We start from the raw sequence: 144,179 nt of genomic DNA on the forward strand, positions 1-144,179 counted from the left end.
AACATATAGGCATAATTGTCTTTGAGTGAGCAGATTTCAATTGTTCATTCAACCATTCAGAATCAGTGATTCATTCAGAAAGGAAAAAATACTTTTCTTGCCATTTGCACGAATGAGTCACACTAGTCCATTCTGCTGAAGATTTGTTAGAAACTATTTCCATTGGTGGAGCAGAAACAGACAAAGTAACTGGCCATATTGTGTTTGTCATTACAAATCAGTGAAGCAAATCTGTGTGTGACATTTTTAATAATTCACGTGGAAGGGTTAGCTGTTAGACAACGTTGGGCAAAAACTGAAATTGCGATCCTCTCTCCATATACACCGCTGTCCTGACACAGTTCTTCTATTTGATCTACAGATCAAAGGGATCGTATTGTCTCAGATCCTGATTTCTGAGATCCAGAAAGAGATCGGATCTGTCATGTAGAGGCAGCAGACAATCATCTGCAGTGCCGCCAAACTCTCTCACATTCTGGAGTGATGCTTTCATTCTGCACTGACTGCTCTCTCACTTCCAACACAATTTCCTACCAGTTTCATTTCACTCTGCCTTGGAGCCAGTTCTTATTTATTTGCTATTTTGGTTTACATTTTTTTCTGTTATTTGTTAAAAAATAAAAATAAGTTTTGTAAAGCTTGTGGGATTGTTATTTCTTCATTACAAATTCAAAAGTCTGGAGGCATATTTTTAAGTTTATTTTTAACGCACACACCACTGAATGATCATGGTCATTTGTTGCATGCCTGCTGTTCGGACTTCAATAACATGTAATGCAAAATTAAAATCTTTTCAAAGATTTCCTCGCGATGTAGGAGGAGGAGACTAGACTAACAGTTTGACATTGTTGGACGAGTGAACCTATTAAACACAAGACTGTTCGGTGCAAACTCTTGGGCTGTACTCTCTGATCTGATGTCTAAAGTCAAATGTGCTAGGAAAGCGGCCTGTAATTAAACCAACAGAGAACAGGCTGTTAACCGCGTAGCGAATGGGGTCTGAATTTAAACATGTAAGGAGTGGGCTTTCTGGATCAGCCGGTCTGTGAGCAGGGAGTTCGGACGCACTGCATCTCTCTCGATCAGCATGGATCTAGGGACAAAAACACACAACACCTGCTTCCTGAGAAAGTGTCCAAGAAAGTCCCTACAGGAGAACATTTCTATTCACATGCACTTCATTTTATGCACAACCTGTGTAGAGCAGGTGGGAGTTTGCAGTTTGGAAGAGTTTTGATTTATGAGCACCGCATATTGATGAAATGCATCATGTAAATTTCTGTTTGAATCTGAATTACACAAAAATACCTGGCATCTGCAGACAACTGACATGACAATTCATCTTTAATGGGAACCCTGTGGCCTAGTAGGGGAGTTTTTACTAATTTCTACATGAAAATTAATGTTGTGTGCCTTTGTTCACAACCAGTTCAAAGGATGCAGATAATCCTTTTTGAAAGGCTATGGCCTTTTGATCTATTATTCTCTTTAGTTAACTAAAGTTATTTTTTTTTATTTTTTGCACTATTAGCTTGGAAAGACATCTGTTAATAACACAGATTAGTAGATAGCAACTAGAAGAAAAAAAAAATGAATCAGTTCCCTTAAAACTCCCAAGTTGAGAAACCCAGGTTTAAAGGAACATTCCCATAACATAAAATTCAAACTCTATCACATGCAATTTTAAATTCAAATAAAGAATTGAATATTCATTTTTATTTTTATTTCACTGTGAAAACTAAAACATAAATAAAAAGAAATAAAATAAAATATTTTTATTGCTGCTGAAGCTGTTTGAGAAATACATTCATATATTTCACCAGACAAAAAAATTAACTGAACTGATTTGTTTATTTGTTTAGTTATTTGTTTATTTATTGCAACTTCGTGGAACATATGAACACACCTATTATGTCAAATAAAACTATTTTTATTATTATTATTAGATCTCACTTCTATTTTCAAAATGTTTTAAGTATCTTCTAGATTCTGCCAGAGGTATGTAAACTTAACATTCTTTCAACATAAGGACATGGTAATGTGTCTCAAACTTAAACTGTGAGCTTTATAACTCCTTTAAAGTGCAGTGTAAAAGCACAAAAGACAACAAATGAGTTATTTGAAAACCATTTTCCACTTAGAGGGGTATAACACAATGTTTACCTGGCAAATCGATGGTGTTCTTTGTCTCCTGACTTCATGGCAGCATGAATAAGGAGCTGACTGAAAACATCTCTCTGCAGAAGAACAAATAAAGGGGTTGTTTAGAATGGAAACACTTCTTATCTTATATGTATTGTAGTGAAGCGGTGCAAAGACCTGAGCGTCACTGCCCCCTATCTCTACGAAGCGGTCTTTGATGGGTTTGAGCAGCTCCACGGCCTGGCTGTAGTTTCCCTGGTCATACTCCAGCAGAGCCTGACACATGGGCAGCCCCACACGCTCGGCTATCTGGAGCTGATGGTTCTCTGCTGGGTCTCTGGAGGAGGAAAAGTGTTAAAATGGACATTTCACAGAATGTGTTTTTGTGCACAGATTTCGCAGTGAATCGCAAAAACATGACATGCAGGACATAGGAAGAAAAAAAAAAGGTTAAAAAAAAAACGTTTTTTGAATGTTTAAAAGAGACACTCGACACAAAAGATTAGAATTTAGTTTGTTGTTTTTCTTCAGGTTTATTCATTTAACCTAACATTAAAAAATTAATTACAATTAAAACCAAAAGCCTAAATATAAAGAGTGGGTAATGAAAAACATTGTGCTCTTTGTGAAAACACTTCCTTCTTTGAACAGATGCTTGCTGAAAATACAGCTCCCAGAGGATTCCTCTCCATCATGTCATCTTATAAACCACAGCGTGCTGACAAGGAATGTATTTTTGTGCTCGCTTATACTTTCGATACACTGTGTTCATTCTGTTCAACCTTTACCGGACGTTTGTTTTGGCTGCTATGACAAATTGGAATAAATATGCATGCAGCGCATCAGCCTTGAAAACCCTAGTCTTCCCCAGAGCACGGAAATTTCGAAGAAATCACACACAGAGCCCGAAGACACGCTACATTCATCCACAACTCAGCCTCCACAAACTCCCACCCGTGAGCAGAACCTGGCTGTAATGTAATCTCTTGAGTGGGTTATGTAATGTTTGCGGCTCACTTAGCTAGTTCCTGGAGACTCTCCAGCAGGCTCTGAGTGGTGGCGGTCTCCTTGCTACCCAGGGAAACCATGAGGAAGTGAAGATCATTGAAAAGTAACGTGTGGTCTTCTGTATGTGGCTGGGTCACCTGCAGCAGCTCTCGGTAGCGGTCCTTCACGCTCACACCTGCAATGAAAAACATTTTATACACACAAACAAACAGCTGCACCACTTTTGGTGCATTTCAGCATGATTAGTCCTCTTATCAACCAACCATGATGCAACACATTCAGTTTCACATCCTAGCTCATCAGTGTTTCTGAACCATTCCCAGCTAAACCAGCCAGACAGCGAAGGACGCTTCACTGGCTGCTACCAGCTTCCCTCCAGCTGTCTCAAGGTGCAGTCACGATAGACTTCACACTCCATCTATTTTCATTCATACACATGTCAATACGAAAGATCAGAAAGTTCATGTTCGTGAACCAAAGTTCAAGTGAACTCCGTCCTGTTAATTAGCATAGTATAAAAACATTTGAGCTGTTAAATGTATTCATAGAACACACAAACTTAAAAGCTGCATGGTTTGCAGGGTAATTCGCATGCTTTAAAAGGCTTCAGATGCTACTTCATTAATAACTAAATAAATAATTGCACTATTTTTCTAAATAAGCGTTATGACTACATACTGGTTAGTATTTCTAGTTAATGTTTCTGTAAAGTTGCTTTAAAATATGTTTTGTGAAAAGCTTTATAAAAACTTACTATACTTTTTTAGCAAAGACCTTAAACGCATCCTTGAAAACAGATCATGATGTACTTCAGCTGTGCCCATAAATAGGCTTAATAAAATGGAGCAAGAGCAGTTTTGTGTAACGTAAGCCATTTTTCAAAGCAGATCACCCTAAGATCAAGAGCGGAAAGGTTGAACTTCCCTTTATCTCCTGTGTGGAATGTCACAAATCCTCATGTCCCAGTGACCTCCTGAACTTCACAGATTGCACAATAAATGTATCTTCCTACTACTGCATGTTCCACAAGAAACATGAAAAGAAACATGTTTTCTCAAGCCTTTACAAGGACCTTGATAGCAAAAATGTTCTTATCAGTACTTTTGCATTGTCTAAACTTGAGATGCATGATTGTGTGATATAATAGTTTTTCATTTTTCAGAGAATTTATCACTTTTTTTTGTATAAGGCTAAATTGTTTTAATCTTCACTTAAGCATAAATCAAGATATTTTTGAAATATAAATTATATAAAGATTAGTATATCTATTTTTATTAGATTTTTTCATTATTGATTTTATGATGATACAAAATCTAACAAATTCAGGTGTCTGTTTCTGTTTAGCAATAGCCCAGTCCTGTTATCTACAGTACAAGCCATGGCATTTTAAACCTTAGCCTGGTTCTTTACCCAAAGTACACTTGTTTTTAGGGTTCAGAAACATGCCTAACAACATTCAAGTGATTTTCACATCACATCAGATTTTATATATTATTATTTAGATTTGTTATATTCCCGCACAGACTTTAGACACAACCTGCACTGATTAAATGGTCAAATGCATGTGTTCAGCATGTGCTGGCTGTTAATGGATTCCTAACAGAAATGGACTCAACAGAAACATTTCTCTGCTCCTGCTCAGAGACCATGAGGTGTATTGTTTTCCATCTCTATTTTGAGTTGGGATGATATCTCACCCTCCAGCTCTAGTCTGTAGAGCAGTGAACAAGAGTCTACGGTGTCCAGCATGGCTCCAGACTTCACACAGCGCTGAGAAACCTAGAGAAAAGAGCACATTCATCTCAACTTTCTTTAACATTATCACATTATCTAATGAGTCTGACAGGTCATGAAATTAATTAATATATGAGTCCTAGAGAGGAGGTATTTTTAATCTCAATTTTTTTTAAATTTATCATGTTTGACATTTTCAGCTATTCTGTAAGACATGACTTGATGACCTGTGGGAAGTATTTAAGTGAAGTATTTTATGTGAGTGTCTGATTTGAAGTGTATCTAAGTGGTAGAAAATACAGGAGCAAAATGAGGCCCGTGTCTTTTATACTGATTTTAAGTTGTGCATAGTTTGGCTTATGAAAATTACAGAAGTCCAATCTAAGAGTGCTATGAATGGGTGTAACGTTTGTTAATGGCTTATGAAAGTTATTTTGGAATGTTTTTTCTGGGATTGTCACATTGACCCTCTCGTACAAGATAAAGATTTTGAAAGATAAAGAATTATCAGTTATTAAATGAATAACTTCAGTCTTCAAGATTTTAATTTCCATTTACTGATGGTCTGTTGACACTGTGTCCCTGAGGTAAATGAGTGAATGATTCCTATAAATTCGAGAGAGTCTAGTTTAAAGATTTTGCCCTGACACCCATATGCTCCTGTCTACATCAGTTCAACTTTCACCAGCCTGAATCTGTCACAATCCATACGGAACTCATGACATGATTTACACTTTCCCCCTAGTATGACTAATTACATTCACTGTGTGCCGGCAACATTTATCCTACTCTTGAAACAAAAAGTGTTGTGGTGGTACCATGGGTAGTATTAGGCACTATCTTTGATATACTGTAAACTGAATTTTTTAACTGATTTAAGTACCTTGGTAATGACATGGTACTCCAAAGCATTTTAAAGAATACCATGCTATTACCATGATACATAGAGAAAAAAAACAAACAAACAAAAAAAAATAAAAACATGGTATTACATTGGAAACCACTGTAGTATTATGGCACTTCTCTGTTGGTAAGTATAATGTTAGTAGCATGTGCACAGTAGTAGTGCACTGACCTGCTCATCAAAAATCATCAAAGCGTCTTCATAATTCCCCTGTGGACGAAAGAGAGTAATAAATCACATATAAATAAATGTAAAAAAATGAATGTGTTTATATATATAAATATATACATATACATGTGTGTGTGTATGTGTGTGTGTGTGTGTGTGTGTGTGTTTTTTGTGTGTGTGTGTGTGTGTGTGTTTATAATGCCTGAGATTTATAAAGTGAATGAATATAAATAAACAAACAAATGGATAAAAGTGCTTTTTTGTAGTGGACATAAATTTGTTGCCTTTTCAGTTTTACCTTTTCAATATGATATAGAGCCCAGTGCCAGTAATTATGACAAGCCAACATGTCACACACCTTTAGAGGAGAAATAAGACTTCATATGACCAGGAATTTATATAATATAATACACTATTTGCTACACAGTGTGCTTCTACATGGTCTTCTACATGTTAATCTTTCTATGTTCTTTGCAGTATTTCTGAGACTGACCATCCAGTCTTTCTCTGTAGAGGCCATGAACTTCAGTCCCTTGTCCACCTCTGCCTTCATCTCATGTACATGAGCCACAGCGTGGACACTCCAACCATCCTCAGGGGTCAGAGCCAGGGCCTGCAGGCATAATGATTTACAATAATGGTTCATTCAGTTAATAAGGAATTATAAAGTTATTTTATATAGGAGAAAATACTTTAATAACTACTTTAAAATATAATTGTATTCACTTATTTGCTGGTTTTAAGCAAAAAAATTAAATAAAAATATAAGACATTTTTTCTGTGTGGGGAACTATAAAATATTCATTGTCCAGTACACTGGACTTTATTGGACTTGTGAAAATGAAATCTGTTATTATTCTGTTTATTTTCACTTTTGCAAGACAAGCACAGCACATTTACTGTGTCTCCGCATGCAAAAGGTTTATCAGATAAAATATTAATACAATTATAATCAATAATGCATGTTTAATAGCCTAATTAATCATTTATTTACATTATAGTGCCATAACATAAGAAAGTAGTGGGCAATACTAATGAACAACAAATTTAATATGCAGTTAAACAAAACTACCTCTTTTGCCATTTTTTCAGCTTCATCATACAAACGAGTCTCAAGAAGCCCAAAGGAATACATCCCTTTAAGATAACTGTAGAAAAACATCCAATAAAAACAACATTTTGTCTAGAAAAAAATATATATAGTTAAACATTTCATTTTTAATTTTACATTTACAGGATATTATAAAATAGTTTTTGTCATGTAGACCACACTGACTTTTGAAAGGTATGAAGAAATTAACCTAGTAAAAGGAAAAATAAACAAAATAATAATTAAAAAATATGACCAATCATCAAGTCATTAAAAAAAAAAAAAAAAAAAAAATATAAATAAAATATATTATATTATATATATATATATATATTATTTTTTTTTTTTTTTTTTTTTTTTTTTTTTTAACAAGTATTACACAATTCATCACATGGTAAAACACATCTAAAGCCAGCATTAGATTGGCTGAGCATGGGCCAGGCACCTACCTGTAAAATGGCATATGTGGTTTCCAGTGGGGCAGAACCCTGGCCACAGAGTCTCTCATCTGAGTCTGTTCACCCAGGTAGAAGAATCCATCATGGGCAAACTTGAGTGCCAGCATGTCTGTAGGGTGTTCCGCCAGAATACCCTCCCAAACCTCACAGGCATTGTGCAGGTCTCTGAAACACACCATTCAGTCTACTTCATTCATAACTATTCATTTGACATTTACACAACAGTGTTGTTTATATACTATTATAGTATGCATTCATATTTCAATTAGCTTTTATTCTTAAATTTTCATTTTTATTTATTTTGAATATGTGTTTATGTTTTAACTTTTTTTTTTAAATATTCTTAAATATTTCTATTTACCGTTGTTATTTTAGTAATTCAGTTTAAACTTACTTATTTCAGCACTAAGGTTTTTTTTAGGTTTTTCATTTAATATTTATATTTTATTTCACCTTTATTTCAGTTACTGCATATGATTTTAATAGCTAAATTGTATAACACTGCATTACAGTCAAAAGTATTTTGACTCCACTCACACAAATCCTTTTCAAACCTGAAATGTATTTTTTTTTTTTTTTACCAGCTGAAATGTATAAAATATGTTAGTCACCTCCAAACCCTTTTTTAAAAGTGATCTTTTGACTTTTGGTTTTACTAAAGCAAATCAATTAGTGCTGAGAACAGAAATGATGGGAAAACTTCTGTAAGAAAGGCTTCTTTATTCAAGAACATAAATCAGGCCTAAACTTTCACATGACAGTCACTTTTTATTGCCCAAGGATACAGTGAACATGAATCTTAAAAGAACCAATTTATAACTGCTTGTGGGCCATTTATTACATTGGCTGCAAAACCTCTATGCCATCCACCTCCTGTGTAGGCGCATGTGAAATGTTCGTTACGTCACCAGTTGAGTGTTCTTGTACACTTGGTCTGCTTTGTGTAAACTCACCCTTTAGAGAAGAGCTCCACGGCTTTCACATGGCTCCTCTCTCTGGACGTGAGCTCCTGAGAGTTCGCCAACTCCACGGTCCTCCTCACTGCGCTGGCCAATCTCTTATCCCGCAGGACTGAACTTCCTGTTCCCACCAACTCCAGCCCAGTAGAGATCACATGACCCATCACTGCAGCACAGATAAGAGACTAATGAGGACTTAGGAAAGCCATGAATGACTTGTATCACCTTATCTTGCGATAATAACCAGCTGAATGTACATTATCACTTATTACAAGGCTACTTACCAAATAAATGAATAAATGGACATTATTGATTTCTGAGATAAAATTACTTAAAACTATTATGTGGGAAATCACTGTGGAGTGATGTAAAAAAAAAATGTGATAGCAGAACACTGCAATTTAAATACAAAAGCCACTTAATATTAACATTTTTTTTACAGTTACTTTTAACAGACTTCACTGTTAAGTGTTGCAATCACATACCAAAGTCCGGGTCTGCAGCTTTGACGGCTGTAATACAGCCTTCTATTCCTCCCAGTGTCTCATTGTTACGCCAGGTCACATACTGATAACCAGAGATAGTAATATTCAGGTTATTATATATGCAGAAGCAAAAGCACACAGTTATTACAGTATCAGTATACATGTACCTGAGAGAGTATAGCATCGTATAGTTTGCAGGCCTCATTACTGCTGGTGGACAACGGCAGACCTTCTGAGTTCCATGCCTGACAACACATGCACAACAGAGATGATATTCTGTATGAAGTGTAATTGAAAATATTGGCCTGGTAAGATTGCTTGAATTAGTTTTGTGTGTGCCCCCAATGCAATATTTAATACAATATCTAATGCAATATACAGTCCAGAACAATATGCAAAACACAACTTTAATTCTTCTAACATGGAGGAATTGATCTGTTGTGATAAAGAAACTGCTGAAAACCTGAAACTCTTACAGTGTGCATTACATGTTGTTTGTTTTTTGCATTTATTCTTTGCATTGTTTACAACACTACATTAGGCTGTATTTGATACAAAGTTTTTGTCCTGTCTGTAAAGTGCAATGCAGACATGGTGAAATAACATTTCGTTCCAAATTTCAGGTGTTTAATAAATCAAAACAAGTAAAGGCTAATGAGACATTTGTAACGAGTTCGGATTTACAGTTTGCTATTTTTATCTCGAGAAACCCATAAAAACTTCCTCGCGAAACTGTTAAACATGAAATGCGACAAATTTTTTACTTACCTTGCAGTCTCTGAAACTCGAGACGTTCATTCTCACAGCCAGATGTTTCTTTCAGCGATGACAGACAGACTCGTGAGTCGTGAGCTTCAGCCTTTGAAGTCGGACTCGGATATTCCTGATGAATCATTTGAACCAGTTCACAAAAACGGTCTGAATGATTCTTTCAGGAATCGGACCGAGTTGGTGCGAGCGGATCTCGAGTAAATGGGCTCTCTTTCGAACAGGTCCGGCGCGCAGCGTCAATAGCAATATTTTCAGCCAAGATATGCAAATGAAAACCGTTTTATAGGTTCTGAAATAGCATTATGAATCGAAATGGGACACATCACAACAAACATACTTTAATAATAAAACTTAGTCGAAAATGTGGTACTGGACCATTTTAGAGCATAATATGCCAAGATATCAAGAATCGAGATAAAATAATTCAGCGAACTGTTTAACTAAACCAGTTCTTTGAACTGTGAACAGTTTAGATGAACTGTTCAAAGGAACCGATTCGAGAAATGAGTCAGACTTCCCACCGCCATTATGAATGCACTGGCTCAGGGTTAATGTTTAAATTGGAAATCGAAAGTTGGTTTTTGTGCTGCACAATGCAGATGAATTTTTTCACGTTCCCTACTTCCAAAAGTCAAGATTTACTACAGTTTCCCTCTTATATGCATTTTATTGTTGTGTATTTTTAAGTCTGAAAAGATTTAAATTGAATAATTTGAATAGCGAATTCTCTTTCCTGAAGCAAACACCAGTACTTGCAAAGATGCAAATGAACAGTGGCAAGTGGTAAGTTTCAGGTGGAAAAACAAAAACAACTATATATATATATATATATATATATATATATATATATATATATATATATATATATATATATATATATATATATATATATATATATATACACACACACACACACACACACACACACACACACACACAGAACAAAATTATAAATGCAACACTTTTGTTTTTGCCCCCATTTTTCATGAGCTGAACTCAAAAATCTAAGTCTTTTTCTATGTGCACAAAAGGCCTGTTTCTCTCAAATATTGTTCACAAATCTGTCTAATTCTGTGTTAGTGAGCACTTCTCCTTTGCCGAGATAATCCATCTACCTCACAAGTGTGGCATATCAAGATGCTGATTAGACAGCATGATTATTGTACAGGTGTGCCTTAGGCTGGCCACAATAAAAGGCCACTCTAAAATAGAAGACTAATGCAAATATTCATATAAATATATCTTAATATTCATATGCAAATATCATCTTAATGGGTTAAATCTTAAAAGCGGACCAACGTTGCAAAATTTTCCAAATTCAAATTTCTTGTTTAAAAAAAGCACACCAAGGTTGAATACATCTGAATAAAGCCTGCACATCAAGAAGAGTCATTTGTAACTGCATTGTTTTATTGCCTCTGCATACATCCATTACCCAATATGCAAATTAGCAATGAAGCATTTTCAAGAGCCAACAACATATTTTTTAAAAATTAGGATTCATTTACTTTACATATAATACATTTTTTTCAGACGTTAATAAATACCATAAAATCTGTCAACATTTTAGTCTAAATAACTCTTTGACCATGTGTGTGTTTTCATTCACAGTTATCTGTACTTAAAAAAAAAACAACTTCTGTGCCCATCTATACAGCATAACGGTGACTAAAACGAAACGTACACTTAGGAAAAAGGCATGTTCATTTGCAATATTGATGTTACTAGCATGACTACGCGCTCCCGCTGTTTATCAGCACCGGTGTCTGTCGACAGTGCTGGAACGTTTTCACGTGGTATAAAACTTTACAAAGACAATTATAAATAACACACTCTGCAAACATAAGAAAACTCTGTGGATGTGAAAAGCTGTTGCATGAGAAGTAAAAAAAAAGCCATTTTGCTCCAAACCTGGAGAAAGTGGAATACAACACCAAACCTTGGTGGCAGATAATTAAATGTGAAAATGGGCACCAACTCTTCATCTGATTTGATACTAAATAAAGTCAGAAAAGCAGTGGGTGCCTTAACTGTTCATGAAACCACTGACCAACCAGCAAATGCATAACGCATTTGATTGTACATCAATGCATATTGTGTGTGTATATAGATATTCTTATGAGCTATCTGCATTGAGGAAGTTTACATACTAATATATACTCCACTGCTTTATGTAAACTATAATACAAGTATCAGATATTCATGGATTATAAATGATTGTAAACTGATTTTAGGATATATGTGCGGCAACGCCACTCGAGACAAACGGAAACCAACATCAGTGAAGTACACCAATATCTCTAATATCAGGTGGCTACTGACAGATTTGAAAATTGTGCAATTGTCGATGCTACAAACACAACGTGTCAGTCGCTGAGGATGTCTGTGACAATTACAGAAGTCCATCAGATGCTTATCTGTGAACCACACCATGGAGGTCTGATGCTTATACGTTAATCCAAACTCCTGTCGTCCATGAAATCGTAACAGTTGATTGACCAGACATTCTTTGAAAAACAAGACTGGCTTTTTGTAAGATCATTAGTCTCAGACTTCCTCAACATCAGCAGGATTGATATGTCCCTTTTCAAGAGCAAAAAAATAAATAAAAAGTTCATTCTGAATGAGAGAACGTCTTGCACAGAACCAATGCCTTGGCTGCCGAGGGATGAAATGCCCCGAGTCGTGCCTGGAGAACTCGTAAACATCATCATCGTGCTCATGAGGGGATTTGTAAACGTTCCTGACAGGCCCAATTAAACGAGGGGGGAGACAGACCGGTTCTTTCTGCAATTTTTTACACTCCCTGCGGTGAAACTGGGAATCGCTGGCGGTCAGAAGTGTTTCGCCATTGTTATGCTAAGCCCAGTCGAGGCTGAATCCCTTAGAGAGCATCACCGCCTCCAGGTCTTTATCCTCTTCTTTCTCCCTGAGTCTCTGCTCCTCCAGCAGGGCCACCAGAGAATCTCTTTGCTCGACTACCTCTAACATTTCATTCAGAATCTGTTTCTCCTCTGCAAGTTCCTCCTCGGTCTTCAGATGGTCTGCAGAGAGTAAAAAATTGATTGTATCACTTTTTTTGGTGTTACAATATGATCAGGCCTATACTGGAGTTCAAAGTACCATCTACTGCCATGCGTTCTCGCAGTTCCTGCTGCAGTCGACTCTGTCTGTCCTCCAACTCCAGCTCTCGAGCACTGCAGAGAGGAAGGAAGAAGGAGAATCGAATGGAAGAAGAGAACAAATGTCTGTTAAACTACAGAGTTTGTGTGAGGAAGTTTGAAAAATCTTTGATGTTCAAAGATATTGGATTCCTTGATGCGACACATGGACATTAAGGAACCATCTGCCATTAAAGCCCCATAATGTTTGGTTTATGCTTGACAGTCCAGACAAACACGAGGGTATGGATGAGCAGATGCACTTGTAAGACATGTACTTTGAGAAGATCTAAAGCACTGTTGGATCTTCTTTTATTTGGTTGATCAGTTGTTTGTTAAACTTCTTGCACTGTTATTAAAATTCTATCTAATAATTACATACTACTTGCGCTGTTATTAAAATTCTGTCTAATAATTATATTCATATTCACCCTAATCCTAAAAACTTGACAAAACCTTCAAGCTGGATCAGCAAATATTTTTTCAAATTTGTTTTTATAGTTTGAAAAATGTGGATAGACTAAAAAATTAAGTTAAAATTAGGAGCATTGAGAAATGGGCAATGAATCCTAAATTGGGTGATTCATACTCACAATATCATCAGCTCCGATTCATAGCGCACCAAGGCATTCTTCTCCTGGACAAGTTTAAACCATTCCTGCATCAGCTTCGGATCGTCCTTTTTACCCATTCCTGCAAGAAGCAAATTGCAGAAGCATGAGGAACCTGGCAGTTAAGCACTCGCTGACACAGACACCCACACAGCAAATGCGATGACAGCCAAGCCAGGATGTCTTTTTCAGGGCAAGAGTATGGTGGGAATGTGGAAGACCGTGATGAGGTCGAGCCTGCCGGGTTCACAGAGGATGGCGTGGAGGTACGGCTTCTGATTGGACAGCATATCATGATCAATGCTGATCAGACTGGACTTCTGAGGCATTTGGTCTTTTTCAAGGCAGTGGATATTGCTTCAAACTTTAAAACCTTTTTTTTTTTTGCAGGACTACGTCTATTAATTATGAAAGCTACCAAGGCATAATCCAAGGCAATGTCACAGGTATTTGTCAAAAAGTGTGAACATCTAAATTCATCTAAACTTGGTTTTACCTTTGTGGGTCCATAGCTTGCTCCAAGGAGGTTTCCTCCAAAAATTATGCAAGTTACCCAACTGTATACCATTTTAGCCCAATGGCATGGCAATAATTATGGCATATCATAAAGAAATGTTCCAGTTTCTTTACAAGTTCAGCTCTACTGACAGTACTGGTGGCAAAGTGTTGATTACCACAAGAAATAATTTGGACTCTTCTCTAATAAACAATATTATTATTACTTAAAAATAATATACACATATAAATAAGTATAAATAACACACGCGACAGTTCAAAAGTTTTTTTTTTTTTAAAGAAACACTTTTTATTCACCAAGTATCTTTTAAATTGATCATAAAGAAATAATATTATAAATTATTTCTATTTCAAATAAATGCTGTTAATTTTTAAATTTATTAAAAATGAATTTTGCTTTTTAAAATTAGAATTATTAAAATACATAAAATATATATGATTATTATAAATACAAATCTACATTTTGAATATACAAAAAAAGATATAAAATATAACTATATGTAAATATATTGCTAAAGAACTTGAAGACATATACATATATATATATACATATACATATACATATATACATATATATATACACATATACATATACACATATATATAAATACACATATATATATATATACACACACACACACACACACACACATATATATATATATATATACAATTTTTAATTATATTATAATTACACAAAAAATTGCAACAATACTTTTTATTAAATTAGCAAAAAGTTGGATTTTTTTCTAGATAAAGTGTCATGTAACATTATATTGGATGCATTCTACACAGAAATAATTAGTACCACACAGGCTTTTTAATTGCTTTAAAATGACTTTAAACTTTAATGCTAATTTTATTGTCCCATTTGCTTCTACTCTAAGTATCTTAACACAACCACTATTTTTGCTCGTTATAAAACAAATAGGACAAGTCAAGATAATTTTCTGTGGTAATCAACATTATGCAGCAAAAGCTCGCAGGTATAACTTGCATTGAACCTGGAACATTCCTTTAAAAAGGGCTCTGGGTTAAGCTTGTGACTCAATAGTCTTCACCTGCAGTGCAGTTAGTCGTTCCTCTAACGTATTGCATGAGGTAAAAAGCCTCATGGCATGTGCTGAAGTCCATGATCAATGCAGAATACTGTAAATGGGAACAACTGTACATGTCAGCCCATGCTAGTACAGTCCCAGACATCTATGAAAATCCCATCTCCCATCCTTAGACGCACATACATAAACACACGAGTGAAGCCAAGCACTGAGATGAGCCATCGCACGGCAAACCTGGATGCAGCATGACGTACTTAGCCGACGGAGAGGCGGCTCTTGCAACACAAAAGGGAAAAAGACAGTACACACACAAATCGAACGGCTTTGCTCGCGGTTGCTGGCCTTGACTGTTTTAAACACACAGTTGCAAAGTAGAGGTCCTCAGACATAAAAACAGTGAGAGACAGGGACAACGGAGGACAGGGAGGCTAAACTTATCAAGTGGGACGCACTGTGAGTGGCCTCCCCCACTTTCAGCCCCATGCTTTTCCCAAGAGGAACAGAGAAAGAAGAACCACAGTTAGAACAGTCGTAGAACAGCTACGCTAACGTTGTGCCAAAAGGGCACTGTTTTATACAGGCATAGTTACACACACCAGAACACAAACTGACAAAAACACAATGTTGCCAAACTTTAGCATTTTGTGCTACAGCATGTAAAGTCAACATGAAATGTCAAACGCTTCCATTTTATGTATATATTGTTATATATTTCAACCAAAAATTTACTGAGAGAACTGAATATCGAACTCATTAAATTGTAACTCAAAGTACATAATATCAAATCTATTATATTTTACTATATGTACAGTATAATAAGTATAAAACAAATTAGTAACCTAATATAGTAAACTAAATTATATGTGTGAAACACATATATATTATAATATATATATATATATATATATATATATATATATATATATATAATATATATATAATATATATATATATATTTGGAATAACATGCATATTAACACCAGGAGTCGGTTTATTATATAAAAATAAAAATAAAACAAAAATTTATAAAATAAAATAAAATAAAATGTCAGAGTCAGTTTTCATTTCGTGTTGACTTTAAATTTGAATGTAATGGTAACACAAAGACATAAAAATGACTACCAAGTTTGGAGACCTCACTTTCCTATTGTGTTCCCCTTACACATGCTATTCTTCATAACAAATCATCAGTGTTATGGAAGCATATGAGCACACGGTGAATATATATAATTCTATTGATTACCACGATACAGCTCTGTAAAGGAGCTGTGAGGTTGGGACAGGTAAAACACTGACAGTTTTAGAACTTGGTAAGAGCTGATGACAATCATGCTGTTATTTAAATTCACACTTACAGTCAGCAGAGCAGTTTCCCCCAAAATAGACACTAATGATCTGTGTCGTCATATTAGGTCTGCTCTAATGTACTAATTAAAACTGCATTTATGCTCATCCTCTTTAGAAAGTCTTAAGTGTATATAAAATAAAAGTAGAAACTTGATCAATCAGGGAACCTAAATATGGGCCTAACTTAAGCTGCTACTGCTGAGGGCTGGGCGATATACCAAACATTTACCACATATTCGATTTTTTGTTGGTGATATAGAATTGTAATAACATCTAATCTCTTTAACAAAAATTCTCCCAAATTAATTATTTCAAATTTCCTGATTCAATTACTGGTTCATCAGTCAATTTGGGGCAGATGTTCATGAAAATCCATGGCACACTACATGTTTTAAAATGTAATACATAGCATTCCTGTTTATTACAATGAATTATTTTGGTGCATATAAATAAAATGAAAATGTTACTTCTTGCTTAAAACATTTTGAATCTACTTGGCAACTACATAAATAGATCAAATAAAATCTGTTATCTAAATCTGTTACATCGGACTGATTGCTGAAGCATTTCGGATTACTGGAACACTTAGTTTCCAAACGATCATTAACACTGAAAGCAAATATAATGCCAGGACCATTTGCATACAAGCGATTTGGCAAAAATTGTGTGGATTTTTTTTTTTTCTTTAGATATGAATGATTTTAATTATAAATGCCACTAAACGTAAATTACTTTGTGATACCAAATCAAATCAAACACTGAAAAATTAATTATTATATAAAATATTAATTAAATATATTCATATACTAAAATACACCTCAAACGTTAAATTCAATTAAAATATCTTCTCATAACATATTTCACAACAAAAGCATTAACTGAGACATGGCAAAATCGAATATTGGCAAAAGACTGAAAAATATCGTCCAGTCAGCCAGTTCTTCGTCTGCTACAAATTTCTATTTGTACATCAGAAGCACTGACGCAATCTGCTGGGGGAAATCCACTAAGCCTGGACACACATGGGCAGGGGAGAGGACTTTGTAGTTGAAAGGCAAAAGCAGTACTCCACAGGTCCAGTGGGTTGTCAAAGTAACGCTGCTGGCCATGTTTTTATGGTAACACAGGTGGCCGGCGGAAAACATGGCGGGGTTTACGTTACCTTCAGGGGCACAGCAGGGGCAGAGGTACAGGGCTCTTCGGCGAGGGGTCCCGACATAGGGTTCAACTCCACAACACAGGAAAGGAATGTGAGAGAGAGAAAGAGAGAGAGAGAGAGAGAGAGATAGCAGAGAGAGAGAGAGCGAGCAGAGTGTTGGAGGTGACCAGAAGGATGAAATCAAGAAAGAGGAGAAAAAGAAAGAGATGTGGAAGAGAAATAAAAGTGAGGAGCGAAATCAAAAGAGAAAGAACTATTGGGAGAAACTGAAAGCAGCAGTGTGATGTGACATATTGGGAGGAAATGACAGAGGACAAAGCACAAACATGAATGAACTGAGGAAGAGACGTGAAATATCACGCTACTCTTTGAACTTTTCCTTCTGTGCTCTACTGAGGGCAAATAAGTGGCAACTCAAGAGCAAACCTAATGTCTGCACGGGCTACATCAAAGAAGTACAGTATGCAACTGCAGCTCTCCTGAAAATATGGATTTATTATTATAATATCATCTTTGGGGATATTCCTGGGTGCAAAATATATTTCTCAATCCTCTCACTACGTCTGATGTGGAAATCAGCAATCTATACAGTGGGTGTCAATCCAGCCATAAGAGGAAAAAGAGCTCTAGACAAAAACGCATCAAATGAACGTTAGAAGAATGATTTCGCTAATGATGCATGGGAGCAAATTAAAAGCCAGATCCTTGTACAATTCTTTATGCTCTGCAAAGCTAGGTCTTTAAAATGCTGAAACAATTGGACGTTGGGTAATTCACAACAAGGGGCTATAACAGAGGAGTTTGTCAATGCAACCCTCAAAACTCAAATTCAACATTGTTTGCATTAAGAAGTGGTTGAAACTAATCAGCACTAATATAACAGTCTTATGTGAAGGCTGGTTTAGTTTCCTATTCTATGTGAGTGAACACTAGTCTGACCCTATCAACATGTAAAAAGCAAATAGACATTAAAAGGGGTATTTCATTCCAAGGATTTGTTTCAATCTAACATGCATTGAGTACTCATCTTAAACCGCATCATTTCATTTCGCTGGCCCATCCTCTGCAGTTATGGGAAGAATTGGTAACTAATTATCCATGACAAGCAACAAGCTCACATTCTTATGCAGACATGCATGGAAACAACCCATGGGAAACAGGCCATAAACAAATGCACACTAATGCAAAGTTACACAGAAATCAACAAAAGCTTTCTGAAGTTTTTTTTTTTTAATTGGCTACAAAATTGGGACAACTGTATTGTTTTGAATATGAAGACCATGTTTTCCTACTATGCCTAAGCCATAGGCTTCAGAATGCTGACAATAATTATGCATAGTGTTTTTGAGCTAGGTTTACAAGAAATCCACCAACTGTTAGCAGGTCCGCCACCAACTAGGCTGTGATGAAAAAAACCTCTCTTTTACAGGAAAATCAGTCCAAGCAAACAGCACACATATTAGCCACTTAATCTCTGTGCAACTGCTACAAAAATGAAAGAAAATGTAGCCACAAGAAGCAATTATGGGGTTGCAGCTTTAAAACGCCAAACAGAAGTCTTACAAACTTTAGTGAATTTAGCTTGCTTTTGGATTTCAAATGCTGTTTATTTCAGAACATTTATGAAATGTGAATATGTTGTACTTACCTGGGTTTTCTAATTAAACAATTGTTGATATATACTCTTAGCATGTGTAAAGACCCATAAACTAACGCCTGAAATAACCCTTGTTAACTTGTAACATCTTGTTGCATTGAAAAAGATTCAGAAGATGGTTTAAACAATGCCTCAATGTCCTTTAAAACAATGGGTAATTTATACACCATCACAAACAGCGCTCCACGCTATCTCCTGTCTGCGTGGGTGATCTCGGCATGGCTTGCCTGTAACTTCACAGTGTGATCAACGAAACGCCACAAGACAATACACTCATTCAAACAAGCACTCAACAGATCCACAGCATGAGATATAAGGTTAGGGAACACAGTGAAGACGAGCCACAAATGATTAGATCAATCACAATCAGGAATGATGCACTGAACACTGGGATCTCTCGGGGTCCGGGGCCCCTATGCAACTGAGCAGGTATGGGAGGAAAATATGAAAGCTAAAGTGATGGCGGGTAAAGCAGACAGTCATAGGCATCTACAAAAGGCTAGAGGAGAGGGGCTTAATCAGGATTGCACGCTAACTACATTTATTTGATTGTTTAAGCATTTTGGATTTCAGATGCTGCTATGTACTAATGGCACATTTTTAGTTTGCAAACTATGATTAAAACAAAAATCAAACAAATATAATGCCAGAGCCATTTGCAAGCAAGCAATTTTTGGACAAAAATTGTGTTAAGAAATAATACATTTAATAATTACAATGATACAATCCTTAAAATTGAAACGTATATATACAGGATATATAGGAATTATTCTAAGTTAGATATATATATTCATTAAAATCTAAATACAAAATAAATCATAGATAAAATACTATTTAAAATATAAACATTTCTTTAAATATCTAAATTACATAAAGTGAACTAACATTAAATTTTAGTATTTAGGCAGAGGGAAGACTCAGTAAGTACAGGGGGAAAAGAGGGCGTCAGATGTTAGTCCATTTCAAGCAACAGATTTGAAATACATACCGCCCAGATGCAAATCCAGGATCTCACTGTAATTAGACTCTCCCCAATAGTCTATAATAAGGATATATTAGAAACATGTTACTGCACACACAGGCACAGCCAGTAGCTTCAAGTCATGCATATGTTCCACACAAACACGCTCACACAGTAAGGTATGTTGAATACACACTCATCACATTTGTTATTTGGCATGTAAACACATGTAGTTACTTGCTTTTATATTGCATGTCCTGTAATGGTAGATGAGCACATAGATTTGTTGCATTGCTGTGTTCTGCCACAAGGGACACAACAGACTCTGGAGTGCGAATACGTTTTTTTGTATCTAAAACTACGGTGGCCGAGAAGTGCAAAACAGATTACAACTATGAAAACATTTACACTTTGTGCGAATGTCTATTTACACTTTGTGTAAATTACCTGACTTATTGGCATTTTGGCATTAATATTTTGTCAGCTCCAGTGGCACAGATGGTTAAGCGTCTGCCCTTGGCTTTTTGTGTCTATTTACATGTTTTGTATATTACCTTTTGCCAAACTTTTTTTTTCGCCCCTTTTATTATTTTGTTTTTTAGATTTGCATTTGCAATTTGTTATTTTGTTTTCATAATTTGTAATCTATTTTGCCCTTCCCAGCCACGGTATAAAATCCCTGTTTTAATTTAAACACCCATCAACCTATCTATAATCTATCTAAAACTCCTGTTATTCTATGTATATCAGGCATTTTAACTCTAAATATTACAGATAATCTGTACAGCTTGTGAATATATGATATACTGAAGAACAAAACATGAATATAGCATTTAACAAATGACTTACAACTTAGAAAAAGGTGCTTTAGGATCCACAAAACGGAACGATATAGATTCAAAACCGAAGAATCAGCCTATTTATCATTTATAGTGGCTCACATCCAGTGAAGCAGCATACAAATCTATGTTTGGTGTGACTGGACTGACGGGACATGCAGTTGAGACACACATGAGGAGAGACCAGGAGAGACGATGTTCGGCTTGAGAATGGCATGATACGCAGAGACGACTACAACAACTACCAGAGTTATCACCATGGATACCTGAGCGCCTCTTACGCTGTTTTGGACTAACACTAGAACCTTTATACAACCCTTAGAGAGAGTAAAGGATAAAAAGAGATTAAGAAACACTAGATAAAAAAGATGTGATGGAGGGGAGAGAGGAGGCATTAATTCATAATTTTTCTTCTACTGCCTATAATTACCGTACTTGGAATCACAAATCACAAATCCATAAATTTTAATTTGTTACAGCTACATGTTCTTGATTTTGTTAATATTATCGGTTCATATTTTGAAACCGGAAACAGGAAACCATTTTTCTTTGAATCCAATAATGGAAAATATTCTAGTTATTCTCTCAGCGGTTACTGTAGTACATATCAAAAGGAAAATCAAAAATTTTTGATAGCTTGTCATATGCAATTTAATGCAGAAAACACATACAATATGATAAGAACAGCCATAGAACTGTCAAAACATTAGTTTTGCAATACCTATATTTGATTTATTAGAAGCATTATAAACTACAGTTTTTTCTGAAATATTTGAAAAAAAAAATCATCTTTCTAATATGTACACTACACATATCAAATAAAGACTTTAAGACTTAAAAATACTCGTAAAGTTTCTTCTAGTGAATAAGGATTTTTAAAAATTATTTTACAGAGGTTTCAGGGGCAGATCCAATTGTTTGTCAGGTACAAAACCTTGGATTTAGTAGATTTAAATTATTTTTAAAAAATATAAAAATGTGTCCAAGAAAAAAAATGCACTGAGATTCGCTGGCAGCTCAACAGGAAAGCTCAAAAAGCTATTTTGACATATAAATAATTTCGATCTGAGCATAACTAGAAAAAAAGATATTCACTACAAAAAAAGTCTGTGGCTTTCAAGGTTTTAATAATTAACACTGCCTATTCCAGGCCTGGAAATCACAATTCCGTGACATTTCCAGGTTTTCCATAACCATGTGAATGTAATGCAAATGTTATGTCTATGTTAAGCCTGGTGTCACAAATTTAGTAATGAGATAAAACCTTCTAGCAAAATTTGTATATGAAAAAAAGGCATCACATTACTATACATCAGAATACTAATCCAAGTTAATCATAAGGCAAATAATGCATAAACATCATTTTAAGCCTGCACTGTAGTTTGAAGCTTGAATCTAGAAACAACAACAAGCAGCGCTCTGACCTAAAGGTCAAAGTATCACTACAAAGAAATGCATGAGATATAAAGATCTGCTCCAAGGCTTTAACCCTTCAACAGGAAAGGAAAGATCTGAGGAAACATTCAGACTGAAGTGAGACTGAAAGAGAGAAATACCTGCTTCCCCTCGCAACGCCTTTTCCACAGCGACACCTCTCTCCTCTAACTGCCTCTGTTTCTCTTCCACCTGCTCCAGCTGCCTCTGAATGATCTGGGGAATCAAAAAGCAGCTTCTTGTTAATTTCTGCATTTCACACTCTTTTCTTCTGCATTGCGATGGCTGAAATTCAACTTTCTGACAACCTCATGGAAAAAAGTCATTAGTATGCTTTCACCTGGGCTCTGTGGAGTCTCTTGAGCTCCTCTTGCTTGGCCTGCCTCCGTGCAGCTTTCTGTACTCTTCTTGTTAACTTGGCGTTGAGTTCCTCCTCCGTGTACGTTTTCTGCAATAGGAAATTAAAAATCAGATCCAGCGCTCCTATAACCTGTGCCCAGGTCAGTTGCAGATGGATCCTTGTCTGGCATCTCATAGATGTCTACGGCAGGGATTTGTGGAATAGAAGACTACAGCAGAGTCTAAAACAGCCTAATGTCAAAGCTAGGTAACTACTACAACATACTAAAGTACTTCTGACTTACAATTCTAAAGCACCTCTAGATGCGATTTTAGCAGCATAATCAAGTCATAGTAATCAAGTATAACCTATTATCACAATAATTGTACTGTGTGTGTATTTTTGCTGGAAATTCAACAAATAATTAAACACTTTAGTATAAAACCCAAACATGATTCATAAATTTACTACACCTGACATCAGCACAAAAGAGACTCAAAACAATACTAACAAAAAAGAAGACTTGACTCAAACTTTAAATTTGCAGACTATGACGATAGATAGATAGATAGATAGATAGATAGATAGATAGATAGATAGATAGATAGATAGATAGATAGATAGATAGATAGATAGATAGATAGATAGATAGATAGAAAAAATATTGACTGGAGATGCTTTAAGAAAGTGTAGTAGAAGCTATGAAACAAGAAAAACAAGTTGGTACACAGTATAGAAAACAGTATGCAGGTAAATAGCCAGAAAGCCTTTTAAGAACGTCATGTGATACAGTTACATCCAACAGAAAGGGGGCACTTTAGCCTTCACCATGCTGCAGAAAATGGTTAGTAAAACAATAAAGCAAACATTAACCAACAATAACAGACGGGTTAGGCATGACGGTGTGATATGGCATGCGTAAAACGAGTAGACCAATGGGAATGAATGAACACACTACCTTTGTGGCATACGATCTCTTGAACGCCAATGCATGAGGTACATAAACAGATTAGAAAAATACATTAAAGAAGAAAACAAACAAAACAAAAATTATGTGATTAGATGGGTTAATGTACAATTAAACAAAATCAGGATTCTATGGCAACAAACAAAAACAAGACTTAACATTTAAGGACGCTGGGATAAGTGCAAAAGAACAAATTAATGCGACCGTGTTTTGTGCAACACAATTAAACTCAGGGTCCAAAATTAACACCGCCAACCAAACTGAATATTTCACAAACAGAATGTGAAATATTCATCACATTAACCAACAAAGCTAGTAAGCAAGTTTTTTTTTTTTTTTTTTTTTTTTTTTAATCTATGGCCAAAAAATTTCACCCACCAACGGCAAGTGTGGCAAAAAGTTAATTTTGGACATTTTAGACGTAATCTAGATTACTCTAGAAGATGTGCTAGAGAGTACTTAAAAAAAAAAACCCAACCAAAACAACACAAACTACCTGTGCCCTGTGTCACGATCACAACTTCATATCCACAACTAGGCAAGTTATGAAAGTGCCTACTATATATAAATAAATGTTAAATTATTTTGGTGGACATCAGAATATGATTTTTTTTTTTTGTCCTTCTACACATCTAGCCCCAATCTCTGTCTATTCACCTTCAGACAAACACAGCAAGGCTAAAGATACTTGATTTCTTACAGGTTCCGAATGAAATACAATGCTGAACAATATTTTTTACATTGGTTTAACTAAAATATTTACTGGTTTGTTGGCATAGTGTTGCATTCATGTTCTGTCTGAAACCCAGTAGCTTCTAGCTGCTGTGCAATACATGACCAAAATACCTCTTCCTCTTTTCCTTTCTCTTTTTCCACATCCTTCATTTTCACAATCTTTTCTTTGACTCTTCTTTCATTCTCCCTCTCTTTTGACCTTTCCTTGCCCTTCTTTGTTACTCTTTTTCCTTTTTCCCTTGCCCTGTCCTTATCCTTCTCTTTGGATTTCTCCTCTTTAATTGCGTCTTTTTTCAAATCTGATACCAAGTCAAACAGGTCCACATGGCGCTGAGAAGAGTAAAAGATTTCATTAAAATTGGAGACTCTGCAGAGAGAAAACATTTGACTCAAATGAGAAAAAACAGCTATTTATATTATATACTTACATCACCCTTGGACTTCTGAGAGGATCTTTCCAGTACATCATCACAGGAGAGATCAGAGTCCTCAGAAAAGCTCAGATTTCTCCTCAGACGTAAATCTACATCAGTAAATTAGAGAACTTTGCATAAGAAAATCACCAGTTAAAAGAGACTTTGAGAAAACATGTGTAAGTCAAAATATACTCATTAAAATTCTGCAAGATTTTAACACAACCCATGAGGGTCTGAAGTGAGCCTGAATGAGAACTGGTTGGCATTTTCATAGGCACGCTCCAGGCACGAAGGCTGCTCCAAAGGGTATGCAATTTAATGATGCCTCTTAATATACCTTGCAATGACCGAATTCTAAGGTAGCATCACATATTACTTTTTTCTTTTTTTTGAAAAGGGAAACCCAAAATGCACTGCAACAATTACAGGAAACAAATAAATCCAAATTTGTGGATGAGGCAAGAAGTTGATTATAGAGCAACAAATTGTTCAAGCAAAACCATGAAGTATTAATAGCTCAATGTATATACATGTATATATATATTTTGTGCAATGTACTTTCATGCTTCTTAAAGGTACCACAACATTATCTTAGCAATACGCTAACAGTAGAGTCTACTGGAATCATTTGAGAGTCAAATCATTGAATCTAATGAGATTTAATGAAGATTTTGATGCCGTTTTGGAAAGGAGCTGCCTATTTAGGGTTCATACTAGATTTTGGAACAGAGCTAGCATAGACCAGGATGAATTCTGACAAAGAGTTCTATCTAGAGTTCAATTCTAGCTGACCTGAGGACCTGTCCAGTGGTGATTCTTTCTTCTTCCCCGAGTCTTCAGTTGTAGAGCTGGAGGATGTGCTTGGGCATGACTTGTCGTCTTTTTTCTTTTTGTCCTTCTTGTAGCCAGAGAACACCGTCTTCCACAGGGACTTGTGTTTGGGTGGAGTCTCTTCTGTGCCAGAGAGCCTTTCATTTTTGGCTTTCTTTTCTTTTTTGTTCTTGCGTGGAGAAAACAGTGAACTGCGCTTTTTGCTTTTGCCCCCTGTTGAGCTTTCTGAAGATGTGACGGAACTGTCCAATGTCTTACTGGTCGGTGTAGTGAAGAAACGGTCAGGTAGTGTCTCTGTCTGCTTTTTGGACTCCAAAGCCTTCACTGCTGAGTCCTTGGGTGTGTTTGATTGCTTTTTGTTTTTCCCTGTTGTCTCAGAAACATTCCAGGCGACTTTTGCCACAGCACCCTTGGCAGCATCTGATTCTTTCATCTTAGTAAGCTGCTTGGACATGGCGTCTTTCAGAGCTTGGCTCTTCACAGACTTCTCCCGAGCCCGCATTCGCTCTTCTGCAATCTCCTTGGCTTCAAGAGAAAAACGTTGGGGACCCTTTGCTGTCCGGGAAACTCCACTATGTATGTTGGGCTTGCCATTTTCCATTGCCAGTTCCAGGTGCAAAGGCGGCTTCTCACGGTTGACCTTGCTGGTTGGCGGGGTGTAAAATTTTTCCAGAACACTTGTGTCCGGAGTGCGGTCATCGTACGTGTCTTCAACGTCGTCAGCAAATGGTATCTCGTCTATACACTCCACAAAAGACTTTCTCACTTCTTCACGGCGTGGTTTATTCGGTTCCTTTACCCTCAAAACAACAGGTGGGTTAGTTCCAGGGTCTTGAACTGGAGCTACAACTGGTTTTGGTTGAGGAGAACTAACTGGAGTCTTAGGTTTAGGGGGTGTAGTCTCAGGTTTAGGCTCCTCTGTGGCTTCAAGAAGGTTGTCCCAGGACACCTGAGACCTTTTGGTTTGGAGAGAAGCTGGCTCCTCATTAGGTGGAAGTGGTGGGGGACTGGAAGGAGGGGTAAGCATGGTAGAATCAGAGTTGTTGTAGCTGTCACTAGCTACTGTCTGACTGGTAGTCACGCTTCCATTAAGACCCAACCCTGAACTGCTGCTCAAGTCCTTCTTCTCAGAATCATTACTCTTAGGTTCCACCGGAGATATAACCTGACCCTCCAAGGTAATGTTGATCCTGCGTATGATAGAACGGCCTGTGAAAGAAGGCTTCTGCTCTTCAGACAAGTCCTCTGGGGTGTAAGACTTTGGAGATGGTGATCCAGGCGTTGGAGTTTTCACAATGCTCTTCTCCACTGATGGTTTGCTTCGATCCAGAGGAGAGAGTCCTAAACTCTTTCTGATCTCTGCACTCTTCAACCAGAACTCCTCAATGATGTCCGTTTTCTTGATGGGGGATTCCTCAGGCACTGAATCTTTCAAGGGGTCATTGGTTCTCTTCTCAGAAGCAGGTTTAGCCAAAGGAGTGGAAGTGATAGCTGGGACTGGCTGAGTCCTGACAGGGGAGCTTGTGGAGAGGGGTGAGGGTGGCTCGTTGCAGGGCTGTGATTGGGTACATATTGGAGACAAAGGATTACCTGTTGGAGAGCAGGCACAAGGCTCATGCTGGACAGGAGATTTAAGAGATGTTGTTTCTGGTTGTGGAACAGGTTGGGAGCAGATGGGCGACAGCGCAGTAATTTGAGCAGCAGGTGAATAGGGACTTTTAGCATCAGGACTCTGAGGCAGGGGAATGTTGGGTTTAACATCATCAAGTAGATAGGGCTCAGAGAAAAAACGTGCACCAGGAGATTTAACTAGCATTACAGGAGAAACGTCTTTCACCTGTAGAAAGAGAAAATGAATGGTAGAATTTTATAGCACGGAGAGGCTTTTGTCATTTTAAATACCCAGCATACAAGTCAGACCAAGACATTTAGATCCCACAACCCTGTATCACCTCTTCAATGGGTAAAGCAGGTTTTTGGATTGGAGACAGCACAACGTCCACAATCAATTCCTTTGGATTTGCAGACGTTTTCTCTGCAAGGAAAAATAAAACTGGCTCAAATATTGATGGACATTGAAAATCCCCTTGTGTTGAGATTTTAATCATCAAAGCCTGCATAATTATGAAGCAAGACATTGATGTAATGTGTTGCAAGTTATGCAAGTGCATGAACATTTGCAATCATCAGTCTCAAACAGAAATGGAAATGGCATGACGTTATATGATTATGATTATGTTATGATTACCAGTGTCAGAAACATGTCCCTGGCTCTCTGCTTTGCCATTATCCACTGGAAGCATCACCACTTCATCTATGCAATGTGAGCGAGCTTCAGCCTCTGCATCTGAGGGAATGTCCTCTTTGATATTAAAGAATTTAAAACAGTGTGAGAGCCTGTTTAAAATGTATAGAAACATACATTTTAAAAGCAAACATTTTGTCTGCGTTAATTTAGACGATGTATAAATAATATAAATTAAAAAAAGAGGAAGAAAAGCATACAATTTATATGAAATTAATTTTTTTATGTAAAAATGAAAAACTTTTTTATTATGTTTTTTAAAAGTAGTTTATCTTTTTATGTCATCAGGTTTTTAATATTTTTATATAGATAAGTTTTGAAGGTTTTTTTTTTTTATTTAATTGTAAAGAATTTTACTTTGTTATTTTTCAGGCATAATGATATATCATCATAAAATGGCACATGGATTTGACAAACCTTGGTCTTTTTCAGTGCCTGGCTCAAAGTCAGGACTGCCTGCTTCTGCTTCTGGGTCATCATCCTCTTCACATGGCTCTGGGATCACAGGAGAACAAAAATAAGCTGAATATGTTGGTTAAAAGTCTAAAAGAAAAGGTAAAAACTATTAGCTATTCTCAGGAATATTAGAAGACCTTCCACATGCAGAAGGTGTAAGCAACACAAAACAGCTAAGGAATGAAGAATGTTGAAAAAAAAAAAAAAAAAACAAGCACAGAATGTATCAATCATGTAGTTAACAAATGATGGTCTTCAGGGAACATTAAAATAAACACACAATGAGCGCACATGACAGAATGTAGAAATAAACAAATTGTATTAGTAGTTAAACACATGCAAGTATCCATTTACGCACAGTCAAATGAATGGGGCTCAAAAACAGCAGCTGTTGAGAAGGGGTGAGTAAAGAGTTGACACCAAACTGAACATTACAAACGTAAATAAAGAGGGAAATTGAGCTGAGACACCCCCGTCCACACACCACTACTTTTTTGCATACATTAACAGTGTTACTTGTACTTCAGCAGAGATTATTGGCAAGCTTCGGAATCGTTTGCAACCATTTTCAGTCTATTTCCTTCCTGCACTTCTGTGACATGCTCAAGGCTGCTGTATTCAAGGGTTTTGTGCGTGTCCACTCTCTGAACCACAAAAACACTCCAAAATGTTTTAAGTTCTTTTTGGTTTTGACCTCACTGTGGCCTTGCGCTGTACAGAATAAGTGCCTTGCAATTATGTCACAACAAGCTCTTTGCATCCTCCACAGATGCACCACATGCATCCTGGGACGAAATGGTTATACACCTAAGCACATTTCATAATTTGTATTATTTCAGAAGGAAATATGTCAGATGCAGTGTGTGTTTGGATTAAGCTGAAGGATAATAGCCATCACACCAGACACCATCTCGCCACTCCAGCATGCAGTAGCGTCAACTTGTTTTTGCGCATGATGTTTCAACATGCAATCAATGTTACACAATGATTGCAGTGGTGTTAAGTGTTCAGTAGTATTTCCATGCACTGATGTGTGTATGTATTAGCACTAATATAAGTTGCTGGACGACTTCTCTACCTCCAGACATCGAGTCCAACCAGGCTCTGACAGCCTCATGACGCATGGATTTGTGGGAGGGGGCTACAATTAAACCAATGGAAAATGAGAATGGGAACAGGTACATGAAATGCACAGACACAGCAAAGCATAAAAACACATACATAATAAATCAAAGAAATCAACAGAAAAAGGGGCATATACTTCGTGAGCAATGCCCCAATATCCACAATATTGACAAAATGAGACATAAGGACACACAACATATAGGAGAACAAATAACTCATTTGTAAAAGGTCAAAATAATGACAAAGTGTGATGTAGAAAAATATGAAAGCAAGATGAAAGACTGCAGAAAGTATGATAAGCAAGCAAAACGCTATTGTAGAAATTCACCTGAAAAATTCACATCAAAAAGCGATCACGCATGCAAATCACGCACACAACAACCTCCTTTACACCTGGCAACACATCTCGAGTGATCCAACTAAAAGTGAACAGCGAAAAATACTAGGAGAAATTCACTACTATTAAATTCTGTCCGATTCTGATAATTATTTTCATGCCAAATTTAAAATTCAGTACAATATTAAAAATAAATGAGTTATTAACTATATGTTTTTAAAGATTAACTTTAAGTAAGTGCTACAGCAGATGATGGCAAAGGTAATCTAAACCGAGGAGAAGAGCATGCATATTAAGCATATGATATCAACTGATTACAAACTTTAAAAACATATTTTACTCCCAAAATCCAATTACACAGAAAAACATATGAGATGCATGTTAATACCAGGTGTAAACTGCACCATCTACTACCCCCTGAAAGCCACAGGGCCCAGGCATGACTCCTCCACATGGGGTTACCTGTGGAGGAGGTGTGCTGTGTGAGCTGGGTGTTGTTCAGCGAGGGCTGAGAGCCTAAGGGTGACACCAAGGGGCCCTCAACCGGCCCTTCAGCTTGTTTGGATATCCAGTGGTTGTCTATCTGGATGTCCAGAGGGTCTACTGGATGTATGGCTTGCTGGATTCGCAGGTTTCTAGCTGCATGGTGGCATTACGGGTAGCCATTAAGGTGACGCAATCATTTTGTAGGATGAATTGGCGAGTCCATTAGCACGTCAAGAACAGAAAATCCAATTTGTTTAAAAAGTAAAAAGGTCCAGGTCACAAAAAGTCCCCATAGGCAGCAATGTAAGCAGAGAGTGAGATTCAGCAGCCATAAATGGTCAGACAGACACATTGAAGAAGACAAAAAGAGAGAAAAACATTATAGTTTAGAACAGACTGTGCCAAGTTAGTATATACTTTAGAAAAGTAGCATGCATTAGAAAAGGTTCCTTCAAATATGACAGCAATTTTTAAAAAGCAACAATCAACTCTATGGGTGCTTTCACACTTGAGCTTTTGTGTGAATTTAAGTACTCCTGACGTCAGCAGAAGGAGGGGCTAAGTGAAAAAAAAAACCCTCTCTAATATTTTGAATTTGGACTACAATACCTATTTCAACCCCTCTGTGTCAAGCCCACATACAGCACTTTTAACTACCATAATGGTTTGGTTACCAACATTCTTCAAAATATCTTTAGCCCATGTTCCACAGAAGTCATTCATACAGGTTTGGAACAACATGGGGGTGAGTAAATGATAATGCAGTTTTATTTCCAGGTGAACTATACCTTTGAGGTTTGGTAAAACAACAATAAAAGCATTAATAAAACAAAGAAGTTGGCATCTTCTCTTCCTGTTACCTAGATACAGTGATAAACAGATGCCACTAGTATTAACAGTGATACTCATGTTAATGACATAAGCTCAAGTTTCAGACCAAACAATCAAAGCAAGTGTGAAAACACCCCGAAAATCTCATTCAAAACACCACGGTGGTGTGAATGCATGCCATTTTAACCACAAACAACATTATTGCAGAAAAAAAAGAGCAATTAATAATTATGTTCATGGTAAAAGCTCCATAGCCTTGTTTAATAAACACAAATCAATATCTAATAAAAAAAAGAGGAGGAAAGCAGGAGAAAAGGCAAACTGTGTTAGCTAAATAACTTTTCAGTTACTGGTGAAGTTATGAGGTATCGGCGTGTGCTAAAGCCAAACGCATCCACAGGCATCACTACCTTTAAATACACCCGTATCCTCTTCATCTGCGAGATTTTCCAACCAAAGACCTGACTGAAGCTCCCTCTCCCAAGGGAAATACTCTCCCGCTGTCATCCCATACAATTACCCCAGCACACACACACACAGACACACAGTGATGGAAAAGACAGAGCAGAGGATCAAGAGAGAAGTGACAGGCAAAAGATGAGGGGAAAAAAAATTATATTGTCACAGTACAGGATGACACACAGAACGAGAAACCTCCAATAACATTCAGAGACCAAAGTACTGAGGACTTCAACAGTAGCATCAGCTACAGTATAGACTTTTGGGTTTGAAAGTATACTGACTGAATGATTTGGGTGATTTACTTATTTTGGTGATTTAATGAGTTAAAATAATTAACTGATAAAATATGACAACTCTTTAGAATGATGTAAAATAACAGTATAATACAAGTACCAAAAAGTACTATATATTGCTGTCTAAAAAAAATTAAACCATGGCACTGTAAGGTCATTCTGATTGGGTGACAGATGTTCCATAATTCAAAAATTTCAACATTTCAAAGGTTCTTCACAAAATTTTCCTTAGCTCTTTGTTAGATTTCACCAATAGTTTTGATTCTTGTTAAAAAGTTTGTTTCAAAGAAAGTTATAAAAGGTTCTTTTTATAAAGGAGAAATACAAAAGACAGAGTTTGAAAAGGAAAACTAGTTGATTAGCCAGAGATGCCGCAAACATCTGAAAATGCCGAAGGTTGAAAAGGCGAGTAACAGTAGCACATTAGTATAAACAAGTTTAGAATCGATGAATGATTCAGCATCTCACTGATGAGACATATCAGTGTAAAAAGATTATATATCAGGAGCTGAAGCTCTGGGAAATCTTTTGTCTTACATTTTTCATCAGAAAAAGTCTTAGTCAAAGAGAAAATGTAATTTCAGAAGTTCTCTGTGAATATGAGACAGCAGACAACCCTGGTGAACATATAATATCTAATCAGGGGAGCTAGACGCCACATACATAAAGATGATATGAAGTGGACAGAGCAAATGAGACTCTGCTGAGCAAACACATTACAGTCTTTCTGTTCCTTTAAAATTATCTTCTAAAAAGAAAAAGAATATAAGCTACTTCAAGTTTGCCTTCTAAAATCAAATCAACCGCCATCAACCAGGCCATTCTGTCCAGGACATCCATCTACATCCATTATTCATTGTGTCGAGACACTTTGATCACCCTCACAAGCACAATGAAGCCACCAGCACTGAAGCGATGCTTACCATCACTCGATTCCTCTTCTTCTTCCTCCTCCTCGTCTTCATCTTCCTCCTCCTCCTCCTCTTCATCCTCATCCATCTCTCCATCATGAAGGCCATTGTTGTCTTCTGCTGCACCAGGGTCGCTTTCTCCTTTTAGTTTAGCGTGGAGCTCCACCGCCTCTTTCCAGGGAACCCCACCCAGATCGGATGGGCCGGCCCCTTCTGGTTCTTCATCCTCTTCCTCCATATCAGACTCTGAGCTGCTGTAGGGATGGAGAAGTGTGTAAAAATCACCATTGACCCCTGGTTGATCGTTTTAGTCCCAGATAAACATTTAAAGCAAGTTCAAAAATTTGGGGTCTGTGCGATTTTTAAGTGTTTTTGAATGAAGTCTATTGTCTCTTAATCTCACCAAGGTTGGATTTATTGCGTTAAAAAAATACAGAATGACCATAATATTGTGAAATACTATTAAATAAAAAAAAGTGTCATTTTAAATTTTAATAGAAAGCTGAATTTTCTGCCGTCTTCAGTGTCACATGATCCTTCAGATATCATTCTAATGCTGATTTAGTGCTCAAGAAACATTTTTATAATTAATATTGACAACAGTTGTGCTGCTTAATATTTTTTGCGGAAACTGTTAAGCAATTTGTCTGAGGTTCTGTTTATGAATAGAAAGTTAAGATAGATTATTTTTCTTTTTTAATGTAAATGTTTTATGGCCACATTTGATCAATTTACTGCATCCTTGCTAAATAAAACAATTAACTGCATTAAAAAAAGAGAAATCTTACTAAAATTTTGAAATAACAAGATAAGTGGATATAGTTATAGAATGGAATGATAGGTGTTGTTTAAGAAGTTTGTTAAATAAGACCAGGAATGAGTATTAAGAAACTATTTTGATTTCATGTTCACTTCAGGACACTTGCCTGCATATTTAAAAGTTTTGATTCCAAGCCAGAACATTTGAAATTCAACAAAGGGAAAAGGTAATGGCAACACTGTGTCCTCAAATTATGAGCTTCAAAGTAGTCTAGGATGCCAGTCCTTGTTACTTCAAGTCACTTTTCTTGAACAAAATTACCATATGACAAATTTAAATTCATTTTGGCTTCTGCATTAAAAAAAAAAACAAATATTTCCCAAATCACTTCTATCTTGCGAAACGGGAACAAAAGAGAGTGGAAAATGCAAACGCTTTTGTCACACATTTTAATTCCAGCAGAACTATATTAGTAAGTAATACTAATATAGTTCTACTAATGCACAAGCACATATTTCATTATATTATGTAATGGCTGAAAATTAGTGGAGCTCGCATGATAGAAACTGCATAGCAACACCCTAGAACAGCGTAACCAACATGATATAAAGATGAGAGAGATACCTGGATCCCTCCTCAATGCCGGTGGCTTTGTCCAGCACACTGCTGAGGTTGTGCTCGGCCAGCGTCTCCTCGGGCACCTCCTGCAGCTCCTCCTCTCTCATCATAGATAGACGGTAGTTCTCCAGCTCGATCCTTTCAGGAGTCCCTTTAAGACGTTTGGCCACGCTGGGCTCTATAACCCCGTTCACCTCTGTGACTGCGATGGACAGAAAGGGAGGAGTAAAGAGAAAATGTCATACATGTAAACACTTCATATGTAACAGATAGAAAGTGGCTCACAAGTGTTATGCAGGGGTGCCATGGAAGCAATTAGCATAATTTGTTGCATAATAATCATAATTCATAAATTCTTGATTTAGTTAGTTAAAGCAAAAACAATACAGAGATGTATAAAGACTAAGTTTATTATAATAAATATTTCATATAATTCATATCTACAGTCCACCCACCCTACCTTCTTTTAAGGCTGTTTTTGAAGGTAACAAATGACTGCATATGAATTCATTTCCACTCGGACAAATAAGACAAACACTGTCAAAGTGATTAACTCTTTAACTTTATTTACACAAGCAATATTTGGCCTTAATGACTACACATATATTCTAGATTTAAGAAGATTGTCAGTAAAATATATTATAATATTAAGTTGTCTGTAAAATACGCATAAATAATATATCCTTCAATAATAAATACAAGTTATGGTTACCTTGCCTTTTTCCCTTCCTATTAAAGCATACCAGATAAAGAAATTCGTTTTAATATTAATGATTTTTTTTTTAACATTAATGAACTGGTGGACATGTGAATGACTAATACGTCTATCCAGTGAAACAAATCCCAAACCCCAAACCAAGCCGGTGAGAACATTTTGTGCATGTAATTAAACAATAAAAACGTGACTGTGGTGGTGGGAAATGGTTAGAGGAATGAAGCATGCAATCCATAAAAAAAAAAAAGAATCAATTGAAAAAACTCGTCACCCGTAACCGAATTATAACTGATGTATTCAGAGCTCACTGAATAAGGAATATGCCTCATATAGTGATTATAAAGGGACAGTCCCCATGAATAAATTAGTGTGTCATGTTCACTTGATGCATATCAATGATTTCAGAGTAATCTGATCTTATCACCCAAATGCTAAAGGAATACTAAAAATAAAGGAAATAAATAATATAATTTTCTTATTCTCACACATTGTACTAGGGTAGGCCTTTCATATTTTTAATTTTTCAGCCATATTTACCCCACAATCTAAAAATATACAAGAAATTATATTTTGCATGAAGAAACTGAAGTCTGATTTTAGGCAAATTATATGTAAACCATAACCATATATAACTTTCAGTCCTGCAAAGAAAAAATATAAATAAACAGGTCAGATGATACAATAATAATGATGCCATTTTCTTATTTTCTTAGGCATAACAGTAATACAAATTATATATATTTTTTGCATTAAATGAAAGCTAAGAAAATAATGTCACAATGCAAAACATCTTAACAGTCTTAAAATAAGCTTTATTTTCTTTATGCAAAACACAACTTCTATTTTCTTATTTTTAGGTAAAGTGCAACTAAAAAAAAATATTTATGAGATTCAAAACTCATGAAAAATGACTAGTTCTATGATTAATGTATTAATGTTGCTAAAACGTCTTTAAAAAAATCACTATAACTATTTACACTTTATATTTTTCACCCTAGTATTGTAAATCATTCTCAGTGATACACACATGAAGGATGCCACAAGCAGTGGTGTTAGTACTATGAGGAGAATTAAGAGGTGAACAAACACTGGGAAAGAGATGCAAGGAATGATGGGAGTGTAGACCAATCACAGGCACAGATGCAGGCACTAGCTCACAAAACAAGCTGCTCTGATAGGAGAGGGGAAAGGTAAAGCTTACAGAGCCCACCAATCACAAGCACTGATACGAGCACTATGTTACAAAAGGCGCACAGATCAGAAATTACAAATCACAAACTTAAAGGCACTCATCACAGATCTATACAGTGGAAGGACAAAAAGGAGAGTAACAAAAACAGGCAATAAATAAAGAATATTCATAACACATGCAGGCAAAAAGGTTAATTATTATTACACAATGTGTTATTTGATATAACGTAAGATATTTCTAAGCCACCATTTGAGCCACTTCAAACATTTTAAAAGCTCTACATTATGTATTTAATTCATTAACAGTTGTTAACACTTAATTGATATGCCTTTTAGCTAGGATGGTTTACTCACAATCAAAAGAAGAAATTTAATTAGGCTGCACCACTCAGAATAATATACATATTCTAACTGATTTACAATGAGTTAATCATTTGTGACATCATTAGGGATACACAAAACAAGCACAATATCACTCTATATCACAGCGTGTGCGAGCAGGAAGTGCTCCGATTAGCTCAGAGGCTGGAAGGAGGTCATGCTAGAGAATATTGAGCAGGATGTTGAGAGTAAAGCAGGAGAGCAGATAAATGCAGTATGCAAGGAGGAAAGGAGAATCAAAGGGATTGTGCGCCACCTGGTGGCGGGTCCAAGACATTGCTTGCCGCAAGGAGCGTAGGGTGCCCCCTGCTCCGCGAGAGAGGCACAGAATGGGGCCTAAAGAGGAAAGGCGGGTACCTGAGGGCCGGAGCTCCACAGGGGCCTGAGAAGTTATGGATTGGCCTGGGGCATCCACTGTGTTGGGGGTTACCGCCAACACCTGGGGCTCCTATGACCACAAAAAAAAAAAAAAGTCTGAATATATTAGCCTTTTTTTGTTATTACATCATATAAAAAAAAAGATAAAATAGACAGTACAGCCTGGGAATACAGTGTCAGAAGAAAAACCTGCTGATATAAACATTGATTTTCCACAAACTCAGAGACTAAAGAAGTCAGAACCTTGGCATTTACGGGAGCAGGAGCAGCAGGCCGCTTTCTCTGAGCCAGACCAGAAAGTCGGTAGCAGTAGTGTGGTTTACAGTAAAACTTCCCTACAAGAGTGAAAACACACACAAATGTGCTCAATTAGCATCTGTTTCCAGACATAAATCTGAGAAAACCCAAATGAGCTGATTTATCAAATGCGAAATGCAACAAATGTGGTTGATTTCCATCTAACATGCATATCTGTAACTACGCCATGTGGGAGGTTACAGAACAGCTCATACTGTAGTTAATAAAGAATGGTTGATGATGAAGAGAAATGGTCCCTCTGTCTCAAACAACAATATCCCACTGTGTTGTGTAACAAAGCACATCTCATGACAGAAAACTACGAGCAAGCAGGAAATTAAAGAGACTGCTTATATTAATCAAAATAGCTAAGTTAATAATTAAACGTAGAAAAAAATAAAGGTAACTTATAAGTAGCTTCAGTATGAAAATTATAATCAGGAGGGATTTTAATTCTGTTTGGATTTCATACCGTCCTCAACATCGAAGGCGTAGGAGGACAGGCGGAGGGTGGTGCCGCAGTAGTCGCACTTGAAGCAGCTGCGATGGAAAAACTTTCCCTCTGCACTGAGACGCTCCATCACGTAGACACGCTTCCGACAGAAGAAACACACATCACTGCCTCCAATGTTCTGAGGGAACTCCTTCCGCAACGAACCCTGCAGAGAGAAAGACATAGAAGCGAGACATGCTAGTTAAGGTTTTTTTTTTTTTAAATGAAAGCAAGGAGTGGCACCTAAACGCTTAGAAATCTGTCAAGAGACTGCATGCACCAAAATAATTTATGAACTTCTGTGCTTCGAGGAGCTGAATATTATATATTATAGTTAACAAAGACACTAAAATAAAACTAATCAAATCTGTGTAAATCAACACAACGGAGTGTACTTATTTTTCAATATTGACACTTCACCCTTAAAAATTAAATAATATAAATTATGCACATTTAGAAATTATAAAAAATAAAAGATTTAGAAACATTTTAGAAATTATACAAATAATTTACCAATTATAAAACTATTCTAAATAAATAAACAACAAATAACGTACTATATTTTACAGACGAGTTTTACTTGCGTTTTTAAAAAGTTTTACGTAAACACGACGTTTTCAAAACGATTCACGTTTACACATATCTGCGAAAAACACTGTATTACCTATGCCAGGCCAGTAGTTGGCGCTGTCACCTTGTTAGTATACAGTACCTGCAGGGAAGTGACGATTATATGTTGTATATGATGTGTCTCCGCTGTTGGTTGTAATATTGGTGTAGTAAATCCACACTTTGCTGAAGAATCAAAAATATGCTTTTTCAGTCCCCAAAAACGCTGTTGTCGTGTAAACGAACAGTCAGTTGTTGCTGCCGCTGTATTGATCCAGTTATCAGTGCACTGAATCATGGTATATGCATTGTAATCACAGAGAGTTAGTGATACCCAATACTACAAGTTAACCATGTACCAAAGCAAAAATGAGCTATGCAGTCTCATTTGTGTACGCCAATACCACAACACTCCTAATTCTTATCAAATCCCTTTCTCAAGCAAGGGCCTCAGGTCATCCTTAGCCTGAAGCTGTGCTATTTGTTCAGCCAATGAGCACACACCCCCTGTGTACATCTTTACACAGTTCTACAGGTGGTGAACAGAACAAAACAGTAAAATCATAAATGATTGAAAGCTGAGTAAGATGCTGTGGCAATTTTCAAGACTATAAAAAATTAAAATAAATAGAAGTTCAATTCAGATGTTCTTGCATGGTTATTTGTGTAGATGATACAAGGCACAAGGTGTAATAAGGTGCTAAAATGTAATACGGCAGGCAAGTTGTGAGAAACAGGTAACATGGAAAACTTAATTGAAATAAAACTTTCAGCCTAAAATTAGTTTTACATCATGACATAATTTAAGATGCAAACATACACTAACTTTCAGAAGTTTGGGGTCAGTAAGATTCATAAGAAAAAAGAAATATATAATAATAATAATAATAATAATAATAATAATAATAATAATATTATATATATATATATTATAATAATAATAATATATATATATATATATATAATATATATATATATATATATATATATACTTTTATTTAGCAATGATGTATTAAACTGATTAGAAGTGACAGTGAAGACATGCTACAAAAGACGTACTGTATATTTCAAATATAAATTGTTATGTGAACTTTTGTTCATTAAAAGATCCTGAAAATAAAAAAATCCATTATGGTTCACAAAAAAATATTAAGCATTACAACCATTTTTTCAACATTGATAAGAAATGTTTCTAAAGCACCAAATCAGCACATTAGAATGATTTCTGAAGGATCATGTGACACTGAAAACTGGAGAACTGGCTGCTGAAAATTCAGCTTTGCAATCACTGAAAAATTAATTAAAAGTTAAAATATATTCAAACAGAAATTATTCTATATAAATTTTATTATTGTTATTTTAAATTGTAATAATATTTCACAATATTACTATATTATGGTTTTAGCCAAATTACAGCAGCCTTGCAGAGCATAATGGACTTCCTTCAAAACATAAAATACATATGTCTTACTAACCCCAAAATTTTGAATGCTAGAATAAGTGTTTCAGGGTCATGAAGAATTAAAAAGTTCAATGTGTATTTTCTTGCATGGTTACTTGTGTAGATGAGAAAAGGCACAAGGTGTAATTCAGCTCAAAGCATTTCAAAATGAAGAAGTCAAGCTGTACCAAGGAAAACTGTTAATTAAAATAAAAACCTTTAACATAAAATTGCACTTTTAAACATACTTGAAGATGCAAAAACTCACTCCGAAAAACTCACCCTGGGCTTTAACAATCATGCTTGAAGTATGTTAAATTCAAATTTAATTAAAAATTCCAATGTTGCATGAACATGCAGATTAGTTTCCAGAAATAGCCTTTATGCATCTCATGAATATAGGTCACATCCAGCTTACAGCTGTGTTAAAAAATGTTTGGCAACATACAGTACTAATCCATTTTTGTTGTATTTCAATATTCTCAGCTTCACACACTGATACATACATCTGGTTACACACATGTAAGACTGGAGAGAGACACCTCAGAAAAAAGGTTCACAAAACGGCAGCTCTCTACCATTAATAGTGTGTTTGAAAGTGTTACAGAAACACATCGATGCACACACACGACTCAAGAACACAGCAGTCATTAGATGCATCACTGCTACCTCCCGGAAAGAGCTGGGAGAGTGCAGAGGGCTAACAGAGCTGGCATCACGCGCTCTGTACCACTGCTCTGTGAAGAAGTCTGGTGCCTTTTTCTTAGACTTTGAAAGACGTAAAGACAGAAACAGAGACATAGAGAGAGATGAGAGATGTAAAGGAAAGACTATGGGAACAGCAGGTAGGCAGGCAGTAAGAAAACTACAAGTCAAATGACTGATTATTTATAAAAGCAATAAGCCACAAAAGGCCATGTTACAGTGATTTTACCACACTTAAGGAGTGTTTTACCTGTGAACATAACATGAATAGGAGCTATATTTAAGCCAGAATATTCCTTGAAAACAATTTCCACTCCATCTTTGCTAAATATGTGTTTTGATAAGGCCAAAAGACTGCTTAAAGGGATACTCCACCCCAAAATAAATTTTTTGTCATTAATCACTTACCCCCATGTCCTTCCAAACCCATAAAAGCTTCGTTCATCTTCGGAACATAATTTAAGATATTTTGGATGAAACCCGGGAAGCCTGTGTCTGTCCCATAGACTTTAAGAATAACATTGTGTTATGAAACACGTCAGAATACTTACATTGGCAATCTCTATGAAGCGACGGGAACAGTCACAAAATAACAACTTTATTAAATTCTTTGGTCCTCTTCTCTCCATAACCGTTTGCTCTTCTATATCATCCAACGTGTGCGCTGTTTTCTTTCAAAGATAAATACAATTGAAACAGCGCATTTGTGGCAGGATTTGGAAAGAGCATATGCAGCATGCGGTGGAGTTTTCTGACAATGACTTTCATACCTTTTATGGACCTTGACACTGTTATTTACTTGGCAGTCTATGGGGTCACAGGCCTCCCTGGTTTTTATCCCAAATATCTTAAACCTCCTAAATGAATGAAGCATCAACGGTTTGGAAGGCTGGGCATGATTAACGAAAAATTTTCATTTTGGGGTATCCCTTTAAAGGCACAGGCTGTGCAAGTGTGTTTTGCCAACGGTTTAAGGCTGTGCATGGAAAAAAGTGTGTTTTCAAGGACAGCCACTAATCTCTCAGTTCTCTCCTGAATGCTGGGGATGTGTAAAGGCACGTGATCATCAGAACGCAAAACCTCCTTCTGCTGTGAAAGAGATGCAGTCTTAATTCATGATGTTACGACAAGGAATATCACAGCTTTCTGCAATACTGTGAATTTTTTTATGTTTTTAAATAAATGCAGTATTAGTTTATGCTGTTTTGGTAATGGATATGTTAGGTATTTAGAATTATAGTAGTTTGGATGTTTAAAGGGCATATCTCTCCATGCTCAGGCAAGGCTACCTGATGCTGGGGCTCAGAAGGGTAGAAGGGTTGCTCAGGACTGAGGCGGTGGGTCAAAAGCCACTGCTCAATAAAGAACCGTGATGGCTTTTTCATAACCTTCACAAAGGAAGATGTGAGGACAAAAAAATAACTATTAATGTTGATATGTTCGGAAAAAGGAAGAGCGCAAATGTTCATGACAAGACAAGTCAAGGCCACGACTCAAGACATTGTGTCCTTATTGTCTTTAACCTGGTCTTGACCAAGCTGTCTGATATTGTCCATCATCTGTTAGTTAAAGAGATAGTACACCCAAAAATTAAAAATCTGTCATTTACTCCACCAGCAACTGTTTAGTTACCAAAATATCTTATTTTGTGTCCAACAGAAGACAAATTCATACAGGTTTGGATCAACTTGAGGATGAGTAAAAAAAGACAGAATTTTCATTTTTGGGTGTACTATCCCTTTAAGAGCATGGTGTTTTGTCTTGAATTGCTCTACCTGTGGCTTGTCCTTCCTGTCAGGCTTGCCTTTAAACCTAGCAACTAGAGTGTCCACTCGCTCTTGAATGCTAGGGATATGTATGGGCTCTGGCTTGTCCACACTAGGCAGGTTATCTTCCTGTAAACGGAAAGGCTGATGAAACTATTACATGGTTTAGAAATCTCTTCTGGATGTCGTATTGTAGAGTGCTGCAGCTGTGACGTCAAAACTCAGATGACTAATTCGTCATGGGTTCCCTTGAATTTTTCCTATGGAGTTTTTCAGTTCATGAGCAAAATATGGTCTGTGATAAAAATTACTTTTACTTGAACATTTTGTTGTACAATGTAAACTGAACACACTCACACTCCAAAACACGTTCTGATGTCATTACTTATTACAAACACACAAACAGTAGACATTAACTGCCTCAAAATGTGATTTTCAGTATGTGTAATTTATGTTGTAGAGCAAAAGTCCAAGTATCATCAATTTACATTTACCACAGACCCTGTTTTACTCATAACTTGAAAAACTCCAATATAAAATCCCATAGGAAAAACTTAAAGGAATCCATGATGAATTAGTTTGGGTTTTGACGTCACGTCTGCAGCACTGTATAGTCCTTACGCATTTGTTCTGCAAGTTTTTGTAGTTTTAATTCTGAAAGCTAATAAATATATTGAAATTACACATTGTTAAAATATAAAATGTTTATTCAGCAAATTTAGTGAAGTTAACTGTAGTTCTCCAAACACAAATGCATGCAAGTGCACGAAGATGAAATGGAAGTTTTGAGAAAAGCCCCACACAGTTGTCATGGTTACCCTGTAATAGATTGAAGGGTCCTGGATCTCATTCTCTTCATCACCACCACCATTACACTTGTTTATCTCTGACTGGTTAACATTATGCTGTAGAGAACAGACATAAATCAGTTCCGCCCTATCATTAGCTAGAAGATCTCAGACTAAACTAACAATCAAAACTAGAAGGGTAACAGCCCCATATTTCTGAAACAAAAATGCAACAAAAGCATGGTGGTCCATTCCAGTGTTTGCATTAAAATGATGCTAACCAAAATACAATTTCAACTTTATCTAACACCATAAAACACAAATTGTTGGTTTCCAGAACTGCACAAAATAATCCATTTCAAATTTGGATAAATTTATAGTGTGTATAGGGATGTGCAAAACGACATACTTCCAAAACTGACAAGCCTGACTGAATGATAAATGTACTTAACCGCAGCTTAAAAAAAAATAAAAAAAAATCATATCATATCATATCATATTATATATATATAGATATATATATATATATATATATATATATATATATATATATATATATATATTATATATATATATAAAATGTCTGAAAACATCTAGATAAACTAGTTTTAATAAATAAACTACATTTAATAACACAAAATCCATCAATCACTGAAAATGACACTAAAGACATTTATAATGTCTTAAAGATGTCTTAAATGCTCTTCTTTTGAACTTTTCATCTAAATATTCTGAAAAAAAAAAAAAGAGTATCATGGTTTACACAAAAATATTGATAAATCAGCACAAAATCAGCATATTTGTTTTATTTTATTTTAGAGACTGGTGTGAGCCAGAATCATGTCTGAAGCATGAAGCTATATAGAAAGAAAAAAAAAAAAATAAAATATTATATATATATATATATATATATATATATATATTTGAAGCTTACCAATATTTAACAATAAGTTTATCACTATTTTTTTCTATGTTTCTATGTCTTTGTACAATTGTTTGCAGAGTTCAAACCATTGAAGTATCTGATTAACATGCCATGAATATGCCAGGAGTTTTGTTCAATACACTGATCAAGACAAGTAGCTCTGCACCATAAAGTCTAAAAACCTACAAAAACCTCATCTCAAGAGACTGCAAGAGGAGAAGTTCTGTTATAACCAGCCCTTGTGTGAGATGCTGAGGTTAGTACAGGAAGACAGGAGAGTGTCACCTGTGCATGTGGAAGAAACGATGGAGAGAATGAGGAAGATGAGGGTGAGGAAGAAGAAAGGAGAATGGTTTTCTTAGGGCAGCTCCTCAAGACCTCAGTCCCGCTGCTGGCTAAGAGAGACAAGAGAGGAGAACCCGTTCACATAAAAATTACATAAATACAAAAACCTCACACACACACTCATCAGATTAAAAAAACCTGATAATACCCCCCAAACATCCAATCACCTACTACACACAAACACAACTGTAGTGATGACAGACAGGAGCACTGTGTTAGAGAACAAACAGTGTCCCATTAGAAGCTCAAAAACACAGCTGATAATCAAACCCAGTGACTTTAGTGACACTTAACACACACACAGACCTCCCATGCACAAGGAATGTCTAACAAAGCTATCAAAACCACATCTGAACCTCTACAATCTGAGAATGAGGAATTTCAAAGCACCAGAACAATAAGCAAAGCGTTCGGCTCATTCGTCTCAATCACACTGGAAACGCAAACAAAGAGCACCGAAGCACAGTGTGGAAAGATATACCTCTAGATCTCCAGTGCATGAGCACGTCAAACAGGAAACTAACAACAACAGACAAGTACACAGGGGACTAAATGATCACCTCATGGGACTATCTTCTTGTTTACTACACAAAAAAGGACAAAGGAGACACTAAATTGTAGCAGTATAAGCAGGGCTTTTCTAAAGCTGTGTACCTGCTCCTGTTTGATTGGGAGAGTTTGACACTTCAGTCTTTCTTTATAGCGGAAACTCATCTGTTCCTGTAACTGTGTGCGCCTCTGAACACACACATAAAACATGAATTCAAGTGTCATGTTTTCCTCTCACATACACACAAGCCTTCATGTTCATAACAGTTCTCTAATTAAAACAAACAGAAATACACTTAGCTCGCAAACTCATATTAATAAACCCAGTAATAGACCTTAGAGAAAAGTAAAAGCTGCATTAACAATCAAACGTTTGGGCTCAGTAATGAATGAATGAATTTATTTATAGATTACCTGTAATCAGCAAGGATGTATTAAACTGATGATTTGAGACAGTAAAGACATTTATATTGTTACCTTTTTTTTTTCTTTTTTTTTTAAATAAATGCTTGTTTTTACTTTCTATTGCAGTGATATTTTCAATTTATCTCTCTCATTCACTCACTTTATTTTATGGTCTCTTAACTAGTTGCTTATTATCATGTATATTACTAGAATATTAGCCATTTATTAGTACTAATTAAGCACATATTAATGCCTTATTAAAACTTAACAACTACCTTACTAACTATTAATAAGCAGCAAATTAGGAATTTATTGATGGAAACGTTGTAGTTAATAGTGAATAAGTGCTCCCTACTCTAAAGTGTTACCTATAATTCTTACCTACATTAAACTTTGGAACAGTAGCATATATTTATTTTGCAAAAGAAAACAAGGAGGGAACGAAGCATATTCTGTTCAGTATCTTGTCGTATTTAGGGAAGATATATTTTCATGCCTGAATAACAGATACCCAAGTATACAATAATGCATGACACATGAGCAGAATGAATTTCTGTGTGAATCGTTCAGAAAACTACCTTTGGGTAGGCCAATTTAGTATGTTAATTTACATGCAAGGTTTCATGCAAAATTCACTTCTTTTAGATGTCAATTGCATCTTTTTGAACTTAATTTTGTCAAATATATATCTATAGATGTTATAATGTCAAATATAGCATGTATAAGGCTAATTCAACTCGAGCAGACAAGAAACAGCATTAAGACTAAATGAAGAAAAATGAACATGTAAGACATAATTCAACAAAACAAGCTTAGTTAAAACCCAGTTCATTTAGTCACAAAGACAATAATAAATATGGATGAGTAGAGAGGTAAGTAGGTACTTAGAGTGTTAATGGTTGATGGGAATCTGGGAACATGGGATTGTACTACACTCTTTACCTTCCTCCATGCAGGGACTGGAGCCAGCCGCACTGACTCTTTCAGAGAGGGAGCGGCCGGAGAGGGGGTCAGTATGAGCCCCAGATCGGGCATGGAGTCACCCTGTAACCAGTGGCACGTGCGTGATGGGTGAAGTGACCAAAGAAAAGTGAGGAAGTGCCAAAGCCATTATCATCCATTGGAGTGAGAAAGAATGGAAAAGGGGGGAAAATATAAATAAGGATAGGCATGCAGAGAGAAACTGAAAGTAAATGACTTGAACTGACTGCAGAAAAAAGACCTGTAATGTGCCATGCATGAATAAAACTCAAAAACAACAACTACTAAAAACATGTGACCAGAGATTGAGTTTAAACTACTTCATGCAGAAAGCAGAAGGAAACAGATGAATGAGCAGACATCCAAATGAGCCAGTCCATGAACAGCTGAAAAAAACACTACTGTTCAAAAGTTTGGGGTCAGTTAGATTTATTTATTTTATTTTTTTTCAAATGTTGTCTTTTATGCTCACCAAGGCTGCGTTTATTTAATAAAAATACAGTAAAACAGATATATTGTTAAATATTATTTCTCTGAAAAACAACTTTTCTATTTTAATATATTTAAAACATTTATTCATTCCTGTGATGACAAAGCTGAATTTCCAGCAGTCAGGTAACATTCCCTGTTATCGTCACAGCTGAATACTCCTTAAGTTGTGCAAGCTTAATATTTTTGTGGAAAGCAAGATACATTTTATTCAGGATTCTTATATTAATAGAACGTTACAAAGAAGAGCATTCATTTGAAACTGAAATCTTTTGTAACTTGTAGTAAAAACTTTACTGTCATTTTATTTATTGCATCCTTTCTGAACAAATGTATTCATTTTGAACAGCTTCTGAACAGTAGTGTATAGATAACCCTTTATCTTGCATGGCTCCAGTAGGTAACAGTGTCAAATACATCAGCCTCACACTGATGCAGAGAATCAGGAAGGGTTTAGCTTTCTATAAAAAGCTCCCAAATCCTCTCTCATGCCAGTCATTCTTCTGGCTACTCCGTTAGAATGGATCAGCATGATTATCCTGTATAAAACTGATCATTTCAAACAATCCCAGCATGCTGTGCACTTCTAGCAGTAAGTAACAGCAGTTTAGAAGAGGATTCATCCCACTTGGTTAAACAAACCTTATAACCACATTTTTTTTATGCTTTCCACAAAAATAAATCACCTAAATAGCATTGCAAAAGTAATGCTGATTTGACGTGACTGTCAAAAACTACTTGAAATTGACAGCTGAGTTTGGCACAGTAACAGTATATATGTTTGTGTAGTACTTTGCCTATTTCCCTGTAAGTAAAGATTAATTTTTGATTTAACTAAAGTTTAAAATTAAACAGTAGTTTGTACAGATTGAAGGCATAAAGTACAGTCTAGTGTTATTGTTAATTACACCCCGCCCCAATTTTTTTTATTATTATTTTTTTTTTTAAATTAAAATAAAATGAAACTTAGATATTAGATGAAAACTTGAAATTGCTGCCTTGGTAACTAAACGAAATAAGTTGAAGTACTAAAATTACTTAAAAAAAAAAATAAAATAAAAAGAATGTAAACGACAAAAGAAGATAAAATTAAAATAAAATAATAAATATAGAATAAAATAAAATAAAAACAAAATTTAAATAAAGTTCATTTAAAATATTAATAAATATTATAATTGTATATACACATCATAACAAAATAACACTGGTATAGTTAGTCAGGCATCATTGCAGAGCAACAATCATTTTGTTGCCAACTTTGCTTACAAAATTAACACATTCCAACAAAGCAGTTTAGCCTGTTGTTGATGAAGACTCTTTATTACACTTGTTACTATAAGAATCCACAAATGTCACAGAAAGTCCACAGTCATTTAAGTGAGCAACTGTGCAAAAACACATAAATTCTAACCCACCTGTCGCTTGAGTCCGGTGGACTGCGTCGGGGCGTTCTCCTCAAACTTCGCTAGCAGCTGTGTGGCCATCACCTTCACTTTATTGTTGTTGTTCACTGCTGCAGCCGAGTCAATTTTACGCTCTGCCAGAGCTGTTGCTATAGAGGGCCTGTCGTCTCGATTAACCCTCTTCAGCTCTTCCTGTGATGTTGGAGAACAGGAATGAATGGATTTAGACAAGTACATACACAAAGCAGTATGTTACACATCCACTGATCCAGGAAGATATGGCCTTACATCCTCTGACTGTCCAGCCTGGCTGGTCTTTCGTCTTTTTCCCAGTCCATCCAGTTCCTTTTCTTTTTTATCCTATACAAAATTTGTGTAGGATCAGTTAAGATCACAATAATCAATAGTTTTGCAGTATCAAAAAGAAACTTGACTACCTTGGGGTTTCGTTTGCGGGAGATGGCGATGCTTTGACCCAGTTTACTGAAAAACGAGATGGGTGATTTAGTGCTGGCAATCAACACAGCCTTCTCTTCAGGGCTCAGATTGTGGTTTTCTGAAACGCAAAAATATGAATAATAACTACTACAATCTATGAATGAACTGCATGCTAGGGAATAGCATAAACACTCCTATATTGGCTTGACATTCCTGTTTGGTTTTGCAATTTTCTCTGGATTCATTTTTGTGGAGCTACAACTCACCACCAGGTGGCACAGTGTCCTTGAACATCTCGTAGAACTGGCTGAGGTACATCACCATGGAGAGCTTGTCAGGCTCCACCACAACAGACATCTCCTTCCCGGTCATGATGGGAGAAATTCCAAACTCTTTTTCAGCCACGTCAAAAGCCAACTGGTTGTTCTTCTCCACATCTTTCTCATCCAGCGAGTCAAAGTCACTACAGTTATAAGACATCGCAACATGAGAAACATCTCCATAAACCATAATCATGTTATAAAGCAAGTTAGAAAACCATAGGGAAGTGTTAAAAAGTGACGCCAGATAACACCCATGCATCAATCATAAGAGCATAATCAAGAAAGCAGTTTAACACATCTTTAAATCATAAGTGTCACAAGATCATCGGCTGAATATAATTTTCAAGGGCTGTTCACACTGACAGTGATTCAAGTTGTTGTTTTGTTGGTTGCTACAGTAGCAGCAGTTATTACTCAGTTGCTGCATCCAACTGCATAAGGTTGTGGATTACACAAGCTTCACTGTCTGGACTCCAACTGCTGGTCACTGCATTGCATTAAACTTTAAAGCTGAATTTTGCTGCATTCCCAAGTTAGTGTGTATTGCTCATATTGTGTTAAACTGGCAACCGTCATTGAAAGATGCTTTATTGATGCAAATCTGTTATTGTCAATCCGTTTCAGCATAAAACAGAAAACATTTTAGCAAAGAACTAGCTTAAAAAAAAAAAAGATCAACTTGAAAATATACATATCAAACAGTGACACGCTATCATTCAAAGTTTGGTGTCAGGTCTTTTTTTTTGACAAATTGATCAAAAGTTACATTAAAGAAATGTATAATGTTGCAAAAGATTTCTATTTCAAAAAACGCTATCATTAACTTTATTATATTTATATACTATTATGTAGTATATTGCACATATTATATATAAAATATATTGTGGTTCCCACGTAAATTTTAAGCAGCACAACAATTGCCAACATTGACAATAAGAATTGTTTCTTGAGCACTGATTCAGCATATTAGAATGATTTCTGAAGAATCATGTGACACTAAAGACTGAAGTAATGGCTGCATAAAATTTAACTTGCCACCACAGGAAAAAATTAAATGGAAAACAGTAATAATATTTCTCAATACTACCGTTTTACCAAATTTTTGTTCAAATAAATTCAGCCTTGCTAAGCAAAAGAGACTTTCTAGCTAGTTTAGCTGACCATAACAAACAACTCATAAGCAAAAGCTTTTAAAAGGAACACTCACTCAGCATCTGCTCTAATTGAGAGTTATGATAATGCTAATGTATGCTCAAAAGCTAATGGGGCTTTCAGCTGCTCTACGTAACAGAACCCAGTGTAAGAATAACTACAGACTGAGTTCTTGGCCTTTTGCAAAAGAGAAACTTACCCAGTCTAACTGTTCTTATAGTGTGTTGTACTCTACAGATGAGTAAGCCAAGTAAACAAGTACTACATGAAAAACAAAGCTATGAATAGCTCATCAAAAGTAATGAGGTGAGGACAAATTAACTACCACAGCTGAAGAAACATTTGAGTAACATTAGCAATGACATTAAGGTGCACTCAAGTTTTTGCTGACTCATATTCCACAGCTTAAAGGGACAGTTCATACAAAAAACCTTCAAGTTGCTCCAAAAAGTTTCTATCTTCAGTTGAACATAAAATAAGGTATTTTGAAGAATATGAGTAACCAAACAGTGGTTAGTAGGTAAAAAAAAATACAATGGAAATCATTGAGTTATCAATGGTTCCAAACATTCTTCAAAATATAGGGGTGCATAAATGATCACAGAATTTCATACTTTAGGTGGACTATGCCTTTAATAAACAAATCTGTTGAATCTTTCAGATCTTTTATTCTGTGTTTAGTTTTCTGTCTCCTATTACAGAATAAATGTTATAAATGTCACTTCTGATCATTTTAATGTGTCCATGCTAAATACAAATATAAATTTCTTTAAAAAAAAAAAAAAAAAAAAATTATATATATAATTTGAGCTGAGCTTTTTAGATATATATATATATATATATATATATATATATATTATATATATATATATTATATATATATATATATATATATATATATATATATATATTATATATATATATATACACATATATTTTTTTTTTTTTCTGACCCCAAACTTTTGAACAGTAGTGTATCTTATTTGTGTCTACATCCACCACCAAAACCTTAAAACTCTCTTAAATGTCAAACATTTTTCTTTTTAACTTTGCTTGATCTCCGGTCTTCTCACACTGCGTGGGCATATGACTTACACGTCCTTTCTAATTCAACCTTTCTTACTCTTTGCACTGAACTGAATCTCTGATTCTTTGCGGCAGCGTTTGTGCTCCAGTCCTGCGTCTCTAAATATAGCACAGTAATAACACAGAGCTTTTGTTGGGATCAGCATGTGGCATACTGCACTTACATGAGGTCTGGTCTGTAACAGTGGATGAGCGCGCACAGGGCCAGGCCGCTCTTCCAGCACGTGGTGAGATCAGACACGCTGACACCTCTGTATCCCTCCGTCTGCCTCTGACACCAGTTCAGCAGCTTACTGGAGCGCACAATGGATTCTGATGGGGGCAAGCAAAGTCAAGTGGTGCCTAATCAAGAATGTATATATTCAGTAATGGAATGCTCCAACATCCAATCAGAGTTAGTCACATGACCAGAGCAGCGTCTGAAGAACTTTCATGGTGCATTTCATTCCTTTTTGAGAGGTTATGAAACATTCAAGACATCAACCGCATTGATAGTAGTTCTCAGTTTGTGGAAATCCACAAATATTTGTTAGTGCATAGTTGCATTTAATTCTAAAGTGCTCAAAGACAGCTTTTCATTCATTGTCAGAGTTATACTTTTCATACAATAAACTGCACAAAGCTTGTTGAAACGTAGAAGCCTGTAGAACATCATGCATTAGGATTAGAGTCGCCCACAAAATTACCTTGCAATTGCTTCTCAAGCAGAATTTCTAGGATGAGAATAAATCAAGTTATACACATTTACATTTGAGATTATCCAATGTGTAGTAAAACGCCTAAATAAATATATGGAAAACTAAAGGATCCACAGCTGAAATCTACCAACCATTTCTTGTGAGTCTAGGAGTTGAAGAGTTGACCACATTCTCCATGTCGACACGCAAATCCCTGATTTCTCCGGTGTCTAACAGATGCCGTACCTGCAGACAATTATGTTGTAAAGTTATTAGAACTCATGTTTATTCCTTAGGAGGGTCACCATTATCCAAGACAACTAGATCAGAAATCTAGTTATCTTGATCATAGATCTTGATCTTGATTAAGATAAATAGATCAGAAATCAGAAACTGTTTATTTGTCAGGATGCACCAATAAAATTTGGGCAGAAACAAATAAGCATATATTTGTTTTATGTTAGAGCAAATAACTGATAAATGGCCAATATTAACATTAACATAATTAATTTAAAAACTTTATATCAATTGTAAACACAAAAACTGAATTTAGGGATCACAACATGATAACGTACAGTATGAATTATTTTTTTTTTTTAGATATTAGCAAATATATCTAGACAAACTTGCAGCTAGGTTTTCTGATGGGTCAGCTGTGCGTAATCCCACCTGGTTGGGTCTGACTTGATGAAGGCTGATGTTGGGGTACCGTGTAGTCGGGTCCACGCTGTACTGACTAAAGTTCTTGCTCACATTCTCTGGTGTCGTCTGAGGCAGCAGTCGATAGATACTTTCCCTGAAACCCAAGGGAGCCACGCTCATGATTACTACACACCATGATTTCAGTCCCAAATTCCCTTCATTCTGGCGTTCATCCCATTAGTGATGTCTCAATATGAGACCCTAGAGACATCATGCAAACTACTTGCTCGTAAAACACTTTTGCTTCCCCACAAACACGCTGCTTACTGCATACAAGTAGAAAAGAGCTTTGAGACTGAGAATTACCCTGCAGTATGCAGCAAAATAACATTGCAGGAAGAAAACAAGCGCCACAGTAAGTGACAGCCTGCAGGGACTTGAGCTGTTTACTGCTTAGTTTGAAGACACAATCACTGTCAACCTCATCAGAAGTTCTGTATCACTCTGGTGTGTTTGGAATAGCATAACACTATATTACTCAAACTATTTTTACAGTATGCGAAAAGTTTAAATATTCAGACACAAATTGCATCAAAATGAAAAATAATGGCATTGTTTTCATTTTCATAGCTTTCTATTTCCTGAACTGAACAAGCAACATAGTGAGAATCAGCCAAACCCCTTTTGAAAGTCTTATTATTGCAGACTGTATATTATGCGCTATTTTTAAAAACAATTAAATGGTTGGAATATACAGTATATACTGCACACCATGCTGTAAGCAGCGAACTAGCATTCCATTCTGTTCATAGCATGTCTTACCGTTCAGCCAGCACTTCCAAAGGGGAGCTTCCATGAGCCCAACTCCGCACCATCCACGCTGCATCCAAGCCTGCCAAGAAACCTCTTGCTATTCCAGTGCCCATCGGCCAGAACGGCTATATACACACACACACACACACACGAAAAAGCACATATCCATTAGTCAACTTGTTCCTCATACACTAAAAATTATAAATGATAATTTATGATTCTTTCCCGTTCCTGTGGCTCAGTGGTAGAGCACTGCATTAGCAGCGCAAAAGGTTGTGGGTTCAATTCCCAGGGAACACATGTTAGGTAAAAAATGTTAGCCTGAATGCACTGTAAGTCGCTTTGGATAAAAGCGTCTGCTAAATGCATAAATGTAAATGTAAATGGAATAAATGAACAGCTGTAGAAATCTTTTAGATTCAGAAATCAGTCACCTTCTGTTTGGAAGAAGATGGAAAACTGCCTTCACAATCACAGTCTAGCTAGTGTAACTGTGTGTGGTGTTTTAACTTAATGCTTTCATTACCACAGCTTCTGAAGTGGTGGTTTCAGATTTATGTGAGAAAATGTATTTTCAGAAGTTGAAATTTGTCAAAGGAAGAGGCTGGAGAAGAGCAAAAGCCAATTTTGTGGTACTTCATGGAAAACCATCTGGTTCTATTAAAGTAGGTTATAACAAATAACATACTCCCTTAAATGAGCATGGTCTTATTTCCCTCCTCCATACCAGTTTTCCACTCACCTCTAGAAGACTGTCCCCCACCAGGGCTACTAGCAGCTTATGGGCGTTGCGCTGGCGGACGAGCGCTGCGTTCTCTGAGGCGTACATACAGGTGAAGTCAAACATGGCGACATCAGGTTGGCCGTAATGGTTGATGGCAAAGTCCAGCTTAGGAAGCTGATGATTGGTAGAGAAATCTGCTGCTTCTATGGCATAGGACAGCAGAGCCTTCTGGTCAACATTGGCCCTGGACAGCAGCATTTCAGTGTCAGCATAGTCCTGTACAAGAGCGGAAAAAATAAAAATTAAGAGAGGTATAAAAGCAATAAAACCCCATGATGATTCAATCAAGTACAATTTTCTTTCCTGTATTTAAGTTTGAAAGAAATAACATGTATTTTTAATTCTATAAAGTCTCATAACAATAAAAAATAATTATATATTATATATATATATATATATATATATATATATATATATATATATATATATATATATATATATATATATATATATGTATGTATATATACATATTAATATACACAGTACAGACCAAAAGTTTGGAAACATTACTATTTTTAATGTTTTTGAAAGAAGTCTCTTCTGCTCATCAAGCCTGCATTTATTTGATCAAAAATATAAAAAAAAAAACAGTAATATTGTGAAATATTATTACAACTTAAAATAATAGTTTTCTATTTGAATATACTTTTTTAAAAAAAAAATTATTCCTGTGATGCAAAGCTGAATTTTCAGCATCATTACTCCAGCCTTCAGTGTCACATGTAACATCCAGTCTATCACATGATCGTTTAGAAATCATTCTAATATTCTGATTTATTATGAGTGTTGGAAACAGTTCTGCTGTCTAATATATTTGATGAATAAAAGGTTAAAAAAGAACTGCATTTATTAAAAAAAAAAAAAAAAAAATTCTAATAATATATTCTAATAATATATTTTTCTTTACTATCACTATTTTATCAATTTAACACATCCTTGCTGAATAAAAGTATTGATTTTATTTAAAAAAAAAGAAAGAAAAAAAATTACTGACCCCAAATTACTGACCAGTAGTGTATATTGTTATTACAAAATATTTATATTTTAAAAAACATAGCTTCTTTTTTTTTTTTTTTTTTATTCATCAAAGTATCCTAAAAAAGTATCACGTTCTGAAAACATATTAAGCAGCAGAACTGTTTCCAACTTTGATAATGAATCATCATATTAGAATGATTTCTAAAGGATCATGTGATAATGATCCTAAAAATTCAGCTTTGCATCACAGAAATAAATGATAATTTAAAGTATAATAAATGTAAAAAACAATTATTTTAAATTTTAATAACATATCACAATATTACATTTTTTTTTTTCTGTATTTTTGATCAAATAAATGCAGGCTTGATGAGCAGAAGAAACTTCTTTCAAAAACATTAAAAATAGTAATGTTTCCAAACTTTTGGGTCTGTACTGTGTGTGTACTGTGTGTGTGGTGTGTGTGTGTGTGTGTGTGTGTGTGTGTGTATATGTGTGTGTGTGTTTTTTGTGTGTGTGTTTGTGTGTTGTGTTTGTTTTTTTTTTTTTTTTTTTTACGTATATAAAATAAAATATGATGTATATATTGTATTTTATGTAAACAAAAACATATATTATGACCCATAGTAATGTTTGTGGCATCTTTTTGATCAAGTCAAATTTTTGGCACTGAGGAAAATATAATCATTAAAACTTTTCAAGATGGTTTTGATAATTTAAAACTACGCTCAAAGTTTTCTGCAACTGCAGAGCACCACAAGGCATATAATTCAGTCGTGAGTGGCTGTGGGTGTGGTAATAGGATATTTGAGAGGTCTTTTCCTCTCTGATTCATGTTGCTAAGAGCGAGCAGTGTTTGTTTCTCCTAACACTCAGACTCTTTAAAACAGATGAGGACTCTCAGCGCTGACACTCATTTAAAATGACTTTATTCTGAGCATCATTACACTTGAGGCATAATATTTACTATTTTGTCCAGTGGGATTTTGTAATTTATCCAGAAAAATGCAAAGTAAGCATCCGTCTCTCGCAGCCTATCGGGCTGCATTAATTGGTGTCATTACTGTGCATCATTATATCAGCTGTATTATTCAAAAGATTGTGTGTGAGTGTGAGAGAAATGGCTGAGACTGAGGCTCCCTGTTAATGATTCAACAAACTTAAATATCTTAAGGTCCTCCAGCCTCACCAAGCTGGTTGGTCAGCAGGTTTACCTGCCTAACCAGTTGAAAAGAGTCAAAATCCATCTTAAACAGACAAACCAGGCCAGTTAAAACCAGCTTCAGCTGTTTAAGCCAATTTTTTTTTTTTTTTTTTTTTTTTCAAGCTTGTGCTGCATCTCGAATCATCTGCCTTGAGCAGAGGTGTGCTAGTACTTTTCTAAGGGACAGAGAAAGGCAAACAGGAAGAGACAAAGATAAAGAGGGAGGGAGAAGTGAGAATAAAAGTGTGCCGATTAGTTAGAAAACTGGCGGCAGTCAAATTCTTTGATCACTCACATGTAGAATGACGCCCTTCTCCAGAAGGCTCTGCTTTTTGGCAGTCATTACAAAGTAGTGTGTGTCATCCTTATAGTAGACAATGTTTTCCAGGTCAATTCCTGTGGAGGCAAACCAAAATAGAAAAAGACAAAATCAGCAAGCGGGAGGAAAAGATTGAGGTGGAGATGTGACAGACAGCATGTTGAAGGGGGAAAAAAAGGCGGGACAGAAATAGAAAGAGGAAATTGTTTGCATCCGTTCACAGATGTAATTAAGTTCCATCTGGAACATCAAGATCTGACATATATTGAACAAGAGTGCTTGTTGTACCTGTGGCTTCTCTAAGGTCCTGGAAAAACTTCTGGTTGAAGATGAAGGCTACTCCACTGATCTCCTCCACCTTCGCTTCTGCAGTCGTGTTGCGGTTAATGAAGTTAGCTGTGATAGCGATAGCCAGTTTGCCCCTGAACTCCTTCCTCTTAAAACCTGAAGAGACAGAATAAATATTCATAAGAATGATGGACAGACAGACAGACAGACAGATAGATACATGCAAAGATAGATAAATAGCAGCATGATTTGAGATATCATTCATGTCTGCAGGATAAATGGTGCACATCACACACAAGTTGCACGCTGAGGTTAGCAAGCACCACTAATTCTTTTTTTCCTGTCTAGACAAGAACGAAAGATTCAAAAGGAGGACATTGTTCTCATTCAGGATTATATATATATGTAGTGTTATATTCATACCTGACAGTGTATTTCTCCTCCCATCTGCCCCAATTATGACATCAAACTCTAACTCATTGACTGGATGTGTTCTGGGGTGGACCTCGGCTCTCCACCCAATTCCTGGAAAAACCAACAGCATGTTCAGCAATGACAGACGAGTTATTTCTCCGCAAGACTTGGTGTTTGTTCAGGATATGCCTAGGCTCTTAAGAACGACTGGTATTTATGTGGAAATTAAAACAAACGAATGGAACAGCTCAACTTTAGCATTGAAAGGACATGAGAAAGTGATATTACTCTCATTCTCTTGGTCTTCTGGTGGCTCAATGAGGCCTTTGAACTCCACGTTGACGTGAATCTCGATGCCAAGGAGAAGAGCTACCTTCAAAAGCATCAGCTGCAACTGGCGAATACCTGCAGTAAGAGATTGCAAAAACAGAAACTACATCTGAGAGCCCTTTTACACATGGTATTAAAATCTGACTCAAGACATGGACAAGATATTCTAGAGGAGTTTCTCTGATTAGGTACATCACTTCCACAAGTCCAACTCTTCTATCTTGCTGGCAAAGTTTAAAGACCTTGTTTTGGCAGGTTTTCCCCAACACATCCCACAATGATTACATGAGTAGGCAGCCATTCAATGTCTGGGATGAATCAGTACGCATTAGTATTTACTCTACACTTGCTGGGAGTCTGTGAACACCTCTGAAGGTGGTTAGAGTAATTGAAAGTCTCCAATGTGCCTCGTTTACATCTATGTTTAGTGCTGTCCACTTGTACTGGGATCTGTAATGAATGTCTATACTGTAAAGGTTAATTTCTCTCTTTAAGAAAAAATAGTTTGATATACTACTCACTGATATGGTCGATGGCTCCAGCACAAAACTTGCCATAGAACTTCTTTGCTCCAAGACCCCTCAGATCGTGAATGGTGAAAGGCCAAAGATGGAGCACATTGTTTCGGGAGAATGCATCCCTCTTCTCCAGCAAAACCACCTTGGCTCCCAGGAAGCCCAGCTCTATGGCTGTTCGTAAACCACATGGTCCAGCTCCAATGATCAGACACTGAGAAACACAATTCATGAGGAGTAAAAACATAATCATCAAGCCACAATTTCCATAAAGAATCTATTTCAAGCAATACCAGAACATTGCAAGTTTGAGAACTATTAACCAAAACGCTCTCTTTCACCCCAGGGAAACTTTCATACCTTGGTGTTGGCACAGGCCCTTCCTTTTTTGTATTCTTTGTGGCTGGCGCGCTTGTCTAACTTGGCCCAGAGAGCTTTGGCTTTCCAGTAGTTGAGCTTGGACTTGAGTTTGTGGTAGAACACACAGTATTCATTGGGCTTGAGTTCCAGGAAGTCACAAAGCTCTTGAAAAGCCTTGAGAGTGCCTTTGCAGGTGGTGGCCTGGACAAAGCGGTCAAAGAGCACGTGAGACTGATTCACCCCTTCTCCCACCGCATTGATGCCTCCATCTCCCATGGTCCCTTGACCCAACTAGCAGGGATTATGGGACAGGCACCGTCCACCTTACTCAGAGTCTCTCTGTTTGCGATTCAACTTCCGCCATAGGTCATTTTCACCCTAAATGAAGAAAGAAAAATAGATTTATCAAATATTTTAGATATACAGTGCATCACTGTGGCATGTGGAAATGCACAACAATTTGCAGAAGTAAAAATAATAATTTATTCAATATTTTGGCTAATTTTGAAAAAGTGTTAATTATCAATGAGAGCGCATCACTTTTTAAAAAAAAAAACCATTTCAGAAAACTTTCCCTAAAAATTAGTGCAGAAAATGCAATAAAAATCTACAGACTGCATCATGCAGATTGCCTTCTTTTTAGATTTTTCATCAATGATAAAGAGATAATAATATTTAAATAATAATTGATGCCTTTAACAGAAAGGAGAGATGGTTTAGTTTAGCTTCCTGGTTTAGTTTCAGAAACTATATCAGAGGAAAGAACTAACAAACTTTAATTTCAGTTTCATGGATCTAAAGGGACAGGAAGTTGCTGCCGACTTTATTTCTGTATAGTGAAATATTTCCAACTGAAACGGATTATTGAATAGAAGGTGGGGTTTTTTCTCTTTTTTTTTTTACTCATAGCAACCTAACAGTTGGAGGGGTGTGATTAATGATATTCTGCCCAAACCATCAAACTGACGTCATCAGAGAGGAATGCCATTCCAGAGCGGAAGCAAATGCTCAGATTTTGATTAAAGATTACCAAGACAAACATTTAATTATTTATTTTTTTCAGTGGATTAACTTGCACAGATTATTCTTTCACCTCAAGTTTAGCAATGTGAGCTAACAAAGTAAAGAGTCGATTTTGATTTCATGAGGACTTCAAGATATCACTTTATGTTTCTACAGGGCTAGAGCATGACATAATGCAGCTATGTAAAACATGCTTTGTAAAACTGGTCTATAAAATGGGTTTTAAAAGCTAACACCTTTCAACAACACAGAGTGGGCTGCCAAAAATGTCATATAGCCTAAAGGACCTAGAAGCTTTAATAAAGACTTGGCATCAGAGAGCAGAAAATGCCCCGTGCCCTTATCTGGGAGTCAATGACCACAGGAAGTCTAATGAACACACAGAAACCCAAACAGGAAATGCTGTAATATTGGAAGTTCATGCATTCTACTGTGAAAGAGACACTCCAGAGTCCAGACGTGATAAACCAACCACAGTGCTGCACAAATAACAAAAACTATTGCTGACACTAAGTCCTAATCAGGTGTGAAATAGTCCTGTATTGCCAAACTTTTGTCAGCCTTTTCGTCTTTAGAGCTTATTTTGGTCAAGAACTGGCCATTCAAACAGGAAGATACCTCCTGACATGTAAAGCAACCAAACAGAGATTTGTTTGCATTTAAATGGTAAGAAAGAGTCTCACAAATGTATCTCTACAGAATGCTGCATTCTTCTATGCAGACTGACAAAGACCAGATATCGCTGCTACTTGCCAACGAAGAAAAAAGAAAAGAAAAGAAATGCTGATAACCAGAGATTTCAGTAACAGTGTACAGGAAACTTTTCAGAAAGAACATTTTTAAAGCAAGATGTGGTGAAAAAAATGCTGAGCAATGAAAAAAAAGGAAGACATAATACAGACCCATCAAAAGAAACACATTTAGACTGTTTTTCAATCGGGCAACTGAGAGTGACCACACAGCTAGCTGTCATTCACTGAAATAGAACATCTAAAATCTCACAAATTAGCAGTTTGTCAGGGCCAAGGACATGTACATGCACACACTCCCTTCTAAACAAATTCAGACTCACACACTCTGCTAAGGTGTGGTCTAGCTGGAGGAAATCTCCACCTCACAGAAAGCAGATGAAAGGGAAGGTAGGTGAAGGGTTAGTGTGAGGGCCCTTTCACTCGGTCCCGGCTCTAGTGTGCTGTGAAAACACGCTCCTGACCTCACCGCTCTGAAACTGCTGCGCCAGCAATCAGCTCAACATCGCAGCCAGCCACTAAAAGCCTCAGTGTCACAAAGCCACAAGACGTGATGTAATGATATCAGTCTTACGTGTAGGGCTGTCGTGACAATGAAATATTAGCTGACAAATGATTGCAATACAAATAATTAGAATTAAAAATTAGAAAGCCCTTGGAGTGTAACCCTAATAAACAAACAAACTAATTATTTTTTTGCACAAATATTGCCCAGGGGATAAATATAATATAATGTTTAAATTAAGTCCTTGTATTATATTACATACAATAGTAATAATAATAATTCACATTTAAACTCACTCAGTTTGTTTAGATTTTGTTGCTGTGAATATCAGAATATTAGATTTACTTAAAATTCCCTGATTGTACAGAAATATTTGACTAAAATATATAAATCACAGTTATTGCCATCAGGTGATTATGAAAGAACAGCCCACTTCCATTTGAATGCACCAAGACCTCATGTTTTCATATTAAACAGATGGGTTTTACGCTCATGAAGTATTTCGTCCTTAAGCTTTCTCTACACACGTCAACTGTCGCATTGGCTTTGAATATTGGAAGGCGTGTGAATGCACTGCTGAGGGCAGATGGATCTGGTTACCCGTTTCCTCTATCCATTACTCTATGACACAATCCTAATGCTCCAAATGGTTGAACTTTTTTGCAAGGCAGCGGTCGGGTAAACAAATACAACACTGAAATACACCGACGTTCAAAGTACAGCACATTTGCTGAATCAAGGAAATAAAAGCTGTTTTCTGTTGCAAGGTATGCAAAAATTGACCCCCATATGACAAATATAGAATTTTTCTGGTTGTCCTCATGCGGCTTTAATTCTGTTAGCCCCTGAAAGCCGAGAACCTCAACACATATATGATATTAGAGAACCTCAGCTGCGAAGCTCGGGTTACACTGAATATCATGTGAACACAGTTGTGTTATGTATCAGTGCTGACTGACTACTCAAGTAGTTACAACTGAGGAGACTGACTACTCAAGAGCATGAGAAAGAAGCTGGTTTCACGTATACAAACACCACACACCACATGGTCAGCCATAAGAGTGGTTGAAGCTGGTTTGACTGACTACTCAAGAGCATGAGAAAGAAGCTGGTTAAATATATATATATATATATATATATATATATATATATATATATATATATATATATATAAGTCAGCCATAAGTATTGAAACTTGAAAACAACAGCAGTTAAAATCATGAAGTCTGCTGTCTAATGTTGAAGCACTGTTAATAGCAATAAGTTAGTTATGATTTCTATTCTATTCTAAAATAAAATATTCCCTGATATTACCATTTCAGTTATCCATGACCGTAAAAACTGATTGTTTCCCCTTAAATCTTTATCCACCACTATATTTATTTATAACTTCTAATACAACAACTTGGTGAAGAAACTCTGAACTTGGATTTAGTCTTAAAAATTAATTCTTAAAAACTCTTATTGAGAGACTTTGATCGTTCCAACAAACCAACACTAAAACGCCTCACAGCACTGACTCATGGGAAGATGAAGAGGCAGGTTATGTAACGCTGCGATGCCCTATAGCCACGTTAAAGCTACAGCATAACATAATATGAACTCCCAGCATGCCTGAACACTTCCAAAACAGCGCCTGCTATAATTGAACGCAGGTCTATATCCAGTGCCTCTCTTTCACAGAGGAAACGCCGCACATTCCTGCCACGGTGTGACCTGTCACTATAGGTATATTGCATTTCAGACACAGCAATCTGTCCCTCGTCACTCAGCAATGTGGTGTTAGCGATATAGCAGCTATGAATATGCACTGAACTTTGTATGACATGAGAGAAACAGAAGACATGCTGATAAACATGACATACGGAAACAAGACACAGAAATAATAAACCGCAAATTGTTCAAATCCATTCAACGTTACAGCAAGATGACCTGAATAATCAATCAGATAAATATACAACCCACCTCCACTCACCTGTGAGGGAGTCCAAACAGATGGTTTCAATTCAGAGAACACTTTCTAAAACACAGAGCAAGCATTTTTTTACTTTATGGAGAGGTTGTCACACTCTGGGCTAAAAATAGACCACAATACATGTCTGAATGGACCGTACAAAAGCTCTCTCCACACTTGGACCTCAAATATTTCCAGTATGCTTCCTGTATGGACATGTGGAAAGGAGACACTTGAGAGTTTTAGTATAGAGAGGAAGGACTTCATACTATGAGGACTCTCTTTAATGACAAATAATATCTTAAGAAATGAATGTCCATTTTGTGTTGTGTAAGTCAGTGGTTAATACTCTCTTCATACAGGGCTCACGCATATTTTAAATGCCCATGACTTAAGTCAACTGGAAAAAACAGGATTTAAAAAAATAATTAAAATATATATATATAAGCCATTTCTAGCCAACATAGCTCAGTATAATGAGAAAAAAAGATATTATATTCACAAAGTTATTTTCCATGAAACATGGAAAGAGTGTTCCATGGCCATCAAAAAAATGAATGTTTGAATGTTTAAATTTATTAAATTGATTATATGATTATTAAAGATATTGGGATATTTATTAATCTTTATAAATAAATAAATAAAAATGAAAAAGATACATATTTTTCAATAAAAGATACAAATACTGTATGTAGAGGATGTTTATAATCAATGGCTTTATTTTATACATTTTATCATTTATACTTTAAATTTTTCCTCCATGCAACTTCACGGTTCTGCTTAAACACACACACACAAAAAAAATTGTCTTCATGTTTTATTAAGCATTTTCAGTGTGGGTGGAAAACAACAATCCAAAAATAATTTGCACCAAACGTGTGCATTATCAGCTACTCTAGCAGAAACAGTTATCTGCCAATTCTGATAATCTTTTGGGCAAATATCTGCTGATCAGAATTTAGAGCTGCTGATATCTGAACTGAAATGCAAGTCATGGTGCAGTACACATTTACCACTGACACAATTTAGATAAACCTTCTCTATCTATTATCAGTCAAATGATATCGAGCTTATTATAGCCTATTGTTCTTGTTTAAAACTGAAAAGTTCTGCTTCCCAGGAATTCACCAGACCACATGCAACATTCAGAAAACATAAATAAAATCAGTTTCACATGACAGACTGTTTGGGGAAAGATCAAATATTTTAAAACTACTAGACTGCGGGACATAAACCACATAACTCCTATATCAAGATTTTAATAAACAGAACATATAAAGCAACCTCCGTGTGCTGGATGAGAACTCAAAATGTATCTCCCATTCATTTGTCTGACAGTAAGAATCTGCACATTATCTTCAAGTCTCTTTATTCTTTGTTTGGCTGTGATTTTCCCCTGAGAGCGCAGGGGCTTCCTTTAGCACCGCATAAAACATTCGGCTGTACCGTCTATCAAACAGCTGTGATGTCTCCTCCTCCTAATGTGTCTTTCCCTCCAGTGAGACGGAGTGCTGTCGCTATGGAAACATCACCAAAGGAGCATGACATCATTATACACATGCTGTAATGGAGAAGGGCGCCAAGTCAACAGAGCCGCATGTGGGCAGGTAAACAAAGCACAATGATATGGGCGAGGCAAACTGGGCCAGTATCCACCTGAAATTAGCTGCTTTTCCCTCTTCTTTTAAAAGAATGATGACAGTCGTCATGAATCTGCTGATTTAAAAAGTAGCCAATCCTTCCAAACTGACTTACAAAAATGTTTTAATATTACCCATAATCATCATCTGAAGACTATCCACCACACCTCAGTGATTGTGAACAATAGTTTGCCAAGTAAACAGCAAATACATAATGTTACTAAAACAAAGATGAACTCAGTTTTAAAATGGAATAGCTAGAGAAACACAATTTAATTTAACGTTTTATGAGTGTTCTGTAATGAGGTTGTTGAGTTATTAATTAATAAAAAATCCAAAACAAACCTGTGTGGTATAAAGTTTTTTCTGTGAAACAGAAAAGGAGAAATTTTAGAGCTTGACAGTTGTGGTCATTATGAACGGTCATTGTATGGAAAAGAAAGAATTCTGCTTTTATGTTTGACAAAACATAAAACAACATGATGCTTTGGAACAACATGATATTTTTTATGTTTGGGTGAATTATTCCTTTAAACAAATGACAGTCTACATGTATGTGTATTCCACCGATCAAGCTGTGCACAGACTTATGTTTTATCATCAATCAGCTTTCCATAGTTTATCATCTTCCATTCCAGCAAGAACAGGATTGAAGGTCATGGGCCACAAACAAAGACACATTTTTCGTTATGAAAATATGCCACCACAAACATGCCAAGAAAACAAGAAAAGATGCTTTTTCCTGAGACCTAACTGAAAAAATTCAAAGTTTGTTGTCTAGAAGGTTAATATTTTATGAGACAAATATATGAACATTCTGACCCAGTTATCTGTGAGTCATCTGAAATATCATGTCTACACGGTGAATCACAGTATCTAAGAGTCCTATAAAATAGGCAATTTTATGGTTGTAGAGAGATCCAGAATATGTGTTCTCACCACTTTTAAATCAACCCACCAGTTTCATTAAATTAAATGAGATTCTTATATGTTATTAAAGAACAGCTATATTTATATATTTCTCTCATTGCATGATGCAACTGAAACACATTAAAAAAGTTGATCACTATATATATATATATATATATATATATATATATATATATATATATATATATATATATATATATATATATATATATATATATATAATATATATAATAAATAAATAAATAATGGAATTATAAATGGTTATTCCTTTTTAATTATTTTAATATATTTTTCATGAAGCAACAATAAATACGGTCACTTAAGCCCTTATGTAGCATTAGTCTTCATTTAAACGTCTGGCTTCCTGGATTTCTCTAGACATGCTCATATTTGCATGACTTTCCATAAATAGAAATGTGTGGTTGATAACAGATGTCGGCAAACAGAATTATACCAATAATCAAAACCACCAGGATTCATTCAACAAAACTTTGTTTGAATTATATCCAACAAAAGATTTGCTTGAAGTTTTAGCTTGTTCAAATAGCTGGAAACTTGTACAGTTGAGCCACGTAGAGTGCATCCAACAATAGACCTCAATATATAACAAACACAAACAATTTTGCATAAACTTTTATTTAAAAAAAAAAAAGAGCAATCATTGCTCAACTTGTGCAGATATAGTTATAATTCCAGATGGTTGTGACCCACAACCACAAATTGTACAATAAATTTCAAGGCAAAGGAAACTTTAATATATAACAATGAGTTTTAGAATAGTTTTCAGGTGTGGTGGTTCAGTGTGCGTTATTTTGCAAATTTTGCTTGTTTTAGTGTGGTTCTGTGGGTGGGGTTAACTCTGACTCGCAGGGTAAACAAGCCTCCAGACAGCAGGGCTGTGACTGACGCTGACCCAGACCTGCCAAAGCGTTGGCTTTACCTGCGTTAATCAATCAAAGACAGCACACATAGCGCCAAACAGCTGCGACCCTGATATGAGATCGACCAAAACAATGACAGGGTAAATCACTGATGACATGGCGAGGACCCAAGACTACTTAAAGGAACAGTGCACTCAAAATTGAAAATTGTCATCATTTACTCAATCTCATTTGGATTTAACCCGTGTGACTTTCTTTTGTGCAACACAAAAGGAAACAGTTATTATTGTTATGGTATTAACAATGAATGGGGACTGGAGCTGTCAAGCTCTCAAAAAGATTTTTTTTGTATTATATTACATTTTAAATATAGTATTTAAGTATATTAAGTATATTTAAAAATTAACTACTTTTAAATATATGCCATGAGCACACAAATAATAATTGAATTTTTTTCATTTTAGTGTGAATTATTACTTAAAGGTAATACAAAAGGGAAGCACTTTACCAATTAAACTTCATGTACTTTCATTCAAACAAATACTATAGTCCCAAAAATAAACAAATAAACCTGAAAATGTTGCAACATCAAAATGAACTGCTTTTTTATTTACTTCTTCATAGATTCTCATTCATCTCATACGAATTAGCGTAATAACTAGTTTCCAGACTTACGAATTAGAAACTATGCTATATGATAAGGTATGGTTGTGATAGAAAAAACAAAATAGAAGTAGCAGACATATCAACATTTAAAAGGTAGTAGACAGCAACTTCTACACATATTTCATTGATAACATATTTACTGCCGGTGTAACTTAGCGCACATTTAAAATTTTGCAAGATAATACAGAGATACATTTTTTCTCTGTCATTTCCAACAAACATTTCCCCACATGGATCCATTTAGCTTTTTGCACTAGGACAGACATAAATAATTTCAAAGGGTGTAAATAGCACTGATTACTGCTAATCTCAAAGTATATACTTATGCTATGCATAATAATTATTGTAATTCCAACAGGACATGAAAGAATCCTGACGCACCTGTGATTAACAACTTTATTCCACACTTCTCAATGTGTACCCAACTACTTCAAACAGAAAAGCAGGACAGGAGTTCATGAAAGAACTGTTGTACTGGTTTGACAGCTCATCTTTAGCAATCATTCAGACAGAAAGCTGCCGAAAACTCTACAGAATTCCAAATGCTGACATTACTCCCATTGCTTGCATATCTGTTTATTCTTTGCCTACCAATAAGTATGTACTGTAATACTCTCTGCATTTATTTTTTTTTTTTTTTTTTTTTTTTACAAATCATGTTTAAATTCATTCCACAAATATGTTCCTCAATTTAGCTCAGACAGAGCAACAGTTGTTATTAATTTCTAGAAAATAACAACATGAAAACACTAATATGAGGAGCTTATGAGAAACTATTGAGAACTTTTATTTTTTTGGCCAAGCTTCTGCAGTCTGATATCTTTCCTGGTTCGACATGCATGTTACTCCAACATCTGTGATCTCTCGCCACCTTTAACTACACCAAGGGGCCGAGGATAGATTTCTCCTGGAGTACTGGTTGAGGACCAGCCTCCATGGTTCAAATCCTAACCTCAAACATCGTAAGGGGGGAAAAATGCAAAACTGGCCTAAAGTCAGAGGTTTGCGCCAACCAAGCAGAGGAAAAGGGTGGACTCCAAGTGTGAATGGAATACAAAATGATCTTCAATAGGCCTGTAACCCAAAACTCTCAGACAGATGCGAAGCACTTCAATGGACTTTCATTAGAAAGGAAAATAGACACATACTGAATTACATTACAATCCGACAGCAATTGCGCACACTATAGATGACGGGTGAATTAAAAGCTTCTTTTGTGGAGTCAGCGAGAGGACAACTGCAAAAATAATGAAAACTGATCTTAAAAGGAAGACTGGCTCATTACTATTATAACAAAAAGCACTCACAATAACAAAAAGCTCAAATACAAACAACACACGTGATGTCAAACAGGAATGTTTCCCATCACCCAGAGGATGAAGATTCAATCAAAGAAAAATAAATAAATAAATACACCCTTTTGAGATAAGATACTTCTGAAGTCCATACTAAATGATATTCATTAAGATTACTGCAATGCCAAAAGTAAGTCTAAATATAATAGAACATTTTATAGACATAACATTAAAACAGAATTATGCTTAAAGGTATGATCATTTTTGGTAAAAAGAGCATGAAACTATGAAAACATACAGTAATTTAGACAGCTAAGTAGTACTTCAGTCCAAAAAGACTTTTACTGAAATTAAACTGCAAATATGGATCGCTCTGAATTTCCACAGATTCCTAATGTTAGACATGTGAATTCAGCACATCAGTTCCAGTTAAAATATATAATATTCAATATCAATAAATGTGACTAGTTTGGGAAAAACAAAAAAAAAACCGCTAACATACACATACATACATACATGAATGACATTATTCCATTAAGCTGTCTCAACAAATCCAGCAAATCAAAATAAACTCCTCCAACTTGCATGGCAAAAGTAGTGGCAAAGAAAGCAAAGCCTGTAGCCAAAGCCAATAGAGCGATGTCTGCATCACTGGGTCCTGTAGGAAATCACCATTGTGTCTCTCTGAATTCTTCCAAATAAATAGCATGTGTGGAGACGGTTGCTTAGGAGGTGTAGATGAGGAGGCGGCAGAGAGAGGAAGGAAGAATCCTTTGCCAGTAGCTAAGAAGTGAATGTGGGCAGAGCGTGGCGGCACCCTGGCACTATAACATCTTATCTGAGTGAGACACGCAGGCATGCTGGGAATAGACTGACCGATCAGTCGTGACACTGTCAGGGAAAGTTTTTCTTCTTCTCTTGTTTCTGAGGTAAGGGCAAAACAGGGTCACAGGGAACTAGTCAACCTTAAGGGGTTAGTTCATCCAAAGATTAAACTTTTGTCATTGTTTTCTCACCCTAATGTCATTGCGAAACCTGTTTGATCTTCTTTCTTTTTTTGCAGTACAGAAAAGTATAGAAGCTTTTGTTCGCCATATATATATATATATATATATATATATATATATATATATATATATATATATATATATATATATATTATATAATATATATATATATATATATATATAAAAATCTTCCTGGCAATTATGAGTTTATCTCACAATTCAGTTTTTTTTTTTCCTCAAGTTTAAATCTTGCAATTGCAAGTTATAAATTCATAATTGAGAGTTTACATCTCACAATTTTGACTTTCTCAGAATTCTGAGTTGAGTTTACATCTCACAATTATGGCTTTTGTTTCTGCCATGGAATTAAAAATAAAAAGGCTCTCAATTCTATTTTTTTTTCTCACAATAGCAAGTTTATATTTCATAATTCTTACTTTTTTTTTCTTGCAAGGAAAAGTCAACATTTTAAGATAAAAGTTGCTGTTACCTTTATATTTTATTCCACGGTGGAAACAGGCTTATACAAAAAAAGAGCAAGTTGGATACAGATAACTTTATAGGTCATATGGGTTTTGAATGGCATGATTGAGAGTAAGATCTATCCATTTAAAAGACAAACGGGAAGCTAGTTAGGGAACTATAAGGCAGCAAAAGGATATTGGGACAAGTAAAATTGGACGCTGAGGTGGTAAACAAGGACATTTATTCTAATGTTAGCATTGTGGAACCACCTAAGACCTAATGCAGTGTATAGACAATGAGCAGCATGAAGCTAATGAAAAGCTAATGTCCTGTCTGGAATATGCTGTGTGCGCATGTACGCATTAAATCATCTTTCCCAAATTTATGATAACAGCATCAGATGTCCAATCTAGTCTCAAACCCCTGATCTCATTGGATTCTATACAGGTCAGTTATTGAGTTAATAATCACATGCTATTTGACAGTATCATCTGACACAATTCACCTGACCTTAATGCAGTACAGTATAATCGGATGATGTCATTGAAGACACACTTGCACAGATAAAAAGAGTCAAGGTTAAAGTAACGTGTGTAATTTGTGCACCACAAGCTGCACTAAACAGAACTGCAAAAATCAGAATTATTTCCAAACAGGTTTCCCAAACACAGCCATTGATTGGAGAGACAGAGTTTAGTCTAAACTCAAGCCACTGGTTGAGAATAATTGCTATGTGGAGCTGGTCTGGATTAAAAAGCTAAAAAATAAAATAAAATAAAGACAGGTGATTTCGGTGACACTGATTGATTATCATTGGTTCAGAGGTCTTTTGAAAAACACAGCTACACATTCCTCATTCCTGAACAAACATCCTTTTCAAATATATCTGACATTTCAGTAGGAACTACTTCACTTTTTTTTTGTGACCTAATGCTTTTGCTCATAACACAAGCATTAGGTCATAAAGCAAAACGCTTCCATGTTTCCAACAGTATGCAGGCAAACATTTTCAAACTGATCTCAAACAGTCACAGGAAACGTCTCTGGCACCTAACGTGACTCATTGGATTCCAGCAATGTTAAAAAGTCAACAGACGCAGTGTTGAGAAGCGAGCTAGAGGAAGTGCTTACAAAGTTCTCCTAATTTAAAACAAGTTTAATTAAATAAGCTGCTGCAGAGGCTGTTCTCTCCATTAGAGGTCCAAGAGTCCCCTGCCAATCTGAAGACAACCACTTTCATCTTCCCACACCCATACGCATATAAAATTTATAACAATACATTAGGCCATGCGCTACGTGATCCAGATTTACATGATGAGTTTAAAAAATGCATGAGCATTTTGTTTGCATCCATAACAAGCGATAAGAGCTGCACTGCTATCTATGACAGCACACAGACGAAATGAAGTTAACAAGAAAGAAATAGAAGAAAACATGCCTGATCAGTGTAGCAATTACTCTACATCCCAAATTCTGTGTATAACCATACCAAATGCACAACTTTGAAAAAAAATTGGTAATATTTAAGGGAAAAAATAAATAAAATTAAGCACACTGTACATCAAGAGCAAACAATGTTGCTTTCTTCGCACCAAAATGATTCAGATTATTTTTTATAGCTGACAAACTGTAAACAGTTCTCACCTGACTAGCAAATGACTAGCAGTTTCTATATATCTATCAATGATAATAAAAAAAAATCATAATAGATAAGTAATCATCTTCATAAACACGTAAAACCACTTTCTAAATTAATTAAAGAATTTAAATGAAGAGGAAACATTCAAATATAAGACATGATCAGACATAAACAGAACTTACTTGCTCCGTCTCTACATTCACAAGTACGTGTTTTTTCCCTGGAGTAAACCAATCACAATCAGTTTAATTCCACTTCCGTGACATTTCCGTTACAACCTCTGGCAAAGCCGGTGCATAATTTGAAAATCAAAAATGTTGGCAATAAATCCCTGCAGTGCTGTGCCTAAACAATATAGCCAAAAGTTGCAGACATCTCCTTTTAAGGCCAACTCAGTGCCCACAGTATGATCTTTAACTGTCTGCCGGCTTGCAAAGGAGAACTCCATTTTAAATAAGTCACGCTGGACCTACAGAACTGAAAACTATTGGGTCTTCTTACTGGTAAATGTCACTTAACTTTCGGTTAACCGGTCACAGTTGAGTAGATCTACCCCACAGTCTTTTCATGTCTGGTTTCCAGGTCAAAAAGAAAAAACAAGCCGCCTCTCTCTCTCTCCCACTGATAGCTGTTGTTAGAAAGTCAAACATCCAATCTAATCTAATCTAAGCCTGGCGTACATGCCAAAATAATCAGCTGGTTTGAGCTGAGTCAGCAAAAAGAGTCTTCCTCGCTCTGGTTTTTCACTGACCTGACAGGAACAAAGAAACAAGGATGGTTGTTCCTTCAGGATAATATTTGCAACATTATGATCTTCTCAGTAACATTAAACCATTCTAATGTTACCATAAAACAATCCATACTGAAATAGTAAATCAGTCAAAAGAACTAACTGCTTTACTAATTGCACATAAACAGCATGCCTGCAATGAGTCTGTGTTAAACATCAAAGATCAAATCAATAAAAAAGATTTTTGCTACATAGAGGGTCTTCATGGTGTGGGAAAAAGGCCCCAATGTGGAAATATGGGTCAGACAGAGGTCAGATTTACAGTTTTGCATTATTTTTGGATTAGTCATGGGCAAACATCACAGCGTGATGAGATTATCAGAAACACAGGCGGATGCAACAGTGACCTTCACTAAAGGGTTAGTTCATTAAGGACATACATGACACATATTTCTGCCTTAAAGGACCAGAGGAATCCTGCATGAAATGCAGCAGTCTAAATGAACATTTAACTCACTAAATAAATATCATATTTCAAATTTCACAAGCAGTAAACCATGGTTTGTTGTTTTTGTATATCTCTCTGGTAGGGAGAAATATGTCCAACTCGCACACGCAATAAACCACCATTTGTTTTTTGTTTTTTAATATTATTTGGTAACACTAACAAATGTTATATAGATGAATTAATGTGCACTGAAATAGTTCCGCGTACACAAACAGCTGACTAATTACTTATTAAAGAAACAGTTCACAGAAAAATGAAAATCCACCATTTACTCACTCGCATCATGTTGATACAAGCCATACATTCTTCCGTTAACAAGATATGCCAGACATAACCGTTCATTTTCACTGTACTGAAAGATGCAATAAATCACGACAGTTTTTTTTTTGCATCTTAATGTTGGTCAGTGTGTCAGAAGATTTAACTATTTATCTCTGTTAAAGAGTTTGATAGAGCATAAGTATCTTTCGCGATCTGCTTGTGAGCGATAGCAGTTTGTCAGTTCTTTTGGGTCGAATCTTTTAAACGAATCCGTAGAACCTCTTTACAAAACCGGTCTGAACGATTCAAAACTCACTGACTCGGTGAACCGAGAAGAGTTCATTTCAAACATGCTCGATACGTAATGAACCGACAACTGCTCACTGATCTGATGCTATGAGCATGTGGGGAGAACCGAGGGTTTGACAGATGGGACGAAATTACTTTAACAGCTGAATCGCAGAAACGTTAATAAAACGTTCTGGTAACATGTTTTTCAATTCTGTCCTCATATATAAGAAAAAGCTGCTTTTAGTGAACAAACGTTAATTAAAACTTTTTTTTAGGTTCTAAATCAGTTTGTTATTATGAGCTGAATCGTGGCTGAACTGGGACACATGATTAAATACAATAAACACACTTATTAATAAAACATAATTGACAGCAATATATGGAATGCTTTAAAGCACAATGACGTAAAAACAAGTGAAATAAAACGAACTGTTCAAAAGAACCGGTTCGCTGAGTCGGACCGCACACCACCAGTCAGCAAGCAAACTATCCGTTTCTGAACAACAATCACCACAGACGGTGCTTACCTTTATTTCGTGGATCCTATAATAAACAAGGACACGCTTCGCTTGTTCACTTCCCCGGAACTAATTTGAAATCAATGACATTATTTCTTATTGCACGTGTCCGTCTTGAAGTCGGTCCCAAAATCCCAAACCAGCGGAAAACATTTTAACCAAAATACGCGTGAACTAGATCAGTCCGTTCATACTGCAGCAGCAGAAAGGCGCTAATACGAGAAAGACGGAGGATCCCACACTATGGAGCAGCAGAGGGGGAGCAAACCAAATCCAACATTAATATTTCTCTTACGAGTAAACAGTCACGTATCAGATGAGAATAGTCCACAAGGCAATAATGTAAAGTAACTTTCCGTTTATGTTGAAGTTATTCCTCTGCATTTCACTGAAAGAGCAGGGTGGTTAAGAAAGGACAGCAGTTGGCTTCACTCCCCCTACTTTTGGCAGCAATGGGCGGTACGTTACCACAGTTTAATCTGATTGGCTTTCTCAAATGACATCACCAGGCAAGGTCGTTCACAGGTTTAAAAATTATTGTGGACTCCAACATTTTTGTAATATGTTTAGTGATTGAAGATCTGCTTCTCTCTTAATTTCTGTCGTTTGTTTTAGGGTCAGTGACAAATAACTGAAATAAAGGATCATTTTAAAAAAAAAGTGGCTTGTTATTAGATTTTTTTTTTTTTGAAGGTGGTTCATATTTATTTATTTAGATAGTTCGCAACCTTTTCAACTTTTTTAATTGATTTAATTTTTTTTCCCACCACAGGCAAATTTAACTATCACCATACTTCCCTAGTTGACTAATTCACAGTACATTAAGGCAGTTGTTTTGTATTTTAAGTGTTCTGAAATGGCATGTTTAAATGTGCAAAATATTGAATTAAGTGTGCACTAATTTGCATGCATTTCCAGAAAAGAAATCCAATCAATGGATAGAAACAAGCTCAAAGTTTGTTTCATTATGTTGACATATTAGAGTTAAAGGTTTTACAGAGGGCATTTTTAATATCTTATTTTATCACTTCATAAATCTATCAACAGCCTGAAAAAAAAGTTTTTCAACATGTTTTTTAGGAATAAAATGTTATCTAAATCATTGATATATGAATAGATACCCTACTGCAACAGTATAATGTGTCATTCAGTAAAGCGTGCTCTGTCTGGACAGAGAGCAGCCCGTGTTGTCTGTGGGAATTTAAAAAGCAGTGGTCACACTCAACCACTATGACCTCTGTGATTCTGCCCAGTCTTATTATAAAGGAGTTATAAATGCCAACTGGTTGAGAAAATCCAGAGTCCCTTCATCCAAACCAGTCTGGGAAAATGAAAATTTGGTTTCTAAACCAAATACAGGCCCAGAAAAGGAGAGTACATCTTATAAAAATTGCATTTATCTTTCTGACAGACTTAACGCAAGTTGGATTCATTGTATTGATATACTTCAAGCACATCTGGAACTCACAAAAAAAGAAACATACTGCAGTAGGACTTGTTTTTCTTTCACACAACCAAAAAATGTCAGATGATAGAAAAGACAGGGAAAGACTGTTGGGAAATCATAGCTCACAGGAAGCAACTGAAGAAAACAAATATTGTGAACTACAAACATTTATTGCCTTGAAATAAGCAATCTAAAACTGAAAACAATTTTTTTACATAATATGCCTCCTAATAAGGTGATGGAAGGGAATGGCGAATGCTCTTGAACATGACTCAAAGGACAAATACAAAGATAGCATTATAAATATACCCACATATCTGTTGATGTACAACTGTTTGAGGTGTTTGTGAGTATGTGATTGTATAGCTTTAAATGGAAAACTGTTCCTCTCTTTGAGTGTTGTGTTTTTATAATTCAGCTACACACCAACACTCACTGAACACCCACTTAAAAAAGTACACTGATTGCACGGGGTTGCTCTGTGATACAGAGCCTTAAAGGTGAAGGGTGTCACTTCTTTAAATAATTTCTATTTTAAATTACACCTTCAATCTGCCATTATGCCTTGAAAGATGCAGAGTATATATGCTATGAAAATCAGTAACATACTGATCTGTAACATAGCATGTATATGTAAGCCAAAACTGCCCAAAGGTATGCGCCATATTGTGATGATCTTTCTTTAAGTGCATAGATTCCAGTGCAGATGCTTTTAGTTTATCTCTCTGTGTTGAGCAAGAACATCAACCGCAGTTTTATCTATCAGATATACATCAAGGACTCATTAAATTGATCAAAAAGTAATCAAATACATTTATAATGTTACAAAAGGTTTCTACTTAAATTAAATTTAACAATAACAATAATATGTAAATCAAATCACCGTATTAGAATGATTTCTGAATGATCATGTGACTGAAGACCGAATTAATGACAGTTGAAAATTCATTTTTTTAATCACATAATTAAATTACATTTTGAAATTCAAATAGAAATCATTCATTTTAAATAGATTTTTCACAATTTTACTGTTTTACTGTATTTTTGATTAAGTAAATGCAGCCTTGGTGAGCATAAAAAAAAAAAAAAAAAATTACCAACCGAAACATTTTGAACAGTGTGCATACAGTACATTTAACATCTCCATAATCTATTAGACCTCTTTACAAATTCAGCCACATACACAATTTCTATCTCCACAGTAATAGATTTACAATCACACTTATATTGTCCCAACTAAATTTAAGCATTTCTTCTTTTCTAGATTGATTTAAGGAGTTCTCCCAGATCCTGCAAGCCAGATAGCAGATTTCACATCATTTCAACTAATGTGAAAAGAACATTCTTTGGTAGTGATGTCATTTAGAAAGAAAGCAGTATTCTCTAGAACAGTGGTTCCCAACCATGTTCCTGGAGGCCCCCCAACACTGCATGTTTTCCATGTCTCCTTAATCAAACACACTTGATTCAGATCATCATCTCATTAGACTCCAAGACCTGAACTGGGTGTGTCAGACAAAGGAGAGATGCACAATGTGCAGTGTTGGGGGGGTCTCCAGGAACGTGGTTGGGAACCACTGCTCTAGAATCCCTAGCACAGCCCTGTGGTTCTGCTCTAAATGCATTACACTACAGGTTTTAGAAAGTCAGATTTAACTAGATTTTGTTTGGATCTAAATCTTTATCATCTAGAATGATGCTTGTCTGTACAAAAATAGGTTGCTAGGATGGTGTGAGTGTTTTGGGGGACTGCTTACTTACTGTCCCAAGTCAAAACAAATATAATTCTCTGATCCAATCAGTGCAAATCTATTAGATTTTGCAAGTTTTCACCTAGAAATTCATATCTACAGCACAAACAATGTCGGGAAGGGTAAGGTTCCTAAACTGAATAAATGAGGTTAGTAGTTTGCTCAAATCCCAAACCCTAAGGATGAGTACTAGTAATAGTGATACTTTCGTCAAAATCTAAATTAAGTGCGAGCAAGGCTAGACTTCTGAGACTAGACACAATCATCTGATGACTCGGTGATGGTCTACATCTGTTTGGTGTTACTGCACAAAAAAAATAATTTACGGGAGAGAATCTAAACACAGCATTCCACAAAGAAATGACTTAATCTACAGTTCAGAGTAAAAGAAAGGCCTGTGTTCCTGTAAAACAAAGAAGCACAACATATCCCAAAACAAAGGCTCTTTCTTTAAAGATGAAAAGATGGACCAACAGCTGCTACAAGATTTACAGATGCAACAGATACAAAGCTTACTCTTTTATGTGATTTACTGAGGAGTACATAACAAAACACTTCAAATCAAAAGTCAACAGAACAGTAAATCAAACATTACTGGTTACTGTTTTCAGTCATATCCCATTATATTCAATGACAAAATAGCATTTGAAATCATTGGCCTACATCAAGTAGTATCAAGACAACCTGATACCATCTTAGGAGACAACAATAACTCCTTTCAATGCAGTGAAATATTAAAATATTACAAACTTTGCTTTGTGTATGTGAAATGACTGATATCAGAATGCATAAGAATACATGCAATGCCAGGATATATGAACCCCTCTCCATATATATATATATATAATTTGACCTTGAGAACCTTGAGATTGTATTCAAAGAAGTTATTTTCTAGCAAGAGTTAGCAGAAATTATTTAAAAAAAAATCAATTCTCAGTATAAGTTAGTTTTTGTAAAATGACATCCAGTTAGAGCAATCATTTGCAAAATTAACTGAATCATGCATTGATCACACAAACATTCATTTGTTGTATTATACCTTTTGATTTTATTGGATTATGTATCTACACTTTGTCCTGTGTATCTAAATGCAATATAATATCATGTGTTTCATTTTTCATATCTTATGTTTTATTCTTTCAAATAATCAGATTCTCCAACAGTCTGCTGATACTTCATGCCTCAAACAATAACTACATTCAGATCTCTCTGCAATATAACAACACTGCATCCTCCTGCATCCAGCACCACAAGGACATTCCACATATGGATGCTCTACAGCAGAACAGGGTGACCCAGAATTTTGCTTATATTTGGCACAGTAGGTTTGCTAATTAAACAGAGCACAAAAGGCCCAGTCCCTCCATCACAACCGAAGAAACCGTGCTGGCAGAGAGCCGTTTTAAAAAGCTAATAGGAAGCACACATCCCAGGTTATAAAAATGCAGTTGCAGGGATCCACCCATAATATTCCAGGATCCTAATGTCTCTTTGACAATCGTCTATATTTGCAGCCCTGTTTAACCAGCATTACACGCCAGCAACTGCAGAATCGCATATTTAATTTAATATGTAATGATGTCATCCATCACAACAAAGCAGCTAGTAAGGATGCCTCTTATTTATTCTACAGCATGCACACTAAGCAGTACGCAGTCAAAGCAAAGAAGCCAAGTGAAGGGCACTTACTGCGATCTCTGACAGCTGCTGGGAAGAGTGTGTTTATTTTGGGCTTCCTCTTCTCTCTTTTTCTTTCTCTCTCCCTCCCCTGCTCATAACAGCAAGATACAGGCTGGACCAGTGCTGGTTGTCATAGTTACTGGAAGGGTAATGTGTCACATGACCAGGAGGGAAAGCAAAAGCAGGCGGTGGCCCCTCCTCCCTTCAATGTCACTGGTTTACAAAGAAAATCCTCCCTGCAAAGACACAATGGGCTTCTTGAGGAGGTGGGTGTGGCGATCTGAGGAAAGGCAGGGGTTAAGCTTTGACTGACTCTACTGTGTGCGCGCGCCTTGCATGTACGAAATGTACCGGCAGCAGGCTTTCAGGATACAGAAATAACACACAAGACAGTCAGGCATTCCTGCATCCTCCCAAGTGCTGCAGCTTGACCCACCGGCCGTGATCAGGCACTCCTGCCAACAGGGGTTATTTAAATCACTACAGACACTGGACAGATGCAGTGGCGTTATTCACCGGGCTAGTGGCCCTATAATGACAATTATACAAATATAAATACATTACAGTAATAAGAATTAATGTGCTTGATTGCCATTAAAATAATGCAAATCTTAATAATCCTAAAGATAAACTAGAAATGTATGCATTTATAACAACTATAAATAAATAAAAATGTAAAAAATAAAATAATACATCATCAAATTACATTTGATTTGATATATTATTTATAATTTGATATAATTTTGGATTTTAGCGCAAAATGTACCCTGGGCATGATTTAAAAAATTCAACCTGCAAAGCAAAACCTAGGTTCACTCTTTGTCCAATAGTCAAGATGGACTGACTGGATTGGGAAATGAAACCCACATAGCCTACTCAAAATAGGCCGAGGTGCAGAGTCTCATGTCTGGTCATCGTTTGTGTAATCTGTGTGCAGCATGGGAACTGAAAGAATAACAATTAAGAAGTCAATGATGTGTGTATCTGGTATTTTTTTGTTTACAGTAGCAGTTTGTGATTGATACCATGCTCTGTTCCTGTGTGACTTGTAGCAAAGTAGGGCCTGTAACAACAAATCAGTGATTATTATTTTATCAGATGATGGTAAGTGGGAGTTTTACACAGAAATACCTGTAGTCCATCTGAATGAGCTCTTTAAAACAGAAATGTTGCCTCTTTAGCCTAAGATAACGGCAAACGTTTCTTGCCACTGTTTGAGTGAAGATAAGAAACATTCTACACAGGACAAAATGGCAAAAAAACAGGCACATAGATGAAGTTAATGTGCTGCAATTACATGATAAGAAACATCCACAGATTTGTGGTCAATTTACAGGCAGGAAAACTGAACTGCGGTCAGAAAGCAGAGCTGTTAAAGTCATTTAAATGCCTTGCTGAAAACAGAAAGAAAAGACATTACACACTGTGGAACTGTTCGCTTCACACTTGGTTTGAAAAACCTTGACTACACAGTAGTGGGACTGTTGTGGGTTCTGATCAGTCCAGGGTTGTGAAACAGTAAGGAAATATTGTATTCCAAATACAGTGCGAGATCCAGATCACCCTGTCAGGATTTAATATTGATTTAATTAAAATTGATTTATTTGAGTACTCACCAAACAAATAAATAAATGGATTATGATTTATTTGAGTTTAAATTATTTATAATTTTGGAAAAATATGAAAAGAGACCATAGATAGATAAGAGAGAGAGACTAGTTAATTCAGTTATGTTTGGGACTATATATCTATATATCAAAACTAGCCAATCAGAATCAAGTATTCTAGAAAGCCATAATAAATGAAGCTGCTGAAGTCGACTTAAGTTTGTGTTCACATGGTAAACATCATTAAATAGTGCTTGGTTTGCAGGTACATGGAACCAGACATTCTTAAATGTGATTTGATGGGAAAAAAAATAAGGTCATTAACTTATCGCTCCACCTAAGTGCGTGTGGTTAAGATAATTATCATTCCAACATACCTGTACATTTCACTCTTCATAAAACACAGTGGATTTTTTGCCTGAAATATATGCAACTATTTAAGTAAATCGCAAAACAGATTAGGTAAAATGTGATTCAAAATGGTGAAAAGCAGTTTAATTCAGTCAAATCCACCTAAAATATACACTTTCCAAAACTTATTTTGTTTAATAAACTTTATTTTGTGAAAATTACCAGCTGTACATTATCCAATTGTTGTATTACTACTTACCAAATGAATAAAGAAATATATAAATAAATAAATGTTGATTTGACTTTAAATTGTTTGCAGAAAAAAAATATTTGTGTGTGTCACTACCATCACTGATGTCCTTCTGTCTTTCTGTGTCCAGCAGAATCAGAGAAGATGTCTCCTGTTTCAAGCATTATGTATTGACTTCTGTCCCACTTCTCTAAAGACATTGGCCAGGTTTGTCTCAGCAAAATACAGAACCTGTCAACGCCATCAGACTACTATTTCTCTCTGGCAGACAGCAATGGGCACAGGGTTAAGAAAATAATGCAGGGTTTATTCATTATTTTTATGTTTTATTCATACTGATAGGAGAAAAAAAGGTTTTTTTTTTGTTTTTAATGATAGGATTAAGCAACATTGATAATAATAACAAATGTTTCTTGAGCAGCAAAGGATAACTATTTTGAGGGATCACCAGAAATATGTTAGATTAGATTACTCAGATTACACTGGATATCATCATTAACACAAATAAAGTCACTTTTAAACGAAGAATAATGAATACAAAAATAGAAATCCATCAATGTCATCCATGCAAATCTACAAAACCTGCACACATTAATTTAGGTTAAACTGGTTATCGATTTAATCGATTAAAATCGATTATTAAAATAGTTGTCAACTAATTTAGTAATCGATTCGTTGCTAAATAATTTTTATTTGCCGTAAGCGGTTCATTTCGTGCATATTTTAAATCTGCGGTGACCAAAGTGTGGCAGTAATGAGCCACCGGAGGTTTTACTCAGCCAGTACAGCAGGAGAAGCATCGACTAGCCAATAGCTGGCCTCGTTTTATGTCACGTGCTTTCCCGCACAGCGTCTCTCTCTCTGCAGCATTCAGCGTGATGGGTGAGGCAGGCGGCAGTGGAGTAAGCTCGAGTAAGAAAAAGAAGAAAAGCGGAAGATAAAACTAATCGGACGAAGTCATCCAAAGTGTGGGAGCAAAAAGAGAGCAAGACTAACTGTTAAGCCCTGAACATTTGGACATGTTGACCTTTTTGCACTGCAATGCAAAGTTTTTCTCAAATAATGAGTGAATAGTGTTCTGCCTCGTTTCCCACAGGTAGTTGAATTCCTGTCAGTTCAGGCATAAGCTGTTTTGTTAACATTTTATCGCTTTATTACATTTTTGAATTTTGCACTGTTATAAGGACCACTACATATTTAAATCCGATGAAAATCACAGTGTGCAAAGACTTTTATTTGTGTAGATTCTGCAGTACAATGTTGTTTGCAAATGTTTAGTCGTAAAAGCTGATAACATTGCTTTTTTAACAATTAACATTTAAAGCTTTGTCGTTTACCAGTTCATAATTCAGTCTTGCAGCCTAATTATGACTGATTGAGAGAGGTTAATGTTTAAATGTATTTGAAATGCACTTTTTTCTAAGTATTCACTGCTCTTTTTCACACAGCAGGTTTTTTGTGTGTGTCCAATTTTTTTTTCTGGACAACCTTCTGATGGTTTTTACTTTAAATTTTACTTTAAAATGTGAGTTCCACTCAGGTTTCATGCCATTGGCACTTTATTGGAAGGATTGTTTACAGTTTCACAGCATAAGCTATAAAGCTGTTTCCCAGGTATAAGCTGTGTGTTTACAGGAAAAAAATAATAAAATGCAATTTACTGCAATTTTAATTCTGTTTTATTCTTATTCTTCGTGATAATATGTTCTGAAAGATTCCTTAATAAGCTTTGTTCGGGATGTTAAACTACTTTAGGAGCCTTAAGGACTGCCATGGTGAAAACATTATTTGAAATCTCCTTGTGAAATTTGCTAGAGTATGTATGGGTCAGTGTATTTGATTGCAGAAGAGTTCGACAAAGGATAACTAACACATAATAAAACACAACTCCAGGTATGTTTTTGATGAGGATATGACAATGCAAAATGGTTAAAATCTCTAAAAAGTCTATGTTGAATGATAAAAGAGCCTTTGTTAATAATTTACTTGGGGAAAAAATGGGCAAAACTAAAATATAAGTACATAAACCGATTCATCGATTAATCGTAAAAATAATCGACTGATTAATCGATTATCAAAATAATCGTTAGTTGCAGCCCTACACATTAAACACATATTTGTTTTCTTTCTCCAAGAATGAGCAATAGTAACAGTAACCACAAGAAAACCGCTCACACTGAGAAAACACAATAGGTTGGAATGAACCTGCTTAACCTCTTTGTTCTCTCTCTGTCCTCCACACCATGCATCACTCTTCATTAGACTAAATCTCCTGCTTTAAAAGGTCACAGTCAAGATGACCTTGCACTTGCCCCAATTTAGCGCATAATCAGACTGTAATGCACACTTTTTGTCCTTCTTAAAGTAAGCAGTGCATCAGTGTGTGTGTGTGTGTGTGTGTGTGTGTGTGTGTGTGTGTGTGTGTGTGTGTGTGTGTGTGTGTAAGTGCCTTTCTCTGCCTTTTCTCAGACTCAAAGCTGCATTATGTTTAACAGTCCGTGACTCATGATGGTGCATGTTTAAGTCACCGCACTCATCATCACGGCTCCCATTTACGAGTTTATTGAGCGGTGGGTGGGGCTAGATACATATATCAAACTAACAGAGCAGAACACTGGACCTGTCAGGCCTCAGATCAGTGCACTTCAGAGAGACAATGAGAATATCTACCAACATCATACTGTATATAAAATGTATTTGAACACTTAGTGTATTATCATTACATAATAAACTAATAGAATAGGTTACTTTAAAGAAATATAACACAAACTGAAAAACAATTTATAAAATGACCTTTGTTAGGTTTCAAAATATAAAGTAAGAGATATATTGTTCAAAGTGAAGACAATAAGTCTTGGATGAGTTTTACCTGGCAAACTTTGTGGAACATGCTCATATGTTAATATGATGAGCTACACCGGTGGTTATTCTGCAATGCCACCTGTGTGAACTTGAGAAGAACTGACTCCTTAATTAAACAAAAAATCTCTCAAGACCAACTGGTTAAAAATAATCGAACAAATTGCTCAGGAAAGTGTTTTTTTCTGGGAAAGGTCTAGCGTAATTTGTTTAATATTTTGTATCTAATGCAGGGTTTCCCAAACTTGGGTCCGTAAAGTAACTGCAGGAAATGTGGGAGTTGATCAAACCAATAGGAAAGTTGTGTTGTTATTTTTTTTGTATTTTGTGTGTGAGTTGATCAAACCAATCACCATACTTCTTATTAATCACGCCATGAATCAGAAATATATATATATATATATATATATATATATATATATATGAGGGGGAAAAAAAGTAATTTTGAGAAAACTAACTTTAAAGCTGTATTGTAATTGCCATCGATGTTTTTCCCACTAGTCTGAAACAACACATTATGAAAAGCCAAATAGGCCAAAATTTCAAAACTGACCAGTGTATGGTAAAACTATATTATTTTTATTTATTTTTTTATCTTTTCTTGTCAAAATAAACCTGCACAAAGATCTCCTAATCAGGTTCAGAACAGTACAGACTGCTCATCTCCACTCACCTCCTGCCCTGCTTGTGGCCTGACTTTGGAACAGATCATCATTACAGTCTGTGGATTTCTGCATAAAGGATATATCTGCCATATATGGATATGTCTTCCTAAACACTGCCCCAGAGTTCCTTGAAACTGAACATCATTGCAATAGTTTTTGGGCCAGCCAAAGAAATGTAATACTCTCTCTCCTCAGACATTATAATGCCCTCAAGCTGATAATTCATTTAACCACATTTTTCTAGGACAGAGCAGTTCCTAAAGTAATCTAGAGGAGATTTCGAGGTTCTCAGGGGCTGTGTATGGGTCAAATGTCATTACTTATAAGTGACTGCCCTACATCAAAGTCAGAGTCAGAGAGTATAAATAGTAACACTGAAACTGAAAGTCTCTGAGTCCTTCTGTTATGTTTACTGCCACAACAAATGAGCCATTTCATTCGGACCACATGCTGTAAGACATGCAGGACTGGTTAGTATTGATCAGGGTGGGTTGACAGGAGGGTGGGGTGACAGGAATTGATTTAAAGTCGGTTGCATCATGGTTACAGATCAGTGTCAGATTGGCAGAACTGTCCTGCTAAAATCTGGGCTCACAAGGGCTTACAGTCAATCAAGTCATCAATCTGTAACTTAGTTTCTAAACAGAGCGTCTACCAACCAACTAAATGCTAATAGTTCATGGAACTATCAGATTTTGAGTAGCAGGTTTTTGAGTAAATAAATATAATGCCAATTATAATAAAGTATTTTATCTTTAAATTATATAGTTAATTTAGTTTTACTAGACACCTTGAAATGTACATATACAACATAGCACAGGATCTCAAACCGTTCATTTAGAAAACATTATTGCTTTATCTCGATGCAAAATGTGTTGCATAGCACAGTCACTTTTAATTATGCTCTGTCAGAACACATGCTATAATTGGATGGATTGCTTTGTGTGGCCAACCGAAATGATGATTTATGTCATGCCTATGCAAGCACAAACACATATTTGCCTGTATTCTGATGCAAATGGCATTTCTTAAATAATGTCCCTCTTGGGAATGTGTTCTTTATTTGATCATTCACAGCATTCACAATGCACTTCAATTCACTGCTGAATGAACTGAGACTCTCTCACCCTCTCATCCACCCTCCCAGTAGCCAGCATTCCCCCTTGATTCACTCTTACATAAATAGTACACCTTGTTAATCGCTGTCACTCCATTTGAACACAAGTGGTTTTTTAATTGCTACTCAGCCATCAAATGTTACAAAATGACCCTTAATCACAGTTTATGGTCAAGTCAAGTAGTCTATATTAAAGTTACGGCTAGCTTGCAAACACTTTGCTAATTTCTTGTAAACAAATCACAGGGTTAATATAATATAATATAATATAATATAATATAATATAATATAATATAATATAATATAATATAATATAATATAATATAATATTTTGCATAGCCATTTTGCTTATATATATATATATATATATATAAATATATATATATATATATATATATATATACATATATATACATATACATATATATATATATATATACATACATATATATATATATATATATACATATATATATATATTATATATATATATATATATATATATATGGATACATACATACATACCATATATATATTAACATACATACATATATATATATATATATATATATATATATATATAATATATATATATATATATTATATACATAATATAAATATATACATACATACACAATGCATATATATATATACATACATACACAATATATATATATATATTATATATATATATATATATATATATATATATATATATATATATATAAAATATAAACCATATATACATAATATATGTATATATGTATATATATACATATATATATATGTATATATATGTATATATATATATATATATATGGGGAGGATATATTCATATATCCTTCATTGCATGTATTCATTGCATGTATGGGTTCATATATCCTGCCATTGCATGTATTCTTATGCATTCTGATGTCAGCCATTTCACATACACAAAGCAAATTTATAGAACCGGACTGCATTGTAACATTTGGGTGAGCCCTCTTTGCCTGCTCTCAGTAGACTGATGTAACAGTATAAATATGTTCTGTTTAAAATGATCTCAAGCCTCCAAGACAAATGAGTCAACAGCAAAAAAAAAAAAAAACCTAGGAAACACTTTTTTTTATTGTGCATTGAGAATTTTTCTTTTTTCTTTCATGAAACACAATTTTAAGACAGGATTTTTAGCCAAGAAGAGGTCTAGGATAAAAAATAAATAAAACTTAAATTAAATTAGATTAAAAAAATGAATTTAATTTAATTAATTTATTCAACCATATGTGCAATATTTTATTGAATATTACATTAAGTTATATCACCTTGTGTGGAGCATACTGAAATTATGATTTAAATATTGATCATTTTCTCAATCAAAGCTATCAAATGTTTTCAAAAGACTTTCAAAAATAGTGCGCACAGAGATAAGAACATAGAGGTGTATGGTCTACTTTTATGTTGCTTTTCATCATTTTAAGTGATGGCATTTGCTGCCATCAAGTTCAACTTTTAAAAACGCATTGTAAGGAGAAGAGCAGCTAGGATATTATAGAAAATCTCCTTTTGTGGTCCATGGAAGTAAAAAAAATATGAGGGCTTGTATTGAAGTTAGTGTGAGTACATGATGACAGAATATTTGTGTAAACTATTACTGGCATTTAGCTTTGTTAGGGCCAGTTCACACAGAATGCGCTTTTGCAGTCAAAAGCGAGACACTGCAAAAAAATTTGAAATGCAAGAGCAGCAAAGAAATATGTCCATCTAGCGTGTGTTTACATAGAAAAGCAATGGAAAAGAAGCACAGTGAAATACAAAAACACGTTCTGTGTAAATGGCCCCTTACTGGTCAGAATATACGGTAACTGTACATTCCATTACTCAAGTCAAAGTTTATTCATCAAATGCACAACAGGCAAATCAAGCATGCAGAAATAACTGCAGGCATAGGAATGTACTTGATTATAGGATAAAATTATGATAACATCATATACATAAACTAAAGATACATAAGCCTTAAAGTCTTAAAAGCAAAAAAAAAAAAAAAAAAAAACGCAAGACATCATAAGATATTTTGGGTTAAACTTATACATCACACTGTAAAGTTGTACATGCAGTGTTCTACTGTACACAATCTCCACATCACACCCACTAACACACACTGCAGCTGTTCAAATATTGTGACATGTGATCTCAACTGGACACAAAGGGCCATTTTAACCAAGAATTGAGGGACAAAAGGGAGAGAGGAGAGGACAAGTCCACCATTAGACTGTCCTCTATCTTGGCAGAGAATAGAAAGCATTGTGCTGCATGCTTAGACAGACACACAAACAAACTGCTCTCCATCCAACCTCACAGGATTACACACATAACCGTGCTCAATACACACGCCATGACATCAGTGCATCGGACATAGGGAATGCTGGGACACACCCTTTGTTTCAGATGTTCAGCTGTTTGTTTGACAGAGAAACAGAGGTATTTTCAGAAGAAGTCATTCCCTACCAGTGATATATATTTTGACATACTGTTTGCTAACAAAGTTTACAACCAAAAATGTCATTCCTTAAAGAAACAGTTCACCTAAAACTAAGCATTTGCTTAAGATTTACTCACCATCAGGTCATCCAAGATGTAGATGAGTTTCTTCACTGAAACAGATTTGGAGAAATTTATCATTACATCACTTTCTCACCAGTGGATCCTCTGCTCTGAATGGGTGCCGTCAGAATGAGAGTCCAAACAGCTGATAAAAACATCACAATAATCCACAAGTAATCCACACCACTCCAGTCCATCAATTTATGATTTATGAAGTAAAAAGCTGTGTTTTGTAATAAACAAATGCATCAAGGTGTAAGCAATTTCAAATCACTGCTTCCAGCTAAAATATGAGTCCTCTAACCATAACATTAAATTTGCCTTAATTATGGATTTGTTGCGTACATACATGCAGCTTTTCACTTCACAAGATCAAAGTTGTGAGATGGACTCCTTGTGGATTATTGTTTAGACTCTCATTCTGACGGCACCCATTCACTGCAGAGGAATAGTTGGTGAGTAAGTGATGTAATACTACATTTCTCCAAATCTGTTTTTGATGAACAAACTGATCTACATCTTAAATGGTTGACCAAATGTTCATTTTTGGGCGAACTATTCCTTTAAAAGATATTTATTTATATATATATATATATATATATATATATATATATATATATATATATTAAATAAGATACCTATTTTTTATGAACATATGACCATGTATGTATGTATATATGTATACATACTAAAATACATACTGTTTATAAAATTAATTATTTTAATTATATTTAATTTTAAACAATTTAAAAAATGTAATAACATTTAATATATTTGGTTTAAAAATGTATCTTTTTGGCAGTTCAATTAAATAATGAGCCAAAAAAGGGATTCCTTCTATTTAATAAATCACACTGGTTAAGGTCAAATAAATGTGCACAAAGTGCACTGATTTGTGGTTTTGTGCATTGTGTGCAATGTTCTGTTTTTTGTTTTTTATATAATTACATAGCTTTTTATTAGGCCTTATGAGTATGCATGGAGTGAAACCCATATAAAAATAACCACGACACACCACTATAAGGTCAACAGACGCAAGTGTGCCAGTTGCTTTGAGCTGTGACACACCACCTCAAAATATTACGTTGACATGCTTATGAAAACAACAAAACTACACACATGCAACAGGTTTTTAATGAAGCAATTCGCTTTCAAACAATCGTCTAGATGCAGTATGTGAATTAGAGATGATTACTTCCAAATGGATTAAATTTGGAAAATTAAAAGCAGATTTGAACGGGATATACACATTATGCTACAGTAACATGAAAACAGATGATGTCATGATCGAAATACGCAGATAAATAGATATGAGTCATGACAGCCAGCTAAGGAGACCTTAAAATGTCATTCCTGATTTTGTTAATAACTCTGAGATTTAACAGAGGACAGATCTCTCGTTATGGGATCATAATATTATTCAAACAATCTTTGATGTCTCAAACACTATAAAAAGACTGGAGCAATATGCACAAAGAGTGCTCTAGTTGGCTAAAACATTTGGCTGAAGAAACAGACATTTTTAAATAAGTGTGTTTATTATAAAAGAGATAGATAGATAGATAGATAGATAGATAGATAGATAGATAGATAGATAGATAGATAGATAGATAGATAGATAGAACAACATGAAGGTAAATGACAGAAATGTGTTTTTTCACATGATTTCAGTGGTTTGGTTTTATGAGGTGACTAGATCATTCTGTATGAATCACCCTTGGCGCTCAGCACTGTATATGACTTCAGTCACACGTGCTGTGCTCAATGTCCTGTTCCAAAAAATATTCATCCCTGCCCTCCTCATAGAAAAGGTAGAAAAGAGATGTGTTATTACTTTCAAACAAAGATGTCTGTTTTACAAGACTGGACAGCGCTGATAGAAGAGTAAGTGTGGATTCATCATTACCTGAAGCAAAGCTAACTTTCTCAGACAGGAAGATTTATGACAATCAAATTTATATCACATCATCTATGTAGAGTGAACGTCATCTACACACAAGCAAATCTGGTTTGTCTCCAAATAATGAATTGTATTCAGACAGTCAGAAATGGAATCTGCCAAATAAAAAGCTATAAAAATAAAAAAAACCCAGAGCACCCACTGTGAGAGCAGAACAACTCACAGCCTCGTCAGCACAACCAAATGATCTTTCTTAGGTGAGCAATCATGGATTAAAGATGGGATTTTGAGTTATTGGATGTTACAGTAATCCAATTAGAATCTTTGTAAAGATCCCAGGAATGCTCAGTGTTTTCATGAAGCTATATTGCCTCAAGTATATGAGAGGACACTTTTCATTTGCAATCCTTTATACTGTATAATGGCAGACTTTTACATTTTCGTAAAGCAAACATAAATTGTAGCGTGCAACCCATCTGTAATGTGACACACTGTAGGGCGGGACCTTATTTTATTCATCAGGTATTTGTGGGATGGTGAAAAGTGGAGTGATTTTTGCCAGAATGCGAGTTTGCTAAAAGTAAGCAAATAAACAAACAACAATAATAAAACTTAAATAGCTATTTGCCTGCTTATTTAACATGCTTAAGTAACTTACATGGTTGATGGCAACGGAAAAGAAATGGTGTTTCAGAGGAAGAGCAAGCAATTATATTCTAAATGATTATGAAGCCTATCATTTTTATTATGCATGAATAATTTAAGTTCACCCAAAAATGAAATTACTCATCATTTACTCACCATATGTGCTACACACACACACACACACACACACACACACACACACACAGCTATTTTGTTCATATAATGAATTTGACCCCATTGACTTACATTATACTGACAAAAAAAAAAAAAAAAATTGTTCTTTGCATGACTGCTGATACTTAGCATAATACAGAATGTAAAGGGTGGAGTGGCTCTGGTATCCCGGCATGTATGTGGGTGGAGAGTGGAGATTGTGTATCTATTCAAGCGAGGACCCTTCTTAATCATCTGTGTTTGCACTCCACCAAGGAATGTATTGCATAAAGCACAAGTGCATACATGCGTGCATATATAAAAGTAAGACTGGTTCGATAATGCAGAGAACACACAAACGTGAAATGTGATCTTGGTAGGACTGTAGGAGAACAACTGTTGAACCAATTGGCTGCCTGTAGCTCCATTCCTGCCCTTTCTGCTATACCAATTACAAAACTCTTTCTAGTTGTTTTAAGATAGAAAATACCTTTTAGTATGTTCTCTGGCCATGGATTTGCAGATGTTATCTTTTTCTCTTACAGTTGACTTGAAGGACCTGTACATTATGGTGCAATTATTTTTTTATTTTTATTTTTTTTTTACGTTTAACCACCACAGCATCTTGTCTCTGATTTGTGCCACACAAATTTGTGTCGATTGCAAGTGACTTTTGTTGGGGTGGTTAAGGTGTTTGAGTGTGATAGTGCATGTCTGCAGCCAGACCCTATTGACAAAGGCACTCAGGATAATGATTTATGAGTTAATGGCCATGCATGAAGTAGAATGTAGTCATTAGCTTGTAAAGATTACAGACTCAAGAGTGTCAGACTTTGATCACACTGAATGTTTTTGATTGTATAGTTTTTTGTGTGTTGATTGTCAGACTTTGATAGAAGTGAACCAGCTCATGAAGAATCCTTCGTTCCTGAATCAGACTACACTGGTTGTGTTGTATGTTTTTGAATCACTAAAAATAACCAGCTCAAATGAGTCATTTGTTCTTAAATAGAACTAAACTGGTTGCGTTGTTGTTTTTACCTCCTTGACAACTCAACAGAAAGACATTTTCTGTCATTATTTTGCAGTAGTGTTTTTTAGTATACCAATTATACACATGGTGTAGAAACAATTTTCTGTCCGAATTGCTAAATTTAACAATTATATATCAAGGTATATAATTATAAATAAACTTGTGCACTTGTATGCATTTATAATAAACTGTCTCTCAAATATTTCTCTTTAAGAAACTAAATCCACCTTCACCCAACCTTATCTTAGGGTGATGTCAACATGACTCAGTACTCTCTGTTGTGTACCAAAGCAGAGTCAAAGGTACAGTATGTCAACCTCACAAACTCCTGAGAGTCATTTTCCTGAGGAAAAAAAGCACAGGCATTTAGTATCTCATAACACTATGGGCTCATGTATGCTGTACACTCAGAGTGAGTGCTGCTTCGTCCCGCCAGTGAATGAGGCTGACAGCACTGGGTCTGGAGTAGTCTTTGGCTGAGAAAGTGCCCACTGTCTGAGGCTTTCAGTGGTGGAAGTATGTTTCTGGCCCAGACTCACAACAGCTATCCAATGCCACTTGACTACACACTGACAGAAACACAAGTCATGTGTGGTAATAAAAGGCAGTAAAAAGGTGGGAAAAAAGTCATAAGCGTTTTAGTGCTCTCTTATGTCTCTCATGCTCACCAAGGCTGCATTTAATGTATCAACAGTTTTATCAACCATTACTCCAGTCTTCAGTGTCATATCATCATCCTTCAGAAATCATTCTAATATGCTGAATGTGCTCAAGAATTATAGTTTTTATTATTATATTTTATTATAACAGTTCAAAAAGTTGTGCTGCTTAATATTTTTGTGGAAACTACTAATTTTGTTTCAGGATTCTTTGATGAATTGCGTAGAACATCATTTATTTTTGAAAATCTTTGTAGAAATTGGTTTTTTTTGTTTTATTTTTGATGTTTTTTATATAATTTTTTTTTAATTTTTAATGCATCCTTGCTGAATAAAAGTTTTTTTGATGGCTAAACGTCAAATAAAGCTAAACTGTCACACTGGCAGCGATTTTCAGCAACATAGCAAGCTGAAGTCATTCATTTTCTTTAAGGGTTGGCAATTTAATGCCGTCTGAATGTCCCTTTACATAACCAAGTGCAAAAACAAACATTATTGATTGGGGATCGGGAACAAGGCTTATTCTGGATTGCATTAAACCACCGTAAACAAACATTGTGTTTACTTTAAGCCAGTCTAAACCTTTTCCACAGATGATCTGTTTACACTCTGAATTTTATTTTAATTTTTTTGATGCTCCAGACATCATCATAACCAGACAAAACCTTTCCAACCCCATGAGACCGAAAGACTTGGACCATATTAAACTGTCCCTCTCCAAAGCTGTCTGATTCAATTTCCTCAGAAACTTTTTAATAGGGGTGAATCAGACTTTGAGAAATCATTTTGAGTCTGAGTTAAACGTCAAGGCACGATCCAGCCTGAAACCTGAGCATGCCCACAATTCATCAGGTTTTTAATTTAATCCCATGATTATGGCCTTGTTATTTGATAATAGCCCCAATCTGCTGCTTAATTCATAACGATAAGCTATAAAAGATGGCTTTGGTTTCTATCAAGATCCTCCAAGCTGCTTTTGAACCCAAGCACACTGCTACAGCTCTGGATAAGTGGCCTCAGCCGCAGAGACACAACCAAGCCAGTGATTCACAATCATTCACTACAGACATAAAATTGTCCAGAATCGGGTCCATGTGGGCTGTAGGGCTTTGCACTGGCATCTGAAGCTGACCCACAGACAAAGGAATCGGCCTCATGGAATGATTAATGCTTCTTGTGGAGGAAACAGCCTCAGATGGGGTTACAGCAGGGTAATTGGGGGGTTTGTGAGAATGAGTGCTGATGCAAAGAAAGGCCTGTAGGCAAGGAAAGAATATGTCTGGTTAGTGCAGGAATGAGGATGAAATTTAAATTGTCCACGTCAACAGGCTATCTGAAAAAGCTGCCTTACAGAGCCCATTTGTGTTGACAATCTGAAAACTGCATAGTGTCACACAGAGCACAACAGAAACAAATTATAACTTATATCATTTATAATTACCATTTATATAACATGTAACTTACATTAGAGCTTTAACACACATAGACCTCCACAATTAATTATTACTACTATTTTTTTAAATTCTAAAATTGTCAGAATTTAATTGCATTTAATTATAAAGAAATATAATAATAATAAAAATTAAGTTTTGCTTTCGATTGCCAAAAAAAAAAAAAAAAAATTAAGGTTTAGGATTAAGATTGCTTTGGTTGTGTGTTTTTGATTCACTAAATGGAATTAGCTCATAAGAATCATTTGCTCCAGAATCAGACTACACTGGTTGCACTGTTTGTTTTTGAATCACCAAAAGAACCAGAGTCATTCGTTTGGGAACCAGAGTACATTGTTGCTGATTTCTGCTTTTGACTGACTTTAAAGAACCAGCTCATGAAGAATCATTTGTTCGGGAATCAGGCTACACTGGTTACACTGTATGTTTTTGATTCACTAAATGGAATCAGCTCATAAGAATGATTTGCTTGTGAATCAGACTACACTAGTCATGCTGTATGTTTTTGAATCACTAAAAAGAACCAGCTCATATGAATTATGTTTGTGAATGTTGTTGTTTTGGTTGTTTGAATTTTTTTTTTTAATTATGTTTGTGTTTGTTGTGGTTCTTTTCTTGACATTATTTCGAGATACCCATTTATTTTTATTTTTTTAAAATATCTTGCAGAGGCAGCAAACTCACATTCACAACTCAAAAGTAATATTTGCTTTCTTTTTTATGGCCCTGAAAATTCAAGCAGTGCAGGAAACACTAATGGATAGAATATAGTGATTATTCTCTAATATGATATGTCTTTGACGTTGTTCAATAACAACTTGATGTTTCTAGATACTCACAAAAACCGTCACTCTTCCATCTTGTTTTGATCTTGCTATCACTGCCCATTTAAAGTATCAAACATGCGGCTTCTGGGAATGTGGGTCATTAGGTTTAGGATGAGATTCTTTCCTCTCATCCACAGTGATTTCTCATTAGTCATTATAGCAAGTTGTGAGTTGTTAAAGATGCTAATAGCATATGCAGATTTATGTCAGATGACCCATAAGATGCCTTTGTAAACATCCAGCCTCCCTCTAGTGTCTGACACCCCCCACTGAGACCCTCCATATGGTCTCTGTCCCAGGAAACGCCCACACAATAATGAACAATCATCAAGGTATTATGGGTCTATGGGAGTGAATTAATGGCTAATTTTCTATGTCTCATAGGTTTTCTTTGGTATTAATGGTTTGGCAGCTGTGTGTCCCCTCTTTGTAATGATATGTGATGATTACACACTCTTTGTAATGATATGTGTTCTTTGACTGAGGCTCATACTAGTGTACATCAGTCATAATGCTATCATCATTTTTGTGTCTTAATTTAAAACAGCAAATGGTACCGTAAATGAATAATCTACATTTCATTGTACTCATAAACAACTATCTGACGCACATGTGTCCCTCAGATGTGTTCATTATGCAATACTGTAGACACGATTGTTCTTCAGCCCTAGAGCATTACAGCACAGCTGTCATCAGAGAGACAGCACTGATGCTCACATCACCAGTATTGTAAGTCACTGCACCCCAGTGACCCACATTCAATACAAACAATAAGTTGTCAGTCAAACACTATAACCATTTAATTCACGTTACTATAAAGAACAATTAGAATGCATTACAAAAATCTAATCATTAAATAAGGTACTATAAAACATTTGTGTAACTATTTAACTAATCATATTACTAACTTTAAAATACATTTCAGTTTTAGAAAGTCACTATTATATTAGCATTATATAGGCACTCACCCACCCATTTTCCATAAATAAAGTACAGATAAAGTAACTAGGCCAGCTTAGTAAGCAAAGTAAGCATTTTCTTACCACCAACAGTGGCAATAAAAATGCTCTGCTGTGGTGGGTTGACTCAGTCAGTGAAAATAAATCATTTGTATTCATCAGTCCCTCATCACATGAGTCTGAACTCTCCCACTCAACACACTGCCAGCGTGGGTTCATACAATATCCCACTGTCCACTGTCCCACTTTGCTGACCTCTGATAAGGTCATTCGGTAACACTGCCTTAGTCTACATTCAGAAGATAGATAGATAGATAGATAGATAGATAGATAGATAGATAGATAGATAGATAGATAGATAGATAGATAGATAGATAGATAGATGTGAGTGTGTGTTCTTTGTGTTTTTCCTCTGTGTTTAGCGCTGTTGTGTTTGGCCCTGCGATGTGCCATCCTGTCATTCAAATCAGCGCAAGAAAAATATCTTTCATAACTTCCCCTCCTACAAGCTTATTTTAAAGCACCACCAGAGAGAGAGAAATTTATGACCCATTTACAGAATCTGCGTCAACACCAGGAGCATGACAGTATCCTGCTGTGATCATAAATGCAACACGCTATCACATGAATCTATAGTCAAAGAAAACGTGAATCTATACACTTGAACATGTCTTACCCACTGTCATATTGCCTGGCAGATTATTCTTAACTTGCGGACTCAATAGCTGGATTTTCACATCAGAATTGAAATGTACTTCATTTTACACAGAACAGATATGCAGATATTTTTAGCTCTAAAACACAGTTATATCACTTACCAGAAAAAAAAAAGTTGAAAGTTGAAAACCTGTCATTTTCTGTATATTTTCGCAACATATTATTCTGGTTATACTGTAAAAACATTGACTGTTCACCCTCGTTCTTCTCTAAGCACCAACTGCACATGCACCATGATGACTTGATTTGGTCTTTCTCATCACACCCTAAAAAGCATATATCATTATGAACTACAAATATTAAGTGGACGCCCCCACATGTAGGAGAGAATCTCAATTTAAACAGATGAAATACAATAACCCATTTCACAGCATTACCACTGTCTCATTCGTGCTTCATTATAAATAATGCACAGTGCACACTGTCTATATGCAAACTGTACGATAAGAAAGCTGTGCTAATACTTACAGAAGGGTGTGTCCAAAGTGCTAAAGCAAAGCAAACACAAACACAGCGTGCTGTAAGATCCTTTCTGCTGGGCACTTGTGTAACTGGGCCCGGAGCCAATCTCTGCTATGCCACTGTTGTCTCTCGGTCTGTCTCACTCTCTTTAATTCCTGCGGCACGAGAACGTTTGCTCTGCTGGTGAGTTCTCAATCTCTTTACTATTGATTTCTGTTCTACAAGGTCAGATAAAAGACAGTCTCCCTCCCCGTCATTCGCACATTGTGTCTTGTGAATGCATTTGTCGCCTCCATAATAAAGATGCTGAAACCTTCAGCAGCCTTTCCATGAACACACTATACACACATCTTGGTAACTGTCCTTCAGAGGTAGATTAACCCACACTTTGGGTTAAGACACTTACCAGATGGGATTACAGGAAAGGGTGACAAAGGAGAACCAGAGGACAAAGCATGATGTCTGTCTGATGACCAGGTAGGCTATACCAACAAACACAAAAATCAGCCTCTTTCATTTTAAGCTAAATAAAAGTGTATTTGTGTTAAGCCAAAGATTTTGACATTGGTCACGTCTGAAACAAAGTTCTACTTCAGAGCACTGATTTTAGCCTGTGACATACTATCATGGAGCAAAGCTTAATGGAAATAGAATATTATGTCAGCCACTTCATATTTGAACTAAACAATAGCTGTACAATACAAAGTTACTTATACATTTACAAAAAAATATATTTAAATGTATATATTTAGATTTAAATTACACTTGATATTTTAAATTAATATATTTTTTTTTATTATTATTATTTACCATTACTGAGTACAAATTTTTTATTTTGACTTTTTGATGCATTCTACAACATGCGAAACCATGCCAATAAGATATTACTGAATTGAGTGGATGGTGTCGCCCTCTAGTGACCAAGAGCTGAAAGACATCGAAATGCTCCGAAGATTTAACGATAAAAGCAGGCGTGATGATTCCGTTGAATCTCACTATTTTTCTAACTAAACGGAAAATGTTAAACACACTCTCTCTCTCTCTCTCTCTCTCTCTCTCTCTCTCTCTCTCTCACACACACACACACAAAAGTAAACTAGCACGCAGTAGGTGCAAGTAAAATTTACCTCACTGTCATGTTTTTAGAAGTTCTCCGCAAAATAAACCACAGTTCGGATTATTTTCTAAATGTGCCGCTTTAAAATTTAGAAGAAGAAAAAACATTTACAATGAAAATGTTAATTTGTGTCGGATATTTTCAATCAAGTCCCATTCACAAATTCGGATCGGACTGACCCGTTTCTCGACTATTATTATGAGTAGCGATCTGTTCCTCCTCACACAAAGCTATCATATTTACAGCACGCGAGTCGTTCGGGTTACTTTATGGTGATTTTGTGTCCTGCTGTTTAGGCTTGGACTCGAAAAGACCTACCCCGACATACTTCTCCAGACCAGCAGGTGTCAGTGCTGTTCCTCACCGCCCAGTGCCACACAAACGAAGAATCTCCAGCACGACAACTTCCTGTCGACCAGACACACGTGAGAAAGCGTGCGTTAATACTCCTGCACTGTTTATAGACATTCATATGACGAGATCTTTAATGTTATCGCGACTTGTATATAACAATATCTGCCATAGTCAGTAATCAACAGTGTTGTTTTCGAGACGTTTGCAGGCTGTAAAGAACAGTCGAGCTGAACTCGTGTGGGAAAATGCCTGCAGTCACTTTATTTGTCAGGAGATTACCTGCAACGGCCACCAATGAACATCTGGCGGAGGTTTTCTCTGAAATAGGACCGCTAAAGAATTGCTTTGTTGTCAGGGACAGAGGTAAGATTTAACCATTTAAACGTTTTAAAATGTGGGACGCTCAGTAATACCAAATTACATCTCTCTCTCTCTCTCTCTCTCTCTCTCTCTCTCTCTCTCTCTCTCTCTCTCTCTCAAAGTTAAATTAAGCTTTATTAGCATGACTGTGTAACACAATGTTGCCAAAGCATTAACATATGTATAAATAATAATAAAAAGATATATAACAAATAAAAACCATCTAAATAAATGAAAAGATGAAGTGAGCCCGTTTAGAGTTAACCATGCTTAACACCTAACATTGTGAATGGCTAACACAAATTTTATATCTTTTATAAAAAACAGTGAAAAATCAGATTGTTTCACCTCTAGCCTAGGTCATTTTTCATTCTTGTCTTGTTATTAACCAAGTACTTAATTATTGTAATATGCTGATTTGGTGCTCAAGAGACAACAAACAGTTGTGCTTTTTAATATTTTTGTGTAAACCTTGATATATTTTTTCTATTCTTTGATAAATAGAAACTTCAATGAACAGCATTTATTAGAAATAGATATCTTTTGGAACATTATAAATGCCTTTGTCATTTTTGATCATGTTGATGTTAACCATTTTTTGACTCATCAATTTAAAGAAGAAAAAAATATATATATTACAAATGTAACTTTGTCAAATTAAATGTATAGGTCAGAATTTCCCGTGGTCTCTAGGTTTAAAAGAAACATTAATGTGTGCTGTTTGCAGAGACTGAAAAATGTCGTGGCTTTGGATACGTTACATTCTCAATGGAAGAAGATGCTCAGCGGGCCATTAAAGAAGTCAAAGTGTATGAAGGCGAGAAGATATTTGTAACTGTGGCCAAGAAAAAACCCGATAATAAGAAAAAGAAGAAGAAAGTGAAAACAGAAGAAGGTTAGATGCTTGTATTTTTTTATTGATGGATTATTCACTCTTTTGTTGTCTGTAAGAAATGAGTCTGAACTGTTCACGCAGATTCAGAAGACACACAGAAACCTCAGGAACCCACAGAAAGCAAAAGTCCTGCAACAAAGTGTACAGGAATAAAGAAGAACAAACTGAAAGCTCGGCTGATCATCAGAAATCTCAGTTTCAAGGCATGTTGACTAAATACTGTTGTTGTATAAAGGACAAATGCGTAGTTTTGACTGTTGATGTGTGATATTGGCTCAAACACTGATTTGGTTTATGTGCAGTGTGAAGAAGATGATTTGAAACAGATCTTCTCCAAGTTTGGAACAGTGATTGAGGCCAAGATTCCCTTAAAACCAGGTACATGTTTGACCAACAAATGCATCTGACTGTTTATAAGCATCTCTTAAGTTCTTTTTTTACCTGATGTTTTTTTTTTCATACGGCCGTCCACCTTATTTTTATGGCATCATGTTTGTGCAGATGGGAAGAAGCGAGGTTTTGCGTTTCTGCAGTTTAAGAACATGGCAGAAGCTGGAAGAGCTCTGGCTGCGATGAACCTGAAGGAGATCAAAGGTGAGTCTTCTCTTAACACTGAAGACTGCTGAAAGTTCAGCTTTGCCATCACAGAAATCAATTACATTTTAAAACATATTAAAATAGAAAAAATGTAATAATATTTCATAATATTACTGTTCTACCATATAACAAAGACATTTATCCTTGAAGAGACCTCTATCAAAAACATTTTATAAAAATCTTAAATATATAGAGACTTCTAGTTTCACTTTTTTTTACCATCATAAAATGTGTTTTACTCCCTTCTCACAGACAGACAGGTGGCTGTGGACTGGGCCATTGCAAAAGACAAGTATCTCGCCACCCAGTCAGCTGGAGCGGCTGGTAATGCGTATTTTCATTTGAACTCCATCAGCATCATTCATTTATGTGGATGTTCTTGTAAAAAGCTTTGAAAGTGCATCCACCCTCTAGGTTTTGTAGTGAAGTGTATCTGGATATCTTGTAGGAGCTGTCAAAGAAGAGAAAGCCAATTCGAATTCTGAAGGTGCACAGGCTGATGGGAATGAAAAAGAGGCCAAGAAAAAGTAAGTACAGGAAGTGCAACGGCTCTGATGATGTGTTCCTTGAATTTAACATAAGGTCTGTCTTGTGTTAAGGCCCACATCACAGGAAGAAAAGGACGACTCTGAGTCAGAAGCAGAAGAGACATCTGAAGATGATGATGAAGCCGATAGTAGTGAAGAGGAAGAGGACTCTGAATCTCAGCGGACAGACAGTGATGCCAGTGAATCTGACGACTACGATGATGATGATGATGATGATGATGATGATGACGAAGCTGAGGGAAAAAGTAACTGTATTGTTCATTTATTTATATCAGTGTTATTTTAGTATGATTGATAAACCTTATCATGTTGTTTTAGTATGTTTGTGGTTTTATTTATTATTATTTTTTTTAAATCTCTATCCTCAGCTCCTCCAAAGAAGAAGAGAAACCCTCTTCCTGCAGATGTGAATGAGGGAAGAACCATCTTCGTAAGGTGAGAATCATAGAAATACATTTTAAGGAATTTGAGTTTCATTTTGTGTTGTATTTACAATCAGTAACTCTTTTTTTATACAGTCAGTCAAACGTTTTACCTGTAACTCAGCAGCAGTACTGTCTATAAGCAGTTGTTTTAAATATGAATTCATGTTTTTATTGTCATATCGTTATTTTGGGTTCCATCAGAAATCTGGCCTTTGACACAGACGAAGAGGGTTTGGAAGAAGTGTTGTTGCAGTTTGGTGAGCTAAATTACGTGCGTGTTGTGATGAACGCAGACACAGGATGTTCAAAAGGTAGTTTCAGTCAGCAAAATCCCGGCCTTTATGGAATCAAAGTTCTTTCTTCAAAGTAATTCTCTCTGTATCCATGACTGTCTGTTTAGGGTGTGCTTTTGCTCAGTTCAAAAGTAAAGAAGCGGCAGAGAAATGCATCGCTGCTGCTGCTCAAGATGAAAAAGAGGTGAGTCCATTGTCCTGCAGCTCTAGAAAGAATGATACCGTATTATACCAGTAAACACAGAATTATTGTGCTGACATATATGTGCATTTCAGTTTGGTGGCATTAGAGTCGATGGCAGGAGATTGAACATTTTGCCTGCCGTGAACAGAGAAGATGCTGCCAAATTCAAGGACAAGAAAGTGAAAACTCACACAGGCTCCAGGAACCTTTACCTCGCCAGAGAGGGCTGTGAGTGAAGCCAGTCACAAAACACTGCTTACATTGAGTTAGCCAATAGCAATGAAGCGTACATGTGCACCTAGATGAACTTGTTACCTCTTGAACTTTTCCAGTGATTCGTGCAGGAACCAATGCAGCAGAGGGCGTTTCAGAAGCTGATATGGCCAAGAGGACAAGAGTGAGTACAGAGAGTGTGACGGGCATCCTTTACTTATTAGCTGACCAGTCTATCACTCTATATTGCTTATAATCATGCCAGGTGTAAAGGGGGGCAAAGTTTAACATGTTTGTTTGTTTGTTTGTGTTGTCAGTTTGAGGAGCTGAAAAGGGCAAAGTTAAAGGACATTAGTATTTATGTGTCTAAAACACGGCTGTGTGTTCATAACCTGCCTAAGAGTGTCGATCAACAGAAACTTCAGAAGCTGTGCCTCTCTGCTGCCGGTGGTAAAGGGGTCCGCATTACTGAGGTAACACACTCAAACACACACTTGATCTGCAGAAAGCAGTGCTTTTCTCTTCCAAATGCTGTAACAACCAACTAATAGCAAACCAAAATTTAAAACAGTGTTGATTTAAAAATAAATATTTAAAGTAGGCTTTTCACAGTTCTTCCTAGTAACACTAGAGGGCAGGACTATGTTATTTGGGGATGATCAGGAGGTTTCACTATCTACAGTAGTTTTATTAATTGGTCATTTAGCTGACAGGAACAGTTCTTCAAGAAAGTCTTATTGTTATAGTTCATGGAGCAGCTTTTGCAGGGTTCTAAACTACAACCTCATGGTTGTCTATAGGTTTAAGGTGCTGTTTATTTGACCTTTTGAATAATGTCAGACACAAAGTGTCATTATAACCTGAAATTAACCGGTCTCTGTGACAGGCTTAACTAATCAAAAAACACCTCTCTGCCTATCAGTCTTTTTGCATTATTGAAAAAGATATATGTTTAAAACATGTATAATATAGTTGATTAATTTTTCTGTTTTTCTAAGTTATAAAGAAATCTTCTAAATTGTAAATAAATAAAATACATCTGTAAATGCAAATATCTAAACATCCTTAAATCAAGATGTATTTGCTTGAGATGTGATTTAAGAAGATGAAGTATTGTTTTCTGAGTTTATGCTTGAAACAGTAACAGAGATTGGTCAATGGTGTCTGAAAACCTTTTCCATTTAAGTTTTTTTTTTTGAGCCCATTGGCAGTTTTTTGTTGTTCTAATCAATTTAATTCGTAAAATAAAAATAAATTTAATCATTTAAGATTTTTTTAAAATTTCTCAAAAACAAGACTTTGTTTAGACATGATTTGTCATTTTGCTTTTCAAGTATATCTATCTTGATGTAAGAATTTATTGTACTGGAAAACAAGACAAATACTGATGAAGAACATCACTTTTTTGTATGAACAGAAAGTACAGTAAAAGTTATTTCTGTGTTTTAGCAGATTTAAAAAAAAAATTGTAAGATAAATTCTTAAATAATAGAAATCTATATCTAAGTTATATTTTCAAACTTTGAAGCTTTGCTAATACTACACATTTACCATTTATAGACCATATTGACTTACTATGTTCCATTTAATTTATTCCTCAAACTTTCTTTATTTAATCTTAAAAAGGTCTTAAAGTCTTTCCATTGAAAAAACCTGCAGAAAAACCCTGTGTTACCTAAATGACTGAAAATGCCTACATCACCTTTAACTGCATAACCTGCATAATCAGTACTTTTGTTAGCATAAACTAATTATGGTATAATTGTCATATATAACAAGACTTCCTGTTCATGATTGTCTCTTTCGCTGTATATATGTACCTACAGTGTCGTGTGATGTATGACAAGAAGCCTGTTCGGGGTCAGGTGATTGGTAAGTCTCTAGGATACGGCTTTGTGGAGTTTAAAGAGCATGAACATGCTCTACAAGCCCTACGCCACCTCAACAACAACCCAGACATCTTTGGACCCCAAAAGGTATACCACCATAAATAAGTTGTTGGGAACTTTTTCTCTCTGTTTGCTGAGAGCATTGGTTAAAAAAAAGGGGGGGGGGAATATTTGATAACCTGTTTGTTGTTCTATAAAGTTGAATTATTACTAGAAAGACAACTAGACCACAGAGGCGACTGTTTTAATTCCTAGAAGTATGTTCAGTGTCATTGCATTAGGGAACGGTATTAGAAGATATTAGCTTTAGCTGGCTGGTTTGTAAACACACTCTGAGGGCCTGTTATTAATGGCTTTAGTGCCGTCTTCACAGCAGTGGCCCTTCAGTGTTTTTCAAAAGAGGACAAAGGAACACACTCAAGAACAAATCACACCATGTGTGTGTCTGTCAATCTTTCCTCACATCCTATAAACACTCATTCCTTTGACGCTCAATGGAATGTGTTTTGGTCTGTATTGAATGTAATTTCTCAAAAACAAGATGAATCGTTCTATTCCCAAGACTCATGGCTGTTTCACTTAATATAAATTAGAAAAAAATTCAGCATTGAGCAATAGCTGAAGATTGAGAAAGAGCAGTGGTGAAGTATTAATGTTGGATGATGTCATTTCCTGTGTTGTTCCCGTCAGAGACCCATAGTGGAGTTCTCTCTGGAGGATGAAAGGAAGCTGAAACTTAAAGCCATCCGTTTGGAAAACAGCAAGGTGAGGTTCAGCTGCATCTCGGCTCCATGTCAATGTAACGTTTTATAAATGTCAAAATTAAATAGCTTAAATGAAATGAGTTTTTGATGTGTTTTTTCATAGAAGCAACTCAAAAAAGTTAGTAGCCAAAAAGGAGAGCAGCCGCAGCAGCAGCAACAGCATTCGGGGGAGAAGAAAGGACCCTTGAGGAAAGAAAATGCAGCTAATGTTGTTAAACCGAAAGAACAAGGAAGCCAGTACAGCGGCTTTATAACCAAACCAGAGGTGGAGCATGTAGAACTGAAGGATGGCAAAAAACGGCCCAAGGTTCTGCACATGCCTTCACACAGAGGCCCAAAAATCAGGTACTGCACAAGTGAAACAGAACTAGCACCATTGATTCATCAGTAAAAACTAACATACAATAACCCTCGCACTATTCCTCAGGAAACGCGATAAAGGGAAACAACCCATGGTACAACCCAAGAAACAGAACAAAGGGCCCAGCAGGAACGAGAGAAAGATGTCTATTTTCAATGAGAAATCCAGCATGGACAGGAAACAGGTAAACCATAGAGATTATATAAATTGAACATTATATAAACAATATACTAAATAGAAATAAATCTTATAATTTATTATTATTAATTAAAATTATTTATTACTAATATAATAATTATTTTATAATTATAAATATATATTTATTACATTAATATACATTTCTATTCATATATTTTAAAATTACAATTTTAATTAAAATGTATTCCTGTGATGGAAAAGCTGAATTATAATCACTCAACAGCAGGGGTCTCCAACCATGCTTCTGTAAAGCTACTGTCCAGCAGATTTCAGCTCCAACCCCAATCTAACACACCTGAAGCAGCTAATCTAGGTGATCAGAGCTACTTGTGTTGTAGCATGGGTTGGAAATGAAGTCTGCAGGAAGGTAGCTCTCCAGGAGCAGGGTTGGAGATCCCTGCCCTACAGTGTTGCATGATTTTTTTCTTTGAAGAAAAAATCTTGTGGTGATGAACAGTATTAGATGTATACTTTTTGGTTCTACCACCAGTTTAACCCATTGTTATATATCTGTTGTAATTATTTTATGCATTTATTCTGTTGCAGAATGGCAAACCTGCAAAGAGAAAGTTCCAGAACAGAGAGGATGTCCGCTTTGACACGCTGGTGAACCAGTACAAAAAGAAACTGATGGGAACATCAAACACGAAGACTGCAGTCAAAAAGAGCAAATGGTTCATTTGAACATCTGAGCTTGAAAGAACATGTAAAAATATTTAAAACCTCTCAAAGGACTAAATTTAATACTTTGATTCTTGAGTTTTAAATATGAAATTTATTTCCATTACAGATATAACAAAATGCAGAGATGGTTCCAATACTTAACAGACTGTGTTTTGTGGGGACGTCTCTTGATTATGTCTTGTTTATGTTTTTCAAGAGTTCTACGCCACGTTTCATGTGTCCTGCTGTTTTGGCACAGAGACTTTTTTTAAACATTACTTTTAAACATGCTTTTGTAGACAGGATGATTGGTCAACTGTTGTCAATATGGACTTTGCCTACATACTTTAGCTGTCGTTATTTAACTGCTCTTCTCAAACTTTGAAAGCAGGTGGACTTGTTTTAAATGCCAGCAGTCAATTTCTGTCATCCACTGGTAAATAAGTTATGTAAAGCACCCTTGTTGATAAAGTCTGAGAAAAAAAAAAAGAAGTTTTTATTGCTGTATACAAAATAAATAATTCCGATATCCAACAACAGATTATGGTTTTTAATGATATTGACTGTTATGATGTGGGTTGCTTGTTTGCTTTTTAAATAATTTAATCTCAGCAAATAAAATGTGCACAAAATTTCTGAACAGTTATTTGATGCAATATTTAAAATGCACCAAAAGAAGACCCTTTCTGTTGAACAAAGCTGTAGATTTGACCTTACGGAAACCAAATGAACATGATATTCAACTGCAAATGTCAAAATGGTTGTTGATTTAATTGATTTTGCTCATTACTTACAGGTAAGTCATAAGTTGTATAGTGAAAGAAAGCCTGTTGTTGATGGTTATGTGTAAAAAAAAATTCCAATGCTGCATTTATAATTTTGGGTTTTACTGGAAAATGATATAATGACCATAAACGTGCAAACTGTGTTGGCATAAGCAGAGCCACAATAAATAGCAAGTGTCTGTAATTTAGACATTTATTTTATTGGTAACCTTTTATACAAAAAAAATGCATCAATACACAAAATACAAAACTAGTAACAAATATCGGGATATTCAAAGTGCATAGATTCATACTGTATAGGAAAATAAGTGTTTTTCTCCCCCATTCTTTCGGAGAGAAAAAAAAAAAAAAAAAAGGTACAAAACCTGCCACTGGGGCTGTACCCTTTCAAAAAGTATGTGTGCTTTGTTTACCCCTTAAAAAAAGGTACATACATGTACCTTAGACTCAAGGGTGTCAAACTCAATTCCTGGAGGGCCGGAGCCCTGCAGAGTTTAGATTCAACCCTAATTAAACACACCTTATCCAACTAATCAAGTCCTTCAGGCTTATTTGAAAACGCCATGGTATGAATGTTGGAACTAAACTCTGCAGGGCTCCAGCCCTTCGGGAATTGAGTTTGACACCTGTGCAGTGGTACATATTTATGCCTTTCGAAAAGGTACCGCCCAGTAACAGCTTTCGTACCTTTCTTTTGGCGAGTGTACAATGCTGGTGTTGCAGCAAGAAGTAAAATGGGAACATGATTCCAGCTTCCCAGCAGAGTCTGACCTCGCTGCTTCTGGTAAACACAGTGACATCATTGATCATGCTCAGCAAATGCTGATGTCATCCTGCAAACAGCATGAAGTATGACATGGCAATGTGTGCAGGTGTCAGATTGCTAGTGTTTACATAGCAAGGACAGATGGTTTGGCATGCCATGACGTCACGACAGCATTTTTAGCTTACCGTTTAATATCTGGGAATAAGTTTGTACATATTAAAATGTGGCAAAATGCTGCTTTGGTCTATAAATATACAGGGTTTTAAATAAATATAATAAATAGTATATTTATAATATTACAATCATTTCAAATTAGCAGCTTTTCAACTGGTCCAGATTAACTATCAGCTTTTGCATGAACTGTTTCAGTCTGTCTAAAGCTAAGTACCTAACAGTAATGTGGTGGGTGGCGTTGTCCTCCAAGAATGCGTCCAGTGCCCTCCCATTAGCTGGCTCCTTGGATGTGCAATGCATAGATGTCATTCTTTCCTTGAGGTGACCCAGAAGGGTGGACAAATCAATATGTATCTGGCTAACACGCCCCTTGGGCAGCCTTTGGAGAACCTTCTGGAAGGTAGTTATGGTGTCCATGATAGACCCGAGGCCTTGGATGGGTTTATCAGCAGGAACCTCAGGGTAAAGTTCTGGATCCCCAATGAGGAGCTTTGGATATAGTTTCAGCTGAGAGAGAGAAGACCCAAATGAGCATGGCCATATGATTTCTCAGTGAGTTTAACAGAATAGAAGACTTGCAAACGATTTTTAACCCATTACCTCCGCATTGTGATCCTTGATTCTGATGATGATGGTGTCTGCCTGCAGTTTGACCAAGTTTTTCAGGCTATCTGAATGAATGGGAATGCCATGAACCAGACTGAGCATGGCCAAAATGCAGGGGTAGAGAAGAGCTGAAAAATACATGCTTCCTGTGTTGAGTGGTCTTAAACTTGGCACCAGTGCAGCAACACCTGCTGAAATAAAATAATAAGCATTATTTTGAATATCTATTAAAATGTTTCAATATATATGAAAGAAGTCTCGTATGTCCACCAAGGCTGCATTTATTAATATTAATAAATAAATGCAGTAAAAACAGTAATCTTGTGAAATTATATTACAATTTTAAATAATTTTACAATATATTTTTAAATGTAATTTATTCTTGTGATTGCAAAGCTGAATTTTCAGCAGCCAATACTCCAGTCATCAGTGTCACATGAGCATGAAATCATTCTAAAATACTGATTTGGTGCCCAAGAAATATATCTTATTATCAACAATTAAATATTAAATATTTAATACTACATTTTTTATGGAAACCATGTTTTTTTTTTTTTTCAGAATTATAATAATGAATTTAGACTTAATCTGCATCCCTAAATACAAATTATTGGCAAAATGCTTATTTTACCCCATATATGCATTCTTCTAAACTGCATTAAGAAATCACTTGTAGTAAAATTCTATTACAAAAGGGTATTTTCTATTAAATGATAAAGTCCTGAAGCTGTGTCTAATCATTGAGCAATCCTGACTTGACACTTCAGTTGATTTGGATTGTACAAGACACTTAATCTCTGATAGCAGCTAAATCAAATTAAGACAGACTTTCCTATAAAATTACACAACATTAAAAAGAGGGTTCCTTGCACATGAAAGCACATGTCTAATGTGAAGCTGCCTGAAGCCCTCACAGTGAGCATGTCAGCGAACCCCAGGCCTCTTCAGTCTATAACATCAAGAAATTAAACATTCAGCTATGTTCAGTCTCACTTCCAAATGAACTAAACTAAACGACAGCCTCTGTGCCAGAGTTTGGATTTCAATATCTTGTAAATTCCCCAAAGAGCATGTTGCCCTTATATAAACAATGATTGCTTCATTCCAAAAGCACTGTCATCTTTTTTATTCCCTGTGTGGAATATTAAACTTATTTTCTTCATAATGTGAATGATACAAATAGCAATTTAAAGGCTATAAATGTAGAGTTAGATGATAAAATCCATATTATTATTATTGAGAACGGCAGTGCTCATAGGAGTATCAGAGCTGCAGATAGTGTGAGAGTGGTGATGAGAGGAGAGAGAGAGAGAGAGAGAGAGAGAGAGAGAGAGAGAGCGAAGGGGACTTACCTTTGAGATCTGAGGACTGTATGATGCCCAGGCTCCATGAGTGGTCAGGCTTATATAGCTGATAGCTGTTGACTCATGTGTGAATCACCTCAGCCTTTCCTTCCCTGATTCTCCCAGTTCAGGACAGCATGAGGGGGGACAACACCCCCGCTGGCACCTCAAGCACAACACAATCCCATTCTCACGCACACATACTACAAATATTTGTCATTGTAATATGTACCAATCATGTGGAGACCGTGGTGGGATGTGTTACAATTAACTATGGATCTGAAGCTTGTAAAACAAGAAGATTGTCTTACAATAGAATTGTCCCCAAGGGAGGCACTTTGAGGAAAAGCTTCATAAAGAACTTCACTTACTTACCTGCCTGACCACCCCTGCAGATGGCACTGCCGCTATCTAGCATCCTTGTTCACCCAAAACTGGACATCTGGGTTGCTTCCCTTATATTTTACACAGCCAATTCACTTTTAATGAGCTAATCAGTAGATTCAGGTGTGTCAAATAAGAGAAATATCCGAAAGATGCAATGTTGGGTTTTCCAGGAACAGGGTTCAGAAACATTGATCTACAGCAGAGTATTGAGCAGTCAGGTGTTGGAGTTGTGAGTCATGGGACGGCCCAACTGTGGGTGGTCAGGTTCCTGTAATGGACAGATCTTGCGGTGTCTCCTGCAAGCGAGTTCACAGAGCCCCCACAATAAACACACTGTGACTGAGTTTTGCAAAGACACACCAACAGTTTTGGATAACTTCATGCAGTGAAATGCCAAAATCAATTTAAAGAAGGATTAATAAAGTTTTGCTTCAAACTAATTTAATCACACTAATTTAATCACTCACTTTTTTTTTTTTCATAAATGTATTACCTGTATTCACATAATTGTTGCCATGAGTGACGTTCTGTTTCCACAAAAAAAAAAAAAAAAAAAAAAAAAAAAAAAGGGAGGTAGATTTATTATATGAGTTGCTGGAATGTGAACATACTGCTGGGAAATGTCCTCACTAGTATGTATTATTTAACACTACATCCAGCAGCACACAGCAAATGACTGGAGGATCAGCCACATGCGTCCAGCTAAACCTGTGCAGCAGCGTGTGCATTTAGCATTTCAGTCTCTCATTTTGCATTAGCATCACAGTTAAGCAGATGTTGCCTCACATGTGCTCTGTTGCACTAATTATTTTAAACCTGACACCTGGTTTCCACCATTCACATTGAGAGTGTTTCTTCATGCACAGCCAAAGTTACGGGAATCCAGAGAACAGGACCTCAGAGGAAATGTTTCCATTCCTGTAGTGTGCACTATTTCTGGTATTTCAGGGGGTTTAACTGTACATATGTTTCTATTCCTGGAGCTGGAGTTTTCTTTAGGTCTCCAGAGACTGAGAGTGAGAGGAACACAGATTGTTCAGGAATGCTGCTATGAATCCTTGTGTCATTCAAACTTTACACCCATAACATTATTGTGTATTTTTACATGCTGTGGCTCAGGAGACAATGTAAAGAGGGAAGAAGAGTAAATTGCCTGTAGTTCTATACCTTACCATGGAGCAGTGATTGTAGGCCTATGGTACTGAATGAATACCAAATAAATGTCTTTTTTTAATATAAGCATATCATAATATTTTAGTAATACCTTAATTTAGTAGTATCTTAATTCATATCTGTAAATGTTACAACCAAACTCACATAATCATACTAGTATAATTAACATTTAAAAATGCTCCATTTGTGAAAATTTAGACTCAAACCGAAAGCAATGCAATATGGAAACCCATTCCTGCAATGGAATAAATAAGTAAATACATACACATATACATACATACATAAACAAATAAATAAATAACAGTAAATAATATATCACAGTTTTGAGATATAAACTAAAAATGTTATGTTTTCAGAATAATATATATATATATATATATATATATATATATATATATATATATATATATATATATCTTACAATTTACATTCTGTTTATATCTCGCATTGCAGACTTTTTTGTCTTTTTTTTTATATCTCACAATTCTGGCCTTTCTGAATTCTGAGCTTAAATGGTAAAAACGAATAGTAAACAAAGGTTAGTGTGACTTTTTATCTAACAGTTGTGAGTTTATATCACACATTTTGGACTTTTGTTTGGATTTAACATCTTGCAATTCTGAATTGTTTGATAAAAAGTCAGAAATAGTTTAGCATTCTATTCTATTATATTCTATTCTATTCTGTGGCGGAAACGGGCTTACATAAATGCATTACTGCGTGAAATTGAAAAGAACAAAAAAAATATATTTTTTTACAACAGACCCCAGTATTTGAATATTTACAAAACAAATATGAGTGATAGTGCTTATATGACATGGTATCATGATACTTTAACTGTTATAGTATCATGAGACATGGTTAAGGTATTGTGTCAACCCTATTCCATAGTACTAGGAAGAATAAAATGGTACCCCCATTGTATGTGTGTGTGTATATATATATATATATATATATATATATATATATATATATATATATATATATATATTTTTTTTTTTTTTTTTTAAGTTAGCCTATATGTTAATATAAATATACTGAAATCGAAAGCACTCCATTCAGTTAAGACGTGCAGAGAACATCTCTATACATATTTAATTTACTGAGGTGGCAAGTGCTTACATGCTAATGAGTGGTACAGCTGTGCGAATGAAAACAGTTTTTCAGCCTCCCACACAAAACATTTTTTCTTCTGAATCAACACACTGAACTGATTAAAACAGAACAATTGTTAATAAAATTGGTCCAAGCCCCAGCTAAAAATTCCAGAGACAATTTGGCTTGAGATCAGGTCAGTGTTTAATCTGGAAATGCATAGGATGTTTTTTTGTTTTTTTTTTTTGGATTGGCCAAGGATTTCTCAGAACTTCTCATGAGAAATCCATAATGTAGACTTACAAGAAAGAGAGAGTGCGGAAAGTGGGACAAAAAAAAAAAGGTTGCGTCATGAGACCCATTAAAAAAAACCTGAGACTGGGCAATGATTTCTGCGATCTGCATCATTGCCGAGCTCTGCTCTGTCTTTTTACATCACGCATGACAGGAAATTATGTGTTTTAGTTACCTTTGCAGTCTCCCAAGAACATAAGTCATGTGTTGCAAAATAATTGCTTCGTAACATAAACAGTAGTCCACAAAATAACCCATGATGAAGAAGCACTGGCTGAACGTTGCTTTTACAGTAAGCAAATAGTCATTCAGATGATTTTATACAAAGTGAGTGTTCTCAATCATGACAAACAATCAGGGTTAAGTTATCTTTGGTATACATTAAAGAGGTTTAAACTATTTAGAGGTTTTAAGTATTTAATCTTATATTCCAGTTAATTCAGAGAATCAATACAAGTGTACATTGTCTTACTGCACAGGCAGACTTTTTACACTTATTTTATGTATAAAATCGTACTAATGTATGCAGTGTTGCTTCTAAAGTGAATTCATCAGGAATTATTCAAATATAAAAAAAGAAAGTGACTTACAATAGAGGCATATAATATAAGCAATTTGACACAAATCCTACAACATTTACACCAGCTTACAAAGCTTATATAGTATATATATATATATATATATATATATATAAACACAAAAATGCCTTTTGTGTAGTTACAGCATTTACCAGCAGGGGTCAATGTCATACTACCTAACCCTGACCCCTTGGGAATACATTAGCTTTTATGCTGCTTTTCAAAGCCACTGCATGAGAGTGTAGGTATACATCTTCAGTTGGGTTTTAGCAACCACACGCAATATTCCAGCTGAACCATGTGAGCATTCTGAAATCATTACCATCACTCACAATGTTTATGCTGTTTCTTTAGAAATGTCATAATCATTATTACCAAGCTTGACATGGTAGTACTCAGACACGCAAACTTGATGAAATCATGGATCGTAAACACGCTTGAAAAGGTAGAACAATGCAGTCTAGGAAACTTGGCAGTTCACTATCATTTTGACCTTGTTAACCTTAAATAGCTGAAGACAACAACAACATATGTTTCAAGATCAGAAGCAGCTAATGTTAAACATATGTTTAGTAAATGTTTCAGCCAGCCAGCTCTCAGCAAGCATTTATAAACTTAAATTGGGTTACTGGTTACTAATTATCTAAACTGTCGTGAAATGTTGACCATAAGAGACTTTTAAAAAACATGAAATATTTTTACTTTAAATATTAAATATGTAATATATTTTTAACATAATTTTTACATCACACACACACACACACACACACACACACACACACACACACACACACACACACACACACACACACACACACACACACACACACATACACACACACAAACTAGATATTACATATATAACAAAATACTTACAAAATAAATAATTAAATACATACATACTTACATACATACTATACAATACTATCTCCTTTCACTGCCTGTTTTATGTACAGGAAAATTTACTTTGACTTTCTAAAACCTGTCAACACTGTAATGCTAAAAAAGCATTGCTCTTTTTGTCTGAACTGTCCAGCATGTCACCATCTTGCTCAACCAATGACGTGGGCTTGTGGGTGGGACTAGTTGCTTCTGGTAGTAGTTGAAATAAATACACACTAAAATATGTCACGTACCTACACAGTTCTGACCAGTTTGATTTCATAAATCTTTTACCTACTGTCAAAAAACCTGTTACAACAATATGTGTGTATAATTATTTAATAATTGAAATACAAAATAAACAATAATTATCATTCAAAAAACATAATTTTCATGAAGCGCCTGAGGAGGATACACTTCCTATGATAATCCTTTAGATGTAATACACTTACACATACATACACACACAGAAACACTATAATACTGTGATTAAAAAGCTGCTGGACACAATGTGGTCTATTATCCAAAATGGGACAAGTTATTAAAATGTGACTTTAACTTATTACTGCAAGGACAATAGCACCGCCATGTGGCTGATTTTGTCATGACATACAGAGACATGCTCCTAACCAGCAAAGGCAACAGTTAGTTTTGATGTAAAAGTACATATCATATTAAGTGTACAGTACATACAGTACTGTAGAAATATCTCATATGACAGACGGACATATAGATAGATAGATAGATAGATAGATAGATAGATAGATAGATAGATAGATAGATAGATAGATAGATAGAGTGTCAGAAAGAGCAAACCCTGATTCCCAAGCAAAAGAATACATGAAATCCCATCCCCAGTGGTTAGGACCCCACACAGATACTTTTTGGGGTAAGGGCTTCCTGACTAGTGAGTTATGGAACAGCAAGCCCAGACCGCAAAAAGACCCGTGAAGGACAAGTGAGAGAGACAGACAGGAAGAGGAAGAAAGGGAAAGGAGCGGGCAACAGATGTGAAACTAGTTGTCAATGCATCTGAAACACATAAAGCACAAATTATTAACATGTGTAATAATTCTATCATACTAAGCAGCCCTACTGCAATGAAAACACATGCAATGCTGGTGTGTAACTCATGAGAGAACATCATCTTGTGAAACATGGTTTGTATTTTGCTAATCAATAACTTGGTTAAATACCACTAATTCTAGAGGTCTTTGAGTAGGAGGTGTAATCTGTGTTGTAAGCAAACTGAAAACAGCAGGCCTACGTGGTTTTCTAGGCATGTTTCTGACAGTATTAAAAACCAGAAATGGTATTTATGCATTAAATATAGTCTTCATTACTGCCAGTCACCTGTGAGTGCGCAGAGATGAGAAAATTGGGCCATTTATACTACAAACACTAGGGTATTTACACAACATAATATAAAAACAACAGAACAAACAACGAGAATGAGCAACTTTTCCAAACAATTCATAAAATAATTACCATAATACAGCGGGGTTTCACAAGATTTGTATCTGAAGTGCTGACTGTAATCAAGGAACAACAGTGTAACCTGCTTATATTATTAAAAATATAGGTTATTTATTGGCATTGATGGTTCCATGAAGAAGAAATAGAAAATGTCCATCACACAAAAGGTTCGTTTTAGTGGTAAAAGGTTCTTCAGATTAAAATATTCTTCCCACTAAGAAAAAAAGGTTCTTCTATGGCATCGCTCTGAAAGCCCTCTTTTGAAAGCTTTATTTTTAAGAGCGTAGACCGAACAAAAAAATAAAAAATAAAATAAATAAATGTGTAGGTCTGATTTAAGTTTAGGCTTATGACTTTTCTGTGTCTGATAAAACGAGTACCTTGAATGAAATTTACATCACTTTGGATAAAAGCATCTTCCATATGCATAAATATAAACTGCTTTTTTATTATGGTTCTTGCTGTCTCTATTCCTTTTCTGAACATTATTACTCCAAAATAAGGAGAAATTTCTGATGTTATTTTAGATACAATATCTCACTGTGCAGTGGTGATATATTCTTACATATTTATAGTATGTACATTCAGTGCTTTTCAGTTGTTTTATAGCACACATATTACAAAACTTTGCACACTATCTCCATTTTCCAGCATTAAAATTTACATTCAGGAAATTTCCAAATGTTTCCAAATCAAAACTGGGTCTCCAAAAAGTAACGATCCTATAAGCTTAGAGTTACTGATCCAACACATCTATGAGTTACACAAGTTAACACTGAAACATGTGAACTCTTGTATGTGCAAAGCATCCAGTGATACTTTGTCGGTTTGAAACATATCTTTTCTTGAAAAAATTAGGTTATCTTAAATACCTGATAAAAGCTACATTGAAACTGGTTGTTTAGCTGATTGTCCAGGTGTGGTGTACACTAACAGAGGTGTGTGAATCTAGCTCTGCTGAGAAATACTATTACTGTAAATCAGGCCTTGTTAGAAGGAAAAGCTGTGATTTGATGATTAAAATCATTTTGTAAATTTGCATCTATGACTAGATGGTCTTTGATAGCGCAGTAATGTGTGTTTGTGCATATTCTTTCCTCATTTATTTATTTATTTAATTTTTTCACAATCACGTTATGGCCTTACTTAAATACACACATGCATTATAGTACATTATAGTATAAGTTATATGTTATATATGCACACTGTACTTTTTCATTATATATACGTTATGTACTGTATTATGTAAACACATATTTAACTTGTCACAATAATTAATTTCATTTTGATGAAATTTTATGAGTTTTCAGACTTTCAACTAATTTTTTGTTCATCAGTAATTCAATTAAAATCAATAGCCAAAAACATGCAATGAACTTTTGCACAGCTTTTAAAATGTATGGCTGCAGTCAAGCAGGTTTTCTATTTTAAAGGATGTAATTTCACTACACTGTAAATGGTAAAATATATCGGCATTTTCTTTTGTGATTACAATAACACAAAGTGATGATAGATAGATGATTGATTTTGACATTGAACAGCATTTGCAAGAATATAACAAGACTACTTTCAATTTAAGAGTATACTGAAAGCTGTAAAGTTACATTTCGCATTTATTTCCTTATTTCACCAAGGTTTACACAAGTTAATCATAATAATATACATTTGAAGTCTGTATATATTTTTTGTATGATTGGGAAGCAGTGCTTGACTGCTTGACTTTGCCTTTAGTCAGTACTACAGCATATGAACAGGCAAATCAAAGCAATATCTTTTCAATCTTATTTAAACTAGGAATGCGATGTTAGGTGATGAGAATTACTCACTCTGTGTCAGCATGTGTGACTGATGGAGTGTGTGTATGTGCGCGTGTGCCCGGAGTGGCAGGGAACTGTCCGTGGTGCTGAACCCGTCGGTAACGCCCTACACATGAGATCGAACGAGGAAAATAACGCAAAACACATGTTTTCCAGCAGCCACATCTGAATGGCAGCAACAAATACTATTACACGCCCCCAACATGTATGTGAAGCCATGCACACGATCTGTTAACAATAGTGCACAATTTTCCAAACAAAATGTCTCGTGCGTGCATCTGTTGGCTGCTCCTTCAGGGTCAGATGATTATTATACTTCATCATAGTAAGAAAACAATATCACCATGCTGTAGATGAGTTAAATGTGCATAGATTGGTATTTTGCACGCATGCTTAATGAAATGTTCAAAAGAAATTTGTACAGGTATCACATTCTTATATTTCACTATACATGTTTGTATACCTGTCTGTGTTCTCATCATTCGCATCACGTGCACTCACAGTCCAGTTTGAGCAACTAACTCATATTCTGTCATGCATTACGTTGAGTTTACCAGCGCACCTTATAAATATGAATATGAATATGGGATTACACTACAAACTGATATTAGAGAATCAGCCCTGATTATGATTTATGAAAAATCAAATGACCTTTTACCGATCGTAGACGCTTTCTGGTTGTTCTCAAAAAAAAAAAAAAAAAAAAAAAAAAAAAAAAGATCTTCTGCATTGATGCCATCAGAACAGAGTAAATCTCACCCAGTGAATCCCATCAGTCACTGCATGAGCAGTATGTGAGCTTTAAGGTAGAGAAAAACCAAAAGCTGCCTGGTATTCCTCCTATAGACACCATTACTCCACATTACAGTCCAGTAGAAGGAGAAAAAGCCTCGCACTGCTTGTGCGCGTGCATTACTACAGCCGTGGTGACGCTGCTGTACGTTATGCGTTTAAGCTTTATGATGTCGACGTGTATAATGTATCAAAAATCCCTCTATGTTTCAGAAGCTACTGCAAAATCTAACGGAAGCGCTCAATTCCTCCAGTCAGCTATTGACCTGCATTGACGTCATTGCGTCATTAGGTTTCCCCTGGAAACACTGGGGTTCTAAAAATAGTAACACATTAATTCAGCGCGCGCGACTATTTGTATCAATCCATAATGCCGTATGGTTTTCATTTTTTGAACACATTAGCCTGAGTAATACAGAGCTCGTGCGGTGATTATGAGATTCCCCCTTCATAATTCAAGTCTCATTCATGATTTTGTCAACCGATTTGTCCATACGTGCAAATAGGGTTGGGAGCACGGACATCCATATATATATATATATATATATATATATATATATATATACACACACACACACACACACACACACATATAGTGGGGTCCAGACGGTGTCTGATCTGGGATTCAGAGATTTGGACTGGATATTGGGGAACAACAGGAGGTTGTGGGATTTTGAACATTTGTATTTTTACTAGGTCACTCATCCCAAACAAGCGCTACAACATAAGAGAGTCAAACCAATACTGAGACGTTTCGAAATTCAAGAAATTTACATTTTTAATTAAACTAAAACTGCAGTTTGCTATACTGTACAATACATAATTTGTATTTGTATAATTCGAACTATTTCCATCAGTGGTTTAAGACATATAAATATTCATTCCCGTACTTTTTGATTGGTCAAATGTGTTCACATACAGGTTTTCATGGGGCAATGTGTGTCTCTTTGCAATAGTGTGGTTTGAGTGACTTTATTTCCTGAACCATGGACTGTAGAATAGTGCCATTCTGTCCCCATCCCTAATAAAATTCAAATCAAAATATTATTATTTTTTGATGGTGTTCAAACACATCTTTTAAATCTGACACATTTATATTCACAAAAAGATAATTATATCCATTATATCAGATCATAAACAACTGTCCCAATAAACATATACACTATGTGTACAGTATATATAGTTTATGCATTTAAATCATTATATATATAATTTTTTTTCCAGGCATATGTAATTTCTGTGTTTTGAATATATTTAATATTTGATTATATTTTTTTCATAAAAGGTAAAAATATCTGACATAATAATAATAAATACATAGGATACTGACCTTGGCACAATCATGAGGGTCTACAGGGGTCTTTTTAGTGATATCAAATCCTGTTAGTTTCCTTGTCCAAGACTACAAAATGACTCCCTACATGTTGGAATTTGTCAGATAAAGGTCTTTTAAATAACATTTTAAAACCAGATCGCTTTATTGTTAAAAAAATATTGCTTTCCTTTTAATTACATTTTTTTCCTTACAACAATCTCCCTGACCCATATCTCATATCCAGGTAAATATATAAAGAAACCAATAAAAATATCAACCATTTTTATTTTCTATTTTTATTTACATTAGTTATTCATTTAGAGCTTGGAAACTTTTAAACCATGACTGACAGAAGCGACTTCTGTCTGTCCACTACTGTATGCAATGATTGTCACACTGGGAGAATGAAGAGTCACGACTTATCTTCTCCTGCCATCTGCTGGCGGTCTGATGCAACTACACACTGACTTATTGACTAGTTTTATAAATAACCATTCAATCATCCATGGCTTCATCTGTAAGTTTTCAGTTAAGGCGTGACGCTTATTTATTTGTGTACACAAACACAGGCTAGAACAAGTAAAACGTTTTATCTGTCTAGTGCCAACACATAACAGAATAGCTGCATGCTGAAAAATTAGGCCATTTATACTTTTAGTGTATTGAAGTAAATGCAACATAAGTTGGTATAAGCTGAAACATTAATCTACTTATAAGTAATACTTGAAATAAAAGCTAAATAATAAATATAAATGTATTACACAATTATGTAGTTGAAAAAAAAAAAAAAAAAAAAACTAGGATAACAAGGATGGAGAATCTGGATCTGGATAAGAGGGAATGTGTCATATAATGAAACAAGCTTGGGAATTGGTAATGACCGATCACAGGAGCCTGGCAGGGTGAGTGTGGTTTGATGAGGGCAGTGGAAGTCCAGCACTGTATGCCAAGAATGAGTGTGTCTTGAATTTTATTCAGAGTTACTGGCAGCGACTGTAGAGAACCAAGCCGAAGTGCATCATGAGGAAATTCAGGAGACCAAAAAAAGTCAGGCAGCAGTGTTTGGAAGTGCTTGAGGCGAAATATGACAGATGCAGGTGGACCGAGGAGGAAGTTACAGCGTGAAATAACCAGAGAAGACTAGAGGTACCTAATTTCCTTGTGGAGCATGAAGCAGCAGAACAGGCCAGTTGTTGAATCTGTGGTCGAAAAATTGATTTCTTGCTATATTTTATACCATTTAGAGAACATCCTAAAAGTCCTCATAACTCTTGAGTTGCTTATAAGCTGATTTAAATGTCTGAGAGCCGAATATAGTGCTGCCTGGGCATCTGCAGTGTGGCAAGAGCTTGACTAGATAAACAAGATTGCAGTAATGGATCTGCTTTGCGAGTAAAGAAACAGAGAAGCTGGACACGCTGGCACAGATACTTTCTAAGAGAAACTGAAAATTGCACTGAGTTTACCTCCATGTCCACTGGGAACTCACAATCTACTCATGTAGTTAGAAATCTCAGCTTGAGCTACAGACTATGAAATGAGAAAAGCACTCATTAGGCCTGGCAAAACATGCAGAGGTGATGACCATCAGGATAACAGAATTGAAAGTCATCGAAAAAAGTATTACTACTAGTAAAAAGTAATACAAATTTTATTAAAAGTTTAGGCTTATAAAGAAATTCATACATAAGTACAGTTTATATTATTATGCACAACCAATTTCGTACATTTAAGCACAAGTTATTGAAAAGTTATTAGAGACCAGTTTAGTACAATTGTGTCCAAACTTTGTCAGGAAGTATACACTACCATTCAGAAGTCTCTTTGGCTCCAAGAGCCTGCATTTGTTTGACAAAAACATAGTAAATATTTTTTAAAATGTAATTTATTCCTGTGAACGCAAAGCTTAATTTTGAGCATTATTCCAGTCTCTAGTGTCACGATCCTCCAGAAATCATGTTAATATGCTGATTTGGTGATTAAGAAACAGTTATTATTATTATCAATACTGAAAACCATTGTTCTGCTTGATATTTTTGCAGGAACTGTGATACATTTTTTTTCAAGATCCTTTGATGAATAGAAAATTCAAAATAGCAGAGTTTATTATATGTCATCTAACTGACCCTAAACTTAAAATTTATGCACTTAAAACTAAAAATAATAATTATTAATATTAAAACTGTTGTGTAACAGTCACTTTTGTGATTATAATAATTTCCATAATAAATCAAGCATAATAATATGAATCAATAATTAAATATACTATTAATGCTTATCAAATGTGTGAGCAAGCTTGATCTCTCTCTTAATTTCCTGACATAATTACTTAAGAATACACTTATTATTCAAATGAAAATCAATCACACTCAGAAGTATATTATTGCTTATGAATTGTGTTATTATTCAAATGTATTTTTTTTTTTTTTTTGAGTAATATTTTTATAAATTTGATTTGAAAAGGATGCGTCATCATTTCCTGCAGTAGAAAGCACAGCCTACAGCCTCTCCTCAACACTAAATCACACACACTGCAGGCAGCAGGTTGAGATGTTCTCATATACTGTTCTGTCTCTCTGATTTATTATGAGGAACATTATCTAATCTCACATCCACCTGCAGGTGAAGTATTGTGTTTTTTTTTTTTATCTTCCTGAACTTAAATTAAATTTTAAAACAGTGTGTGTGTCTATATTAGTAGTAAAACTGTTTTTTTTTTTCTTCAACTTTCCTTTTTCTGAAACATTATGTTCTTGAAATTAAATTGTATTTTATAAATGTGTTTGTTTCTATCTGTATAACTATGGGACATTAGTATTTTAGTGTATTGCACTAATGCATTGACAATAGATCTTTAAGCTTTTCCTATTAAGATACAACATAAGTGTAACTTTAAACAAACTACATTGTCAATGGCAGTATATCTGTTCCATTGTGGCTGTTTAACACAAAGTGCTGAATCTATATGATAGCAGCCTACTACACTTCATTAGGTGTGAGAAAGACTCTAATGGCCATCTAATGGAGGAGCTGCACTGTAACGGCCTCTGTTCACCTGCACAGGGCTCTTTGAAAGGACGCTTCATAAATCTGCTGTTTAGCCAAGCAGAGAGATCTTTCCCCTCTGCCGGCCTGAAGGGCCCATCATCATCATGGCACCTAATCATAATGTGTCCACCTCTCTGCTTCTCAGAAATATCAGAACCATTTGCGCAATCAAAACGAGCTCTGCAGAGCACGAAGACACTTCACAGCATCGCAAATAAAACAGTAAAGTTTATGACACTGATGTTTTAGGTTAAAAAGTGGCAATTGTTGACAGTTAAAGATTATTATAGCCATTTTAGTTTGAATTCCTGTTATGTGGTACCATTTTCAGTCTGTTTTTTGTAAATGAATATTCCCTTTTTTGTGTGTGTAATTTAAGGATGTATTTCTGTTAAAAGGTGTAACAGACCGTTATGTTCTCTGGTCAATATTATAGACCAGATATTATATTAAGATATTATATTAACTAACTTACTTTCTAAATAACTAATTTTTGTATTTCTAAAAAGATTCCCCAAAAATATGGTTCATTTGAAACATTAGTGAAAACAGTTGAAATAATAAAATAATAATACAAAATATTAGTATAATAGTATATAATAATAAAATAAAAGTGATATTGTATGTTGCTATATATTCAACACACAGTGGACTTACAAATTATATTTATGTAAAAAAAAAAGTAAAAGAAAAAATATATAATAATAATAATATTACAATAATGTATAATAATAAATGTGATACTGCATGTTAGTATGCTATCCCAAACATAGCATCAGTATTGCAAAAAGTGGTGTATTTAACAACATTTCTGTAAAGAAAGTATTCAATACACAGTGGACTACTTTTTTTTATTTAGCTGAAAAATAAATGTTATAAATATTTTTATATTTATAAAAATTATTTTAAAAAAATCTGATTAGTGAAAACAATTAAAATAAAATAAAACAAAATAAAAATAATAAAAGTGATCAAAAGGAAAGAAATATTATTTCCATTTCTAAAACTCCTCAATATCTTATATACATGACAGGCACATGAAAATGTACCTTATAGCATCAACGATCCTTTAAGTTATTTAGAGCAATGTGTTGGCACATATGCTCTCATAATACCATGTGTTTCAAAAAGAGTAGACGCTTGTACATTAGTCCATATTATCACACAGCTGGGAATAATGCAATATCTGTAGTGCAACCCAATCTGTTTTGTTGCCCATTAATTGGTGTGGTCTAATTTTCTCAGGTTAGCTAATAAGCAACATGCCTGATCTGTTTCTTTTCCAAACAGGCATAATTACACCGTGGTGTGATTACCATGTTGTTTAGTGTTTTTCTTTTGTGAAGAGCAATCCCAATTAGTTGATTTCATAAAGCAAACTGGCCGTGAACTACAGATGTTGAATCAGCAAAAATCAACAGAAGCTGACCCACCTAAACACTTTCCCTGATCAGCGATGGTAAAACCTTTAGAGGGGAAAGGAACATATAGATCTGGGTTGATAAATGTGAGAAAAATAGAGGTCTATATATGTGTGTGTGTGTATATATATATATATATACACACACACACACACACACACACACCTCAAACTGTCTCAAATTGAGGGTAAAACTCTAAATCATGTATTTATAAAGCTGTGTTACTCAACCATTAAATGGGTTAGTATGTGCATTTGTGCACATTAATTCCCTAAATATCATTTTAGGCTTTTACACAATGCAGTTGTAAAGTAAATGTAAAGTTAGGTTGAGTCCACTGAATTATGGGAAACATTATTCCATGTGTTCTCTGCTGTGCTCAGTATGTAATATTATACAACACACCTGTAGAGAAAGTATTCAATACACCATGGACTTAGACTTTTTCCATTCCTTTAAGTGAAATTCAATGTTGAATGTTTCCCATGTGTATTTGTGTTTGCCGTGCCTACGTGTTATTCCTCTGCCTGCTGTGATTTGGCGAGCGTACAAACACACACATACATTCACATTGCTATATGTGGTCATCGAATGCGAATTCATGGTGAGCTCCTCCTGCTTATGCATTCATTTGATTTCAAAACCATATCCAGAGGGTATTTGGGAGGTTTGCTTGGCATGTCATTAGGATTCACGCAGCCTGTCTGTGCAGCAGATAGTGTGAAACTGTCAGCAGAATCATTTCAATGTTAATTCTCCCCAACATTCCAGATCACTTGAACCAAACTTCCGTCAGAGAAGAGCAGCGGGAGCCGCATTTCTGCTGCTGCATCAGAATCATAGAGAGCAGCCTGAAACACACTTGATTTATAATCACACTGAGTGTGTGTGTCTAATCTGCTGCCTTTTCTCTAGCTCACTTGTTTTTCTCTCTCTCTTAAGCTAGAAAAACACACAAATGAACAAATTTGACCCCTCCGGTTTTACTGTCCCCTATAGGGTATGCTGAGACATTTCTTTATCTTTTTGCTGGCGTTTTCATCTGCACATTTGATCTCTGGATGTTTAGTGCATATTGGAGTTATCCATCAAAATGTGCTCCCCTCATTTGTCTCACAGAAGTAGAGCTCCTTTAACTTTTCGCACACTTTTCATCAAGGCCATTGGGGTATGATTTTTATTAGTACAAAAATACTGATATGTACCAAAAATGCATTCTGAGGGAATCCATAATCCACTCACTTTGTAGTTTCTCTCCGCAGTCTGTTTACTCCATGCGAGTGCCTTACCAGAACTTATAAATATACCAATTTTTCCATTTCAAATGCTTTTTAATAATATCTTTGCACTAGTCTACTACTTGGTTAGTAATGTACATTATTTATGGTGCTTACTAAGCCTAACATGCACTATTACGCATACTTGGGGTCAGTGATGTGACCAAACTCCTAACCCTAAACCTTAAAATTCAGTGCACCATATGATACAATATGCTCACATGTCAGATAATAAAACAAATGATAGACACATACTGAAAGAGAAGCAAGACAATATCTAGAGAGCAGAATATCATAGAGACTAGCAAAACACCTTTGCAAACATACTGTAGCAACACTCTTTTAACCACTCACAATAGCATAAAAAACAATATAGTGGACAGCAAGTAAATATTTTTACATGACACATATTTTAAGTATCTATAAGTGTAGTTTTAGTATTTGAGATTTTGTGAAATTTAGCATTACATCACTTTAGTTCAGATTTTTAGAAATTTTGAATGGATCCTCTTCAGTGATTGTGTGCCGTAAGAAGAAGAGTTCAAACAACAACAACAACAACAAAAACTGCATGTTCCTCCTTAAAACGAAGCACTCTATGTTGTCCAATTCCTGAACAAATCATTCAGTCGATTCTTTGTTTACAAATTGATTCACAAATCACATTGAATGATTCATTTGTGAGTTTGACTGTGCTGATTGCAGCAGGTGACGACTCACTGATTCAATGATCCGGTCAGAACAAGACTCAAGTTAGCAAATTACTGAATCCGTCATGGCTAAAAAAGAACTACAAAAATATATTACTCCTTGTTTTTTGCTCAAGCAGAACTTTCTACTGGAATAATATTTTATTATGATAACTTTACCTCAACTCAAGCAACCTACATGTTTACATACGTCATCCACCAAAAAACCAAAAAGTATATTACAAAAGAGCTGTGTACTCTCTGACATGATTCAATATAGTTCAAACTTAAACTAATAAAATTTTAAGGCAAGCTTTAATATTTCATTATGCTTTGCTGTTTAGGCCTCTGAGTCCATAAGTGGATTTGTGCGTTGCAAGTATATGGGTTAATATAGTATGTGTGTGCTTGTGTGTGTAATGGGAATGATTCCCTACTAGAGTACTACAGTTTGATGTAACCCACTTACTCTGAACAGACAGACATGATTTACTGACCATAAAGAGACATGCTGAGTCATATTCTGAACATACCCACACACACAAATGAAAGAGGGACAGAGAAGGGGGTCTAGTAAAAAAACAGTTGCAGATTCTGTCCTGTGAGGGGCAGCAGAGATACAGAAGCTCAAACAATCACCTCTCTTTATTAATAGTCACCCAGTCAAAAGAACAGCACTGACACATACATGAAGTTTTAAAACAAAACAAGACACAAGAAAGGAAACAACAATGGAAAATCCCTCAAGGAGGTTTGAGAAAAGGTCACAGAAACTTCTTAGACTTTAAACAGAATACCCTGTGGCCCATTTGCCTTAAGTCTGGATGAAAAATTCTCACTATGAAGCTCTTATCGCTCTCACGTTAATAAATATCTGACTGGAATGAAAGTTAATGGAATAACATAAAGTGATAATGTTGAATTCTCCTGCCCCGTGACCCCTCGGCATTTCATCAAAGAACTCAGGGCGAAAGTCCTTCTTTCATCCCGAGCTTTAATAAAACGGAACGTCTGAGAAAAAGCCCTGCAGACGTGTGTGTAACTGATTAATAGCCACTTTGGTGTTAGCCTGGGGAAACTGAACAGGTTCATATCAAAGGAACCTTTTTTATTGCTGGATGGGGTAAAAACAGAGGTATATTATTTCATATAATATAATATGTATAACGTATTATTTCAACAGGATTTTAGCATAAAGCGAAGAACATTTCAGAGGGTGTTAAACAGAAGCTGAATGCTGATTATATTACATTACAAATGTTTTTTCCAATCCTTATTTAGAATGAATGACATCCTGTCATTCTGTCGGTTAGGGGAACAATATAATTAGACCCTTCAAGAGTAAAGTACAGTATGCGTCCTTCAAGGCCAGTCTAATTTAAACTCAGCTTTAAGATCCTGTCTCTGATGCTGATCTCTCTACACAAAGAATTAATGGTCTACGTAACTGATTAATGGTCTATCAGATGCAGCCACAGACAGTGGAGGCATTTATATAAATATTTCCTTTACCCTAATACCCTTAATTAATGTGCTGGTTGAGCTTAGCCGTGGTCATATATTAGAAAGGATTGGTTAGTTTTTGACAGTCATGTTGCCCAGGCGTTTATGGGCCAGTTCTCTCTCAGCTGCAGGTGACTCATCTGGCACATTATTAATGACTGACCCAGAGGGACAAACCACTGTCCGCAATATGAGAGGGAGAGGATCGCACCATTTGCTTCTAGTCAAGGGGAGTAAATGGGATCAGTCGAACCTACAGGGACAGTAGAAGAAATCAAGTTTGGGATGGAAGTTATTCATGGCTCTGTAAACACAGCTGAATGTGGAAAACAGTCTACCCAAAAACAAAGCAAATGGTACAGCTTAATATATGCACCTATTTTAATTCTGACATTCAACCAAACCAAAAATAAGTAACACTTTCAAGAGTACATCTAAAATGTACATGCTGGGCAACCCAGACACAATATTTTATTTCTCAGTCTTGCTTTTTTATATCTCAGGAGACCTGCTGGTGTTCTTAGGTAACTTTTAAGTATTTACACAGTCTCAGATGTTTCTCCTTAAATTCCTTAAAAAGAAATAAAAATAGAATTTTTTGTTTTTTATTCTTGAATTCCTTAAAAAGAAATAAAAATAGATATATACATTTTGATGTTTTATATATATATATATATATATATATATACTAAAAAGAAATAAAAATAGATATATACATTTTGATGTTTTATAATATAATGTTCTTTATAATATCTATCTATCTATCTATCCATCCATCCATCCATCCATCCATCCAAGATTTTATTTTTTATTATTGTTGTTATTATTAAACTTGTCATCTGTGACCACCCCCCCTCAGGATCTCAAAAAAGATTGTGAAAGTTAATACACAGTTTAAAGAGTGGCTATACAATCTGCCTTTTTTACCCAACCTGCCCTATTATTTCCTTTTTAAACCAACAGAGACACCATAAAAAACACAATCTAATTCATATGTATTTGAATAATAGAAAGACAACACAGAAGAGAATGAATGAATTATACACTTATATTACATAAAGCAAGGTGAACAGGAGCCGTAATTGAAGACACCATAATTAAAAGCACTTCACTCTCTTAGGGAACGCTATTGCTCTCCACCCACCAGCTGAGCTAAATCAGGTTTTCCTCTGCTGTGAATCCAATAAAACATCCTCACGGGGAGTGATGTGGCGGCCATGTTCAGGTGGGCTCTCCGCAGGGATGTGGGACAGAGTTTAGCAGCTTGTTAGAGGCACGAGGGAGATGGGTGGTTGACAGCGCAGCGGGAAAGTTACGCAGAGAAGCGGTGCTAAATAGTGACTGGCCTGCTGAGCCGTTTTCCCATCATCCACCGCTGCATCCTACCCTGAGCATGTCTTAGGAGAAGACAGAACGAAACATAGAGACAGAAGCGGAATTAGAGGGAATGATGGATGGGCAGGAGAGTTTCTCAGCTGGAGTATTAATTGTGAAGCTGGCAGATTGAATCAAGGTGTTGCAAACATACTAAATATGCTTGGACTTAAAGGGATAGTCCATCCAAAAAATGATTATTCTCTCATCATTTACTCACCCTCATGTCATTCCAAAACTGTATGACTTCCAAAAGAAGATATTTTTAAAGAATGTTCTTTTGAAATTAAGAAAGTAAGTCATACAGATTTGGAACAACATGAGGCGGAGTAAATGACAGAATTTAATTTTTGGGTGGACATTTTTTAAAATGAAGTTTAGTGATGTAAATAAATTCAAAAAATCAAGAACATTACAGTAGCATCAATCATTTTTCAAGGTTATACAATGATTAAAATTCAAAAGTTTTCTAACGTTTGACATAGGTAACTAATAAACAGACAACGTTGCCCCCCATGGTTTTTGATTAAAATGTCAGATTATGTATTGGTAACATCACCACTTCCCTTGAGGTGTGTGACTTGGCTCTAAATTATTTTGTGTGTGTGGGTGGGTTATATTACATAACAGGGTGTGATGGAGAGGAATATTAGCTTCATTTTTTCTCGCTATTTTTCTGTCTCGCATGTTGTGAGGCATAAGCGGCTTATGTCACTCTCACGTCATGTGAGGCCACATGCAGTCAATATTAAATACAGCATCTGAGAATATTGCCACCCAGGGGAGTCCAACGCCTTGAACACAGCGGGAGGCGACATTCTCTTCATCTATCATATCTTATTTTTAGGTGTCAGTTATACTGTTCCGTTCAAAAATCTGCAGTTACTATGTTCCCGTTTTAATTTTAGTGCACAAACCACAGCAAATCCCTTGGTGATCTCAGATGTTTTCATACATAAACAATTTTCAACATTTAGATAGACAATGTAATGTACAATATCAACATACTGACAGCATTTAAATGTAAAGCATTCTCATGAACAACTTCAGGAACATATATGTTATCATCACAGGAATAAATTACATTTAAAAATTACAAATTTAAATAGAAAACATTTATTTTAAATTGCAATAAATATTTCTGTTTTTGCTGTGTTTTTAATCAAATAAATACAGTCTAACAGAAATGAAAACAAATGATGTTACATTGCAAAATCAAAATAAAATGATCTTTGACTCATACTGTACATGCTATTTAATTGCAAAGCCAATGTTAAAGTATAATTCAGCCCAGAACAGTTGTTTTCCCAAAGAAAATCTCCTAAACAGGGGCACATTTCTTCTGAGCCGGGCCAGGCTTCTGAAAAATGTTGTTTTCCCGACGGCCCACTCAGTAAAGCTTCCTGAACTCTTCCCCAGGATCACATCAAAAACACAATGAACCACAGCCAAGCTCCAGCTCATGAGGGATCATCCCATTCTTCTAACCCTGCTCTCTGAGGCTCCGTGTGCAATGGCCGTAGAACACGCGGGGGACGTGTCCTCCTCATTTTAAAGATATGTTTATGTGTGTATTTCATCAGGCAGCTGTGTATGTGTGTAAAAGAAGATGATAAAGTCATTTGTCAAGTTGTTAAAGGTATAGTTCATAGTGAATTACCACAACACAGCAATACAACAATAGCAGAATATCATATACTTTTATATATATATTTATAAGAACAATTGCTCTGTTTTTGAAGAATTAATTTAATAATGAAACAAAAAAAATAATAATACAGTTTTTTTTCACAAAGAAAATTTGGTCAAATTAAATTAAATTAAGATTTGAATAAAATTATGATTTGAATAAAATTGTTTATGTGGGAAATGAAAATTCTGTCATCATTTACACGTCACGTTGCTCCAAACCTGAACTATTTTCTTTCTTTTGTGTAAGTATTTTGAAGAATATAATATAAATATAATATATAATAATAACATAATAATGTTAAATTAGATAAATTAATAATCATGTTTTATTATTAACAATTTCAATAATAATAAAAAGGGAAATGCTGTCATTATTATCTCAACCTCATGTTGTTCCACAAATATTAAATTAAAATTAAACTGTATTTTAGAGTAAATTAAATAATTTGTTTATTCAAGTCATAAAAACTAAAAATTAAAATTCTGTCATTATTTACATCTCACGTTGCTCTAAACCTGAATGTCTATCTTTCTTCTGTGGAACTCAAATGTGTATTCTGATGAATGTTTTGCCCATTCTTTTTTAATATAATGTATGTAAATGAAACCCGGGGCTGCAAGGGCTCCAAAATAACCAAAAATCACTCATGCACTATATTTCAAGTCTTCCTAAACCATACATTGTGACTTTGTGTCAGAAACAGACTGAAATTTTCATTATTTACTAAAAACATCTTGAGGCTGTTAAATTTGTGCTGCTGTGGAACTTGCATCAGTCCAATATGCGGTTAGCTGCTTCACAAAAGCAAAAGATTGTTTTGACAATTGTTTTGAGGTTTACAGGGGATTTTATCCAAATACAGTTATACTATAAATACAATTAGGAACATAAAATAATCACTTGATCAGTGGTAAAAAAAAAACCCAAACCAAACCCAAAAAAAAAAAAAAAATACATAAGTCTAATGCTTAATATTTCCTCTCCCTTACTTCTGAAATAACTGATATGTGTTGTGCATATGGTTAAAAGAAGAAAGAGTGAACAAAAGAAAAAGAGAGGAGAGAGAAAGAGTGGATAGAGAGAAAGCTAGATGTCCTCAGAGCATGAAAGCAGTTCATGCAACGCGGGCATTTTTTTTTTTTCTGTAGCAGAGTGCATACGTTGCGTTTGTTTATTTAATAGTTGATTTATCCATCTCTGAGGTCCAGTGATGCACTGCTGCTCTTGCATTTTAATACAGCTGATGGTGAGCTCAGCAGCACTGCAGTGTTTTCCTGCCTCAAGTGCCCATCGCAGACTGTTAATGCACTTTAGGGTGTTTCTGTCTCAGGAGAAAAATAATAAACAGATTCAGGTCACATTTACTGCCAAAGCACACTTAAAAAACAGTATGTTTTTCAATGAAATGGTTATTTTAGTGAAATTTATTTTATGTTTTAGTGATTACTTTGCATCCGACAGGGTTTAGCCTCATGAATAAGATATTTTAGTTAGATATGTTTCATGCTTCATTGTTTTATTGCAGATCGATCTGATGTAATAGGAGCATTTAACTGTCTCACCTTGTACAGTTGTAAGCAGTAAAACCTGTCATGTTCTTTAACATGTTCTGTAATGAAATGACATTAGACGCACAGTTCCGTGTTTTATGTTCCATAAGCTTTTAAAAATCAATAAGAGTGCATGAGTGTTTTTTTAAAGTAAAGATGAATAATGTGAACATGAATATTTTTTACACAATATTTTACTACAAATATATTTAAGGATACAATTGTTCTATTATTTTTTTTTAAGAAAATAAATTCAATAAATAATGATTTTTCACAATTTACATTATTATTTTAAAATGTAGTCATTATTGACTCAACCTCATGTTTATAGGGGTCATATGACATAGAACATTATTTTGTGTATTTGGTGTAATGCAATGTGTTTATGCGGTTTAAGGTTAAATAACACATTATTTTCCACATAATGTACATTATTGTTGCTCCTCTATGACCTGCTTTTCTGAAACGTGTCGATTTTTACAAAGCTCATCGTTCTGAAAAGCAAGGTGTGCTCTGATTGGCCAGCTATCCAGTGCATTGTGATTGGCTGAATTCCTCAAGCATGTGACGAAAATGTTATGCCCCTTAACAGTCTGTGATGCTGTGTCCTGGTGCGACGAGACAAAACCAATAAAACCTATTACAAACGAGGCATTTGTTGCATCCAGTGGGGACATAATTACTGATTATAATGACTTATACTGTCTTTTTACACGTTGCGTATTGCGTTGCTTAAACATAAAACCATGTCTGGAGAAATGACAAACAACAAGTGCTACTCTACACTGCTCTAAAGTCGCGTTTGAATCATCAGTGGCAAATTCTTTAAATATGAAAACGTACTTACAGACTGTGAGTCAGAAGCGCAAGACTCTCCTTGCAAAGTTGGAACTGCCCCACTTATAGAAACAGTCACTGGCATTATAGGCATCTGAATTCATTCACAGGATTGTACTGATCTATAATCTTTCTTGAAGTTTGAAAGTATCAGTCCACATTCATTCTAACTGCATAGAAAACAGCAACAAGATCTCATTCATCTTTAGACAAACTTGTTTTACAGAAGCAAAGGGACTAATCTGAATCAGAATATCAGTGATTTACAAAGCACAGAAGACTCTCTGCAAGCAGTCTTTGGCTTCTGTTAGATATTTTCTTCCCACAAACAATGGTATTCAGATACACATGGGCCAGAAGTACTGCTTTCCAATTCTTTTGTAATCTCCTTGGGGCCAAGTTATTTTCTTATGCAAATGCACTATCATAGACTGTATCAGTATGGACAGTCTGCCCTGTATTAAAGCTGACTATTGCAAGTCAGGCCAGAGAGATAAAAATTGAGTTTTGACATCCGCAAAGAAAATCAATCAGAAACTCCGACATAAAGACACCGATCATACCGATATCCATTTCCACCACCTGTCACGCTAGTCAGCTCCTCTATAGAATATCACAAAACAAAGCAAATAAAAATTGAATGATGGAGAATGATGGTGCCAGTGAGTAAACAGCATATTATTCTCACTCCTGGAGTTTTGTCTGTCCAGTTGTTCAGCGCTTTCTGAAACTCAGCCCTTATGAACCCGCTGCATTTGGCCAGTGTAATCCCATAAGAGACACATGCTATATAAGACAGACAGCCAAAAGACATCCTGACAGTTTTTACTGTATGATCAACAAAATCTCTCTATACACACTGAAAAAATAGGTTCAATCAGAAATTGCTATTAAATTTCACAAATAATCACAAAAAAGCAACACATTGAATTAAATGTGAAATTTGAAGTAGAAAGCATTTTCTAGTAAAATGTACAAATCCAGGTACTTAGCTGCTTTTGTTATTTTGTCCACTTCCATACGACCGGTGAATAACTATAGTTATTATAATAATATACCAGGAAAGAGTTAAGTAAGTAAGAAAAACTATGAATGGCTGCTGTTCTGCTGATATTTCTGTGCACTGTTTTATGTTGTTTAGGATTCATATAATTCTAGGAATTAATTATTAAACAAACTCGATGAATTATGATAATTACAAAACTACATAAATAAAACATAAGGAAATACATGTTACTGGGAGTCTTCTGACCCCATTCTGAGGGGAGAATCTTATGCCAAGGGTCTAACTTTAAAGGTGCTGTATATAGGATTAACACCGATTGATTGAACTAGGTATTGCAGTCCAAATTCAAAATATTGGAGAGGGTTTTTTTTCATCCGGCCCCTCCTTCTCAGACTTGACGCAGACGCAGGTTGCCTGATTGACGACACAAACAAGGAACGAGCGCACTTGACGATGAATTAAATGAAATATGCTGTGTTTTGCCAACTGGCAACCCGGGATGCCAAAATACCATTGGGTCAATTGGCAGTGTGGGTTTCAAAAAACCAAAACAAAGACCGACATTCCGGCCCAAAACCCACATTTTCAGAGGAGAATAACTGACTGTAGCATTGTGTTTCAGATAAACAAGTATGTTAACTAAGCATGTTTCTTAAATATCTGCTAACATGGTATTTTTATGCTTTAAAAGAGACAAAATCTTACATAAAGCACCATTAACTTTTCACTTTTTAAACAATTTGCAATTATATAAATTTAATTGAATTAATGTGTCTATCCCACTGATCTATATATGACTGGATCGCTCATCGCTTTCTAAAATGCCAACAGGCAGTGAAGCCACCGGAAGTGTTCGATCCGCCATCTTACTAATCCCTACCGGCAGAGAGCACCATTGAGTAACATTCAAACCGCTGTCCTAAAATCACCCGATTTGAAGCAAATCAGTCAAAGGGGATTAGTTTTTATGTTATGTGTATGTAAATTAATTTTTACTTCAGATGTTATCTGCAGTGTTTACGGTCTTTTTGGGCAGTATAAGCGATATATTTAAACCGTTTAGGTGGGTGTGTCTGCTGCGCACTGATGACACAGGTAACAATCCAACACAAAATATAGCCTATTTCTTTAACATAATTATTCAGGAATTTATTTAACATAACATAATTATTCAGGAATTATTAAATATGAATGTATTATAAATGGATTTGAATATATTACAATGAATAATACAATTATGTTGTTAATGTTGCTCTATAATGAAATGAAAAGCTTAACCTACTATCTTGGAAATAAAGCTTTATGTCTTTAAATCCGTAATGTATGTATTCAGTTATTTCTCTGAACAAATTCATATTTCAGAATGAGCACTTTGTCGTTTGTTTTATATGTTGAGGTCATGTCCGTCTGATGTTTATCATGTTCATGATGTTCGCTACTGTAATGAACGTAGGTTTTTAATAAGTAGGGGAAATTCCCGACATTTAAAAAAAATAACCGTTTACATGCCTAGGGTGTTTGCATTGTTATGATGTACAGAAATACTTCAGATTTATAAACGCTGACTTGTTAGGTGATGTTTTCTCATTAAAATCATACAATTTCCTATTAATTCAATAGAACGTTTACGCACACTGGGGATTACCAATATGGCGGCGCGGCGGCTTCACTTTAATGACGTCATGAGCAATGCAGTTCTATATTATAGATCAGTGGTCTATCCCCATTAACAAATAGAAATACCTATATAGCCTTATCACCCTGCAGCCCAAGACTGGTTGCCCACTGAAGCTAAGCAGGGTTGAGCCTGGTCAGTACCTGGATGGGAGACCTCCTGGGAAAACTAGGTTGCTGTTGGAAGAGGTGTTAGTGAGGCCAGGAGGGGGTGCTCACCCTTTGGTCTGTGTAGGTCCTAACGTCCCAGTGTAGTGACAGGGACACTATACTGTCAAAAAGCACTGTCTTTCGGATGAGACATTAAACTAAGGTCCTGACTCTCTGTGGTCACTAAAAACCCCATGGCACTTCTCGTAAAGAGCAGGGATGTAACCCTGTTGTCCTGGCCAAATTGCCCCCCAGGCCTTTGTCAATCATGGCCTCCTAATAATCCCCAACCACTTGATTGGCTCTGACTCTCTCTCCTCTCCACCTGTAGCTGGTGTGTGGTAAAAGCACTGGCGCTGTTGTACTGTGGCTGCCGTCGCATTATCCAGGTGGATGCTGCACACTGGTGGTGGTTGAGGAGAGACCCCCCCACATGATTTAAAGAGCTTTGGGTGTACAACAATACATGATAAAGCGCTATATAAATGCATCATTCATTCATTCATTCATTCAAATAAAAATATATAGATAAACAGAAACAAAATCTATGGAAGTCTGCTTCCGCCACGGAATAAAAAGAAATTTAGAAGAAGTTATTTGTGACTTTTTATCTCACAAATAGTTTTTTTCTTATAATTCAGAAAAAATGGAAGATATAAAAACAGAATCGCACGATATAACTTGATTTTGCGAAAAAGTCAGAACTGTGAGATAAAAAGTTGTGATTACCTTACAATTAAAAAACAAACAAACAAACAAAAACTTACGAGATGTAATCTCAGAATTGCAATAACTAAAGTCAGAGCTATATAAACAAGATATATAAAGCGAGATATATAAACCTGGAATTGTCAGATGTAAAAAAAGGTCAGAATTCCTTTTTTTTATTTCTCAGTCCTGACTTTTTTTTCTCTGAATTGTGAGAAAAAAGGTCCCAATCACCTTTTTTTACTCGGTTTTGGAAACTGGCTTATACAAAAATCACTATTATCTAATGACAAAATAAATTTTTGCTATTACCTCAAAACTGTTCAGATGGAATAAATCTCACAAATGATGATGTTCAGTCAAATTCAGTAAGAGCAGTCATTCAAGTAAATGTCTTGAGACTTACACAGTTGCAGCTGATGCACAAGCTTAGATAAACTGAATTTTGACTACCTATTTAATATACTATATTACTATATTTTGCATTAATTCAGAAAGACATGCAGCTTTCCATGTAAAACTATGATTTTAAGACAAAGCAAAAACCATCAGCAATGAACTGAATAAACGTGCTAATCAGTAAGCTATATTATACTATATTATATTTTGATGGATACAAGTACACAATGACAATAAAGGCATTCAGTTCTATAGCTACTGCCTGCTTTCTCGACTTCCAACTGGCCAAATGCCTTATCAGCTAATAAATATTCATGAGTCAAGCTATTGAGGTTTATAATGTGATCTGATCAACACGAAAAGTTCAAAGGTTGCCTATGACATGTAAAGCTAACCAGAGCAGCTGTTTTTTTTATTTTTTTTGTTGTTTTTTTTTTTTTTTTTTTTATTTTTGTTTTTTTTTTGTACTTTTTTGATTTTAGTTTGAGCTTTGTGTAATGTAATTCAGTCATGGCATCATGACAAGCAAACTAAAGCAAACACCATGGCAAATCTTGACTGAGAGCCATGCAGAATCTTGCCTGTGAACATCAGGCTAATCAGCACTACACAAGCTGGCTTCCTCCAACAGTCAATTTGTTTTGACAATGTGCAGAGAGAACACACACTTCAGCTAACACTTTGATGTTTCAGACATACGGCCTCATCCATTGATCACTTGCCCTGTTGGCTCCTTTAGATCAACTGGCATCATTTTATTGCCCGATTAAAGGGAGTGAGACCATGTTGTGGTCTAACGTAGATTTCTTTTAACTGGTGAGCTGCTCCACACATCACGCTCCACAGTACAAACATTGTAAGTACTGAATGTGACTACATTGATAATTAATTAGTCATGTTCTTCAAACAATCATCTCACAGTATTCATTAAATGCACTACTAATAGTGACAGATGTCAGTGCTGCTGTTTTCCTGCCACATATGGGCACTTCTTGGAGAATGATGTCATTATAAACTGGCTTTTGTTTTTTTAAAGACATATTACAAAATACTGAAGAGATGAAAAGTAATATGAAGACACAAGAAAAACTAAATGGCATTTAATTTTTTTTTTCATATATAATTTAACATTTTGTTAGAGAGAGAGAGAGAGAGAGAGAGAGAGAGAGACAGAGACAGAGAGAGAGAGAAGATGAAAACACACCTTAAATACTTTTAAACAAATGGCCAATTAATAATTTATCACTTAGTTGTAATATTGTGATGAAAAGTAAAACTAATTTGATTTTCATCCTCTAACATTATATTTTATTCAATATGTTAACTAAAAGTTTAGGGTGAGCAAGATTTAACATTTTTATTTAGCAAGGACTCATTTAATTGATTTAGGACACATTTAATTGATCAAAAGGCATTTTTAATGTTACAAAAAATCCTATTGAACATAAATGCTGTTATTTTACATTCATTTAGCAGACGCTTTTATCCAAAGTGACTTAAAATGAGGAATACTTTTTTTTTCAGGATTCATTGAATCCTTGAATGTTAAAAAAGTATAATTTCCAAAAAAAAAAAAAAAAAAAAAAAAAAAAAATGCAGAACAACCATTTTCAACATTAATATTAATAAGATTTTTTTCTTGAGCAGCAAATAAGCATATTAGAAGCTTGAAGACTGAAGCAATGGCTGCTGAAAATTCAGCTTTGGATTACAGAAGTAAATTCCATTTTAAAATATATTTAAATAGAAAACAGTTAATTTAATTTGTAATAATATTTCATATTAATAATATGAAATATATTATTATTCTTACTTTTGATTAAATAAATGCAGCCTTGGTAAGCATAAAACACTTCCTCCTTCAAAAACATAAATTAAAAAAAAAATTCTTACTGAACTCAAACTTTTAAACGGTAGTGTATATAATGGGAAAATTAGAAAGTACTGCACAATAAGAATGACCCAGCCGTTCAATGATTGCCATTCTTGTCTTAGACAATTTAAATGATATCAAATGTCTGGACATGTGTTGATGATTTAAATCAGCTTTAACACAATCATATCTGATAACCATCAGAGTCACACTCAATTAGGGGGAAGAGCGTTACAATAACACACTAAAGCTATTCTCAGCATCCTATTAACTAACCTGCATGCACTGTTTTGATAATTCTTTGCAAAGGTCAAACCAATGAATGTTTTATTTCCTGTCAATTAAGTGATGGTTTATGGGTGAAAGAAAGGAAAAGAACAAGAAAATAAAGAAAAGAGGACTTCGGCTAATCCCCTGTTCTGTAGACGTATTTAAACCAGCATTGTCAGCTCATATTTATTCATGTCATTGTGTTGTACAATTACACTGACAAATGCTTGACTGATTTTCTGCCGCACTTTCATTAAAATAAACCTCCTTAAGAGAGGACGAAGATAAAGTAGTAGAATAAATCGTCGTTCTATATCTCAGCCTGTACTCATAAATATTGTAATTGTCCACTGACGTAGAGAGTGAGAGAAATGCTAGATTACCCAAATTGATAACTTTCAGCACAGCTTGGAGCTTGGAGCTTTTGTATTGCCAAGCTCCACACAATATGTGCTTGAGGATGTTTGTGTCAACACTTGTGGTGCATAATGGACTATATATGAGGTTTTCTCAGTTGAAATTGCTTAGCCTGAAAAAAAGTATGTGGCACTAGCAAGGTAAAGTGATGGTTAGACTGTAAAACTGTGTAACACTACAGTTCGAAACTGAAAATGTGCTTAAAATGAACTTACTCTCAGGCCATCCAAGATGTAGATGAGTTTGTTTAATCATCAGAACAGATTTGGAGAAATTTAGCATATTGTGTATTTGTAGGTTATGGATCCACTGAAGTGAATGGGTGCCGTCAGAATGAGAGTCCAAACAGCTGTTAAAATCATCACAATAATCCAAATGACTCAAGGCAATCAATGAATGTCTTGTGACATTAAAAGTCACAAGTGTGTAATATTAAAATCCATAATTAAGATTTTTTTTTCTTTATCCATAACATTGCTTTCTCCAGAGAAAAAGCCATTTCATCTGAATCAGGAGAGAAATATGCACAGATCAAGCACAGTCCAAAACATTTCTAAACAAATATGTGGGTGGATTTTGATGTGAGAGGCCTTTTTCATTGGAGGAAGCATTATCATGGATTATGGACTGGTATTTTGTTGAGATGTTATGGTTTCAAGTTAAAATGACTGAATTATGGATTTGTTTCTTACAAACATGCAGCTTTTGGCTCCACAACACATTCACTGTTTTAATGGATTCATATGGATTACTTGAGATGTTTTTATCATCTGTTTGGACTCTCATTCTGACGGCACCCATTCACTTCAGAGGATCTATTGGTGAGAAAGTGTTGTAATGCTAAATTTCTCCAAATCTTTTACAATGAAGAAACAAGCTCATCTACATTTTCATCAAATTGTCATTTCTGGGTGAACTATTCATTGCAATGTAGAGACAGAGCATGTTATGTAATCAGAAAGAGGCCAATTATTGAATTATCAATAACACTGCATTGTCAACAAAGATTGAAACACAAAGAACTAAATGTTCACACATATATTCAGTCTAAAGTGCAGACCTTCTGATTTCCTTAGGCTGCTTTCATTAACTTGAAACCAAGAAAAATAGAACTGGTATATTTGAGAAATTTGGCCTCCCAATGGCCTTAATTCATCAATGACATTGCAGACTGATCGCTAATTCAACAAAACAAGGCATCATTACCAGCAGAGAATACAAAACAATCATTTTCAGAGCTGCATCTTGTTTTGCAAGCTAAGTGCTTTGGCCATTCACAAGATGAATGTGTCTGGTGAAAATGGAAATGTTTTGTCGATGCAGTTTTGACAGATGATTTGTTAATCTTACTCATGACTGCCCACAATATTGTTTGCTTGTACTATTTAAGCATTTTGCACTATTTGTCGGATAGACAATTAATAGGGAATCTCTTATTCAATTATGCTTTTATTTGTGCCATGAAAAATTACACTTTTGGTGATGTTAAAACAGGGACTTTAATCTTTATATCTATCATTACAGTTTACATTTATGCATTTGGCAGACATTTTTTGTATTAAAAATGCATCCAAGCAGAGATGAGATCGCATAAATTGAATTGTAGCTTTTTGATATAAAAAAAGAAAACCTTTTTATATAAAACTACACAAATAATATCAAGCCTGGATTGCAAGATTGCTCAGTGATTAGGAACAGCTTCAGGGCCTTAAAGTTTTTTACATAGAGATACCTACTTTTTGATATTGTATCATGCAAATATTTTCTGTTTCTGAAAGAAGTCACTAATGACCAAGGCTGCATTTATTTGATAAGAAATACACTAAAAACAGTAATATTGTAAAATATTAATACTGTTTAAAATAAGTGTTTTCTATTTTAATATGTTTTAAAATATAATTTATTCCTGTGATGCAAAGCTGAATTTTTAGCAGCCATTACTCCAGTTTTCAGTGTCATGTGATCTTTCAGAAATCATTCTAATGGGTTGATTTGGTGTTTAAGAAACATTTCTTAATACGAATTATTATCAGAGTTGAAATCAGTTAAATTTATATATGACACCCTGAAAGCTGTTGCTGAGGCATGGCGGAAGCTCCAGTTATGAGGATCGCAGACGTAGCTCGTGGAGAAATTGGAGAAAGGTTTAGATCTTTCTGCTTCTTCTGTCGCGAGTTCATGCGAGCCGCGGAATCCAGATGTGATCTCTTTGGAGTCATCCAGTTCAGTAGACAGCAAGCTCCAGTCAAGATGAGGACGTGTTTGTAGTTGGTGATAATGAGGAAAGTGTGAGTACTGAGTCATCCCGGGCCCACCAGCGGCGCATACATGGAGATGTTGTATGTTGTGGCCTGTGCTGCTAAGAGATTGGAACTAGTTTGGGGGCGTGAGAAACAGAAGCAAGCTCGTAGTTGTCTAGACAAGCGGTTTCTGTCAGGCCATGACTGTCCTTTTCCCGGGAGCCTTCCGTTTCTCCCCGATCTCCATTCAGAGGTTGAGAGAGCCGTATTCAGCTTGGCTTCACCTTTTTCAACACGCTGATAATGTGAATGCTGAAGATCTAGCTGAGCATGGATATGTGAGGATGCCATCTGTGGAAGAGACGTTGTGGGCTATCTCTCCCAGGGTGAGTCATCCTCTTTAAAGGCTCCTGTCCTGCCATCTAGAACATCTTCAAACAACTTCATGGTTGAATGGCAGGGCGTATGAGCTACACAAACACTACTGGACTGATTGCTATTATCACATGTGTAGGGCACATGTGGACAAGACCAATTTTCTCTCTATCTACTCAGATCTAACAGGTCAAATTCTCAAGACGATGTTGTTTCACCTGTGTTTATCTTTCTCTGATTTAGATTACACCTCCTTATGTTCCATCTCAGGGTCACATTTCCACCTGAGTACACATTCAGAGCCTTTGTGCAGTATGTGGATAGTGCAGATATTGACCTAATTAAGAGAAGACATCACTGAAATACTGAAGACATGGCAAAGATACCTTATCAGTAGATGGTCATTGGGCAATGAGAGTAATTTTCATCACTTAAGCATAATGCTTTATGGATTTCCGGCCAAAGAACCTTTATCAGGAGGTACTGAAGCTGCTGAACATCAGAAAGACAGATTGAAGATCCCTTTCGGGAGCTGGATCTCAAGCATCAAAGGCTTCTGTGTACCACCTCAAAGCTCTAGAGTCTAACAGCTAACCAACACACGGAATACAGAATCTTCCTCACATATGAAATATTCCTCATCCGGCTGATCCGGATTTTAAACATCAGAGACTTGCAGTTCACTGCTGCATCTGGCCATTATTGATGTGAGTTTTGAAACGAAGGCCTGTTTCATATCGCACAAATATTTATGAAAGTCTGTTTCCGTGATTGAAGAAAAAATAAAAAAGGTAATTGCGACTTTTTATATCACAATTCATCTCGCAATTCTGCTCTTCTTTTCTCTTTTCTCAGAAGTAAGAGATATTGACTTTTTATCTCCCAATTCTACTTTTCTACAATTGTGAGTTTCTATATCACAATTCTGACTTTTCTTCCCAGAATTGTGAGATATAAACTCAGAATTGCAAGATATAAACTTACAATTTCCAATTCTGCATTTAGATCTCACAATTCCCTCATGGAATAAATAATAATAATAAATAAAATATCTATATAATATAATATAATATAATAATAAATAAATAATAACTTTATTTTTTTTAACTTGCAAGTTAACTTGCAATTCTGAGAAAAGATAAAAGTAAACAAGTCAGAATTGTGAGATTTTTATTTTTTTATTTATTGTTATCCCATGGTGGAAGAAAGCTTCCATACATATTTTGATGGCCGTACTGTTGTTTTTGATTCACCAAAGTGATTTGAATCTTTTTAATCTATTCATCAGACTACATCACATTCCTAAACAATAACTGTTGCTTCATAAAAATGTTCTGATTTGAAAAATCCTAGGGGCACATAATGAGAGTCAGTAAATGATGATGATATAATCATTTTTAAGTGAGAACTCCCTTCAAAGAGCTTATTAACTTTTCTCACCAGCTTTTTTTGGTGCATATTTAGACGTTACAGTAGGAACACCTGTCACACCAATTCACACAACAATTAAAGTCTCTTGTGCATCATTGCAGAACACCTGTCCTTTTAGAGCTGATCAGCTATGTTTTCTCTCTTGTGTGCATGAGTACTCTGAATAAAGCGGGCTATGTCACAGCGTCAAGTCCCTGTTCCTGTTAGACACGCTTGACTGCTGTTTGCCGAACAGGCAGCAGCATCCAGAGAACGCTGCTCTCTCGCGGGACCAGTTCAGCATCTGCACGTGCCTCCTGTGACCTTCTCCTGCGTTGAAGAACAGCGAGGCAGGAAAACGGATGTGACAGGAGCAACTGTTACAATGCGAATATGGAATTTTGTGGAAAAAGTTAGACCAGCACAATGCAAATAAATAATGTAACTTATAAGAAAAACATTCTCAAAAACCAATAAGGTTTTGCATAGAAATGATCTGCATTTCCGAATAGAACTAAAAGTAGTAACACTAACCCACTTTACTACATTTTTAAGTAGCTCAAATGTGTTCAAAACATTTCATAACATTTCAAAACATTAGCATTTCTGTTCTGAAAAAAAAAATTAAATACATCTGTTATATATATATTGCACAAACAGCTTTGCAGCCAAGTGAACTGGAGGAAGAAATCAAACGTGCTCCCTTAAACGGTGCACTCTCTCATATTAAATGTTGAGAAGGTCATTAAAGTTAGTTAGTTTGTTTGGACTGGATGGAAATACATTTTTAAATATAGGTTTGCTGAGTCCTTAGAGACCTTTTTTCCTTCTCTTGTTTGTAGCAAAAAAAATTATTAATAAAAAAATAAATAAATAATAATAATAATAATAAGAAAGAAAGAAAGAAAATCTCTCTCTCTCTATATATATATATGCTGTTAATCACTATGTTGACTTTACCAATTGCTGATTGATAAAATCATTGTGTCACTGCAACTGCCATTAGAGCTCCGGTTCCCATAGAAACCTGAGAAGAAATATTTAATTTAATTGTGAGTTAACCCATATTTAAATAAGACTTGGTTTTGGTGGCCGAAATAGCTGCCAGGAGATGTTGCATATATGGCCGTCGAGTGAACAGACCTTTCTTGAAATGGACTTTGGCCCACATCTGGTGCCAAATTTTTTACATGCATACATATACAAATACAAATACATGCATACATA

At 35.5% G+C, this 144,179-nt stretch overlaps 4 protein-coding genes and 1 long non-coding RNA gene across 34 annotated transcripts; 1 reads left to right on the forward strand and 4 right to left on the reverse strand.

The window, feature by feature from the left end:
- Positions 1-230: 230 nt before the first annotated feature.
- LOC109110336 (tetratricopeptide repeat protein 38) lies at positions 231-9,870 on the reverse strand. The gene is made up of 14 exons (XM_042775526.1): positions 9,717-9,870; positions 9,116-9,193; positions 8,949-9,030; positions 8,458-8,629; positions 7,496-7,669; positions 7,029-7,104; positions 6,450-6,569; positions 6,255-6,314; positions 5,960-5,998; positions 4,848-4,929; positions 3,160-3,325; positions 2,320-2,479; positions 2,164-2,237; positions 231-1,093 (listed from the first exon to the last, which is right to left on the reverse strand). Exons 1-14 carry the CDS (start codon positions 9,744-9,746, stop codon positions 1,006-1,008), a joined length of 1,401 nt encoding a protein of 466 aa, XP_042631460.1. The 5' UTR covers positions 9,747-9,870; the 3' UTR covers positions 231-1,005.
- Positions 9,871-11,108: 1,238 nt separating this feature from the next.
- LOC109109904 (protein-methionine sulfoxide oxidase mical3a) lies at positions 11,109-97,024 on the reverse strand. 27 transcript variants are annotated; one of them, XM_042775528.1, is made up of 40 exons: positions 96,701-97,024; positions 78,469-78,695; positions 58,520-58,897; positions 58,166-58,373; positions 57,603-57,719; positions 57,324-57,425; positions 56,901-57,056; positions 56,589-56,689; positions 54,070-54,327; positions 53,337-53,452; positions 52,542-52,668; positions 52,025-52,118; positions 51,882-51,908; positions 51,360-51,507; positions 48,901-49,097; positions 48,634-48,752; positions 48,485-48,556; positions 48,209-48,388; positions 46,266-46,367; positions 37,770-37,956; positions 37,244-37,335; positions 36,980-37,070; positions 34,342-34,537; positions 32,970-33,211; positions 31,702-31,791; positions 30,437-30,613; positions 29,591-29,653; positions 28,474-28,551; positions 28,000-28,113; positions 27,704-27,786; positions 25,713-27,588; positions 24,933-25,027; positions 23,761-23,811; positions 22,803-22,910; positions 22,585-22,678; positions 21,295-21,345; positions 20,217-20,267; positions 13,474-13,573; positions 12,843-12,916; positions 11,109-12,763 (listed from the first exon to the last, which is right to left on the reverse strand). In XM_042775528.1, the coding sequence occupies exons 3-40, from the start codon at positions 58,793-58,795 to the stop codon at positions 12,579-12,581; spliced, it is 6,498 nt and encodes a 2,165-aa protein (XP_042631462.1). In that variant the 5' UTR covers positions 58,796-58,897; positions 78,469-78,695; positions 96,701-97,024; the 3' UTR covers positions 11,109-12,578. The 27 variants fall into 27 exon arrangements, with proteins under 27 accessions (XP_042631462.1, XP_042631463.1, XP_042631464.1 ...); XM_042775529.1 differs by lacking the exon at positions 78,469-78,695 and having other exon boundaries at positions 96,701-96,833; XM_042775530.1 differs by lacking the exons at positions 78,469-78,695; positions 96,701-97,024 and adding an exon at positions 73,591-74,021 and having other exon boundaries at positions 32,970-33,208.
- LOC122148605 lies at positions 41,559-46,255 on the reverse strand. 2 transcript variants are annotated; one of them, XR_006162497.1, is made up of 4 exons: positions 44,310-46,255; positions 43,130-43,216; positions 41,835-42,440; positions 41,559-41,634 (listed from the first exon to the last, which is right to left on the reverse strand). It is a non-coding gene; the product is annotated as an uncharacterized LOC122148605 (long non-coding RNA). The 2 variants fall into 2 exon arrangements; XR_006162498.1 differs by lacking the exon at positions 44,310-46,255 and having other exon boundaries at positions 41,835-41,933; positions 42,321-42,440; positions 43,130-43,542.
- A 1,168-nt stretch (positions 97,025-98,192) lies between the features above and the next one.
- On the forward strand, positions 98,193-106,047 carry LOC109110686 (RNA-binding protein 28-like). The gene is made up of 19 exons (XM_042775555.1): positions 98,193-98,528; positions 99,253-99,420; positions 99,502-99,623; positions 99,723-99,798; positions 99,922-100,014; positions 100,270-100,341; positions 100,466-100,544; positions 100,617-100,810; positions 100,934-101,000; positions 101,192-101,301; positions 101,391-101,467; positions 101,560-101,695; positions 101,800-101,864; positions 101,998-102,153; positions 103,507-103,656; positions 104,260-104,334; positions 104,437-104,678; positions 104,761-104,878; positions 105,439-106,047. Exons 1-19 carry the CDS (start codon positions 98,411-98,413, stop codon positions 105,574-105,576), a joined length of 2,256 nt encoding a protein of 751 aa, XP_042631489.1. The 5' UTR covers positions 98,193-98,410; the 3' UTR covers positions 105,577-106,047.
- Positions 106,048-106,854: 807 nt separating this feature from the next.
- On the reverse strand, positions 106,855-109,694 carry LOC109110334. Of its 3 annotated transcripts, none has more exons than XM_042775558.1 (4): positions 109,605-109,694; positions 109,239-109,395; positions 107,881-108,074; positions 106,855-107,787 (listed from the first exon to the last, which is right to left on the reverse strand). In XM_042775558.1, the coding sequence occupies exons 3-4, from the start codon at positions 108,025-108,027 to the stop codon at positions 107,419-107,421; spliced, it is 516 nt and encodes a 171-aa protein (XP_042631492.1). In that variant the 5' UTR covers positions 108,028-108,074; positions 109,239-109,395; positions 109,605-109,694; the 3' UTR covers positions 106,855-107,418. The 3 variants fall into 3 exon arrangements, with proteins under 3 accessions (XP_042631492.1, XP_042631490.1, XP_042631491.1); XM_042775556.1 differs by having other exon boundaries at positions 106,858-107,787; positions 107,881-108,077; XM_042775557.1 differs by having other exon boundaries at positions 106,858-107,787; positions 107,881-108,077; positions 109,601-109,639.
- Between the last annotated feature and the right edge of the window lie 34,485 nt (positions 109,695-144,179).

This window comes from Cyprinus carpio, chromosome A18 (assembly GCF_018340385.1).
Source record: "Cyprinus carpio isolate SPL01 chromosome A18, ASM1834038v1, whole genome shotgun sequence".
Taxonomy (NCBI): domain Eukaryota; kingdom Metazoa; phylum Chordata; class Actinopteri; order Cypriniformes; family Cyprinidae; genus Cyprinus; species Cyprinus carpio.

Excerpts from the sequence above, each read along its gene's own strand:
- LOC109109904 (XM_042775528.1), bottom strand. The coding sequence starts at position 58,795 with ATGGGAGATGGAGGCATCAATGCGGTGGGAGAAGGGGTGAATCAGTCT. Across the intron at positions 25,028-25,712 it reads ACCACTGGACAGGTCCTCAG|ATTTACGTCTGAGGAGAAAT; the intron begins GTCAGCTAGAAT and ends TTACTGATGTAG. Across the intron at positions 21,346-22,584 it reads GGCGTTGCGAGGGGAAGCAG|GGTTGTATAAAGGTTCTAGT; the intron begins GTATTTCTCTCT and ends ACTCTCTCTAAG.
- LOC109110334 (XM_042775558.1), bottom strand. The coding sequence starts at position 108,027 with ATGTATTTTTCAGCTCTTCTCTACCCCTGCATTTTGGCCATGCTCAGT. Across the intron at positions 107,788-107,880 it reads TCAAGGATCACAATGCGGAG|CTGAAACTATATCCAAAGCT; the intron begins GTAATGGGTTAA and ends TCTCTCTCTCAG.
- LOC109110686 (XM_042775555.1), top strand. The coding sequence starts at position 98,411 with ATGCCTGCAGTCACTTTATTTGTCAGGAGATTACCTGCAACGGCCACC. Across the intron at positions 99,799-99,921 it reads CAAGATTCCCTTAAAACCAG|ATGGGAAGAAGCGAGGTTTT; the intron begins GTACATGTTTGA and ends ATGTTTGTGCAG. Across the intron at positions 101,696-101,799 it reads TTACCTCGCCAGAGAGGGCT|TGATTCGTGCAGGAACCAAT; the intron begins GTGAGTGAAGCC and ends GAACTTTTCCAG.
- LOC109110336 (XM_042775526.1), bottom strand. The coding sequence starts at position 9,746 with ATGAACGTCTCGAGTTTCAGAGACTGCAAG. Across the intron at positions 8,630-8,948 it reads AGCTGCAGACCCGGACTTTG|TGATGGGTCATGTGATCTCT; the intron begins GTATGTGATTGC and ends TCTGTGCTGCAG. Across the intron at positions 3,326-4,847 it reads CTACAGACTAGAGCTGGAGG|GTGTGAGCGTGAAGGACCGC; the intron begins GTGAGATATCAT and ends TTTTCATTGCAG.